The 117,707-nt window shown below is 32.6% G+C and overlaps 6 protein-coding genes across 14 annotated transcripts; 5 read left to right on the top strand and 1 right to left on the bottom strand.

Annotated features, from left to right (window-relative positions):
* The first annotated feature begins 13,192 nt into the window (after nt 1-13,192).
* LOC149478366 (uncharacterized) lies at nt 13,193-22,324 on the top strand. Its single transcript, XM_089709534.1, has 5 exons — nt 13,193-13,905; nt 14,740-14,850; nt 16,096-16,183; nt 19,491-19,623; nt 22,062-22,324. The coding sequence occupies exons 1-5, from the start codon at nt 13,193-13,195 to the stop codon at nt 22,286-22,288; spliced, it is 1,272 nt and encodes a 423-aa protein (XP_089565660.1). The 3' UTR covers nt 22,289-22,324.
* A 6,323-nt stretch (nt 22,325-28,647) lies between these two features.
* On the top strand, nt 28,648-39,652 carry LOC149478365 (uncharacterized). 3 transcript variants are annotated; one of them, XM_089709484.1, is made up of 13 exons: nt 28,648-28,884; nt 29,077-29,127; nt 29,449-29,547; nt 29,805-29,923; nt 30,751-30,835; nt 31,570-31,697; nt 32,499-32,622; nt 33,178-34,293; nt 34,816-34,900; nt 36,005-36,176; nt 36,587-36,756; nt 37,704-37,815; nt 39,402-39,652. In XM_089709484.1, the coding sequence occupies exons 1-13, from the start codon at nt 28,818-28,820 to the stop codon at nt 39,558-39,560; spliced, it is 2,487 nt and encodes an 828-aa protein (XP_089565610.1). In that variant the 5' UTR covers nt 28,648-28,817; the 3' UTR covers nt 39,561-39,652. The 3 variants fall into 3 exon arrangements, with proteins under 3 accessions (XP_089565610.1, XP_089565609.1, XP_089565611.1); XM_089709483.1 differs by having other exon boundaries at nt 28,649-28,884; nt 34,816-34,903; XM_089709485.1 differs by lacking the exon at nt 29,077-29,127 and having other exon boundaries at nt 28,649-28,884; nt 34,816-34,903.
* A 2,150-nt stretch (nt 39,653-41,802) lies between these two features.
* Nucleotides 41,803-49,322, bottom strand: Hus1-like (Hus1-like checkpoint clamp component). 3 transcript variants are annotated; one of them, XM_089709417.1, is made up of 6 exons: nt 49,265-49,322; nt 48,388-48,594; nt 47,774-47,874; nt 46,737-46,847; nt 45,329-45,506; nt 41,803-44,151 (listed from the first exon to the last, which is right to left on the bottom strand). In XM_089709417.1, the coding sequence occupies exons 1-6, from the start codon at nt 49,302-49,304 to the stop codon at nt 43,922-43,924; spliced, it is 867 nt and encodes a 288-aa protein (XP_089565543.1). In that variant the 5' UTR covers nt 49,305-49,322; the 3' UTR covers nt 41,803-43,921. The 3 variants fall into 3 exon arrangements, with proteins under 3 accessions (XP_089565543.1, XP_089565542.1, XP_089565544.1); XM_089709416.1 differs by lacking the exon at nt 49,265-49,322 and adding an exon at nt 48,684-48,858; XM_089709418.1 differs by lacking the exon at nt 49,265-49,322 and adding an exon at nt 48,684-48,856 and having other exon boundaries at nt 48,388-48,610.
* Nucleotides 49,323-49,979: 657 nt separating this feature from the next.
* Myb (proto-oncogene like protein Myb) lies at nt 49,980-98,145 on the top strand. Of its 5 annotated transcripts, XM_089709496.1 has the most exons (17): nt 49,988-50,228; nt 51,605-51,721; nt 76,556-76,685; nt 77,549-77,698; nt 82,822-82,919; nt 83,533-83,667; nt 84,404-84,557; nt 85,209-85,423; nt 86,349-86,440; nt 87,078-87,208; nt 87,954-88,100; nt 89,024-89,106; nt 89,820-89,988; nt 91,654-91,812; nt 93,247-93,417; nt 96,598-96,705; nt 97,325-98,145. In XM_089709496.1, exons 1-17 carry the CDS (start codon nt 50,206-50,208, stop codon nt 97,442-97,444), a joined length of 2,202 nt encoding a protein of 733 aa, XP_089565622.1. In that variant the 5' UTR covers nt 49,988-50,205; the 3' UTR covers nt 97,445-98,145. The 5 variants fall into 5 exon arrangements, with proteins under 5 accessions (XP_089565619.1, XP_089565617.1, XP_089565622.1 ...); XM_089709493.1 differs by lacking the exons at nt 96,598-96,705; nt 97,325-98,145 and having other exon boundaries at nt 49,980-50,228; nt 91,657-91,812; nt 93,247-95,552; XM_089709491.1 differs by lacking the exons at nt 96,598-96,705; nt 97,325-98,145 and having other exon boundaries at nt 49,982-50,228; nt 93,247-95,552.
* A 3,836-nt stretch (nt 98,146-101,981) lies between these two features.
* LOC149478362 (gloverin-like) lies at nt 101,982-104,094 on the top strand. Its single transcript, XM_089709212.1, has 5 exons — nt 101,982-102,043; nt 102,387-102,481; nt 102,854-102,974; nt 103,413-103,598; nt 103,921-104,094. The coding sequence occupies exons 2-5, from the start codon at nt 102,399-102,401 to the stop codon at nt 104,050-104,052; spliced, it is 522 nt and encodes a 173-aa protein (XP_089565338.1). The 5' UTR covers nt 101,982-102,043; nt 102,387-102,398; the 3' UTR covers nt 104,053-104,094.
* A 6,682-nt stretch (nt 104,095-110,776) lies between these two features.
* On the top strand, nt 110,777-114,554 carry LOC149478361 (defense protein 3-like). The gene is made up of 3 exons (XM_089709230.1): nt 110,777-111,025; nt 111,415-111,609; nt 114,189-114,554. Exons 1-3 carry the CDS (start codon nt 110,802-110,804, stop codon nt 114,400-114,402), a joined length of 633 nt encoding a protein of 210 aa, XP_089565356.1. The 5' UTR covers nt 110,777-110,801; the 3' UTR covers nt 114,403-114,554.
* Nucleotides 114,555-117,707: the final 3,153 nt, after the last annotated feature.

Raw genomic sequence — 117,707 nt, 5'->3', positions numbered from 1 at the left:
GAAATATCGTGCCTTGTACCGTCTCAGCGAACTTTCACGGACTTTCTGTTTAACCCAGAACTTTGTAGAAAAATTTGTAGTACCTACCACGTGTATATGCATATTGAACGTTTATTTAAATAACTTATATATTATAACTATGAAGTTTTTTAATCTATGTCCGTGGTAGTTAGTTGGCTTTATTATATTTTACAATAGTTTTGCTATTATTGTTATGTTGTAATTTTATATTTATACTAGCTTTCCGCCCGCGGCTTCGCCTGCGCAGTCAAAAAATTCCCGCATAGTTCCCGTTCCCGTGGGATTTCCGGGATTGCGTCATTTTCCCGGGATAAAAAGTAGCCTATGTCCTTTCTCGTGTATCAAAATATCTCCATACCAAATTTCATGAAAATTGGTTCAGTAGTTTAGGCGTGATTGAGTAACAGACAGACAGACAGAGTTACTTTCGCATTTATAATATTAGTATGGATCTAGAAAAAAAACTACATCACACCATAATAATTATTATAATGATACCTGACTTGTTGCCTTTACCCGACTACTCTGCTAATACTACTAATCAATAATTAAACACATTTGGCTGCTTTACACGTGGAGTATACGGTAAAGTAAAGGGGTAGAGTTCTAACTATCCTACTATACTAACGAAGATACTATTGGATTATAGTAGAGTATTAAAATCTTCTACTAATTGGTAGAGTACTGAGAACTGGTAGATTAGTATGCCAGTTCATTGATCACTCTACCCACAGAACATATAAAAGACGTTAGAATGGCAATAATTCGCCGTTCCTATAAGAACCGGTGTCGCCTGTGGGTGTGGCCAAGTCCGCACAAGTCCGCTTACGCACATATTTGCAATTTCAAATCTAGCCAATCATAGCGCCGCGCGATTACTCGATTTAAAATGGAACGAATCATACGCATGATGATGATGTGAGCAGTGCTCATATCCTTGGCGCGTCTGCCCCGCCTACAATGCCTTTCTAACCTCTTTTATATGTTCTGTGACTCTACCCGTTTACATCAGCCAGTTTTCATAAAAATTAAAAATTAAATATCTTTATTGAGTACAAAAATTAATACAGTACAATTACAGTGTGGCTCTGTCTTCCTAGCTAAGAAAATCCTGTGTTAAGGAAGACAATTCCTTCCCATAGAGCATGTTCACTTAACCATCAAACCCTCGAATATGAGAGACGCTACAGTTAAACATATACAACGCAATCAATCTAACTGACGATGATGAAATACCAGTCACACTTGATATCGATTTCACAAGACAAATCGAGAGTCAAGTGATGTGATGAATCGATACATCGTGCGATGCATTTGATTAATTGTTGATAGATAATCGATTCGACTAACCGCTGGCTAATTACTCGATTCGGATGTATATAACTTGTGTTTAATCTAAATTTGCACTTGGATGGGTAATTATTTATGATGTTATAGTATAATTCGTGTACGAGTATACATCAGCAATAATTTACGAACATACTATACAAGAAAAAGAGCTTATATCTCCTTATAAGGCCTGTAAAGCACCTGCGACACCACCAGTAATAATAGGCGGTAGAAACTACTTCATATAATGATTGGATGTTTTATTCACAGAAGATATTTAAAAAGGAATAAATTAAATAAATAAATATTATAGGACATTCTATATTATAGGACATCCATACTAATATTATAAATGCGAAAGTAACTCTGTCTGTCTGTCTGTTACTCAATCACGCCTAAACTACTGAACCAATTTGCATGAAATTTGGTATGGAGATATTTTGATACCCGAGAAAGCACATAGGCTACCTTTTATTGTGAAATATGTACCACGGGCGAAGCCGGGGCGTACCTCTAGTTATATATATATTATAGGACATATGACAATTTCTTCGGTTACATAAGTACCTACATGAATATTTACGGAGCTTATTCAAAAGTAAGGTCAAAACTCAAACTCAAACATTTATTAATTCAATAAGACTTCTTCTAGAAGTACCGTTGGTTGATACCGCATCTCAGCTATTCAACAAGAACCAACATCAAGAACCAAGAACCAAAATCAAGAACCAAAATCAAAGCCTAAGAAATCGAAACAATACAAACGTTATCACGTTATTCTATTTTCTCATACCATAATTGTTATGGGCTCTCGACCATATAATGGTGTGTCTGTTTCATACGTGACCGACAACAGATTGCGGCTATCTGAGTGCAGGCTAGAAATATTACGCCATTACCCTTTTGTATCGTTAAGATCGTTTTGTACTGAAAAAATGTGGGAAGTGCTGCATTCAGTTAGTGTCTGCTACGTGGCGTCTGATTGTAGAGATCATGAAAATATATCTCTTGTGGTGTCTCTGTATTGGCTGGTAAGAGAAGATATCCTTCCCATATACCTACATTATGGACATGAAAACCATGATATTTCTCTATTTTCTCTTTTCTGTATACTTGAAGGAGTCCCTTTATTAGTTGAAGGCATTAAGAACGAGAAGAAGAAGACAGTCATTATAGGATTTCTTAAAACTGTTTAGTTTATAGTGTCATTTGAAATGCAAACCAAGACAAGATACGTCGTACAAAGTAAACAATATCTTGTTTTATTTATTATGTTCTAAACAATAACTAATCAGAAGCGAGATTACAGAAAATAAGGTGAGTGACATCTATTTGCTTTAATTATTATTAGAAACCTTTCTGTTATGCATACACAGTTGTTTTCAACTGTGTATGCATAACAGAAAGGTATGAAAATTTATAAAGAATAGAAAAACATTCGATCACGAGGCGGGACTCGAACCCGCATCCTTTCAGAGCAATCACGCGGGCGGGTCACGAGTGGCTGAATTGGTCAGGCATCCGCCCTGGAATGGCGCGAAAGGATGCGGGGTCGAGTCCCGCCTCGTGATCGAATTTTTTCTATCCATATTAATATTATAAATGCGAAAGTAACTCTGTCTGTCTGTCTGTTACTCAATCACGCCTAAATTATACTGAACCAATTTTCATGAATATTTGGTATTATCCCGGGAAAATGACGCAATCCCGGAAATCCCACGGGAACGGGAACTATGCGGGTTTTTCTTTGACTGCACGGGCGAAGCCGCAGGCGGAAACCTAGTTCTTTATAAATTTATATTTATATAGCATTTTGAATGTCATAAAACCAAAAATATCAATTTCAGAAAGGTAACTAAAAAAACTTCGTCATGTACTTAGTTTTCTTACTACTAAATTGATTTTGTTACTAATCGGGCTTAACAAATACAGTTTAATAGCTGCGCTCCGCGGTTTCACCCACGTGGCTCCGCTCCTGTTGGTCTTAGCGTGATGATATTATACTCGATAAATGGGCTATCTAACACTGAAATAAATTTTCAAATCGGACCAGTAGTATCTGAGATTAGCGCGTTCAAACAAACAAACAAAAAGCAAACTCTTCAGCTTTATAATATTAGTAGGTATAGATAAACAATCTTAAAATTTAACCTACTTAAAGTTTCAGTAATGGTGAAACATAACCACAAAAGTGTATTTACAGAATTATGGTTTAATTCCACAAATTCCATTGTGGTTTCTAAACTTCAAACGTCTTATAAACTTCAATCTTACGCCATATTACAAGCTTAAGCGGTTACATATTTTACGGAAGAAAAATTGAACTGTATATATATGAAACTTTCGTTTCAATTTCGGTCATCTTTTACAAAATTGAGATGGCCAAAACTTGCACTATAGATAATAGATTTTATTAGTGAGTATTATCAGAGGTACCAAGCAAAAAGATCAATATCAATCTTTTTCATTGGAGAACTAAACTTCTGCTTAATTATCAAATTCCTTCTCTTCTTTATTAACCATTTCATTGGTAGCTTTAATTGATTTACTTTATATCTTCTCTTCAAGTCTGATGATAAACTCTAACATTTATTCAAGTATAACTAAATGACAAGGGACATACCCTTGTCTCTTAATAGGACATCAGTCATATGCAACTCACGTATTACTATATTCTTTACTTCCTCGTACCTTTTTATTATCCGTTTCCATATGTTTATTTACCCAAAACCTCGTCAGGGTTCCCAACTTAGGGGTTTTCCCCCCAGATTTAGGGGGTAAATAAGTGAGATAGGATTTTTTAGGGGTCTGAAATTTTTAGGGGTATTTTCAGGGATTTTTTTGACTCTTTTATATTGTTAAATTGATAATTACTTAGCTACTTTTAATATTTATTTCTTGACCTAGCGACTCATACCGATATCGAGTGATGTTGAATTATCTTCAGATGAAGACGAAATATCTTATAACTTGTAATAAAAAGACTTTTGAAACATATTACAGCATATTAAATTAAGCTATTGCATAGCTTCTATCGCGGGCCTTGAGCGCGGGGACCGAATCCAGAAATTTAGTAACGAAAAACCAGGCATAGCATGCAATAGCTCCACCGCGGCAGTCCCCGAGTGCCACACGTCTTTTTATCTAAATCATTATGAATTTATATTTGTTTATTTTTTTAGGGGGACAACTGAATAATTTAGGCGTTTTTAGGGGTTTTTGACACAAACTTAGGGATAAATATTTTTGGGAGTTGGTAACACTGAACCTCGTCTCTGCACGATAGATTTTACAACCACTAGGGCCAGACTAAAAATGTATTCAATAATATTTTTTCAACAAACCACTAAACCGCCTTCAATGGTGAAAACTGTACTAAATCGAAATAGAGTCAACGGGAAAGCACTTGCTTTCAGATAAGAAAATAATCATAAAAATCGGTTCACTAAGTCATGTAGCAAACATAAAAATAAAAATAAGTACTGTCGTGTTAAGTACCTCCTCCTTTTTTACGCGTTTCAAAAGCCTATTAACTGAACAAGATTAACTTCTTATTCATTCCATTTACAGAAAATCCATATAATTCTATATCATACAACTTTAAACATTCAATTGTCAACCCAAGCATCGCCATATATGAAGTGAATCCTACTTCAAAAGTTGAGTAACAAAATCTCAAGAATACGAGCAAGTTAAATCGTTGGAAATACATATTATGTGGGACCGGTAAAGTTAGATAGCATACAGTATAACTTGGATGCGAGTTGAATAGTTTTGATCTCATTTTCTGAGATAATTTATTTTATGCGTTCATACAGATTACATTAGTGGTCCAATTGCAATGGTGTCGAGGCTAATTAGCGTTGAATTGAGGCGTATGTTTGCTTTTGGCAAGGAAATAATACTTCGTCTTTGCAAAGAAAATTAGGGAATTCAAATCTGTGTCAATATAACTTTTAATTTTGTGACTTCGTTATAATATAGAACCTATCCTTCACTATCCTAGTCCATCTTTTACATTGTTGGCATTTCTTAAACCTTGAATTTGATTTTACAGCTTCAAAAATTGATAATCTAACTCTAATGGACCTTTTATGGTCATGTTTTTAATAAAACAATGACGAATCTAAAGTTACAAATTGTGCAAATCAAAAAAATATATTTAGTATGAAAACAAATATTAATTAAATCATTAATACCCCATCATTCAAAACATCATAAATTCAACATTCATCAAACTAATACCACGCTTACATCTCAAGAATCAATTACACTTCACAAACTAATACCGCTGCTATGAAACAGAATCGCCGATATTAATAAAGCCTCTATCTGGGACCAAATTTATGTCCCATCTAATCTAGCTTCAAACACGCTTTGTATTAATTGCTATCTGAATGCTGGATCGGTCCAAATTACCGATAAGTACTGGGCTATGGCCCAATTTGATGAATTAAACCTAATATCAAGGACGGTAATGTGAAAGAATTAAGCCTTGGTTGGCTATGGTTAAATTTTATACATTGAATCTAATGGTATGAAAATGAAAGTTATGTAGAAGAAATGTGCCTTTATACGATAGTACAATTAGGTGAATTAAACCTTACTATATCAGGCCCGTGTCCCAACCAGGAACGTATATGGGCTGATGATGATGATGATGAATAAAGGTTGAAATAATTGTGTCAATTGTATTTGATATTTTATCCCAGGTGTATTTTAAGATAGGTGATGTGAAAGACATATATTCGTCTTGATTGAAGGCAGAAGAACTCGACTATAATAATTCACCTAAATCAAAACATATTGTTTTTTAAAAATGAAAGCAAAAATGGTTATGTTATTAGTGATTGACAAACAATTTGAGCGCAACTGATTGTTCAATTATGATAGCACAACAGCATTTGATTGCCTATTGTGGACTCTTTTCATCTGTCCGATTCACGAAATAAAATTTTTATCGAGTAATACAGATATTTATTTGGTCTTTGTTTTGGTAAACAATATGACGCGTAACTTGTTAGCGTTGGTCGACCTCTAATATGTTTCAATTGTTTTAATGGAATATTGGAGAAAGTTCTACGAATACTTATTTTTTATTTCGTCTTTTGCATGCCATTCTTAAAATACATATGTTTTAAATATATCTTAAAATACGTATGTTTTGTTATAAAGTAGGTCACGATTACAGCATGAATTTCCCTCGCAATATTTTTTTTCTGCAATTCTAATTTTACAAGTTATTCCACCTTAAAATCACTAATTATATCGAGACCACTACTCTGCTTAGTGTTGACAAAATAAAAACTGTAAGTAATATATAACTGAAATACCCTATAAAAATCTACTAACCATAGGCATATTTAGGACGGCGAAGATCAATAGCCCAATTCTGAAAAAGCGATTCCACTAATGGATACTGTAATCAGTGCGAACTTTAAACCAAATAGCCAACAGTATCACGTATTCGAGTCACATAAATATTAATGTGCCTTCTCAAATGACAGGCATTAACATAATATCATATTCACATCGTGTGCGTACCCTCCCGTGACAGTTCTACTAAAAATATCTGTAATATAATAAATGTCCACTTGATGGCGATTTAATAAATGTCGCTTTTGATATAGAAGGATCGTAGTGACTAAGCTGCATTGATTATCGTTTACGCAAAACGAAATTATCATTGGTGTGAAGTTTTTTTAGCAGAATCGTAGATTTTAGAGCTGAAGTCTGCAGGATTTAGGTACCAACTTCAAAAACATTTTTTGTTTTCTGCTTATTTCTTAAAATCAATTGGACTTTGACATCTGTGAGCCTACATAAAAGCCATTGTATTTTGCTTGAAGCAATGTTTATTGTGACAAATGGTGAACCTAAAGAATTTTTACTGAATAGTTGGTGCCTATAAATCATATAGGTATTACTCATTGATGATTCATCAAAAAAAGCTTTAAAGAAACATTTAAATTGTTATCTTGCTGCTGTTTCCCTTATAATTATTTAATTAAGAATACATTTGATCATAATATTGATGTCCAATATTAAATCATAATATGATATCGCAAACTGCAATATATCAGAAATTAATCAAGACTTATTCACCGTACATACATATTAGAACTAAGATTCTGTTTCTTGCAAGATAAGATTGTCTCAAAGGTTGATTAGCTCGCTCTGTTCTAGACAAAGCGTGGATAAACGACAAATTACAACGTTGGATTGAATCGAGTGTTGTTTTATACACAAGGGATACGCCAAGACTCTTAAATAAATTATCAAAGATATCTAACAGATTTTATCACTGCCTTCCAATCTTTTAAAATACAACTAAATATACAAATCCTCAAACTTTCACACTATAACCTAAATCCCCAGAGTCTATATTATACAACATTAACAGTCATGTGCCGGCAACACATCAACCTAATGCGCATTGAACAAAGATGGGGATGTGATCTGCAAGCTGTATATAGGCAATCGCGTTTCGGTTTATGAATCCCTGGTGTAACGATCACCATACTTTACGGTATTCTAGGACTAAATATATTTATACATTAAAAAAAATCGATCACGAGGCGGGATTCGAACCCACGTCTTTCGACACCCGTGATCCCGCCAGAGCAATCGAGTTTATTCTACTCTTTAGATTTATGTGTCTAAGGGACATCCCATAGTCAGTATACTTCCTAAAATCACTAACTAATCGACATTCAACTGAGTATCATTCTTGAAATTCGAAAGCTTGTATCCCTTGCACGTATCTTGCTGAAAAATATATGCGGAAAATGCATGCAAAGTATGTGAAAATGCTATGTATGTAAATAAAAACAGATATCATTTTATGAATAAACTTACAAGTTTTTAATTACATCTCCAGATTGAAATAAAACGTTTTATATTTGTTTCTTTATGTAATTTAAATTGAATCTTGCAATAATTCATTTTCAGTTCGGCAATTTTATACCATCAGTTTATAACAATTTTTGCAAATATAAGATGTAAAAAATATGAAGTATGTATGATAATAGAAAATAGTTGAACAGATCTATTTATATTAATGTCTTTGAAATACTAAATATTAACGTACCAATAAAACTCCACACATAAAAACATGTTTACGTCCTACTTTATTCTGAAACACGTACACCCTGTCAATCGATGACGGGTCTTTCTACAACTCGATACTTGTCTAAAGACCCTAATAAATATTTATGTTACGACCTTCACTGTAAACTTTATCGTGTTCTTATATTTTAGCGAAAATTCGTTCAAAACAGTAACGAATGGTCACCGTTTCTTTTTTTGTTACGTCATGTTACTCGTTATGCGGAGAACGTATTAATGGTTTGGTTTTAAATCCTTAAAAAGTCTAACTGTTCTCTTATTTTCTAAATAGCTGATGAAGAATCTACATAATGCGTCCAACCATTGTTTAAGCTTACCAATGAAAACACTAGTGCAATGTAAGAATTACAAACTTTAGTTTGTTTAAAATCTCAATCAATAACACATTCAATTCCTTCATTAAGAAAAATTAAACCATCATAATTGGAACATCTCTAAATTCGCAAATAAAAAATTCAACAAAAAATAGCCTTCAATTTAGATATTCAATACCCATACCTAATTAATACACCAATAATACGGGGCACCTAACAACACGGTAACAAAATGTTAAGACATCGCTCGTTAGTTTGGCTTGCATCCAAATGGTTCCAAATTGGCCAGAGCCACCAACTGTGACTAGACCTGCTAGAGACGTTCTCAAGAAGCCTTTATACACTAGGGCACACCCGTGACGTGATGTATTGAGGAGATTATTTATATGGCTTCGAGCATTTACATTAGGTTTTGATGGAGTTACGTTTGACGTTTGATGTTGAAATGTTGGTAGGTAGCTGTAAATGTCGTTTGATATCTGCTTTTGTTCGCTTTTGTAAATATTAAGTCAATGGGAGTGATTATTTTATCATCAATATAAAAGAGCCTGAAACGAATAAAGATCCCAGTTTAAAAACAAGATTGTATAATAATGTATTTATCACTAGGAGTACTATAAATCATAAAACCATGGAATCACTATTGAAAGTGATCCTAAAACTAAATTTTGATTTTCACATTTTTCAAAGTACCTTTTAAAATTTAGATTTGATTTGATACTAGACAAAAAGCAGTAAGCACGACATAAAATTACAAAATAACAGCTAACTATCAGCAAAATTCCAATGTTACAAAACAATTGCTTACTTATAATATTCAAAAGCTATAAGCAAATCTGATCTTTCAAATCTTTTCAGCTAGTTATTTTCCATAATCAAAATTCAGCAAACAAAACCATATAAAATACATTTTATATAAATAAGCCAGACCTTTAATTATAAATTAGTGCACGCCACACAAGATCGTGTGCCGGTATCAAAATAAGTACAGTCTACACTCTACAATGTGAGGGATGGTGTTATGCAATAATGTAATTATTTTAATATTTTTGGTTTTCACTCGTCTATTCACTTAAATTTAGGCCAGAAAATCTGTCGTCTACTGAAGTTTTCATTTACAAAAACCTTTTTTTGTAGTCGTTAATAGTTCATGCATATTTTACGATAAAGGCATTTCGGGACTTTTAACACAAAAATCAAACACAATAAAATACCACATCTATGATAAAATCGTATCTTATAATTATAAAATTGGAACCAACCGAATAATAATTACAACATTAAAACATTCTGGTTCAAAAATTTAACAGATATTAATTTTATAATAAGTTTAAAAAAATATTTGGAAAATCGTGCGATAGAATTTGTATTAGGTATAAATATAATTTATTTCGAGATCCACTCTTGCATAATCCGGTCCCCGTTCGCACAGATTCAGTATTGTACGCTTTTCGGACAAACTAATTAAAATATTTCGCTTACTACGTAAAGGAAAACTTAAGTGTGGCATTAATTATGGTACGATATGTAGGCCGTGGGAAAATTTCCATTACGAAAATCACATACTGGAAAGAAATAATTAATTTTAATCCTTATTAAGGCCGTTTCTGTATCGGTTATTTAAAATAATGTAGGTACATAATGTAGCGTTCCTCTTTTGGACTTTAATATTTTTGCTGTGTATCAAAAATGGAACAGTCATTTTCATGAATCTTTGCATTTTTCATTTTTTTATTTTTTTTTTTTTACTTAAGATAGGGAAGCGCTTGACCGCAATCTCGATAAAGTAAAAAAATAAAGAATAATACTTCTGGATAAAGTTCCAATCAAAAATATTAAAAGTGTGTATGAAAATTGACATCTGTAGTGTGCACCTTTTGAATAAATAACATAATATTATAAGATAAAAAATGTCCCCACGTCAGCAAAAGTTACAGAGAAAGTTATAGTATATCTGTCTGTTATTGTAGTAAGCAGTAGGTTTTAATTTTTTTTACGAGTATGTAAATTGTATTTTAACAATAAAAACAAAAGATATATAATATATATGTTAATTAGGAACCTAATTTCACTAGACTGCTTATTCAAGACCAGACATCGTTGTGTTTATATTATGTCTGGGAATATATATATTTATTTAAGTTATTACACGAACCGGAAATTTCTGAAAATTCCTAAGGTCCGATAAGAAGTAGAAAACTTACCGATGTGTGTTTTCATGTCAAATGTCAACGGAGAAACTGTAATATTACTTTTTGAACCAGTTTTACAACTTGCTGTTAAAGTCACTGATAGCTTATCAACACTTTGTGACTTTAATTTGTACACATTTAACTAACAGATAAGTTAAATGCAACACACCCAGAAGTCGGTAGGTATTTAAACTTATCATTTTCATTCTTCCCTAGAACAAAAAGCTCGTAAGGTAAGACTGAAGTAAAAGACAAACATATTTTTAAAGTGAAACTTTTATTACATCGTCTCAAACTTTTTGGTCTGTGTAGCGCATGTCGCGTGACGGTCGGCTGCCGAGTAGGTATAAAGCAGTGTTCGGAACCGTTCGAACAGTTTCACTTTTACCGTGGTTTCATAAAACCACACAACATTTTTTTATTGAAGATTTGTTTTACAAGCAGGGGCCTTTTTCACCCTGCCTATAAAACAAGTGCCAAGTGGGACATATAAACTACTATATCAAAAGTAGGTCACAAGAAAATCTGCTTGATTAGTTATACTGGTTATACCTTCCAATTATAGCTATAACTAATACAAAATAGGTAGCTTCAATCGCAAAAACAATCGTGAACTCGTCCAACAAAATGATCACAGTTTATGACATTTGTACACGGTATAACCACATAAAACTACAATGTTTTTTACTGCCAGTAATTACTTCTCATTACTCCCCGTAAAAACTACACTGGTTTTACGGTTGAATTAAATTTTATTGCTAGAAGCGTTTATCTGTTGGTCTGACATTTTTTTTTATTTTTACAATATAATTTTGTATGATTTACAATGTTGCTTTGGAATTTATTCCGATTGCTCTGACCTGTTTGTTAACGGCGTATTTGAAAACTTTGTTAAAAACTTTTTGATTGCGGTAAATCAAAACTGAAGGGCTGGGGCAGCTAGTGAATAGATAAAATTGTTATATTGATAGACTAGATTTCCACCCGCGGCTTCGCCCGCATTTTAAAATAAAAAACGCATAGTTTCTGTTCCTGTGGGATTTCCAGGATAAAAAAATAGTCTATGTCTTATTCTATATAGTACCTACATACTAAATTTCATTGTAATCGGTTCAGTAGTATTTGCGTGAAAGAGTAACAAACATCCATCCACCCTCAAACTTTCGCATTTATAATATAAGTCGGATATCCTCTTCTTTCCCTATATTAACATGTAAAGTGAAATTGGACGGTGGTAGGTATTAAAAAAAAGTCCATAGTCAAAATGGACAGCACTGGTAAGCCCTATAATTCAATGGGCATGAGAATTTGAACGATCTGCGACTAATTTCTAGGCTTCATATCACCCTTTCAATCAGTCTCGTCCATTTATCCTTTTCACCTTCTATTGACGCTTAATCCTAATAGTACTTTTGGGTTACTCTGAAAAATTACAATTAATTTTCTTCTACATATTATAACATTATTTTAAGCCACTTAATTATAACCCAAAAATGGCAGGCCGGAATTTAAAGATTTTTGGGTAGTTGGATTTGCCTGCGTTTGGACATAGGATTGGGCCAGCTAATTACGAATAAAATATAAAATTATCTTACATTAAATGCTAATATACGTATATTTTCACGCCGATCTTCTAAGATTTCGAGTATGGTATCTTTCCATCCTTGCTAGTGCAATTCGTAAAGCATGCTCTACTCCCACATTAAGTTATCATTCTCCTATAGTATTTCCTCTGTTACGTATAAAATCCACAATTATCTTACGTACATTTATCTGTTGCCTGCACAGACACCGCAGTCAGTCCCGCAAGCGATTGCGGTGAACTCTTGAAACCATACATTAAGTGCTTGCTTTGCACAGTGAAATGAATGTCGTGTACTTATGAGGCAAAAATTTTAACTGTATATATTGTGTTGATATGTTTTGAATGCTTGTAGCTAAGCTTGTAGCTATAATATGTTTAAATTACCTTTCAATTCGATTATTAACTCCCAAAATACAAATAACTTTTTATTTAATCACGCGCTGTAAAAAATTATTCCACCTAAAACTATATACAGTGCAATCTGACAATTCTTTTCTCTTAAACGTCACCCGCAACTGAAATTGTCAACACTGAAACATTCATACAAGGTTTATTTTAATATTTAAGAAGTGTATTTTAATAAAAATCTTTAAAAAAATAATACAAATGTAACACAAGTGTACATGGATGACGAGGAAAAATCATTACCTGATGCAGCGGATACAGACAACAGTGTGGAATCTAACAAGAATATATTAGACAAACCGGTCAATCAGCAGGTTAATGATGCAGGGCCTTCAAGCAAAGTTATTCTTCCAGGGTCTATTTCACCACCGTCCCCAACACCAACACACGAATCAAAACTCCACCTTAACAACCTAGGTAATTCTAAATCAGAGCACTGCATCCGAAATACAATAACAAGTAAAGATGTCGCTAACGCACTCAAACTAACTTCCCTAAGTTTCGGACCGAACAAAGCAATCCCGGACATAAATTTCAAAGAACTGCACATACCTATTCTAGATAAAATGGAAAAAGAAGACAATTCGGCAACGCTTATCGAGTTAAAAAGATTTATGGCGTCTTGTTTCAAGCTGCATAAAGCCGGGCAAAGTGATGCGCCGGAAAGAACGAACATTCAAAACGTCCAAACAGCTATAAACACAATAACGAATGATCTGATTTTAAATATACCGAATGCGAGTTGCACCGGTAAAGTTCCGAATGAAGTTGCAGTGAATCCTCCAGTGGATCCTAAACAATCGAAGGCAGAGAGAAAGAAGACCTCAGGAAGTATTTCCGATAGGTCTGACTTTGGAGTGGCGCCCAGGGACTCTCTATCCAGTATTGGATCAAATGTTTGTAGGATTTGCATGACAAGGGGACGTGAGAGGTTAGAAAGTTGGACAATAATGTTTGATATAAATTGGCTCCCAAAAGTTTTAAATCTCTGTTTACGTGAAATTCGAAGCGTTTAAATTTTCTGCTTATTTCAAGTTTCACCAAATTAAATAGCGACAGTCCATTTAACGTAATAACAACGAATTTTCGACGAATTGAGAATGCAATTTTCGTAATAATTTTACCTACCTGTTAAATACATTTAAATTATGTGTTTTAATTATAAATGTACCTACTAACCGGTAAAAATGGTGTATACATAAGGTCCGATAATGAGATATGTTCGTTTATTTCAAATGCCAATTTAAGCTTTTATGGTCAGTAATTGCTAATTAATATAATTGCATTATATTAGTTTGATTTCCAGTGTATATTAATTAAATGTGGTAGACAACAGATGTGGTATTTTGCTGAAACTTGAAAATGATTTATTCATTGTTAGTTATTTACTTATTTTTACAACATCATCGTATTGATTTATGTGAAGTCGAAAATATGGAATGCGCATGGAAAGAAGTCATTTCTCTAAGCATCTTAATTTCATGGAGAAAAATTGTCAATCGATATCAATCGAAAACGCTACACTATCGACAGATAATATTTTGCATCTCACGTTCGATTACAGATCTCTAGATGTAAAATATTTAGAGAAAAATGTATGTTTTATATAAAATCTTAATTTCACTTCAAAAACTGAACGGTCTTTTGATATCAACAGAGACCATAACCTCAAAATATTTCTCCCATAAAACAAATTGTCTCTAACGAATTTACTATAAACTCTCCACTTTCACGAACAATAGCCAATTGATCCAATCGTATATAGGTTAATTTCACCGTGCAACTGTAAGGGCTCGCTAGCAAACGTGCATCTATCTTGTTTGGAGCGCTGGTTGAACCAAGTGGGCAGGAATCATTGTGAGCTGTGCGGATTCAGGTATTGTTGTTCATTAGTTGAACAGTTCGTTACTTTTAGTGGTATAGTTTTTATGTTGTAATCCTTAGTATTAGTACAGTTTATTCGTAGGTTTTAATTTATTATCTAGCTAAAGAAATTCAGGTATCAATAGTTGGTATTGCTGTTCATTAGTTGAACGCGTTGTTTTTTACTTTTAGTGGTAATTTGTAGGGTTCGTATTCGAAGGATTAAATTTATTAGCTACAGTAAGTTTTACTAGGATAATTTTATGATATAAGTAATCCATTATTATTGGTAGAATGTAATCTTAGAAATTCATTGTAGAATATACAATTATTTTCGTTATAGAAATAAAACAAACATTTTTACATGATAGGCCTGAATGTCAGCAATTATATTATCGCTTAATTAAATACTAACATCATTACGGCTGAAGCACATCTAACTAAAAACAAAGCAGACGGCGAACACAATTTCACAATAATGGAACAAAGAAAATGTTAGTTAAAAATCGAAGCTCACTGGATCCGATATCTCGGTGAGCTAGATAAATCACATCGACTAATTACGGACAATCGAATCGAGTGGATTACGAGTACAAGAACGTGCATTGTGCACGTACGAGTATCCGAACTGGTTGGCGGGAAAGCTGTTTTATTTTTTATTACTTTTTTTATATGAGTTGATTAATTGGGCATTGGGTTTTTTTTACATTGAATCGTTATTGCAATTAAGTACTAGATTTCTGAATTTGAATTTTTGCCCAATTAAATATGGGTTATTTCCATATTCAAACATATTTGTTAAAACTCAAATAAAACGTCCGATATTCATTCACTTACGAATTTTATTTGTTTTGAAATAAAATCCTAATGAATCGTTTACTCTACACTAGGCGTGCTGACTATTTAGTTATCTGTGGTTAAATTACAATGGCATTTATTTAATCCATTTTTCACATAGTAAAAAGAGAAAATTCCGCCCTCGTTTAACTCAAATCCATTGTAAGCTAAGTAAATGCCCGTCCAATTCAGTTCTACCATCCTACTAATATTATAAACGCGAATGTTTGTTTGTTACTCCTTCACGCAATGACTGCTGAACTGATTTTCATATAATTTGGCACACTGAGGGGTATTTGGATAAATACATAAGACAGTTTTTATTCCGAAAATCCCACGGGAACGGGAACTATGCGAGTTTTCCTTTGACCTGTTCCATCAAACCCAAAATTCCCACACATAAATCTTCCATCTATTCCAGTTACCCCGCGATCCGGACGCCCCGATACACGGTGCTACAAGCGCTGCGACTGTGGTTCGGCAATCCGCGGAATAGAAGCCATTTACAGGTGACTCATATGACCCGTGTGACCAACGTTTTGAAGGGAACTTTCTAGGATTCATTTTAATTCATTTTCTTACGGTGCTAGATGTAAATCATCTAACGAGCGAATGCTCACTCTCAGCATCTCTTTCGTTGGTCGTAGCATTCGAATAGATTCTATGCAATGTTCCAATACTGAACAACACTGAATACGACTTTTCGTTTACACTAAAAGATCACGAAATAATGGTCTAGCTCTAGCTTTATGTTCGTTTGATGTAAAAGCACCGTTAGATTCACGTGTTTCTTTCATTTTTTCTACTACATATTATTAAAAATTATCGCAGTGTCGTGTGATGTTGCTATAATATGTGGCAGTGGTTGTTGTTGTTTTTATAAGGTACATTATATTACATTGTACCGTATATTGTTTTATATTACTTAGATATTTTACTTTATCTATAATCATAGACAATGCCGCGCTTTCGCTCACAATCTATTCCAAATTCAAAGTAACTTTTTTTAGAACGCAAATAAGTAAAGGATGGGCAAAGGCCAAAATCATCGCTACCGTAATGCCCGGTCCATTTCGCATCGCGTACCATTTGCGACCGGCGGACCGAAGGTGATTCGTCTTCACATTTTTGCCCGCACGCCAATTTTATTTTCCTATTTTTTTTTGTTACAATTTTTTCTGAACGATTCCAATCGGTCGACGGCTTTTAAAAGGCCATTTGTGTCGGTACGGTTTGTTTATTGCTCGGCCCGTGTCACTTAAAATATATCGTCTTGAACACATATTACATAGGCGTAAATCAGTTTTGGACGGAGCCCTTATTTGTTTATTTGACGTTTTGCGAGCGCTATTATATATAATTATAAAATATCTTTATGTTATTCTCCTTACTTATTAGTGGAGGATTGCACATCAAAAACTAATTAGGAGTTTGATATTATAACATTTAACAGATTTTCGAACATCTTCCTACCTTTACGCATCCACTCCATCCTAATATGTACTTTCTATTCTAATATTATAATATCTAATGTTTATAATAGTAAAGTATTAACTTATTGAATCAAAGATTGAAATTAGCAAATTCATTATTAGATATTATACGTATCTTATCAACTTCAGTCTGTGTTGGTTTAAATAATAAAAAGCGTTAAAATTACTTGTTATTTATTCCGCTATTTTTTATTCCATTATAAAAATCAACTCAAAGACGAAATGATTCTTATTGCCATGTTCATGTCTCAACGCCCTTTATAATAATTATTTATGTCTTCACTTCACGAAGCCATATTGACTCCGGCAGTTTACGCGTGAATGCCTCAGCCTATTCGGTACCTACGCATCTGCTTTAGTGCGATTTAAAAAATGAAATTTATGACATCGACATGTTCGCGCCAATTTTCCTGTCAATGTGGTGTTATTGTTTTTTTTTTTTGGAATTAGCAAGCCTGTTCAGTCTGTAAAAAGTTTATTCTGTGCTTTTATAGCAATTGAAATTAATGTTCGAATTCTACTCCAATCATAAAATATTCAATGTCTACTTCTATAATGATATATAATAACACGTAGGGTGTTCCACAATCTACGTACAACTACAGTTTACGTCGAAAATAAATGAGATAGAAAAAGGCAAATTGCCGTATAAATAGAAATCTTTTGTCTTCTCCTTCGTTGCTTGTCCTTAAGTACTACATTCTGAATAAAATGTCAGTATAAATAGTAAATTTGAAGCTGAGGTGAAATTGGTTGTAGAAACATATCCATTTGTATGTAAATTTTGTAAATGAAACGCGTCTTTGACGATGCAGGAGCAAATAATGTGAGAACGCTTGTAGTGTTTCAGTAGTGGGGCTATAAAGAAAGTGAATAATGCTGATTGGCTCCAAATATTTACCAGTAAAAGATAAGTTTAGAGCCCCTATCGTGTCTAATTCTTTTGATGTTGAAAAGATAGGAAATAAAGTACCCAGTAATTTATTGAATCGTAACTAGGTGCTTGTCTAATCTTGAGTACCTAAGGCTAGTTAGATTAATTCTTATATCGCCTTTTTTGTTTGTTATCTTTACGGTTTTTTTGACTGTGTAACAGTAGGAGCGAATTTTAATTCTGGATCCAAAATATGTAGACTATTCAGTTATTAATTACGATTTCAAAATAAACCTAAGCTGTTTAACCTTGGATGTACGTTGCAGATACTTCGATATCGAAAGGTACTAAAATAAATCCTTAGGGTTTATTGTACCTAGTACCTTACGGTCTACGTTATGTTACGTATAGGGTTGCCAACTATACTGTTTTAAACAGTATTCTACTGTTTTTCACTAAATTATACTTTTTATTGTTTAACAAAAAAAAGTATACAAAATACTGTTTTCAGCTTCAAAGTGCAGACACATTATTATGAGTTACATTTAGACGCTCACAGTTTTTTTTATTTAGTCAGAGGGCGCACACTACAATAAATACTGTTTGTTTTACTAAAATACTGTTTAATAATCTTCATAGACCTGAATATACTTTATTTCTTGTAAAAAAAGTTGGCAACCCTGGTTACGTAGTAACTATTTAGTAAACTTTGCTAGTAGATATAGTTATTGTATGTATTCGATACCTACAATAACTATATCTACTAGCAAAGCAAAGGCACCCGGGTCGAACAGCGGATCTATCATTTAAAACCGTTAATATTTTAACAAACGACAAGTCATTACTCAAACGACGATTTATCAATGGTTGACCGTAAGATGGCGCTGTCACAAGATGGCGCCCGGTTTGACATGACACAACGCTCATATTGGATTTCCGTCTTGTCATATATTGAATTACTTAAGGTTCCGCACTCTCGCCTCGAAAATGAAATTATTACAGTATTTCGTAACGCGGTAATTTGTCTTAGTAAACCTCTTTAGAATGGGAGCTCCTTAATGAGGAATTGTTTATTAAATCAAACGTGCAGGGTATTGTCTGTCCCATGGGGATTTGTGTGCCGTTATAAGATTAAGTTGGTTTGTTTTTGGAAATTTAACATTATTATTAGCCAACAAGCACATTGGAAAATGCACGATGTATAAAACGATGAACTTGTGAATAACGAAAATGTTGAAAAATCTATGAAGAAGAAAAATCCCTATACGAACAGTTTCACAAAGGAAATATCTTATCTTTTTACACCTACCCTCACATTTCATTTTCTGACAATATATTTTACATTTTATAATTTTGATATCACTCCCCTTAACATTATGAAGTTACGTTGATAATATTGAACTGGCCTTAACTCTATTAACCATATTATAATATCTACTATATTTTCAGTCGGATTGTCTCATATTCTGGCTTCTATCGACGGTAACAGCTGGACTACTGGCCGTATGCATCGTTGGTACACAGTATTTTGTTATGGAGGGCAACAAATTTGGTAAGCTCGATGCTGCTAGAAAAGACGAAGGTGTGTTGCTATCTTTTATTTTTATTTTTTAATAGGGTTGCGATTACTTCGTTCAAAGCATGAATTAACGATATAGAAATAGATGGTCACTTTTCTGGTGTATAGTAATTTATTATATTAAACTGGACAAAGAATTTATTTATTTTCTTTTTATTATTTCTTGTCATAATCTGCCACAAAATAGCACAAAGTTTACGTCTTTACAGAGTATCAAGATTATAAGTTTTAATATAATTGAAATAAATAATATTAGCCATTAAGTACAGTCAGAAGCATAAATATATTACCATTTGCAGATTAGCAATAATATCTGTCATAAGAACGGGTTCAATAATATCTGTCTGCCCGTATACAGCAAAAATATCTGACATTAGTAGGCAGCATAATAAAGTGGCATCAAAATTATGTGACGAAAATGTTACAGCAAATAATTGTGACAACCTCTCGAAGCATAAATATGTGACATCAACTAGGAAGCAATAATATCTGACACAATTTTATATTTCTGTATTGTAAAATTAAAAATATAATTGATTCCTCACAAAAAGTATAAATATGTGACACTAGCTTTCCGCCCGCGGCTTCGCCTGCGTTTTCACAGAAATACCGCATAGTTCCCGATCCCGTGGGAATTTTGGGATAAAACCTATCCTAAGTGTTAACCCAAGTTACCCTTTATTTGTCTGCTAAATTTTATTGTAATCGGTTCAGTAGTATTTGCGTGAAAGAGTAACAAACACACACATACACATCTTCACAAACTTTCGCATTAATAATACTAGATTAGTAGGATAGGAAGTAGGATTATAGTAGGACTAGTAGGATAAGATAGGATAGGATTTTAAAAAGGCAAAACGTTATTTATTGAATTAGTGTTATGTTTTTTGCTGGGGTAAGAATATGAACAAAAGACACATTATATTTTGTAAATATTTTTTTTTTTATAAAATTACGATAATATGATAACTTGCCATAATTTTCGATACTCAATAAAATAATAGCAATATTATAGGCTAATTATAGGTAAATGAAAATGAATAACGGAGCAATTGTGTCAAACGCCGCTAACGTCAAATATAACAAAACATGTGACAAAACTATTTCTAAATAATACATGAAGGTTACACGGAACCTTCAAATAAAATAGATCTACCCAAGTGGGCATTCATATACAAATACTTTAATTTTGTCATGATATTCCTTCTAATATTATAAATGCGAAAGTTCGTGAGTATCATGTAAGGATGTTTGTTACTCTTTCACACAAATAAAAGAGAAAATGGAATTTATCACACACATAGAAGGTAACTTGGATTAACGCTTATGAGAGCTTTTATCCTGGAAATCCCACAGGAACGGACGGAACAGGAACTATGCGGGTTTTTCTTTGAAAACGCGGGCGAAGCCGCGGGTGTTAAACTAGTAGGATATATGTAATATCTAGACATACAATATGTAGTATACAACGACGGCACATATTAATTAATATGGTAATAATGTTTTTAAACAACGTAGGTAGTTAAAATAAAATTTATTTATTTTGTATTAATTCAATATTAAATTGAAAATAAAATTGTGTCAGATATTATTGCTTCCTAGTTGATGTCACATATTTATGCTTTTAGTGTGGAATCAACGCAAAATACAGAAATATAAAATTGTGTCAGATATTATTGCCACCTAGTCGGTGTCACATATTTATATGCCTTTTGTGAGGAATCGATGCAAAATACAGAAATATGAAATTGTGTCAGATATTATTGCTTCCTAGTTGATGTCACATATTTATGCTTTTTGTGAGGAATCGATGCAAAATATAGAAATATGAAATTGTGTCAGATATTATTGCCACATATTTGATGTCACATATTTATGACTAGCGGTCCGCCCCGGCTTCGCCCGTGGTACATATTTCGAAATAAAAGGTAGCCTATGTTCTTTCTCAGGGTCTAAAGATTATCTGTGCCAAATTTCATCAAAATCGGTCCAGTAGTTTATGCGTGAAAACCATACATACATACATACATACAAACCTTTCCTCTTTATAATATTAGTATAGAAGTATAGATTTGTATGAGGAATCGATGCAAAATACAGAAATATGAAATTGTGTCAGATATTATTGCTTCCTAGTTGATGTCACATATTTATGCCGTGAGAGGTTGTCACAATTATTTGCTGTAACATTTTCGTCACATAATTTTGATGCCACTTTATTATGCTGCCTACTAATGTCAGATATTTTTGCTGTATACGGGCAGACAGATATTATTGAATTAGTTCTAGTGACAGATATTTTTGCACATCGCCCCCTAGGCATATATTATTGCTCGTGACTGTACATTAAGCAGGTAAATAGCTAGTTAACAACTTCCTAAATGTCTGACGAGGGTTCCCGCTCCAGGTAAGCGATGGACAGATTTAACGTATTAAAATAGTCCACCTACATTTCGTTACAGGTATATCGCATCGCATCACAGAGACGGCCATGGACTTCTTCATGGCTATCGTACTCTGTGGTTACTCTGTCACGGTCTATTTACTATGGAAGGACCATTACGTCATGTGGAATAGATGGCGGCGCGCAAATGTCAATGTCAGATTGCTACTGTCACCTGACGCGAATCCTGTGCCGTTCGTGCCAAGGCCTAGATATAATGTTTGAAAATTGTACTTTGATTAAAGTGTTATTTAATTTTTATGCATTTGTTTAATTTTTGAGCTTTTCGCTCCCGGGTATGCTCTCTCACTCTGCATACAAATTTCTATATTACCTTCAAATTTTATGCTCACTACTTGCCTATACCTATCCTCTTGAAAGATTCAATCTTCTAATAAATCTTACCTAAGTCTTAGATTTATCGGTTCAAACATGTTAATGTAACTGTTATGTTAATGACTTGCAGAGCTATTCATACCTTTATAAATGTATTCTATTAATTGAATGAATTGTAGAGACAAAAGCTAAATGTATGTAACTTAGGTTTAAGTAACATTTTAAAACAGAATAATATTAACTACACACACATAGGGAATGCAATCCCGACTCGAGATCGCAAATTCGGGATCCCGCGGGATTAGAAATATCAATCCCGCGGGATCCCGGAATTTTCGGGATCCCGTCTAATTAAAAAAAAAATGTTGAGTTCAGATGACTGAAAAAGCTAGTAACTGCTTGTTTGTGATTTGTAAGGTTAACTAAAATAACATATTACTCGAAAGAAAATAAAAACCATTATTCTTTAATCTTACCAACTAAATAATAATCAGGTTGTAAGGAAATTAACGAAGGTAAATTAGGTAATCAAAACAATAAGCTTATTTCAAGGGAATTAGGAAAAAGAGTGATTTTGAAAATGACTCCTTAAAAAACAAAGGGTTTCATCTGATAAACGGCATCTAATGTCCGTTGCAATGTACCCCGCTGCTGAGAATGCCCTCTCCGACTCAACGCTGGTTGGCAACAGCGTGGCGATTCGCCACTGGCGAAGCAATTATACAGGGTGTAATCGTTAATTGTGCACAGGCGATTATTCCGTAACTATTGCAGATATCAAAAAACTTTAAACTGATATCGAAAGCCCTTTACCTAACGAGTAAAATGACATTATTAACTTTTTATAAATAAAACGAGAAATATCCAAAAATGTCACTTGAAACGCTCCCATATATTTAGTATGAAATATTTCATACATTTAACATGAAAGGTTTTGCTTTTTTAGTTGATTTTGTGCTTTAATTACTTCGCTAATTTTAATGAAAGTTCATTCAGAAACTGTAAATAGAGCTCGATGTGGAATACAATGGTATTTCATATTGAGGATGCCATTTCGAACATTTGCTTTGAATACAACATGTATGGGAAATCATATGTATGGGAGCGTTTCATGTAACATTTTTGGATGTTTCTCGTTTTACTTTGAAAAAGTTCTTATTGTCATTTTACTCATTAGGTATAGTACTTTCAATATCAGTTTAAAGTTTTTTGATATCTATAATAGTTACGGAATAATCGCCTGTGCACACTTAACGATTACAACCTGTATGCAAACTGCAAAAATCGCCCCCTTGTTCCTCCACACTCAAACAAATCCATTTCTTTTTTAATGGTAGATTCTAATTTGTCTAAGCTCGTGGACGTGCATATACGTGCAAAAGGACTTTTAGAAGCCGCTTGCGCCCCGAGTGGTTGTGTGTTGCGTCGCTGACCACTGCCGCCCAATCCCGTCAATCTCGAACGGGATCTCGTCATATGATGCGTCGGGATTGATCCCGAAAAATTACACGAGATCTCGCGAGATCGGGATCCCGCGGGATCGGGATTGCATTCCCTACACACACATCATCACCCATGCTTTATAAATCTACACAAATATTGTAAAACCGAAAGATTGATTTCGTATTTGTTTATAACGGATAAATATATCAAGAAGAATTCTCCCACCAAATGTTAACTTTCTTAAACAGTTGTAGGTAGGTGTAAAAATTTATTTTTCAAAGTTTTTCACAGTTTGCACCTCGTTAACATGCAACAGTCAAAGCTATGATTCTCACCTCCGAAGCTGGCATTGAGCCAGTTTTGCTGCGATAATAAAATAAACCAACTCTATTTGTTTCCATACAAAGCTTCAAAACAGACACACAAATTACAATCGTTATTTTTTATCACCTAGCAGAAAGATGTTTACTTAAAAACTTTATTCAAATATAGAAATGAAATACAGTAAAATATACTTTATTACCTACTCTTGCACAGCATATCCACAACAAAGCTTATTAAGAAAGAGTATACAAAATGTCCTTTTATATTTATTTTATAAAATACGATTTTGAAATTATCAATATATGTGTCTGGCAGTGTACCAATCTTATATTGTACTGTGTACAAAGTAAATAATAAAATCGGCATATTATAGTATTATATTAAGTCTTTCTTCGTAATGATTTATTCAATTTGAAATTCTACTACAAATGTAACTTCAGCATGATTTAGCCGGGATACAATAAACAAAATGGAACCAGACATTTTAATCATTTACTTCTAATCTTACACAATTGAAACTTTAACAAACGTTGATCCATACAATTAACAAATAACAACCGAGACGTTTACATTGATTATTTTAGTTTTAAATCTTGACGAATGTACAAGCGTATGATGTCTGCAAAATTCTTATCCACAGTAAAACCCAAATTCAATCCCCGAGTGTTATCAAACAAACTCGGAAAACTGCTAACAAGACGCGAAATTAGTTCGTCACGTTCGAAACGCACCAACTGAGCTGTCTCGTAACCGGCGACCTCACGCAACGCTGTTATCATTTCACGTACAGAAACACAGATTCCCGGCAAATTAATCACCCTCCATGGCCCTAAAACATCTTGAGATATTGTCGCTGCATGTACAATATTCCAGACAACTGTGTACGGACTAGACAGCCAGAGTTTTAGATCTTCGTCTACAGGGCATATCGCTTCTTCACCATTTATAGGCTCCCGAATGATGCCACTTGCAAAGCTTGTTACGGCTCTATTAGCTGTACCAGCTCGAACACTGACTGTAGGCAATCTCACAACGCGGGTATCAACGAATCCTTTACGACCGTAATCATTTAGTAGCAATTCACACATAGCTTTAGCTATCCCATATGACGATTGCGGAGTAGTTGCCGTTCCATCAGTGACAATAGGAGGAAGGTCCCCGCCAAACGCTCCACAAGTGCTTGAGAACACAAAACGTATAGATGAAGATACTTGACGTGCTCTTTCCACTAGAGCCCGAGTAGCATCGAAGTTAACCTTGAATCCATAGTCAAAATCTGCTTCAGCGTGTCCACTTACAACAGCGGCTAAATGGAACACTATATTTGTATCAGCAGTTATCACTTTATCTATAGCGCTTGGTTCAGTAAGATCAAGTGCAAGGCAGGTCACTCGTTTATCATTTCTCTCTGGTGGTTGTATACTATCTACTAGAACTAATTTTGATACTTTTATTGGTGAATCGTCTTTTAATAGGAAATCAGCGACTCGGGAGCCGATGAAGCCGGCAGCGCCTGTAACCACTACGTTCATTTTGTCTAAACTGAATACAGTAGCGCTTGAACAATTTATTTTATTACGATTATGTAAATATTGATATGGATATTTTATTACCCTTATGTCCACATTCTTATCAGTTGCGTATTCGTTATTGTTTATATTTAAAGAAACATTAATACAACTTATTGTCTATAGAAAGTGTAAAAAATGGAATTGTAATATTTTCGTAACTAATAATATTATATTATAAAAGCATTTACAAATGAAAGATATAAACTGAAACTGAAATTGTTATTGTAACATCTGTAGCCATGGATTTCCTAGAATAATATCATGAATCCTTGATTGCAAGGCTTCTATGTCTTGCAGACAAGATCGTTCTCTTGTTCCTGAATTAACAATTATTATATTGTTATGTATTGTAATCCGATCCCATCCAATCAGTAAAGGTAAACATAGTAAGGATACCGGTATAACCACGTGTGTCTCTGCAGTGGGAATCTATAGTAATATTATAAAGCTGAAGAGTTTGTTTGTTTTAACACGCTAATCTCGGGAACTACTGGTCCGATTTGAAAAATTATTTCGGTGATTTATCGAGGAAGGCTATAGGCTATATATCATCACGCTATGACTAACAGGAGCGGAACAATGCGGGTGAAACCGCGGGGAACAGCTAGTAATTAATAAAAGCTGATGATTATGATGTCACATACCTAATACTCGTAGTTAAATTAAATAACCGGTGGTTATAAATATTAATCTAGGTATGTAGTTATATCGACTTAATAGTGCTTCTAAAAGAAGTTAAGTGGAATAAATAAATGAGTTTGGTCTTAGTTTGGTTGATTAGAATAGCTCTAGTCAGTTACTTATTTAAGATTCCCATGAATGCCGTGATATTATTATATCGGGCGATGGATTGTGTGATTGTGTTTCCTCGACTGAAGCGGCCGCGGCCTCGCAGGCTCGCACAGCAATTCATTCGCGAAGCTTTTCTCTCCTTTCTGTAGATTAGAATGGTTATATGTACCTTTATAATCTAATCTAATGTATACCTACACAATAGATCAATATTTCACCTGGAAAGTACCAATTCACATTTCTCAAATTTCGTATGATTAGTAAGTACCCAGGCTTAGTAAGTACCCAGGTATATTATAATTATTAATTATTGTAGATGTAAAAAAAATAGTAATGTATGTAGTCTTTGTGATTACGATGCAGATGATATTTACTTATGTAAATTTGTTTGAAATTATACATAACAATGATAAATTTTCGTGATTGTTTACATTTAGATTTTTTTTATCATACAAAATACAAGGTTATGTCACCATATTGTTATGCTAACAAGTTATTAGTAACATTGGTAGTTTATAAAATATTGGCGAAAAACAACACATACAAAAATATATTTTAATAAAGATTATATTTTATTAAAAACAAATTGAATAAGATCCTTAACAATGTAAAGAACTATGGCCACCCCTGGCCAGTGTACAATTTCAACAAAAAAAATAAAGATATTCTAATTTCAAATACTACGCGTTTTGTTCTGATCGAGCTTAGATTACAAAATAAAAGACAGATGGAGCGTTGCCGAACTAAACCGAATTATTTATCGTCATTTCTATAAAGCTATGTGTGCTGTCATTTCGCCGCTGCACTGTACGTACACGGTGCTTCTGTGTGCGTGTAATGTTACCAGATATTTAAAAATTTCCCAAATTTTTACCCGACTACGGAAGAAAGAGGGTTATGTTTTTCGAGTGTATGTATGTATAATATTTCTTTGACACGCCCTGCAGTATTAACTGTTGGATCGATTTTGAGTTGTGATGTGTCATTGCAATCATCTGAATTATGAAGGTAGTGGTGGTAATGACGTAGGCTACATAAATTATCAGTCAAGTTTTAATTTTTATTTTAATATAAATTCGGGTTTATGATATTTTTTTATAATATTGTAAAAAACATTTTGTTACATAAAGCACCTATCTCCTAAAGTTATATATGGACAAAATCATTTTATTCAATTTTTTATTAAATAAATTACATTAAAAAAAAGTTTTTATTTTTCAAAACATGAATGCGAATAGCGGTAGTTTTTAGTCGAGAATTCGGGACATTTTATTTTCATCATACCCATCATGGAGTTCACATGAATTAAATCGCGAGCGAAAACGACTATGACGCTTTTTATAAAAGTAACAAAAAAAATGTAAAATAGTTATTAAAATAATCTAATAATGATCATGAACCTTTATTGCACTATACAAATAATCACATTCACGATCGAAAAATCCAACAGCACTACCCCGTAGATCTTTTAACCATTTTACTGTTTTACCCATAAAAATGGCAAATTCATTTTCAAAATACTGGCAGCATACGTTGAAGTTTTGAATTCCTTCGTATATGTAAAAATAATATTTGTATACAAAATTAAATAAGCCAAATAATCTACAGAAAACCTGTAAAACGATGTTTTATCTTTTTGTTTGTTTTCGGGAACAAATTTTACAGCGTTTTAATATCACAAGACAACATTTTTTTACTAAAATATCAAACCCCTTTTGACGTATTGCATGACACTAGAATCGCTATAGCACTGACGGAGTTTCGTATTCGTTTTTGATTTCGTATTTTCTTTGACAAGGGCGATGGACGATTGACATGCTCTATCTGCCTTTTATTTTGTAATCTAAGTGATCGAGTTTAGCAAAAATAAGATCATATGAGACACAAAAATGAGACCCTAGGAAACTGGAATAATACCAATTAAATTAAGTAACACAACAAATATAAGTACCATATTATGCTAGTAATGAGTCATCTAAGGACATCAGGTATTGGGAAAGCCGGAAAGGTATGAATAAAAATAACTATGAACATATAAATTATAAACGCCATGAACCTAATAGCCTTGTATCTTGTTTCACAGAAAAGAAAAACATATTTAACAAAACCTGAGAACAAAACCAACTTGTCAACTTCAAATTTCGTTCAAAGTCAAAAAAACGGCGCGTTGTTGACAGTAATTATTATACGTTGTGTTACTCATTTATTTGTGATTTGTTTGATAATAGCAGTATATTTTAATTGAAAAGCGATTTCTAAGTTAGTAATTATAAAATTCAACATATAAAATGAGTTTCACATTCGGCCAACCAACTACTACGGCAGGCGGCACTTTTGGCACCTCTCCGGCTCAAGGTAATTTGTATAGTTTTGGAACTGATTTTTCATTATTTATTTTATTTTTATAATACATCTATTAACGTTATTTCTACCTTTTATATCTATTTGGAGGAGCTTTATTTATTTTCCCTACTATAACCTACAAATGTTTTCTTTTTTACGAGCTTTTCTTTCCGTTCTTTTTACTTTTTACTTTAAACATTCTAGGGTCGCTATTTGGAGGAGGAGATGCAACCAAAGCGTTCCAATCGCCAACAGGTAAAGTAAATAGTATTATAAACATTAATAAGTGATTGTATTTGTTATTGACAAGTGGAATTGCATTAAACTTATTTGGTTTAATCCTCTTCAATGAACAAAGAAAGATAATAACAGAATTACTACTAAGAATCAAACTGATAACTTGATCTTTTTAACTATTGACCAAATTTGTCTCTAAACATTTTTAATTATTTCCTCATCAAAAGTTTACAATATAGTTAGTTAAAAATGATCTCTCTAATAAGTCACAAGAACAAACATATATAAATATAAATAACATACCAATATGTTTTAATATCATTTTATTTGCTATTTTAGAAAACAAAGGTGGTTTATTTGGAGGTGGGGCAGCAAGTACACCAGCATTTGGAAGCTTTGCTTTTGGCGCTAAAACTACAACCACTACATCCAGTTTGTGTATGTTTCTTAATTATTTACTATTAATATTATTAAGGTAACATCTCATTAAAGTTTGGTATATTATAGTAATTTTAAGAACTTTTCATAAATATGTATAAAAGTTTAATCATAATCAGATTATATCATTCTTTTCACATAATATCTATACCAACCCCAAAAAGTTAAAAAATATTGATTAAAAGAACATCACCACTAAAACAATAAAAAGCTTAATTTTCCATACAAAAGCATTATATTAAGTTCCTTCATTTCAGTTTCAACACCCGCCCAAAGTACACCGGCATTTGGTGGTAGTAAACCTTTAAACTTCAGTTTTTCATCACCGCCAAATCAAAATGTTGGCAGCCCTAGCTTTGGACAACCAGCCAATCAGGTAATTGTATAAGTAATCTATACTAATACTAGCGGTCCGCCCTGGCTTCGCCTGTGGTACCTACATGTTTAAACTATCCTATCTCTCAAGTTGGATCGAACTGCACATGGTGTGCGAATTTTATTTTAATCGGTTAAGTGGTTTAGGAGTCCATTGAGGACAAACATTGTGACACGATATTTATATATATTAAGATTATAAAGCTGAAGAGTTTGTTTGTTTGCTTGAACGCGCTAATATCAGGAACTACTGGTCCGATTTGAAAAATTCTTTTGGTGTTAGATAGCCCATTCATCGAGGAAGGCTATAGGCTATATATCATCACGCTAAGACCAACAGGAGCGGAGCCACGCGGGTGAAACCGCGGAGCGCAGCTAGTTTAATAATATAATTGGTTATTAATAGTATTTTTAACTGGCCTTATGATTATATATGTTTGCAAGGTAATGACTGGCTCTGTCATACACAATAATTTGACTAGTCAATTAATGTAATAACTAATAAGCACATAATATTTTGTTCATAACACAATCTTGAAAATGACTGTATAGTTTTATTGTTAGATATTTAGAAGTGAATCTTCTTTAAGCACATTGAGAGTAGAATTTCAAAGTCGCGTCATGGAAATACCGTCACGTCGTGGAGTAAGGCGACGATTTTGGTATCTTTGCATCTTGCTAAAGATATTTTGTTTGTTTGATTTCATTGTAATTAATAAAGGTGGTTTAAATTCAATGCAATAACTCATTTCTACACTGATTCATAACTTTGTACAGCATAGAATATGGACAGATATAATATAAAAATTATTAATTATTAATTTTCAGAATGCGGCCCAAAACCTGTCTTTCAGCGCCAACACACAAGCACAAAGCACTCCTGCTTTTGGTGCCGCGGCTACCACTACACAAGGTAAATACTCTTTATAATGGCCTGAAATAGGTATCTTTCTACTTGCTTGTAGTGGAATACTATTTCTTATTAAAAAAATTTCAAACAAAATTTTATTTAACTTAATAAATATATTGTGCACAAGGCAAGTTTTCTTTCTCTTTTGGTACTATTGTTATCTATATTATCTATATATATAAAACTCAAAGATGACTGATATAGTGATCTATCAACGCACAGCCCAAACCACTGGACGTATCGGGCTAAAATTTGGCATGCAGGTAGATGTTAGGACGTAGGAGATCCGCTAAGAAAGGATTTCCCGAAATTCTTGCGGGAACGGGGAAAAACGGGGATGCACGTACAAAGTCGTAGGCGGAAGCTAGTTAGAAATAAAATAATAAATAATATTTGTTAAATATATAATATATTTAACAAATTGTTCATTAGAGTAGTACATATTGTCTACTAAGTAAAAAAGGCTATTTTCTATATCTATTCAATCCAGGCTAAGGGCAAAACCTAGTTTATATTGAGTAAGTATCTATACTAATATTATAAAGAGGTTTGTAATTATGTATGTATGTATGTTACGCTTTCCCGCTTAAACCTCTCAACCGATTTTGATGAAATTTGGCACAGACAATCTTTAGACCCTGAGAAAGAACATAGGCTACCTTTTATTACGAATTACGAAATATGTACCACGGGCGAAGCCGGGGCGGGCCGCTAGTATAAAATACTTTTATTTTCAGCATCAAGTGGAATATCATTCGGAACACCGGCCGCTACGACAGGCGCGGGTTTTGGGTTCGCTAAAACTACCGCCTCTACGTTTAGTTTTAATACACCCACTTCGGGATTTTCTGCACCACAACCTACGGTGAGTTTTTTTGTATTGAGAGGAAGATAAAATATATGGAAATAGTTTAATGTGTACACACAACTAAAATAAAACTGAATAAAAGGTAATAATAATAAAATTTGGGCAGGAAGATAGTTGAAAATCTAAATTTCATCATGAAATAATGTTTCTCTGAAATTTATTGTATTATTATTATGTATTGATAAAACAAAAATTTAAAATTACATAATATGACAATGCAATGCTACTGTGAAGAAACATGGATTGGATTTTTTATATGGACGGGCATTAAAATAATAATTTGCTTTGTCTTTTTGACGACACTCCACATAAGAATTATTATGCATAGCAAATCTTAATTATTAACTGACTTTTGTTAACTTATTTTTAACCTAGAAATGAAGTTTCGGTTATTTATTATTATTATTGTTTTTAACCGATATTAAAAAAAAGAATGTAGTTCTCAATTCGGCCGGTATATTTTGTTAAAAAGTACATATTAGAAGAAATTTTCGCCTCCTTGGTACAGTGGTTGGTGCTTGAGCGTAGAACCGAGGGGTCCTGTGTTCGATTCCCGATGGAGACGAAGAAAAAAAATGTCTCGGTCTGGTAGGACACAGAAGGCTGATCATCTACTTGTCCCTAAAGAAAATCGATCAGTGAAACTACGAAAAAACAGTGTATAATGCATCTGCCCCTTTCCCCACTAGGGGACATGGGACTTCACTATAGAAGAAGTTTCATATAAACTGATTCTAGTCAATGCTAAGTGAAAGTTTTTAACAATTTCATAATATCTATTTAATATAATAATTTCAGGTAACAACAACACAAGCCACGCAAGGCACTACCTTCGCCACCGGTGCAGCTTTCGGACAGAATGCGTTCGGAAATAAAACCGGTTTTAGTTTTGCCGGAAGTACAGCAACTACTACTGCTGCTGGTAAGATTGTATAGTAGTGTAGTATTTTTAGTTGTAGTATCCATACTAATATTATAAATGCGAAAGTAACTCTGTCTGTCTGTCTGTTACTCAATCACGCCTAAACTACTGAACCAATTTGCATAAAATTTGGTATGCAGATATTTTGGTACCCGAGAAAGGAAGGGCGAAGCCGGGGCGGACCTCTAGTAATAAATATGGGTAAAACAGTGTGGGTTATTTTATTGGAAATAATAAAAATTTTCTTTGTGCTGTTTTTGGTTTGGAAATTAATATTATTATTGAAAAAGATTTCTTTATATAGATACCTATAGAAATGGATTATTACCGATTATAATCTATTTGCTGATTTATTAGAATGTGAGGATGTTTTTTTTTTATTTTGATCATATAAATAGCAAAGCATTATTCTACTCATTATATATATTTGACTATGCACACAGAATCTTAAAAATAAAGGCAATAAGTACTTTAGCAAATCTGAGTTGTAGAACGATACATTTAAATGGTATTTTATTTGTATTCAGTAAACAAAATATTTTTTTATATTTTCAGCACCTGCTTTTGGCACAACAAGCCAGCCAAGTTCACAAGCGAATGTTTCGTTCGGTTTCAATAAACCGCAAACAACACAAAACCAAACCGGTTTTGGTTTAACACAGCAACCTGCACAAACCCAACAACAGAACACCGGTTTCGGTTTAACTTCGCAACCGCAGGCTCAAACCGGTTTTGGAATGACATCACAGCCGCAAACAACGCAAAATACCGGTTTTGGATTAACCTCTCAAGCGCAAACACCGCAAAATACCGGTTTTGGCATGACTTCCCAACCGCAAGCGACACAAAACACCGGTTTTGGTTTAACATCTCAACCTCAGACCACACAGAATACCGGTTTTGGTTCAACATCTCAAGCACAGACGACACAGAATACCGGTTTTGGTCTAACTTCCCAACCACAACAAACAACTCAACCCAATTTCGGTTTAACATCGCAGCCGCAAACGCAAAATACCGGTTTCGGATTAACATCACAAGCTCAATCAGCTTTCGGAGTTAAAACCACGCAAGCTACCGGTTTCGCCGCACAAACTGGTTTCACGAGCCAAGCGAATACCGGTTTTCAATCCGGTTTGGGTACAAATGCTACAACTTTGGGTACAGCTACACCTAGTATGGGTACAAATATGAATTTCAGTGGCACTTCTGGCCTCACTTTAGGCACCAGTTCGGCACCTACAAGCAATACGGGGCTTAACTTAGGCACCAATACTTCTACGGGACTTAACTTAGCCACTTCAACAGGATTAGGTACTTCTGGACTTACTTTAGGAACTAGTACTGGTTTGACTTTAGGTACAAATACATCTACTGGTCTAAATTTGGGTACAACTACATCTACTGGTCTAAAATTGGGTACAAGTAGTAGTGGTTTGACTTTAGGTACAAGTTCTAGTGGTCTGACTTTAGGTACTAGTACCGGTGGTCTAACTTTGGGTACAAGCACCGGTGGTCTGACTTTGGGTACAACAACATCTACGGGTATTAATTTGGGTACGAGTTCTTCTACGGGATTAACTTTGGGTACAAATACTGGTCTGGGATTTAGTACTGCAACTTCGGGAATTGGTTTTGGAAAACCTAGCACTGCTGCTACTTCTGTTGTGTGTAAGTAATTGTTTTTATTTATATAAATTAAAAAAAAATTATTATCAATATATGTATCTATCATTAATATTTGTATAAAAAGTTTTCAAAATAAATACTTTTTCGAAATATTATTGTTCGAATGCAGTTATATTCTATTCACGACTATTTCATTATATGATCTGGACCTAAACCTGTATGACAATAATTGTCATGTTATTGACATTATTTAGACCAATTTCCAAAACAATTTCGTCTCGAACATGATTTCAATGAAATTATTAATGAAAAATCAGCAATAAATATTAAATTTTAGAGTCAATTTCTGAGATCCTTGAAATTTCTGAAAGTGATATATTAATATTATTTATTATCTAAACAATATTGATACATTTCTCATTTCGCCTTACAATATAATAAACTTATTAGTAGTTTCACCTATAAATAACAATATAATTAACTTTTAGCCTCAAAATATAACTCAATAAATATTCGACTTTATTTGTTAATAATTAAATTAATTTAATATTTAATGTATTTTAGCTACAACCACTCCGTCTGGTATCACCGCTCTGGGCAAATCTACAGCTTCGACCATGCCTTCGTTAGCTACAACCACTACTACTACTACGTAAGTATTTATTTATTTGTTTAAATAAAAGAACATAAGTTTTGGGATTTATTAAATGAAAATAAAGATATTTGCAAGAAATTGTGTATGCAAATAATTTACTATATTATTATTTACTAGCGGTCCGCCCCGGCTTCGCCCGTGGTACATATTTACGTTTTCTCTACATAAAAACCATCCTCGTACTTCAAGGAATATAATAGAAAAGAATTATCGAAATCGGTTCAGCCGTTCACACGTGATGCCGTGACAACGCGAAACGGGTGCAGACCCGCCGCCTTTTTATAGCTCCCGCCGCGAAGCGCGTCGAACGCGGCAACTGATACACAAAAATAATCCTTATGGCTGCATGATTCTGTATTCACGCGCGATGACTTATAGCGTATTTCATGTATAACTTTGGTGTTTCTACACCGATTTACATGATTCTTTTACTATAACCTGCCCAGGAGTATGAAGAATAATTGTGCCAAATTTGGTTAAAATCCGTCGTGTAGTTTTTGTTTCTATAACGAATATACAGACAGACAGACAGACAGACAGACAAAAATTTTACTGATTGCATTTTTGGCATCAGTAGCGATCCCTTATCACCCCTTCATAGTTTTTTTTTTTATATATTTCATGTACAGAATTGGCCTCTCTACAGATTTATTATAAGTATAGATTGTACACATTAATTTAGTTTTATGTGATTCTTATTTCGTTTAAGTACATTCTTTTATATTCTCCCAAACCTTCAAATTAAATCTTTCACTGATAAAATTGCGTTTTTATTTATAACTAGCTTTCCGCCGGCGGCTCCGCCCGCGGTTTCAAAGAAAAACTCGCATAGTTCCCGTTCCCGTGGAATTTCCGGGATAAAACCTATCCTATATTACTCGTGGATAATATAGCTTTCGAATGGTGAAAGAATTTTTAAAATCGGTCCAGTAGTTTATGAGCCTATTCATTACAATCAAACAAACAAACAAAGTTTTCCTCTTTATAATATTAGTGTAGATTTATAATCATAATTTATTACCTTACTTAGCTTTTATTTATTAATTTTAATGAAACATAACCTGCCTCTTCCTAAATCAATATTTTATAAAAATTCAGATCAATAACACCTGCAGCGCCCCCACAAGTGATATCAGCGATAACATTTTCTCAACTTGAAGAAAACATAAATAAATGGACGCTCGAATTAGAGGAACAAGAGAAAACGTTTATCAATCAAGCCACTCAGATTAACGCGTGGGATAGATTGTTGATTGCTAATGGGGAAAAGGTAAGTTATTTTTATTAATTTAGTTATAGATTTCATAAAAACCCACTTTTTTGAATAAACAATATTTGTTACCAGTTTTGAATCAGCGCAATCAGGTATTTTAAAATTGTTAAAACTATGCAGTTCCACCACGAAGTAACATAGACATCCAAATATAATATATTTTTTATTTGGTTGGAAAAAGTTCGTCGTATAAATTAAAATAAAACATACATAGTTTAATAATTTATTCGACGTGTTTAAGCAAGTCCGTTTCATACAGATAAATAACACCGTTTCAGAAAACGAAAACGCAAGAAATACACTGTATTGTTTAACATAATATGTATTATCAAATGTGTTTGCAGATTACTGTTTTTTTATACAAAAAATTAATTGAGTGTATTAAACTAGAAATAAATCCATTCCAGATCGTAGAACTAAACGAAGCAGTAGAAACAGTGAAAAGCGAACAACAGAGTCTCGAACATGAATTAGACTTTGTTCTCGGTCAGCAGAATGAGTTAGAAGATCTTTTGGCCCCACTTGAGAAGCAACTCGCGGACGGAGAGAGAGTTAGGGACCCGGAGAGAGAGCACATGTGAGTTGGTTTTAGTAATATTTATTTATTCTTAACTACTGTAACGTATAGCTTAACATAGAAGCAACTGGCGGACGGAGAGAGAGTTAGGGACGCTGAGAGTAAGCACATGTGAGTTGGTTTTAGTAATATTTATTTATTCTTAACTACTTTGACCTATAGCTAAAAGTTAAAGCAGCTGGCGGACGGAGAGAGAGTTAGGGACCCGGAGAGAGAGCACATGTGAGTTGGTTTTGTATTATTTTGTAAATAGAAGCAGCTAGCAGACGGAGAGAGAGTTAGGGACCCGGAGAGAGAGCACATGTGAATTGGTTTTAGTAATATTTATTTATTCTTAACTACTGTAACGTATAGCTTAACATAGAAGCAACTGGCGGACGGAGAGAGAGTTAGGGACGCTGAGAGTGAGCACATGTGAGTTGGTTTTATAGTAATAATTCTAATTATAAATCTCGTGTCACAATGTTTGTCTTCAATGGACTCCTAAACCACTTAACCGATTATAATAAAATTCGCACACCATGTGCAGTTCGATCCAACTTGAGAGATAGGATAGTTTAAACATGTAGGTACCACGGGCGAAGCAGGGGCGGACCGCTAGTATTATAATAAATCAATCTCTGTAACGGCTGATATTATATTCGGCATCATTTGCAAGTTTGTAACGGACATGCTCAAATATTGTTTGTCAGTTTTTTTAATAATAAGTATTTTTTTATTTTTTTTTTATGTGTAAGTTCTTTCCGCGTCTGCATAATCAGAATTTACTATAACGTGAAAGAATACATAAAAATCAGTGTATCTCACACATTCTGAAAAAATACCTTATTATTATAATGGAAGAAACTAACATTCTATAGATTATTATTTTTAAGGATTCCATGCTTGTGTATTATAATTTTAGTAAGTTTATTATTTAATAATAAACTATAATTTATTTCTTACAGGTATTCTCTAGCAGAAAACTTGGACAGTCAACTGAGACAGATGTCCGAGGATCTAAAGGAAGTTATAGAGCATCTGAATGAGACTAATCGCAGTCAAGACAGTAACGACCCTGTAAGTTTTTTATTTGTGTTTATAAAAGAGTTTGTGTGTGTGTGTGTGCAAATCCAAAGGTGTCAGAAGTGAAACTTCTTTGGCAAGATTCAAAGATACCAAAATCGTCGCCTTACGTGAAGTGACGGTATTGCCATGACGCGACCTTGAAATTTTACTCTCAACGCGCCTAAAGAAGTTTCACTTCAAAAGTTTCTAGTTTTAGTGAAAGTCTTAACTTCTAAACAACATAAACTAGTAAATAATGTACAATAAAAGCTAAAGTACAACGTGTTTAATTATTAACGTTTGACCATTGTTTCAATCTATGACAAATCAATAAACATTTATATTTATAACTAGCGACCCGCCCCGGCTTCGCACGGGTGCAATGCTGATACTAAATACACTACAGAAAAATTGTGAACGTTGTATAGGTATAAAAATATAGCGGCCCGCTCCGGCAGCGCACGGGTATAAAATACATAGCCGGGCGGCCGCAAACGCTACGTCCCGCAATTTTTAAATCTGTAATATCTTCGAAAATATTCACTTAAATCATACGGTGTAAAGGGCCATATAGATCTATATTAAATGAACAATGTATCCATGGTATTTAATTGGTTAAGGATTAATGCTGTATTGGTTAAAATCGCTTCGAAAATTAGCCATTATTTGTCGTAAAAAGTAAATGACAAAAAAAAGTTATTGTGGGTTATCCATAAGAGATAGACATATACCATCGCGGACTTTTCTGTAGACCTTTTCAATGTGTATAATACTTACTACATTATTTTGATAAAACTCGTAGGGTTCAGCCTGCGTTTGCAATGTAAGCGGAATAAATGTAATTTTTTACGACATCACATTAGAAACCTCAAAAATAACAGTACTTCTCCACTACTTAATGGATGTTATTATATATATAAACCTTCCTCTTGAATCACTCTATCTATTAAAAAAAACCGCATCAAAATCCGTTGCGTAGTTTCAAAGATTTAAGCGTACAAAGGGACATAGGGATATAGGGACATAGGGACAGGGAAAGCGACTTTGTTTTATACTATGTAGTGATATTTATAATATACTAGCAGTCCGCCCCGGCTTCGCCCGTGGTACATATTTACGTTTTCTCGACGTAAGAACCATCCTCGTACTTCAAGGAATATAATAAAAAAAGAATTATCGAAATCGGTTCAGCCGTTCTCGAGTTATGCGCTTACCAACACATTTTGCGATTCATTTTTATATATAAGATATGTATTATAAAGGCGAAAGTTTGTAAGGATGTATGGATGTTTGTTACTCTTTCACGTAAAAACTACTGAACCGATTACAATGAAATTTAGCACACATATAGAGGGTAACTTGGATTAACACATAGGATAGTTTTTATTCCGGAAATCCCACGGGAATGGGAACTATGCGGGTTTTCCTTTGCAAACGCGGGCGAAGCCGCGGGCGGAAATCTAGTTTATAATATTTTTCATCTGACAATACATTCTTAACCAATGCAATTAGTTATAATGAAGCAAAATATTTCACAAAAATACGCCAAATCCAGGACATTTTTCCGTAAATAATATTTTTTCTCTATTTATTTCCAGATCGTACAAATTGGACGAATCCTGAACGCGCATATGTCTTCAATGCAATGGATAGATAACTCCATAGCACAGATTTCGACTAAACTCGACCATTTAAAAGCAACCCACGATACTCTAAGAAGAGATAATGAAAGATCTTTTCAATTGACTTATAGCTAAATATGTTTTGAAAATAAGATTTTTTGTTAAAATTAGTTGTGAAAATAAGTGGAACTTCGTATTGATTCAGAAATAAATGTGATGCTGTGAAATTGTGTTTTATTTTATAATACAAGTCAGTTACTAGGAATGACTTTAACCAAGTACCTATATAAATTATTTTAATAAATAGCCGACAGAAACATTACAAACTCAGACTTAACAGCACGATATACATACTTAAAAAAATCTTGTGGCGCGCTCATAAAGCGCAATTCGAACTCGCATCTTTCGCCTGACGGTGTATTTATACTCAAACGAACATAATATTATAGCAAGAGAATTATTTCGTGATCTTTTAGTGTAAACTAAAACTCAGCATAGCATTCAGTGTGGTTCAGTATTAGAACATTGCATAGAATCTTTTCAAACGCGCTAAGAATAACGAAACGCTCTACGCCTGTTCACTCAAATATGTAATTTGACATAGTGGGGTTAGAATGAGCCAAGAATGAGCTTATGCTCGTTTGTTTTAAATGCAATGGATAGATAACTCCATAGCACAGATTTCAACCAAACTCGAGCCAACCAACCCACGATACTCATACGATACTGCGATTTTTAGTAGCGACGAAGAATGCTGGGCCACCCAAAATCCCTTCTCTTAATAAAACTTCTTTTACGCTGTCGGTTTTATGTATAGGGATTAGGAACATCTAACACCCAACACCATCTATATCGTTATTATTATTGTGTTGTTTTTGATAAGTAACTAAACAGAAATTAATTCACTGACATTTTTTATATTCGTAAGAAATTCATTACGGCATAATATGTACTATAACATAAGCATTTGGTATATAAGTCATCCTAAGATGTGATGGATCACAAAAATGAACTAATGCACCCAATTTTACTGTGTCCTAACCCCCAACACACATTATGATATTACAAAATGTGTCTTGACTCTGACATGCGTTTAGAATTCCGGACTAATTTTGAAAACCACACGTGATCACATCACAAATTATGACTTTATACGTATTCACATCCCCATGGATGAATGGACGTGGGTAAAAGAAAAGTGAAAATTTAAGTGCATGCGAAAAATTTGTTTTGCCTTGGTTCCGTAACTATTTAATTAATTACACGATTGGATTACCACGTAATATCCTTAATCTGCACATCATTTTATAGATAATTTAATGGAGATGAATACTGTAACTGGTAAAAATTGATTCAAGAAAATTAAACCCGAAAGAAATGTAGAAATAGAAAAAATAAGTTTCCCTTCAATCAACACTTTTTTTCGGTTGAAATGTAAATCGATAGTTTGTGTAAACCTTAATTAATTTAATGGCATTATTTTTTATTAGCTGTAGATCTACTATGCGGAGATTGTTATTGAAAATGATGATATTATTTAGCGTCGTTTAACACCGACGCATTCGCGTGCGGCAGCGAAACAACGAAAAATCTGTCAGTAGTGTGGCAGGATTTCGCATATGAATATGTCTCACTCAAGCACATAGATAGATGAAAAAGGACGCAAGTCCTTGTCAGTATTGTTTCACAAGGAACTGCGAAATGGCCATTACACAGACGCATTGCGAAAAAGTTGCGAAAACATTGCTGTGTACTAACGTTCCGCAGATATTTCACTACGCAGTAGTTTCGCAGAGATTCGCTGCCGCACGCGAATGCGTAGGTGTACTAACGGCGTTAATAGTTATCAACGAAAAACTAAAATCTTAAAAGACCGACGAGCTATGAGCATTGAGTCGTGCACTTTTGGATTCTCCAAACTTTTTGTATATTATAATATATATATTTAGAAAGTCCCGTGTAGTATGGGGCAGATTGTGGGGCAGGGGCAGATGCATCATTCGTACACCTGGGCCCGTAGACAAAGTAACAATTAAAAAACGATAACGAAGTTAGAAAAGGAAAAATGTATGGGATTGACATTAGATAGACCACGTGATCTAACGCGGCGTATGTCAATCCCATACATTTTTGCCCTTTCTAACTTCGTTATCGTTTTTTAATTGTTACTTTGTCTAAGGCCCCAGTTTCACTGATCGATTTTCTATAAGGAGCAGTCGGTTAACAGCCTGCGAGACCGATACAATTTTTTTCTTCGTATCCATCGGGAATCGAACCCGGGAGGCGATCCATAGTTATAAGTTAAGATTATTATCATAATAACAGTGAGGAGGAATTACTTAGGTGGAAAATAAAAAAATGCTTTTCTCAATGGTATTCTTTAATAATATAATTTAGTATTAACATAATAACAATATACCTAGTAATCACAAGAAATAAGACAATAAAGCGATCCTTGTTCATGAAATTGTGATGAAAATTTTGCCATCTGATTTCTTTCATTAATTACAACAAGACGTCCGTTTAAATTATTTCCAGTAAATTTAGTAATTACATACTTATAAGATTGTATATCTAGTTGTATTTAATGACCGAAACCAACTGAATTTTGGAGTGAAACTTCTTTAGGCGCGTTGAGAGTAAAATATCAAGGTCGCGTCATGGCAATACCGTTGTAATCTATACAGTATACTAATATTATAAAGCTGAAGAGTTTGTTTGTTTGTTTGAACGCGCAAATCTCGGGAACTACTGGTCCGATTTGAAAATTCTTTCGGTGTTAGATAGCCCATTTATCGAGGAAGGTTATCCATACTAATATTATAAATGCGAAAGTAACTCTGTCTGTCTGTCTGTTACTCAATCACGCCTTAACTACTGAACCAATTTGCATGAAATTTGGTATAGAGATATTTTGATACCCGAGAAAGGACATAGGATAGGTTTTATCCCGGAAATCCCACGGGAACGGGAACTATGCGGGTTTTTCTTTCTTCTGCGCGGGCGATGCCGCGGGTGGAAAGCTAGTAGGCTATATATCATCACGCTGCGACCAACAGGAGTGGAGCCACGGGGGTGAAACCGCGCGGAGCAGCTAGTAACTAATAAAATAATGAGTTAGGCATCGATTTTCGTATCATATATTATTATTATATTTTTTAATCTTGCCAAAGAAGTTTCATTTCCGACAAATGTGATCGGCACACTTATTTTTTCATCATTAGTAAAACAGTAATTTAAATACATATCTAGGTAGTAGGCACACATTTCAATGGTTTCTAACCATTTTAACAATAAAAAATATACAATGTATATTATAGACTATTTCATATTTGTATGACTATTAGACTGCGATCAATTAAAAAAATAAATATTTAGGCAGTATACATTAAAAAAGTATAATCTACATAAAATTACAAAATTTTTTTTTAGTAAATATTTTATAAGACACAAAAATACGAATTTCACATTTACTGACACTTTCTTTAAGGTTTATGGATGATCAGTTGTACTTTTTCTCTTTTAGGCGCGGGACATATACAAGCGGCGCGCTGCCGGCGTGCATCGGGTGCGCTATTGGCATTTTGTATGAAATAATTTTGGAAAGGCGCAACCTTGGCGCAACCTTGGCACAACCGTGGCGTGCCGCCTCGTCGCCTTTCCAAAATTCTTTCATACAAAATGTATAAGAAGGACGTGGTGCAAAACAGATTCAAGAGGTGCGCTTATGGCACGCGCCCGCGCCCGCGCCGCTTGTGTTTGACCCGCGCCTTACTTTCATACATAAACAACTGAATCAATGAGGCGGTCAAAACAATCAAATTTATATACTAATCATAAGAAAATAGGTGCCACCGGTAATTCAACTTTGGCCAAACTGGACTTTATCACAAATTGTTTTTGTATGAGCATGACTTTTTTTTTGTTAATTGTACATTCTTAAGAAATTAGGCAATTTTGGATCTGAACTCTAACAAAACAGCTTGAAGAAAAAGCAAGCAGCAAGAAAATTGGTGGCCTATTTTTCTTTCCAAAAGTATTGTAATCCTACTAATATTATAATTTATGCGAAAGTTTGTATACGTTTGTTTGTTTCTCCTTCACTCAAAAACTGCTGAACAATTTTTCATGAAATTTGGCACACATAGAGGGTTAATAGGATTAACACATAGGTTTTTATCCCAAAAAGCCAACTAAAACGGGAACAATGCGGGTTTTCCTTTGACTATGCGGGCGACAAGCTACATAGTATAAATTACTAGCTATCCGCCCGCGGCTTTGCCCGCCTTTTCAAAGAAAAACCCGCATAGTTCCCGTTCCCGTGGGATTTCCGGGATAAAACCTATCCAAGTTAGCCTCGATATATGTGCTTAATTTCATTGTAATCGATTCAGTAAAATTTGCGTGAAAGAGTAACAAACATACACACACGTCCATCCTCACAAACTTTCACATTTATAATATTAGTAGGAATGTATAGTTGGAATATTCTAAATCTAATAAACAATCCCACTAATAAAACACTGTAACTTCACATTTTCCTCCGTCTGTAAGCACAAAATCACTAATTTCTTATGCACAATGCTACATATCGTCCTATTGTGCGATATTTGGTCCGCACTAAGAAACATTGAGAACTTCTTAGCGTCCACTCTACAGTAGCACACTCTAGTCATGTCTTCGTTCGTTTGAGTTTCAGTTTCTGAATCTGAATGGTCAATGGGACCTGAAAAGAAAAATGTATTTATTACTAGCGGTCCGCCCCGGCTTCGCCCGTGGTACATGTTTACGTTTTCTCTACATAAGAACCATCCTCGTACTTCAAGGAATATAATAAAAAAAGAATTATCGAAATCGGTTCAGCCGTTCTCGAGTTATGCGCTTACCAACACATTTTGCGATTCATTTTTATATAAAAGATTGTTATTGAAATAGAGAGCGTTTTATTTGCCACCATGTTAAAAAAATACAAATCTTAATATACACATAGAATAGAGAAAATAGCATTAGTGGCAAAAGGGACTCCCCATCAAAAAGCAGCAACCGTTAATTAAAATGTATTGCTGCACTGATTTTCAGAGATATTGATCACTACATTGTATAAAACAACCACCGTGGCCGTCTATATGTCGATATGCTTAGACATTTTTAAAAATAACTACGTTAAAAAAACCGACTTCAAAAAACGGAAAAGTAAAAAATAAAAAAGATTTGATATTATTAATTACTACATATTATTTAGTTGTGCTATTTACTAAATAGGTTACTAAATAGGTTAAATTACTAAATAGGTTTGTCGGGTCGCCATCGGGATTGCCATCGAGTGAATGAGTGAGTGAGTGAGCATGAGTGAGGGTAAGTGAGTTAGCGTGAGTGTGTATGAGTGAGCGTAAGTTAGCGTGAGTGTGTGTGAGTGAGCGTGAGTTAGCGTGAGTGAGCGCGAGTTAGCGTGAGTGAGCGCGAGTTAGAGTGAGTGAGGGTGAGTGAGGGTGAGTTAGCGTGAGTGTGTGTGAGTGAGCGTGAGTTAGCGTGAGTGAGCGCGAGTTAGCGTGAGTGAGCGCGAGTTAGAGTGAGTGAGGGTGAGTGAGGGTGAGTGTGTGTGAGTGAGCGTGAGTTAGCGTGAGTTAGCTTGAGTGAGCGTGAGTGAGCGTGGGTTAGCTTGAGTGAGCGTGAGTGAGCGTGAGTTAGCGTGAGTGAGCGTGAGTCAGCGTGAGTTAGCGTGAGTGAGCGTGAGTTAGCGTGGTTAGCGTGAGTTAGCGTGGTTAGCGTGAGTGGCTGGTTGGCTGGTTGGTTGGTTGGATGGTTACTTAAGTTACTTTAGTTAGTTACTTAGAGCAGAGCAGCGGGTGAAACCGCGGAGCACAGCTAGTATTTTTACAAAAGAACTTTACTACAAACCACACCTTCAAAAGCATCCACTCTCAAACCCTTAAACCTCGTGGACACTTTAGCCATGCCTGTTTTGATTTGCAACGTCAGCCTGCCTTCCGCTGAGGCTCGTAATACTACCTCTGCGGACATTGCCTTCATTCTATCTATTGTGGTGCGAAGTTGTTTTAGTGTTGGCAGTTCTATTGATATCTGAAATAAATAAATAAATATTATAGGACATTATTACACAAATCGACCTAGTCCCACAGTAAGCTCAATTAAGGCTTGTGTTGTGGGTACTAGGCGACGATAAATATAATATTTAATAAATACATATATAGATAATAACACCCAGACCCAAGAACAAATAATTGAGTTCATCATTTGCCCTGACCGGGGATCGAACCCGGGACCGTCGGCTCAGTAGGCAGTTACTTTACCACTGCGCCAACCGCGTCGTCGTGAAATAGTAAAGCGGTATAAACTTAAAATTGTTTAAATAAATCCTACTAATATTATAAATGCAAAAGTTTGTGAGGATGTGTGTGTGTGTGTGTTTGTTACTTTTTCACGCAAATGCTACTGAACCGATTACACATTCTATCTATTGTGCTGCGGAGTTGTTATAGTGTTGGCAGTTCTATTGATATCTGAAATAGTAAAGGTATAAACTTAAAATTGTTTAAATAAATCCTACTAATATTATAAATGCGAAAGTTTGTGAGGATGGAGGAGGTGTGTATGTGTGTGTGTTTGTTACTTTTTCACGCAAATACTACTGAACCGATTACAATGAAATTTAGCACACATATAGAGGGACACTTGGATTAACACATAGGTTTTATCCCGGAAATCCCACGGGAACGGGAACTATGCGGGTTTTCCTTTGAAAGCGCGGCCGAAGCCGCGGGCGGAAATCTAGTATAAGTAATAATGCATAGTTTCATAATGTAAAAATTATGTTAATAATGTATAAATCTTCTTGGTAATTATATAGGTCATATTAAATATTTAAATAAATGGATATAGACTTGTTTTTAATTTTTCTTTAAAATAAAGGTGTATTTTAATAATTGTTGTTTCATTTTGTCACTACATAGTACAAAATATCCCTATATCCCTATGTATGCTTAAATCTTTAAAAATTATGCAACCGATTTTGAGTAGTAGCATGGACTAAACGGTAGTAGTTAGACTATTTCTCAAGGAAGGTTTTATTATAAAATAATTTATTTATTTGTTCTAGAGAAAGCGGGCGAAGTCGTGGCTGGAAAAAAGGCAATAGTTTTAATATTACAATTAAACATGAAAGGATGCGGGTTTGAGTCCCGCCTCGTGATCGATTTTTTTCAATTATTTATAAATTTATAGTTATAAAGCATTTGAATGCCATCAAACCAAAAATATCAAATTCTATCTTAATAGTAAATAATATCTTACATCTGGCTGAGGTATTCTAGGCTCTTGGAATTCACTCCATAGCTTCCTCGGAATAACTATAACTGGTATGTCATGAGTCACTTGTCTGGTTTCTTGTGATGTTGATGATGGCTGTAAAATGTATTAAATTATATGACTTTAATGTATGAATTTAAGCTAAAAAATATATAGAAAAAATACTTAAAAAGAAGGCAATAAAATGAATGCAAGATTTGAATACAATAAAAAATTGAGTTTTAATTATTAAATTTTCATTCATCTAACTTAATGATTTACCAAAATTAAAAGAATTGTGTTCATTTTATAACAAAACTTATAATATGCTAAAGTACCAACTTTTAAATTGTTTTATTGACATTGTAAAATGTATGAGTAGAAATGAAAATAATTTGGAAAATCCAAAAGTGCACGCCTCATAATTTTTTTTTAATAAATATTTATTAATTATTATTTTTGTTTATTTAATAACAATTAAACCACATCGAATCAGACCCTGAAAAATGAAAGGGTTCTATTCCTGAGCATACTCAAGCGTAAGAGAAAAAAAAAGACTCGATTAGTAAAGTATTTCGGTCGCTATCGTGTTAACAAGAAAAAGGATCCGCACATACAGACACACGGACGTCCAAGACAGAACTTTTTTAAACTGTTTTTTAACTAGTTTAAATAACAAAAATGACATCAAAAATATCATGAACGTTAAAAATAGTGTTTTTTCTTAATATGTGTGTGTATGTATTATCTTACAAGTGCAATGTATGATACATAAAGACATTTTAAGTTTGAAAAATCAGATGTTTTGCGCGAAGTGACAGTAGTACCCACCTCAACGCTTCGCTTATGAGGCGTGCAATTATATGGTTAAAATATTTTAAAAATTCATTTATTATTAAACAATGTGTTTTCAAAGTTGTGGTACATACTTTCTACGTACTATGCTGATTCAAATGTACTTTAATAAGAAGTGAATTAAATTAATGTTCAAGGTTTGAGGAAGGAACTTAAATCTGAGTTGAACAGTATCTTTTTCTACTTACCATTTCAATTTCCAATGTCAAACATGGACATTGCTTTTTAGTAAGTTTCATTTTCAAGCACTTTGCCGATTTCAGTGTTATCAACGATCTTGACAAATTAGCTGTAATACAAACAGTTATCTATTTATGTATAATAAACAGTAGTTTAGTAAAAGTAAGTAAATCTAATACAAACTAATAAGGTACAAATATTTTGCACAATAGGCGGCCTTAGTTCTATATTAAACTAGCTTTTAGCATCTCACACAATTTGCAAAGTCAATTGAAAAAAAATTTGTACATCTCAATTGAAATCTATAAAAGATTAATCTATTTGTTAATTCTTACCAAATCAACTTAATAAACATGAAATTACTTGTCTGTATAATTATTTCACCACAAGTGAGCCCTACGCAGTGTGACCTTAAAAGCTAAATTTAAAAGTAAACTATAATTTATATCCCAGGTTAACCGAAATCAGAAGCTAGCTATATAATAGCTTTATATACATATTACTAAGTGAGAAGAATAGGCCAATATTTCAATCTTATACCAAACAAAATACAATAATATCAATGAACAGATGAATCAACAGTGTTCAAGTACCTACATATTTAAATTCCAACTCCACATACCTGATACAATTCCTAAATAAATATCCTTGTATTCTTCATCTACACCAACTATTTGATACTCCGAGAAGAACATAGCTTGAGGAATCTCACACCATAGCATTGGAGGCGCAGGACCACTGTTATCCTCACTTACTATAAAATACATTTTATCCGAAGACAACCTTAATATACATTCTTTCGATAGTTTTGAAATGGTAGACACGATATCTGAAAGTATTGTTTACTATGAGAACTATATTACAACTTCAGTTACAGAGAAAGAAGTAACTCATTTATGTTTTAATAAAATACGGTACTTGTGAATTCCCTCATAGGGCCAGTATCGATCATGATAGCTCTAAACTTCATTTTAGAAATTAAGTTGCGGCTAGATTTCAAAGGCTGAGCTATTTAAAATGAAAATGCCTTTTTTCTTTAACTTTACAGTTCGCGGCTTTTCTATTCGTAAAATTTAAAAGTAAAAATGACAAATGACAATTGACATAATTAGACAGATGACCTTATGGTCTATGGTTCTAAAAAACGTACTACACGATGGAGCGGATTGCCATTTGGAGTTTGAGATGTCAAGAGTTTTTAAAACAGCTTTAAGATATTATTGCAATAGTAAAAGTTAAAGAACTTTGTATAATTATTTTTATTGTGTCACATTGCAAATCTATACTTAATATTATAAAGCTGAAGAGTAATTTGTTTTTTTGTTTGAACGCGCTAATCTCGGGAACTACTGGTCCGATTTGAAAAATTCTTTCAGTGTTAGATAGCTCATTTATCGAGGGAGGCTATAGGCTATAATATATCATCACGCTACGACTAACAGGAAAGTAGCCACGGGGGTGAAACCGCGCGGAGCAGCTAGTGTAGAAAATTATCTTACCAGGCGCGATCCCAGGGGAGGTGGGCACCCGTGGGCTCATAAGTTCAGAAATCCACGCGTTCTTTAAATGTAATAAAGGTGTTAAATTATTTTGATAATGTTATTAGCAAACATTAGGTTTGTAAATTAAGCTGTAGAAATAAATTAACATAATATGTAGGTAATACTAGGCTAGATTTTACTAATGCAATAGGGCGAGTCGCACCAAGGGCTCCGAACAAAAATAGAATAGTGTATAATTTCTTCAGTGTTAATTTTAACATCAGCATAATACATTATTAATTTACCATCTGATACCTTCAAAAGTTAATATGTACTGTAATGTTTTATATTATTTTTATTTTTCTTTAATAGAGTTAATAAAAAGTGGAATAGTGGATAAAAATACAATAAAACCTAATCTAAAATATACAGGTATAACTACTCAACATTATCCGCAGTTTGGATACGTGTAATGTGCAACAAATGCGAATAAGAAAAAAAAATAAATATGCACATAGCTATGGTAATCAAAATAAAAATATAGAATTGGATATAAAATAAAGATAGAGGGACGCAAAAGAACTGTAATTGTGTATCATGGGCATTATAAAGTTTATATATTATTTTACGATATGGCAATAACATGTCCATAGACAACACAACAGACTTCCTTCAAAGATGGCGGTTGATGAAACGAGAATAGTGATAAGTTTATTTACGGTATTATATTTCTATCCCTTTCTATCGTTGAGTGCACATACGGACTGATAGAGATAGACAATGTCCTGGTTTGATTGTAACGAATATTAACGTACAGTGGTTATTTTCTCGCAGTTTTATTTATTTTACTAATTTCTTGTGTAATTTTTAATATATTTCTATTTAATAACAAACAAATATCGGTTCCAATTTTATTGTACACAGCTATTTGTTTATATTTCTAAAAATAAGCTGAATATATGGAGAAAAATGCTAAATCAAGGTATGTGAATGAATTGTGCGATCGATAGTGTCGTCATCATATAACCACAAAAACAACTTTCAATAACATTTCCACGGATGGTTTTCACCTGCACAATTGAATATAATAGACTTTTATTCGAATAATTTCAAAATAATAGCACTTACGTTTCAATAAACGTTGGTTTTGACTATGTTTCTCAAAGTATTTCGCGTAACGACTTGTTCCTTCTTCAAATTTAATATTTTAACGGCCTATTATTTTGAAATGTTTTTAAATTGACATCTGTGCGTGTGGGTATTTAGAGATCAATTCGCAATTACCATTTTCAATCAACAATATAGAGACTTCCGACTTTTCTGAACCGTAAAGATAGAGATACGTAGATCATAAAATAGGTTCAATGCCATACGATTATGCAATTTCTACTGCGCCTAATACTTGGATACATCATAGTATTATGTAATTAGTTAAGTAGTTTTAGTTTTAAAACATCGTTTATAAATGAATAATTGCATTGCATTTGAGGTGATTGGGGTTATGATAAAAATGCATCACCGCTTTGATAAACACGAACGCACAAAATGTTAGGTTATATTTTGCGTTTATAACAGCTATGTCCACTCAAGATTCTTATCGGAATGCAATATGAAAATAACTATTATTTTTTTCTAGAATAATTACTATAATGTAGTGGGTTGGCATGCATGATGTAACACAAACAATCAATTAATATCATTAATGATCTTACGTCATACGAAGTTGTTAACAGTGCTCTATGTATAGAATGTTCATAATGCAACAATAGTATTTAACTATTAGACCTAACTTCAAGACCTTAAAGACAAATTATTTTGAGGAAACAATACCTACCTAAATGAAAACATTACTGCATTTCTAAGCCAATAATTAATTATGACCTGCAGTGCGTCATGGAGAGCCAAAAAAATTTTTCCTGTGGTACTACCTATAATAGGTACCTACATAATAAGCCTTTACGCACCTTACTGTGCTGTCTATGAATAATTAATTAATTAGAAATTATCCATTTTCGCTATATTTTTAAAACAATTTATGTGTCTGTTTACCATGTTTACCTGTTCGTGACGCAGGTTTCGTATAAATTATAGAGCTACTAAGTACCTAGAGCGGTATATTTATGTATCCTTAATGCTCGAATCCGATTCGTAATCGATCGATCGAAATTATATATTTTTTTTTCAATTTCTGATTTTGTGGTTATGGCCACAAATCGTAGTTTTTGCAGTGAAATTCAATCATCAAGCGAATATTAATTGTAATTTACTACAAATACTATCCTTTTGAGGATTGTAAATAAAATGATTCAGAATATCAGAAATACGAGAAAATAAAATTTGAAAATATTTTTGTTACAGTATGGAAGAAGAAAAAGGTACCAAATCATATCTACAGTTTCAAATTGAGCGGCTACAAGTATTGAAGGCGAAGCTCAGCACAGATATAGAAGAACAATATGTTGTTAAAGCTGAACCGTAAGTAGTTTTTTTATGCAATTTTAATGTTGAAAAGCTGGATTTTCAGGGAAATTTATTTTTTGGAGTGAAATTTAGCTCTTTGATGCGATTATCATGAAACCTTGTAAGTAGGGATGTAACGATACCGATACAGATACCGATATATCGGCCGATATATCGGCAAGCCGATATATCGGTATCGCCGATAATAAATCAACCGATACCGATATTTTTTTAATAAATTATTTCTTTTCTTTTATGTTTTTGCATTGTATTTATTCATATTGTTTTATTTCTGTTTCTGTAATAGTGTTAAGGAAGAGCGGAACCTCCTGACACAAGCATTTTATTTGCTTACTAGGAGTGTTCCAATCACAAATTTGTTTATGTAAAGGAAAGAAATAAATAATTTTGAATTTTTTTAATTTTTAACGTGATAACGTTTTTAAAATCGTTTTAGTCGGGTGACATGTTCATAAACTTGTGTCACACCAAAACCTCACGAGCGCGATCGCAGGTATAACGAGAGAGAGACGGACCGATCTCCCGTTTCATCTCGAGCGCTGCCACTGCATTATGTTATCACGTAAACATCTCGATCGTAAACCTACTTTACAAACATCCAATTTTTTTGATATCAAATAATTCAAAAATCCGCGCCCAATGAACGATGCGGGAGGCCGCCCGCGCGTGCGCACTTAGTTTTCTGAAAAAACTCTACCAATACTGCCGTCCTTTAACTAAAAGCCGTTAACCCTCAAATGGTCAATTTTCAGTTTTAAATGTAGGGTGATAGAGTTCAGAATTCTCTATCTTTCTGTCTAAGAATCATTTCTCTAGCATTAATAGTTATAAATATATGAAAATATTGTAAGCCGTTAAGTAACACAATTTTCAGCGATTCCATAACTTGAAAGCGTCTAACCAACACTACTTCGCTAAATTTCCTTAAAAGTACCTTAACCGCCAGATTTAATAATTATTTTTTAGCTTTTTACTTGACTAAAAGTACGTTATCAGATTATACTTGACTATAGGGACGCAAAAGGACTATAACTGCTTTATGATATGCTTTCATATAACGATTCCAATGGAAATCCTTACCTTATTTGCAGTTACTCGCCCTTAACGCTTTTTTAGTTAAGTAATTTTATTTAGGAAAAATTCTAATAACACTTTTTTGCTTAGCTACAAAGTAGCTAACCCTCATTTTTAAGCTAAAAGGCAGTTATCCGATTCTGGTGATGCATCAGTTTTGGGGATGAGAGTGATGATGAAATAATGTCGCTCCCAAGCAGAGTACCGATTGTTTTTGATTTTCTTTTACAAGATGTATTGTTTCTGATCAGGTTTACTAAGTTTTAAACAATCTAGCAGCTAAATTACGGAAAATATAACAAGTCAAAGTTACGAAAATTTGGTAGGTAATGGTTACGACAGTGCGAACTTTCAATCGTACTTCTCTGTTTAGACTCTGATTTGTCTCTGTAACCGAGAAAGAGAAGAAAGACAGTCTGTACTATTTAATTTTTAAAACTATTTATTAATTATGTAATTTACCCCTTGGGTGGAATTAGTAATCGACTGTCAAGTAATGTACTAGAGATGGTGATACAAAAATTGTTAGGAGTACACTACCTTTGACCCGCTGACGGGGAGTCCATTTTGCAACTATTGCTATTTTTTCTTATCTTTATATGTATTAGATTATTAAGATTTGTATTTTTTACATAGTAGCAAATAAAAAGTTTTCTACCTCCTGCTATTTTCCACATATTCTGGTATATTATATTTTCTGAATGTGGATGAAAGAGTCTTCTAATCATTTGATAAGCGGTTCTACATTATTTATTAAGAGCATCCCACATGTAAGAGCTTGAAGCCCTATTGAAACCAGGGTTTTATTTTTTCAAAAACCTTGTGCACAAGTCTTAATTTTTTTTTTCAGGAAACGATTTATGTTTATATGTTTGTGGTTCTATATGTACTCACATATCCGTGACTCGCAGAAGAATATTTATAAAATAACGTTAAAATTGCAATTCTAAATGAATATACGGTTCCAAAAAAGAAAAGCGAGAAGATTTATCTCAATCTTAACCCCTTCGCAGACTAACTTCGCAGAAGAATATTTATAAAATAACGTTAAAATTGCAATTCTAAATGAATATACGGTTCCAAAAAAGAAAAGCGAGAAGATTTATCTCAATCTTAACCCCTTAATGAGCCACTGTAATGAAATAAACGTGAACATGACGAGAAATAAAGGTTAATTTTATCGAAAACTTAAAAGAGTCATTTAGTAAAAGAGTTTAAAATACTTGTTACTCACAATAAGACGCTAAAACCATTAATTTAGATAGTGTTTAAATCCTTAATACTTAAACCTAAAAGCTTTTGATCCTTTTCCTTTCCATTGGTTGATGGTTGACCTAGAGGATGTAATTCCCGAGAGCAAAGCCTCAGACAGCAGCAAATTTTTAACATTAGTAAGATTAAAATTTAGTACAACTATATAGAATCATAGTACAAAAGCATCCAAAAACCCTTAAACGCTGATTATAAAGTTTTTGAAATTTAAATTAAAACGAAAGTCATAGCTTAAAAGTAGTTATAGTAGCTTAACGACGTTTTAGGTAAGCATTTTATTACTAAATAAAAAAAAATCACAAAATGAAAATAAAAATACTAAATTACTTAGCTAAAAAGTCGCTATGGTATGTAAACGGCCGTCTTGTCCAGTAAATAGTTAAAATTTTCAGATTATTATGCTGAACTAAACGAGAAAAAGTGAATTTAAAAATAAATTATAACAGTTTCTGGGTAAAAACTAATATTTATATATAATTAAATGTCGATCGATGTATCTCACAATAATTATTGTAAGTGTCATAATTTTTAAGAAATAACGATTTCCGTGTTTTTTGCCATTTACTCGAAACTCACTTCGTGGGCTTAACGGCTTTCTAGTTAAAGGACGGCAGAATAGTAAACTTTTATTAGGTACTGATTGTATGTGTATTACTTAAAGTTTAACTGACTTCGTAAAATAATAATACTAAAATAAATGGTTTTGTTGTTTTTTGATTTGGCATTTTTATTTAAAAGAATACGATTAACAGTTGTCTCTGTTAAATGTTGGTAACTTTTTATGCATAATTCACTATTTATTTTTCTACCAAGCCATCGATATCGGTATCGCCGATACATTACTACAAATATCGGTATCGGTATCGTATCGGCAAAATCATGTATCGTTACATCCCTACTTGTAAGTACCTATTAAGTACAACATAAATTACCAAAAAAAATGAAAGGCTTTCGAATTTTGATTGATATAATATTAAAACAAAAAATATATTAAAGATTTAAACTGCAGTTTGCAGATTCATAAACGTCTAGTTAGTTACTAGGATTTGTAGTTGAGTAGGTCCTAACTAGCATTAGCTACTATTTAGTATTCTGTGTCATAACTTAAAAGTTAAAACTTAAAACCATTGAATCGTCGTAAATATTAAAATGAATGAAAAATAACATAGGAATTTCGTACCTATTGTATGCGATAAAGGGAAGAACGGGACGGGGCGAGGGCACAACAACATGCCGGTTTCCACTTCCAGTCGCTTTTCGTTCATCAGTCAGTTCGGCTCCGCGCGCGCTACGGCCGTGATTCGTCGCGTTTAAAAAAAAATAAACGAAAAAATAAATTGTCTATTCCCAATTTGGCGGGAAAAATAAAAACTAGGTTAGATCAAATAAATATGCATACCTCCGCGTGTAAATTAATAAATAGTGTTTTATAACGATGGTACGGAGCCTAAGTAATGATAAGGGTGGTTTATTTCGTCACACGCATCTCAATTAGTGTTTAAGCGATGCAATATCAAAGTATTGAGGAAGATGATTTACAATATCGGATTTTTGGTGAATCCTATAACATACTATCAGAGAACAGCAGTTCAGCCGGCCGGCGTAGAAAGTAAGTCTGATTTTCATTTCATTTGCCTTTGTAGATCGTATCGAAATTGTTCACCACGTGTGTACTCGTATATTTTACATTATTATGAAAGCTTTTTTAAAATAATTAAATGACTAAAGATAAAATAGTTGATGAAATAACCTTAATTTATATCTAGTCAACTGGTTTGTCTTGTTGTTTTTTATACTTGAATTGTATTAATTAGGTAATAAATAAGTTTCTTATTCGGAAAAGTAAGATTTCTAAAAGCTTTCGTAGATATATTTTCAAAGGGAAATGCATGAAAAACTAATGATGTAACTTGTTCTATCTAAGTACAAGGTAGGTAAAGCGATTGTTTTTCCATGCGTAAAAAATTAATATACCTAGTTACCTACCTGCATACACAAGAGTAATTATTATAAACTAGCGGTCCGCCCCGGCTTCGCCCGTGGTACATAATATTTACGTTTTTTCTACATAAGAACCATCCTGGTTCTTCAAGGAATATAATAAAAAAAGAATTATCGAAATCGGTTCAACCGTTCTCGAGTTATGCGCTTACCAACACATTTTGCGATTCATTTTTATATATAAGAAGATAAATAAACATCAAATTGAAAGGTACACTACGATTTTTCATAGCAGCTTGTGATAAACTTCCATTAAGATAAGTGCGAAAAGTTTGTGCTTTAGAGATCCGTAATATTTTATCCAGGCTACTTTTTATATTTATTTTATTTAATTTAAATACTTACCTACATAGAAATAAAATAAAATAGGTAAATAGGTACCTACGTAGAGCTTTTGGAGATTGTAATAAGTGATAGCATGTTTACAAAACCCGTGCTTTTAATTATCTCTCAATAGACATTTTTTATTTTTTTTTAATTTAGGCATGAAGATGGAATTCGAAGAAAAATGTAATAGGTACCTGAGTAGGTACGGTACCCGCACGCGCCGCTTGACCAAATTATTAACATAACTTTCAGTTTTAGGTATAATTCGAAAATCCGAAATAATCTTCAAATTTTTGATTCAGCATTTTTTGTATTAAGTACTATACCTACCTATAAAATATATAAATTCTAAATATTAATGTGAAACTTGTCGCTATGTGCCATTTTATTACGCAAACAAAATCGCAGGTACCAAGCAATAGAACATAAATCTTGTTAGTTTTACTATCGCATGTACTTTAATATTTAAATACCATAATAACAATGAAGTGTACTATGGCCTAATCGCATAAACTTCCGGAGTGGTTTACTCTTTCAGAGAACCCGAACAATCAAACACTTCTATGGCAATAATAATGTTATATTATAGCTTATCTAAACACCGCGATGTAGACTTTTAATTTAAAAGCTCGATTCAGCCGCGCCTTGGAAAATTTTAACATTGGCAATTTTGAATTAAATTATGAAACAAGCGATACCTAAGTAGGTACTTATATCAAAATTTCTATGAATTCATTTCCAATCTGAACTTAAAAACAATTTGAAAAATTAGATTTAAAATAAATATTTTTGTAAATTACATAGTTACCTATTCCTCACGAAAGTTTCCAAAATTTAATTCGAATAGTTTGACTCTAAAGGCTGCCACTGCGCGTATAAGTAGGTATTATAGTAGTACTATCTTTATTTGCGAATATGGAATATTACTAACACTAAACTAGTACTAAACATAGCACAATTATTGACGTAATAACGTAACCCTTTATTAATAAAATGTGATGGTTTCTACATGAAAAACTTACAAACCTGAGGCGGAATTAAACTAACCGGTTCAGAAAACCGGACAAAAGACAGCCCTGAGAAAGAGCTAAATTAGGTATGTTGAATTTTCAGTTTCGTTTGTACTACAATAACCCCCTTTTTGTGAGATGAATTTCTAGATACATGTATTCTTAGTAGGTACTTACATTATGTTCCTGTAAAAGAAGATCGGCAAGATTTTGAAGCTTTTATTCAAAAGACTGCATAGAAGCTGTCCAATCTGTTATCATTTGTTAGGATTGTCTACCTACTATTTGTCCTAGTCAATAAAAAGTAACAATTTTTAACGAAAGCATTGTCCAAACTTGAACACGTGCTATTCAATTTCATCGCTTATAACAATGTGGCTAATGCGTAAAATATAAAGCGTACAGACTAAACAAATTCATTCACGACCAATCTTCCTTATAATTTTTTCCATTTTTGTTTGAGATGATTAGGTGTCGACTGTCGGCACAATCAATTCCGTTCTCCCCTTCGTAGTTCGTTAATTCATGAAATTGCTTTATTAAGAACAATGATATAGCGCTAAAGTGTTATAGAGTCATGTTTTTACAAACAAAAGGCAATTTTCGTATCATTCAATAAGTTCAAGAAAAATTTGACCTTCAACTCTGGATTATCCTGCGTGCTTGCCGAAACCTTGAAACACCAAGGTCTCACGTACGTACTTACCTGGTAAGATATAACCTTTCCAGATTGTGGGGTACAAAAAATACTTCAAACTAGTGAGGTTTTTAAACCATCTAACGTTGAAGGTTTAAAGGTACCAAGGGCTCGCTCAAACTCAAATTGCGTGAGTGTGGCGAATTTATCTACGGATATTTAAAATATGTACCTTTAATGACCTCAATTAGACGTTCTACTGTATAAGATTAATTGAATGATGTATCGGCAAAGCCCTCGCAATAAATTATTTAATTAAAAAATGTCACGAACAAAATATTATAATTTATAATTTTTGACGTGTATGAAGTCATACTAGAGATCCGTATTACATTTTAGATAAGGCACCTTGTATGGTTATTTCTACGTTTCCGGTCATAAAACAAGTTTTATATTTGTCTCACGTTTCTAAATAGGTACAATAAATTGCGAAGATTCTTTGGCTTGCCAAAATGATTACTTTATTTAGAATCCAGTAGATTAATGGAGTTGTGGAAAACCCCACGAAATATTGTTTATTACGTCTATATTTTTTATGATCAACTGTAGTATTGATAAAACAATGATGATGAAAAGTTATTAAATTGTAGTATCTCTGAAAACTTTAATATTTGTTCATTTAAATTGTGAATCAATAAAGCTTAATTCAATATAAAGGGTTATTTAAAGTATAATAAAACCAGAAAAATATATTTACAAGCATTTAATTTTCGGAATAAGTCTTTGCGTGACAAAACTCTACAATTTCCTGCTAGCCATTTTAAATGATACAGAAGAAATATATTAGAAAAACTTTGCCGTTTATTTGCTTAGAATTACATAGTATTACGAAGTAAGTTTGTAAAATCACTCGTTGGTACTGTAATATCATTGTATTCAATTGAAAATAAATATAAGCGATATTTTTTTTCATTTTAGTAAGAGTATTTTCAGATTCCTGAAATAGTTAATGCTCTTTGTATTCTTATCTGTTCGCAGATAATAATATCTAATTACGCGATATTTAACATATTCCAATTAAAGACGCGACAAACATTTCGGAATGTCCAATTTGCATAATATTTTAATGAACGCTTCATTACCCGCTTAAATCGCGTGTACTCATTCCCATAAAATATGTTTTTCATGTGAGAACATGCAGGCAATGACCGAGCCCTTCCCTAGGGGTAAGACCGATGACCGAGGGTGCCACCCCCAAAGGTACAATAATTACTTCACGTGCGTCTGCAGATGGCACACAAGGTGCGAGCCAGGGCTGACCTTTTATCGATAAAATTATATCGATAGAATGTAGCCCTGTTAGAATAAATAATAAGTAATATTTCAGACATTTTTCACACACGGCACCATCTGATCCCATACTAAGCTTTTAGCTTGTGATAATTTTTATCGATAAATTACCTACGACTTGTCACTTGTGGATAGAAATGTTATGAACTTACTTTTTAATTAAAGGGGCCATATGTCGAGACCTTTTTGATAAGAAGTGATAGGGGATACCGCAGTATTACCGCTCTTTGTGTATTAGGTATGGTTGAGTAATGTTGTAATTTCGAACGTATCATAAATTTTATGTTAAAACAGTAATCACTCTTTAGAAAGTTTGGTCCAATTCTTATTACAAATTGGAAATTTTCCTACTTATATTAAATATTTTTTTTCGAAAACTGTAACCTTTTTTGCTCATATTAAGAAAATAAAATATGCAAGAGAATGGGTTAACACAAACCGAATTAAAAAAAATATTGATTGAATTCAGCATCGATATGTGCACATCACTAGTCGTGTCTAATACGACAATTCTATGAATGCTGATATAATTGGGGTGACTGTAGGACGTGACTTTCACACGATGCAACTGCATAAAAATATTTAGTCAATAATAACATAGCTCATACTTTTATTGTCTTTGAACACAAACAAAATTGTTTCCATGCGTAAAAATACTGTTCTCGTAATTAATGAAATGAACCTTAAATTGAAAACATCATGAAACAAATGGTTTAATTTTTATCCGATTTGCGCCAGTAGGTATAATGTTTATTTCCTCTGACTTTTTACAACCTGAGTATAGTTTTGGATTTTGGTTCGATATGTGAATTGTGAAAGTAGCTTTTCACTACATGTGCTTTACTCATACCGTAAAAACTTTAAATTGAAGAAAATTTGTTTTAAAACGAAAACGGGAAGTTGTAAACGATTGAAAATGAAAGATACTCAAAATTGTAAACGTAGTCCTGTTTTAACATTTGAATGTTGTTTAAACGCACCAAAATGGCTTTGGGATTCATCCATCACACTGAAACTCTTAAGTAAAGCTTTACAACTTATCAATAGAGGAGAGATATGAAACACGTTTGCTGTTCCTTGGAACATTATTCACAAAAGCCATAAAAAATGTCCCAATCTTGCCACGTGGGTAACATTTCGTATCAAATCTTTCAAGGCCAGCTGTCTGACTACAATACCGCTAAGAAATTGGGGTATTTTTTCTAGTCTAGCCTTTTTGTGATTGGCAAAGGTACTGCTATGAATACGTAACATGGGCTGTTCGCAATGTGTCAAAGTTCATATTTTTTCAGAAATTATTGATCCTTGAAGCGTAGCGGAGGGTCGGAAATGTTTTTGCTGTCTTGTGGCTGGGGATGGACTCATTTTTTAGTCATGAAATATTGAGTATGAAGTATTTCAAGTTAAAGTTCTTGTGAATAGTGAGACGATGAAGTTTTAACTGTATGATCTAAAAGTTGGTACATAATACGATTTGAAAGAGCTAACTAAAGATTGTTGATAAGCGACGAAATGTTTGAGTTTTACTTAATAATGTAATCATGTGTCAAGCCCATAAAATTTGAATAATTTAAGTGTTAAATTACCCGAATTGTAACGTGATTAAAATATAATATAGCCAACAGCTAAACCACATTACCGATAGTAAAATGTAAATTAAAACATGAAACACCTTTCCTAAGACGATGCGGGCTGTTTATGCCATATAAAGGCAAAGAGGACCCCTATATAGAATTTTTACTGTTTTACATATTATACGTGTCTTGTTATCGCACATGTGGGCTTATATCTATTTCCCTTTAAAACTAAAGTAACTTCAATTAAGCTTATTCTAATACATAATTTCAAAGATATCTAATTAAATTCTTCAGAAAACACCTGTTAAATTAACATGGTATAAAAACTAATAAGCATTTATTTATTTTATCATAAATGTCATAAATTTATCGCAAAACTATTTCTACTCCTATTAAAAACGATATTTAAAAAAAAAAACACAATTTCTTCTCGTATTACATATTTTTAAATTAAAATTGAAGGTTTTATATATATATATTCATGTAGGTTCTTTTTATCATGTTTTTGCATCAGATCTTAAACGGTCTGTTTACAGAAAGCAAAAAATGTACGTATACTAAATTCTTCATAAATCACACGTTACATACATGCATGAGTAACTAAATAATTACTCATACAAGCCCTATGAATGTATGAATTAATTTAATGTAACGTTAATTAAAATCGTTTAGGTACCAACAACCGTGTCGACCATATTGCACATCATTTTATGGTTGACGGGAGAGGTGGGAAATGGGTCATCTGGACTCCATACTGACCCATTTAAATGTGTACATAATTCAATTATTCCGTGTATAATAGGATTCATCAAAAAGTGGGGTATTCACGTGTATATATTCACGTGTATATTCACGTGTATATAATAAAGAGCATGAATTCTATATATAGAATTCATGCTCTTTATTAGATTGACTAGTGGTCCGCCCCGGCTTCGCCCGTGGTACATATTTTGCAATAAAAGGTAGCCTATGTCCTTTCTCGGGTATCAAAATATCTCCATACCAAATTTCATGCAAATTGGTTCAGTAGTTTAGGCATGATTGAGTAACAGACAGACAGACAGAGTTACTTTCGCATTTATAATATTAGTATGGATTAGTATTGGGATTATGGTTAGTGGTGTGATTAATTTTAGTAAATAATTCAATCACTTTGTTGTAGGAAGATAGTCACTTTTGCACGCCTCATAAGCGAAGCGTTGAGGTGGGTACTACTGTCACTTCGCGCAAAACATCTGATTTTTCAAACTTAAAATGTCTTTATGTATCATACATTGCACTTGTAAGATAATACATACACACACATATTAAGAAAAAACACTATTTTTAACGTTCATGATATTTTTGATGTCGTTTTTGTTATTTAAACTAGTTAAAAAACAGTTTAAAAAAGTTCTGTCTTGGACGTCCGTGTGTCTGTATGTGCGGATCCTTTTTCTTGTTAACACGATAGCGACCGAAATACTTTACTAATCGAGTCTTTTTTTTTCTCTTACGCTTGAGTATGCTCAGGAATAGAACCCTTTCATTTTTCAGGGTATGATTCGATGTGGTTTAATTGTTATTAAATAAACAAAAATAATAATTAATAAATATTTATTAAAAAAAAATTATGAGGCGTGCACTTTTGGATTTTCCAAATTATATTTATCTTCAAATAGAGTATCGGAGGTATGTCTTAACAGTCTGAAGGATACAAGTGAACTACACACAGAGAGCTATACATATAACTCAACCATTTAGGGGTCTATACAACACACAAAATGATACCTTTATTTATGACCCTGTTCGAGTATTTCTTGTCCTTACTTCTAGGAATCTATACAATAAATATTCACAAGGTTTAACATGTGTTACCAAGTGTTGAGTGCATACAGGGCTCACAATAGGTTTACCAAATGTGCATGATAAGAAAAAGGTCATTGCAATAAATCTCACTTTAAAGTTTAAAGTGTAAGAAACGTAATGGCCTTTTAAGAGAGAAACTTTTGTAAATGAAATCAATATTTCAACAATTAGCTATTAGTTTTAAATATCTGAAGGGCATATTTATACTAACGAACAAATGCGAAAACTTTATTTAAATTTTAGCAGATTCTAAAGTAAAGAAATACTTTGCTGTTAAGAATCAATATAAACTTTCAAGTTTTAATATCTCGAAACCATGTAGGAATGCATATAGATAGATACCTATACTTAAGACCTACTTACAACTTCTAAAGTACATTGTACTTTGTTACTTTAGTACTTTGCTTGTAAGTGGATGTTACCAAAATACTAATTGTAATTTATAGCTCATGAAAGGGTGCAGTTATCACCTGTATTTATTTAAAGTGGGGCTCAAATTACAAACTAATGTCGGAGTTCCCACGAGGGGCATGCATTGGTTTGGACAATAGAGCTTGGTGCATGTTGTACAAATTCTGTTTACAAGGAACGAGATGATCTTGTTCCCATGGTGTTTTGACCCCATATCTGAGGAGTTGTATTGAATATAATTGTTTTGAGTTGGAGTTTTGATCGATTTTATGGGCGAGTGCGTGAGGGTGAGATAAGTTTATAAGTTGAATAATTCTTTCTTTGATACATATTAATGTTGGTTTTATTTTCAGTTTTATGCTTTCGATAGTCTTTTTCTATTAATGCATGTAATAAAGAACGATTATATTATTTAAGACAGAATTCATAATCGCTTCAATGATCAGTTCACGTATTTTCGGAATTAGTTTGTGAGCCTATTAATATTTGATATATGCCATAGTATTTTTCGTACAGTTGATTGAATACTTTTCTCCTTCGAATATTTTCTCAAAGCAACGAGAGCGTGAAATCTTCAAAGAAAACCCAAATGTTCATATCGTACCATTTGCATATATCCTTTGTCCAAAACCTGCTTTATGGTAAAACATAATTTAGGGGAAAGATTTCAAAAGAGCCTAAAATGCATTATTATGTGTTAAAGTGCATTGCCCTTTGAATAGGCCAGTTGCGTTTGTTTTGACGATTTTTATTTTTGCACTGTATGCATTGCTGGAAACAGCTGTTTGGAGAATTTTCTATAAACACGAAAATTGCTCATGAAATGTTGTTTAGTAATAAAGCTGAGTTGTATGTGCATGTGTTGTCACTGTTACAGTTAAGTAGTTAAAAAATATAATTAACTAGATTTCCGCCCGCGGCTTCGCCCGCGTTTTCAAAGGAAAACCCGCATAGTTCCCGTTCCCGTGGGATTTCCGGGATAAAACCTATCCTATGTGTTAATCCAAGCTACCCTCTATATGTGTGCTAAATTTCATTGTAATCGGTTCAGTAGTTTTTACGTGAAAGAGTAATAAACATCCATACATCCATACATCCATACATCCTTACAAACTTTCGCCTTTATAATATAGGTACTAGCTTTCCGCCTGCGGCTTCGCCCGCGTTTTCAAAAAAAAACCCGCATAGTTCCCGTTCCCGTGGGATTTCCGGGATAAAACCTAGCCTATGTCACTCAGAAATGATGTAGCTTTCCAAAAGAATTTTTCAAATCTGCCAAGTAGTTTCGGAGCCTATTCAATTCATACAAACAAACAACAAACAAAAAATCAAACCTTTCCTCTTTATAATATTTGTATAGACATATATTAGATATATTTATTAATGCTGGTTACCAATACATTTGTAATTTAAAAGCTTTTTTTAAACCTTTGAACTTCAATTCTTTAAGCTAGTAAACTAGGTTACAAATTATTCTGATAATATAAGGAAACATTACAAGGACATTGTTATCTCGAATTAAAAGCTATACACACTATTGAGAGACTATAAATAGTCGATTGAAATTATAATTTAAAGTCTGGATTTTACTACTTCTTGAAAGCTTGTCCTAGAGAGCTTTCTTTAATTTATCTGTAGAATTGGGAATTATTGGTGCTTGTATTTAGTGACAACGCGGCTAATAACATGTTAAAAAACCTAAGGTTAGGTCTCATTTCGTTTTCTTTTTGGTTAGTCAGACCCGTTATCTCTTTAATCTCTTCGGAATATGAGAATGACAAAGCGCTCTGCTTTTATCTACATGGTTTTGTTTTCCAGTTTTATGTGTAATTTCCGACGATTGTCATGGTTATTTATATTACCCCGGTTTATAAGAAAAACTTTGATAGTACAATTTAAAAGTTGCAACTAAAATAATGTTATCGTAAGTCCAAATATCCATACACCGCCAATTTGTTGTGTCCCCAAAAGCGATCCAAAGGAACAAGCTACCATATTTTTATCGATCGGCAGCTGTGTACAATCAACGTGGTATTGTGGGGGTCGCAGATGGCTCGTGCACTCCCGCCGATTGCACGGTATATTGTATTCTATTTGTACATCAGATATTATTGTGTCAATGGATATTCCATTAGGAATACTGAAGCGCTGCAATTGAGTGTAAAACTTTAGAATTTAAAGTACCTACCATGATGCAAATGTTTGGAAGGATAGGTCATGCTAGACACTTAAGCGTGTAACTTGCGATGCGATTTACGTATTTTAAAGCGGACGATAAATTTTGAAAAAGTTCATTTTATAATTAGGTAACTACTATCTTTTTGATGCGCCCTCGCTTTTTACCAATGTCTTACATGTCCTTTATTTTTATGGTTGCCTGGAAGAGATTGCTTTTTCCAATTTTGTGTATTCACTTATTTTAAATTTCTGTTATATGTACAATAAAGTGTCATAAATAAATAAATAAATAAATACTACTTTCTTCACAATTAGTGAAAAAGTCGTAAAGGGAAACCAATAATCATATAAATCAATTATAAAATTACCAATTCGACCTTTACCTAATTTGATTCGAACAAAACGTTAATCAATATTCCGTTCACACCTTTAGCCACCTATTCTGAAACCATTCGTAATCTTCGATAATTTGCGATCGGTATCGCGTAAATTCGATTGACACGTGGATACCACATGGCATATCACCTGCTTGGCTACCCGATGACGGAACCCGGGCTTCGGGACTGCATTCTTTATCTTCCCATTACTACAGTACCGGTCGTTGACTGCTGTTGATTTTCGCATACGAAATGCGATACCGTCTGGCTCGCGAAAAGGATCAAATAAATTGTAATGATTTATTATTTTGGTAAAGTAATAGGACATTCTAAGCTTACGTGGAGTTATTTTGAATGTATTTTCCTTGCTTCTAAAGATGAATTTTTGTTAAGTCATCCTTAGCATTGAGCTTTTGTATTCAATTGTATACTCATGATGTAATAAACCGTCCAATTATAATAATTCTAAACTTAAAATCAAAATATATTTATCAATCCATTAACAATATCCAACCGAAACGTTGTTGTCGAGCAATAAATCACGTAATTATTCAATAAGTAAATAATTCACAATCAATGGGCGGATTTCGTCTATTTCAACATATCAAAATTGCGATAGTATGATAAACTGAAGCAATTTGGTTCAGTGGCGCTTGTGTCGAACGATGACCTCATTGGGGCCCGTCTCATGAGAGCTTTGGGTGTGACATACTTCGTAAATTGAGTTATATTTCATTGATTTAGTTTTTGGGTGTTGACTAGATCAGTTTGGGAGAAATAGTTTTCATAATGGATTTACTACTAACAGAAAAAAGTGTGGGTAGCTATACTTAAATTAAATTTATTGCGAAATATCCAGAACACGGATTTGATTATTTAATGTACAAATTTGATTCTTGTTATATTTATATACTGTTCAAAAGCATTTGAAAGGATAGTAACATCAAAAATACGATTTAATTTCATGCATATTTATCATTCGATGAAAGCATTAATTAAAAACACATTCTTAATATTCTTCTAACATTTGAACACAAAATGTGGTAGTTAGATACCATAAAACGTGTCAATATCAATTAGTAAATTACATAATATATTGGGAATTCGCAACACATGTCTTATTTTTTATTTATTAATTCACAACGAATCGACCTTTATTTATTAAAACGTCACAACAAAAGCAGTAAATGGTTCATTAGCGCTTTCTCTAGACACCTTTACCTTTAGCGCGTGCTCAATAATTGTAAGAAAGGGAGGAAGTAGGGTAAAAAACGTAAAAAACACACGGGGTTCAGAAATGTCAGGCCATGTGCGCAGGAGTCATTGTTCAAGACATTAATCTTGGGGTAATGCCCAGGTGAACAACCCTTAGACCTTTGTTATATAATAATACAATTTTTTATAACGAAAGCTGCTTGCAACCGGTCAATGTCTTGGCTTTGTGATTGATACAATTTATGGAATCCCGCGCGTTTTCATTAGCCCTGGAAGTTTGGGTGACCACTTGATAAATTACATGTGCGTTGATGGAATGGATGGAGTGCATGATGTCATGGTTTACTTAATCTGAATTCTAGACGAATCATTTATGAGGATTTACTTATAGGTTCCAGTAAAACTGAGTCGTCTATATGAAGATGATAGCATGTTTTAGGAATAAATGTACTTAATAATTAATATCTTTGTACTTCTTAATTCGATATCATTTTATGTGATCTTATCGTCGTATATTATTAAAATTATATAGAAATGATCATTCATTATTTAAAATTTAATTTAAATCATAAATTTCTGCTTATTAACAGGTGGATCCATATTTTGAAATATACTTTAGCCTTGAAAACCACCATACATGTATAATAAAACTTTAAAATTCTGGTAGTTAAAGTACAAGTTATAAATGGTCGGATATTACGTTTTAGGGCACTGTAAGGGAGAACCACCCATCGTCTATGCGATGGTAATCATACAACAGCTGTCCCTTTATACCTCACCCCACATTTGTTGCTAGCCTAATGTCCTTTTTAAATTAAAAATGCCTACATTACCTTCGACGTACTTAAAGAATTATTGTATAAGGCATGTCACCGTTTTATCTATTCTAATAGTTGCTAAGGTGGTCGGACTTGAAGGACCAAGTTTGTACAAGGTCTTATAAGTCTGCGCTTTGTCGTTTGCGCAGACTTTTAAAGTAACAGTATCTCTATCCTCACGGAATCAATAACATTTTCAGCTGTCGTTATCTTTGATTCGAACACCATAAACATATCGTCACATCCAAAAATAGTTTTATCACACGATAACTGAAGGTTTAAGTGGTCCGTTTTGCTAACAAGCAAAAACAAAATGTGTTTAATGTGTCATCGACGGCATATGGTGGACTGGTTTTAAGTTTTCAACAAAAACCTGGATCCCACGTTTAATAAACACGTCGGAAGTTGCCCGGAGATTTTATAATTTTGTTTTTATCGTAGCCGACGTACGTATAAGGTTCCTGCGTTCTTATATTTTAATTATTAACCTTTCATTAGGCTCTCGTGATATAAATCATATACCACATTTTAAACATCTTTAATTTTATCGAAAAAAGAACTGTGTATTAAAAACTACTCGTATGGACAAATTAATTTTAAATTTAATAATTAATCATCAAGTCTTGCTCATAGGTATGTGATAATCCCTCATACATCTCTATATTTATCTTCATTAATTCATGTTGACGTTGCATTCATAAAAAAATCTTTCTGCAATACACACAATGAAAGTAATCCCATAGCGCTAAATCATGGTCCGTGAGAAAATGAATAGACACACTCCTTTATGTGTACTTGGTTCCCTATTCGTTTGTCTTACAAAATATAGTGAACCTGCTCTAACATCTACCCTTATTTATTCTTAGATTAGCCTCGCTATCATAGATGCCAGCTGCTATCAACATTTGGTACAAGCTGGTTAAGATTATGTAAGGTGTTTTTTGTTTGATAATTATCTGTATGCTTATTTTAATTTTAGTAGGCTCATCATATTTCTTTCAAGGTGAAGAGTTTTTTTATGAATTGCTGGACAATATTGTCTAACAATTTAATTATTATCTTTTTGTACATCAGAAATGTTGGTAGTATTATTTTTTGGCGATAATTATAGTAATACCATTGTAAATTACAAAACATTGTCTTGTACCTATTAATTACAATAAATTATGTGCCAATGTATATTAACATTATTCACATTGAAAGGTTTGCGATCCCTGCTTCATGAATAGTAGCTTCAAATAACCCTATTATACTTTCCTATTTAAAATAATCCCTTCGCTAGAGTAATAGTGACCAGACAAAATAGTAAGCTCTCACGGTTTTGAACTCACACTTGAGAAGAATTCAATAGGTTCATCTAATAACATTCTTTTTGTCAAATTTATTTATGGGCTTGGTCAATTGTATCATTGATGATACTGCGCAGTGAGGATATGTAGATTAAAAGCATACTTTTCTATTTAACTGATTGTAATATAAATATGTAGTTTAATGTCTATTGAAGTTTAATCATGCCTTACATAACTTATATTTTTACCTTGTTTTAACAATCATAGTTAGCTGCCATTGATGATATGTATCATATTTTATTTTTTGATAAAATTTAAGTACCAAATTTTGAAATAATTATAAAACCATATGAATTTACCTGATGAGATTATGTTTTTGATCTAAGACAGAGAAAGATAGACAAGTTAACTAACCGATTTAATACAGTCTATGTTACTCTTCAATAGTATTCAATAGTATAGTTTGGTTTTCTGTTAGTGAAAGAATTTTCATGACCAAGTACTTCCGAAGATCACCCCCTACAAAGTAAGAAACTTTGCCTCCACAATATGAGTATAGATTGCGTTACCATAGCAACCACAACTTACCCAAAGCATCCGCTACTCTCAATGAACATCTTAAACCTGATAGCAGTTTTTTCCAAACTGTGTGAAACTGCGCAAGTACTTGTTACTTCCATACCATTGAACGTATTCTGTTACATGGCGAGACCTCATAAGTGCTTTCTCGAAACAGAATCCGGTGTCGTGTTATCAGTCACTGTGGTCTTGTTTATATGAGCTGACATGCCTTTGTTACTTGGTGGAATTGAAGAGGTTTTAAAGTATTACGTATACCTTTATAATAATCGTCCATTTGTAGGCGCGTTGTAAAAGTATATATAATACCTTACAGTTTTACATGTATGTCTATATACTAATTGTCCAAATGTAGGCAGGGGTGTTGAAGTACAGACCATTTTGCTCTCCTATGCTTATTTTTCAGATACTATTTTAGCTTTATTAAATCTCCAAAACAACATGTCAGCTTGTTGGTAGACTTGTATGACCCATAGGGCCATATCACATGTGAGTAACTGATCAAACAATTACGCTAAGCTTATGATGTGTACAATGTACATCTCCCGCGAAGGAGTTTTATTAATTCACTTTACGATCAAAATAAAACTAAAAACAAGCTTATGTTACAGATAGCTTGTTAGTTGTTATGGATTTTATATGTCTTCGCTAATGTCTTTAAAGGACATAAAAGAAATTACTCTATATAATGTATTTTTTTTTCATTAACTTCTTTTTTGCGTGTAATGAGTAAATAATCAATTTTTTACCACCCACTAGGCGTTCCGTAGAAAATAGGTTAGGATGGGAAAAGTAATACAATAATGCCGTCCTAAGAACAGGTTTTACGAGATTCCACAATCCCTATCACGTTTTCATCCCACATATGAATGGTTTTATTAAATGTATCGTCTTCTCTTAGTTATCGATATTTTAATAATATTCAATTGTTAGTATGAAAAATAATAATAGCAGTTAATTAATAAAATCGAGGAATTATTATTTAACTTATACATATTATCAACACAAGTAGGTATTTTCTAAAAACGATTTAATCCATAAACAAATCTTGTTCTAACAAAATTATATGGTTATGGCTCACAAAAGCTATAAACAAATAAATTGTAGCTACGTAGGTATAAAAATACGCTCAAATTGTTGTTGTATGAAATGCATTCAACCACTAATCGGATAACAAAAAGCAAACTTATAAAAAATGTTGATTTGTAAACAGTTACAAAATTCAATAAATGTTTATAGAATCCTATTGGTACATTTTCACTTAATACTTCTTAGAAATAATCGCAATGTAATTCTGCCCATTCATTTGTTATTTCTAGACGTCGTGTCTTAGAAAAAGTGTCTTGGGAACAGAAACTAGTCATGCGTTCAGATATAATGTTAAATGATCCCACAGATATGGTTGTAATGGTGACTAAATGTTTGTGTAAATTGCACAAGATTGCATTGTAATTATGGGAATTTATCAACAAAGTCACAACAACATAAAGTTCTAGTGACATTTTAGAAAAGTGTGTTTTGTTCTTATTCTCTTGTTCTTAAAAATGACACACGTTACATCAATAATTCTGTTTCTCTTCTTAAATTGAATAGTACTCCTTCAAAGTATTGGTCACTGGCCCTGAAACTTGTCAATAGAGATCTGTCAATACGTTGTGTATCAGTAAACAGTACTAAAACTAGTTTGAATTAGAAAGCGACGCAGTGAACACTGGGGGACGAGCAGGAAGTACGGAATATGAGTGTATTAACTGGACACTTCCTTAGAACCCTCGTGAAGCAAGGAAGTTGACGGTCTTAAGGTTTCGTAAATATTCGGTTATTTGCGATGGTTCATGCGTGGTTGGTTTGCTAGAATGCGTGACGAGAACGGATTGATGAAATAACGGTTAATTATCTTTAAATTTGTTTATACACTTACAATTAATTTGGGTAAACATCAAAAAGCGAGCCCACATGGTATCGATTGTTATGATAATCAAGCTTAGAAATTAATATTCTCTCGTTGTAATTGTATTTTATAGCTTTACTCGTGGGTCTGAAGCACCTTTTATAGAAGCGGTTGGATACCAAATATGAGGTTTTCAATTTTTCATATTCATATTTGATCAAAGGAAGATCTACCCCGTAAATGCTTCGAAAGCTTCGAGTAGTTTTAAGCATTGCCCCTTCATATTACATTGGACGTACCTACATAATTATGCTCGTACGTTACATATTACAAAAGCCACCCTATGTAGTCTATTGTAATCATTACATACCTATATAATATTATGTACATCCGTTGCCAATAGTAAAATTTCTTTGTTCCTGCCATTGTTAATGACCTCACCGATTTAGTTAAGACAGTTTCCGTTTAATCGCGACCACAATCTTGTCCAAGGGTGGCAGGTGGAACCAAAGCTTCCTTATTGTAATTAGAATTACGCTAGGGTCCTGATGATTTCATTGTATTATGTTCTGATAGTCTATTTCCGTTTATTAATGGATATATTCATACCATAAGAAAGCCTAATTACCTAAATAGTAATAAATCGAAAACATAATACCACAGATAATACCTTGTTCCAATATGCTATAAGTTGACGGAAATTTCATTACATATTAATTATAATACTTCTTTTAAAATATTGACCTTCCCTTTACATTTTGACCTTCAAAAATTAAAGCGAAATACTTTAAGACCATGCCGCTACTCTAAAAGCTATGTGAAAAAGTTACTTATCTGATTAAAAGCTTTCGTATCTGGCATTGCCCTTAAATTTAAGGAATTGATTGAAGTCTTATCATTGTTAATATGACAGGAAGTTGATTTACAATCTGTTATATAATTTATGTGCACACGTAAAAATACTACAAGTCACGTATTCGTATATAAATAAACTGCATAACATGCAGGACTATTAACTGTTTAAACAACGGCTTAAAACCAACATGTTTCAAATCAGCTGACATTTGTAACTCATCGAATTTCGCAAAAACAGAACCCCCGTTTCAGAATTAGCGTAGCATCCGTTCAAACCGTATTTTTTGTTGATTTTGTCAAGGGCCCGTTTTGCGATCGAAAAGATGCAATTTTCTTAGAATTTCGCTATACGACTTTAAAAAGAATAAGGTATGTAAAGATTGCAAATTTTTGTCACTTCATGCTTGTTATTGTTTGTGGGTTTGTAATAAATTTATACGGATAAACTTAAATTTGTAGAATCTTCTATAGTTTTTAGAATTGAGGAATTACAAACTATTGCATGTAAATAATTGCTTAGATGAATTAAACATATTGTAGAACCTGCATGAATAGGTTTCCAATTGAGGCATTAAAAACTATCTTGTTCAATTTAATTTATTTTATAGCATACGGAAGGTAATAATATAACTTAGTTACGGCGCTGACCTATCCTACAGAAAGAAATATATTTTTCTTTTTCTAAACACATTGCCAGCACCTGCTTGCACCTTTCCATTGCGTCACTTCCCAGAGGGCTGAAGGGTACCTGGTCGTATGTCTCGCTCACACATTCGAAGTATATCTTTCGTCCTTATCTAGCACAGTTAGGGGTTTTGTATTCACCCTTATTTGCTACGTGGGTGTGTGCGTGCATTGTATTCATACATACCCACACATGCAAGTGCTGATTTCTTTTATTAGTGTGCCAGTGACTTTCAATGCGTGTGCGTCGGAGAATGTGAGTCGTTTTGGCGGGAACCACGGGATAATCTTGTGCAATTAATAACTAGTCTGTAATGTTTAGTGAATAATGGAGTGTTCTGTTTGGTTTGGATAAATCGTCGTGATGTTATTTGAGTAAGTTTTTCATAATTTGTTTGAAGGTAGTTTGCGTTCAGCTGTACGTCTGCAACCTAGACAATACAATAACAACATGTACCTACTTAGTACGTTTGCGATCTTTTTGCGACTAATCATGTAATGTTTTCAATTGATGGTATACAAGATGATATACTTCTAATATCAGATGATACACAAATACACAATGCATGAGAAGAAAGGCATCTCCTAAACTTCATTGAGAAAACTTACCCTATAATCAAAATCCTCGTCGTAAATAATAATTAACAAAATCTTACGACGTTGGTAGTCAACTTCCAAGTTCCAGTTACAAGTCTGCGTTTAGTGAAGGCAAAAATGATAAGAAATATGTGTTCATTCAAAACATTCATATCAGCGATTCCGGTTTCGTTTGAGAATTGTCGGTAAGCGTTGGTGGGCCTCACTGGAGATTAGATGTTAAAATGACGTAAGCTTAGCGGATAAATAGCGTTCATAAATACAATTAATGAATAATGGGATATGTATGAACAAATTACTGAGACATCCTTGAAAACTTTCCGTTCAATTATGCAGGATATTGTAAATTGTAATATGTAACGTCTAGTATGCTGTTTGTTTTGAAATCAGCTGAATAATGTACGAATGTGGAGACATATTTCTTCAAAGCTTTAAGATTGTGTTGACTTCTTAAATTTTCGTAAAGTAACCAACGCTCTATTACAGGTCTATTTATATGCTAATTAAAAGGTCAATTTTTTTGTAACGCTTAATTTAAGACGTAATACACACTACTACATAAATAAAATTAATTAGTAGTTCAAGCATGCTGTAAAGTGTAACAGCAACACCTTGCAGTTGTAATGCTATTTTATATATATTTTATTTAAGTTTAGATAAATAAAGAATTAAAAAAAGTCTCTTTTTAAAGACTAGTCTTCAAATCAAGTTATTCCTGTTTTTGAGCGATAGACAAACCACGTTACAGATTCTAGGCATATGATTTTAATGGTCTACCCATATGGGGCTTTGATTGTTCTTTCACTATTTTTCGTTTAGAGCTTTGAGAATTTTAGCTGGATACAATTGCACCATAATACAGCAATAGCTTATTTGACACCCATTATTGTCCCAAGGTTGGATCGCACCAGACAAAAGCGACCGGCGCGACTCAAAGTGACAGATAAAATATAAAACCAGTCGATGAATGAAACATGTTCCCCATCAGCTGATGCCGGTATTAAACACATATTTATTCCAATTCTTACCTCATCGAAATACGGAGACGAGTATTATTATTGGACCTAAAACCGGTATTCACGTATTTTCAATAGCCATTACGGGAACTCGTTTAATACGAGCTTACGGGTGCTATTTAAGGCTTTATAATATGCAACAAAAGGCTCATATTTGACTATAAGTACGTGTAGAAAGGATGCATTAAAATGCACTGTCCTTCTTCCTAGAATTCCTATTCTACGCGTTCACGCGCCAAAGAAAGATTGGCGCCACTTTTTTCTGATGAACGTATATGTAATGTCGTAATGATTAATTTGCTCGTGGTTATTAAAGGGAATTGCTTTGAAGTATAAATAGCTTTGAGATTACAGCCATCTAAGCGAATTTAACTACGATGTGTAAAAGTGAGATAAAGATTTTAGCTTGCCTTGCCAGTTGCCGCCTTCATCTTGTAAAGATTCGTAGATCGATTGAAAATGTAGCTCGTTCGTAGCGGATACGATAGGAGATTACGATTTACATTTGTAATAATTTTATGAAACTGCTCATATATTTGTACTGTGCACTGTAAAATTATATCTCCTGCTAGTTGCAGTTGGCTAGTCTCAATCGATATTGGCTGCCATGGCTCAAATTTGATTAGGATGGCTACAAACTTTCTCCTTAGGCACTCTTTTGTTTATGACCGTAAAGTTTTCCTAATAAGTAGAAAACAAAAACAATACGCATTTCTTAACAATTAATTAAGATAATTTAACAATTGAATTGCTGATTTCTTTAATAGTCTTTTACTTTACACAAGCTACAAAAAATTAAAAGCTTCATCGCATTCCCAAGGTTATGTTAAACCGGTCAAGTTCGATATAGCGTGTAGTTCCGTACAGTATTATTATAGCTATTAATAAACTCTAACTAAAATATTTTCGTACTTAGCACAGATTTCCTTAGAAGCACTTTTGAGTCGTCATAATACATAGAAATTATTTACTTGTACGTAAAAAACTTTCTCGAAAGATTCGCAATAATCAAGTTGCTCAATAGATAGAATAATATTTCAAATTGAATAATTACAGGTTTTTATAATGACTATGAATGCCTTTACTTTACTTAAGTAACACATATTTTTCATCCACAACATTGGAAGCTATAATGTAATATATGCTCGTTAAAAATACATAAAATACTGGTTTCATTTGTCAATATGTCTAAGGAAGTCTTATAGAAACACTGTTCTAGGTATTCTTAATGTTGTCAATTGTTTATAAACCCTTAACTCTTAAATTACCTACCTATTGTCACATTCTTAATCTACTTTTTTTGTACTCGGATATAGCCTTTAGCCGTTGGTACTTAAAATTATTTGATGACTCTGCATGTCATTTCATACCTTTAATTTAAATAAAGCCTTTAATTGTCGAGTAAGTATATTAATGCGTCGTGGGTGGTCTTCTCACATGTATTTTAATGATCCTTTTACGTGTAGCGATTATATTATACATCGTTGTTTTCGTATTACAATGCTGATTTGTCAAATGTAAATGTTATTGTCATTAAGAATGTTGAATTTCGACTACCGAGTTAACCAATACATCGTAATTCGTAGTCCAAAATAAATAAACACGCTCCTGGATAAGTGTACAAAATTTGATTTAAATCTTTTTTATTAAAGTTGGTCAAAATCTTGTTGAAAGGAGTCAATTACTGTATACAAACATACAATGTAAGTGAAGCTATTATATGCGTGTTAAAAATTTCGAATTTCGACTATATACCCATTACCCATCCTAGTCTATCGAATTTCGACTACGCACCCATCCTAATCTATTTTTTTTGTTACAGACGTAGCGGCAATGATTCGGAGTCGAGCGACTACAGCGACGACTCGGCGGCATACGACGATGCGTTACTTTCATCCAAAAGTTCTGGCCCGAGGAAGAACTGTAATAGGGGAAGATGGACCAAAGATGAGGTAGAGGCAATTAATTATCTGTGACATCTGTAAAAAAAGTAGGATTACATATTCTTCACACATGTACATAATGTTTTAATCACTTTTTATTAAGTTTTTTTGTTTATTCGTAGACGTATCCTAAAGCGCAATACACATTGAGCCCGCCGGGCCGCCGACAAAGCCCGGCGACACAACCCGGCGGCCTGTATGAAAAGAATCATGTCGGCAACATGCGCCCGCGCGTGTTACCCGCCGACATGTTGGCGGCTTGGGTACGCCTGCGCTCAGTTGCCCGGCGGGCGGCGACGCTCGACCTGTAGTGACGTGCTTGTATTTTTCATTTTTAAGATTATTTCTATTTACTGAATTATCGAAGATACACCACCAAAATTATATGACACAACCACTTACCACACAACCTTTATCGACACACGGCAATCACTGACTGCCAAATAAATTTCTCATCTCAAGCCGCCGACATGCCGCCGACCAAATTTTCCGACTTGTAATAAGTGAAGCCGCCAACTAGACCGCCGACAAAAAGTTGCCGACATATGTCGGCGGCCCGGCGGGCTCAATGTGTATTGCGCTTTAGGATGATATCGACTCGAAAATATTAGTTGAAATTATTTCTCTTTAAAATATACCTAAACATAAATAATTTAAAAAACGAAGAATAATACCTCGTTTAATTTATCAATTTATTTACAACTTGGAATTTGTCTTTTTAATAATATGTTGTTGTATAATTGTTGAATGTTGTTTAATATGTTGATAAATATTTATTTTTTATTTTAATTGTTTTGCGAAAATCAAAACAGATATATATAGAGATTCTACAAAAACCTTTCTTGTAAATAATAATTTAATAATAATTCCAGGACGCGAAACTTAAAATGTACGTGCGCATATACAAAGAGAATTGGGAGATGATAGCCGCTCAGTTCCCGGACAGATCCGATGTACAATGTCAGCAGCGGTGGACCAAGGTGGTCGACCCCAAACTAGTCAAGGGCCCATGGACCAAGGAGGTGAGGTTAAACATATTTTTTTTAGGAATTATTCGGAAGCAACTGGCTGTTTGCAAAAAAAAAATTGAAAAAATAAATGATTTTTGTGAACTGGCTGAATAGAAAATAGATTACTTTTTTGAATTAAGAATGTTTTTTTGTGATGTTTCGAATTCGAACTGGCTGGTTAGAAAATAAAAATTAAAAACCAATTTTTTGAATTAGGAATAGCTCGATTGTGAACTGGTTGAAGAGAAAACAAAACGTATAATGAATAAAGACTGTGTTTCGAATGTAGGTTTTTAAATTAAGAATCAAATAGGAATGTAGAATTTCGTCAAAAAACTTAGCCATTTGAATTTTGAACTCGCGCTTGACCGGTTTTATTTATTTTTACTAACAGATTTTTTTTGCATGATTATTCCGAATACGCTTAATATTTTGTATGCAAATCATATTTGGGTTAAGATGCATATTTTATTATAATTGTAATTTGTAGAATTAAAACGAGATGTATGATAATAAACATGCATTTTAACGACTTAACTTTGATATATCAATACATTTTCTATACCAATGAATTTAACACAGTTCAACAAAATAAAAAAACCTTACAAAAATCAGCAAAAGTTTCCTCTTAAAATGAACTTTCCCGTCAATATCTAGAAATAACTGCATTCGCCATTCAGTCTAGCTCAGGAAGGTGAATCAGAGGTCACTAACACTGCGTCTATGGCGCATGCGTTGCATTTTTGCATACGAATTATTTTAACTTCCTTATAAAGTAATTTTTTATATTGTGTACTTTGTATCCCTTTGTGCTTATATTCGACTCCTGAAAACATAATAAAGTTGGTAAATAATGCTAAATTCAGTAAAATTGTCTAAACTTATAAATATGTATTTGCAAATAAACAGATTTATTGGATTATCCAAGTAAAAATTTACCAAATATGTACTTAGTACTTACCACGTAATAGTGCCTCTTAATCCTAGTTAAGCTTTTGTTTTCATAATAAGGCTTAAAAGGTAATTCAATTTAAATCAAAATTCAATAATACGAAATTCATAAATAGGTATAATACAAATGCATATAAAATATTTAAAAATGCTTTTTTTTGCACAAGACACATTTCTAACACACCGTGACCGAGATATCAATAACCTCCGCCTTTTTTTGAAGTCGGTTAAAAAGTAACTCCAAACAACCGAATTTCTACAAACTTCTAATAAAACTATTAGCTACATTTCAATTCATACAAAAACGCATATACCATACTAGCTTCCGCCCGCGGCTTCGCCCGCGTGGTGTTTTGATAAAAGGTAGCCTATGTTCTTTCTCAGGGTCTAAAGATTGTCTGTGCCAAATTTCATCAAAATCGGTTGAGATTTTTAAGCGGGAAAGCGTAACAGACAGACAGACAGAGTTACTTTCGCATTTATAATATTAGTAGGGATTAATACAACTATTCTTCATACAACTACGTTTACACTACATGTTAATTACCATGACATCACATCCCACGTTGGAATAACTTCAAATTCCGCCCACAAAGCTTCTTAGATTTCATCAATGGAGCATTGTGTTGTGAATACAAAATAAATATACTATTTATAGCACTATGTCATTCGATAGCTATGCTCTTTTATTATTTGTGGAACAGCTGATATCATCTATATGTTGTCTATGGTTTATTGGTTATGATTTTATAGCGTATTGTTTTTGAAACAATTTCGAAGTTTTATGCATATTTTGATTAGGATTGTACAGAAATTTTAAAGTATTCTTACGAATAAAAACAATAACTAAGTTTAAAGATTGTACATAAAAATTTCTGTGTCTAAATATATTGGGATTATATGTGGTGGTGTGATTAATTTTTACTAAATAATTTAAGAACTTTGTTGTTTTAATATTATCACTTTATTTAACTTCAAATAGAGTATCGAAGGTATGTCTTAACATTTTGAAGGTACAAAATAAACTAACGCTTAAAGCTAAAAGATTTAACTTGGGTCTATTCAACACTCAACATTACACTTTTATTTATGACCGTGTTTGGCTATTTCTTTTCTTTACTACTTAGAAACTATAATATAAATCTTCACAAGTTGTGAACATGTGTTACTCAAATGACGTGGTACTTACAGGGCTTATAATTACTTAGTTTACCAAATGTTTACGATAAGAAAAAGGTCGTTGTAATAAATAATACTTGAAAATGTAATAATAAATAATAAATTATAGCTTTAAAAAGGAGAAACTTTTGTTTATAAACTCAATATTTCAACAAAATACAAATTATTATATTGTCAAAAACTAAGGTTAAAAATATGCTAAGCCGACGGAGGTCACTGGTTGACCCCGCACAGATTTTCCTAGTGGGTTAACCGGGGATTTACAATTTATGTGAAAGTTTGTAAAAAATTGTGAAAAATAAATACATTTTGAATTGAGTTGAATTGAATTGAATTATTAATTTATGATCGAATCTCATGTTTAAAAGACACATAATTTCTTCTTTTCGTAATTAAAATATAAAAACAAGTTTCAGTTCTGCCTAATTTGTTGGTTTTTGCTTAAAAAGCTGTTTCGTAGTGTGCTTTTCGATTTACATCCATTAAGACCTGACTTCCAAATAAAGAAATAATTTATTTGAAAGGAAGCCATACAGACATATTGGAATTTCTGGTTTTTTGATGAATAAGTGTAAAATCGTGAAAAGGAGTGGTTTTCTTATAGATATATAACACGCAAATAAAATATGTTTTATTCATAAAAATAACAAAGGAGCGTGACAAAGTAATCGGGGTTTTTGATAATAAATTAGTTGTCAGCTAATCTTCAACCGATTGTGATCCAAATATGGAATTATGAATATATCAATAAAAATATTCACCAAATTTTGCCATATTTTTACTGAATAGGAACTCATAACGCGTGACTTAATAATTTTTATATAGTTATGTAATTAAGCTTTTATAAGTAGCAAACATTTATTTTGTATGGTTAAGCTTATATCTGAACTGCTGTATCCATTATTTGTCTATCATTATAGTCCACACCATACCAAAACGCGAATTTATAAACGAATCGAAACTAAATCGTATGCATTATGACTTATTTAAACAAACCAGACAAATAAACTGCGATAATATTTGCCCTTGCGAACAAAAAACACATTTTAATGAGTTCATTACTTCTCGATAAGCTTTTATCGTTAATAAAGCGATGATTTTCTAATTTTATTGATGCTTAGAAATTTATATAGTATGTTTTTATTTAAATTTTTATTAGCTATGCAACCTCAGAAGCTTTTTGTATCTCATCAAAAATCAATTGCATCGTAAAGTTGAATTATTTACGAGTAGGTATTTTTTAAGGCCGATTTTTCAATCCCTGGTTAAAACTTACCCGTCCAATAAAATATTACACGATAATATTAAAATGTCACCTGTAAACTGTCAATTGTGGGCAATAAGAATACATTTTTAAGTGGTAGTTTAACGTTATTCGACGAATAAGTTTTAACCAAGGATTGAAAAATTAGCTCTTAATTTTATTAACCAGAATTTTACACTAACTTATTCCTAAAAATATCCATATAGCATCCAATAACAACTGGAGAATAGAAATGTCTTTCTTATCTACAAGTAAATTATATGTATACATATTATTGTACCGAAGCAAAATTTTGGGTGAAAGTCGCAATGAATATTTGTGATTATAAAATAAATTACATTTTCATTTATTAAATCAAGCCAAAAACATACAATATGTATTACATATTGTAATGGCTCGTCTCATTTCTGTACATCTGTACACAGTAATTCATAATAATAAGATGACTTATGTAACTAGATCTAGATGTATGACACACTCGTTAACCTTGGCAGGTCATTTTTTGTCTGTTTGTATGTTCAAATAACTTGTTAATGGACTCGTGTTTATAATCACCCATCGCTACAATGAAATTTAAATTTTCAAAGGCTCGCCGCAAAAAGGTGACAATAATTATTAAAGATAGATAACAAAAATATTTGTAGTCGTGTTTTGTAATTTTTAATATATAGCAGCTTTTTATTAAATGAAACGGTTCAAATAACATAAAAAGTATCGTGTGTGCGGAGAACACGTGTCAGAAGTGAAACTTTTTGAACAAAATTCAAAGATACCAAAATCGTCGCCTTATTCCTTATTACGTGACGGTATTGCCATGACGTGACCTGGAAATTTTACTCTCAACGCGCCTATTGATGTTTAAAAAAAATCTGTTTGTCTCCGCCTCTTCTCAGAAATGCATGCACTCATATTGAAAGAATTTCCCTTGATCATTGATATAACTAATAACTTAAGCTACTAATTTAAAACATTAGTAAAAAATTCTGAATCCATATTTCATACTTAATATTAAAAAAATGACATAATCCAAAAGGAAATGTCATCTTCAAATTGTACGATTAATAGCATCAAAGTATTTATCAAACAATATGCAGATAGCTTAGTCACTCAGCACTCAGCTGATTCGATTCATATTTTTTAGCACACCCACGCAGTTGTTCACCTTGTAAAGTAACGTATTTTCACACGGAGCTTTTTATAAACACTTTTTGTTAAGTAATAACTAATAACAATATGTATTGCCATTGGTAATGCATGAAGAATTGTTATTGGTGATTTCGAATTGGAGCAATTTGCTAACGGACTTTAGGATTTTATTCGTGTTCGCTTCCTTAAATATAAATGTGCGTAAAATCTCTAAATTACTTCCTATAAAGTATATGAAAAATAACCTAAATACCCGATAAAGAAAAACATTGCAATGATGTTTAGTTTATTAAATTTTCAAGCTTATTTTACTTCATATCTAATTCGAAAAGTTTATATTATGAGTTATGACCAATTTTAAGTATTTTATTCAAGTACTAAATTATATAAAATAATACTACAGTTCAATTACTTATTAATGACAAAACGAGACAAAATATCGCGCACAATTGATTAAGTAAGCCAATTAAATTTGATTACATACTTGCTTCCGCATTAAAATTATTGAATCTATGTTACTACATGACTTAAAATTTGTTGCACAAAGAATTGCTATAGTAATATGATTTTTACTAAAATAAGTATTTATTTGCAGGAGGATGAGAAAGTTATGGAATTAGTTGCTAAGTACGGGCCAAAGAAATGGACACTCATCGCGCGGCATTTAAAAGGCAGGATAGGGAAACAGTGCAGGTAAAGTATCATTTATATTTGAATATTTAATATTCATATTTAGAAGTAATTATAGACTAATTTTGCAATTTGGAAATTTTACCGCCAATATTGTTTTTACCATAAACATGTATCAATACAATTTTATGTAAGAAATTCATTTTTTCCTTACTATAAACATACAAATATCCTGACAAACATATTCATAATATATGACAAAACCTTTTGCAGCCACAAAGCAAGATTACATAAAAATAAATATCTACAAATAATATAAACTTAAGCTTAGGATGCATAAAATATAAAACATTACATAATACTTATTTTCAACCAAATCGATACATTAAAATTTCTTTCAAAATTAATCTTCATATTTCAAATCCATACATATTCCTCCTCGTCTTTTTGGGGTTGCCTGGTAGAGATCGCTGCCAGCGATAAGGCCGCCTACTGTACATTGATTAATTAATTGTTAAGTTTATAAAATGTATCATATTATATGGTGTACAATAAATAATTTTTCATTCATTCATTCATTCATATTTATAATACTACTATCATTTAAAATTATATATGAACAATTAACTATGTAATTGTACATATATATTTTATTTATAAATAATTAATATTTCAGAGAGCGTTGGCACAACCACTTAAACCCGTCAATAAAGAAAACAGCATGGACGGAACATGAAGATAGGATAATATACCAAGCGCACAAACAGTTGGGCAACCAGTGGGCCAAGATCGCTAAATTATTGCCTGGCAGGTAAGTTAGTGTATACAATATGAATTTAAAACTTAAAATGAGTGTTTAGTTAATTTTGGAATGTTAATGTATAGTTATGCTCGATGAAACTGGGCCATTGTGTTACTGTAGATTAAAGGGGGTTAAAGTGGAGAGTCAAAAGGGGAATATTTAAATGGAAGATCTAATCTAATATTCTAATATTTATAATATTTCTAATATTTCTAATATTTCTAATATATATTATAAAGGCGAAAGTTTGTAAGGATGTATGGATGTATGGATGTTTGCTACTCTTTCACGTAAAAACTACTGAACCGATTACAATGAAATTTAGCACACATATAGAGGGTAACTTGGATTAACACATAGGATAGTTTTTATCCCGGAAATCCCACGGGAACGGGAACTATGCGGGTTTTCCTTTGAAAATGCGGGCGAAGCCGCGGGCGGAAATCTAGTTTCAAATAAAAGGTAATGATGATATCGTATATTATTTTGTTAGCAATCACCGGGGTTCTACTAGCAATGGTTACCGGTTCTTCTACTTTAATGTTTAAATTAAAGTATGATGGTATAATGTTATGTTATTGTTTATCATGTGAAATATATTACTTCATTATTTTTAATGCTATTATTTAATTTAAGATTTCCCTGAATGTGATCAGGAGTTGCCATTCAAGGTTTAACCATACAACGCAAGCTTAGACCTATTATTTTCTAGAAGATGATTGAACACTAAAAAACTCTTTTCCAGGACCGACAATGCAATCAAAAACCACTGGAACTCAACAATGCGCAGGAAATACGAACCAGACATGGACGGGTTCGATGCTCGGCGGAGACAGGCGAAGGTTAAGCGCTTCGAGTTGAACGCCAGTAGTGATAGAGTCGCTGTTGCTTATAACGATGTTAGTTTGCGTGTTTTTTTTGTTATTTTTGAGTTTTGTCTAAAAAAAAAATGTTTTTTTTTGTGATTTTTTGCAATTTTTTTTCGTGAATAACTTCTCTTGCTAAGTGATTAGGGCGTTGGTGTGAGTATTAAGTTGTGTTTGTCTATACTAATATTATAAAGAGGAAAGGTTTGTAATTATGTATGAATGTATGTATGTATGGTTTTCACGCATAAACTACTGGACCTATTTTGATGAAATTTGGCACAGACAATATTTAGACCCTGAGAAAGAACATAGGCTATCTTTTATTGCGAAATTTGTACCACGGGCGAAGCCGGGGTAGACCGCTAGTCGTAAATAAGTGTATAATACTTTTACATGGACGAGTTTGACGCTCGGCATTAAGCAAAGTCAGAAACATTTTCTAAAATTTTGTAAATTGGTAGTAGTAGTTCAAAGTAGTACAACTTTTATTTTTATTTTTAATGCACCATTTTGATGTTTAATAGCAGTACTTTTTTCGTTTCTGTTGCGTGTTTTTGGTATTGTATGTGCTTTGTGCTCATTATAGTAGTCATTTATCCGATTTTATATTACTGTATTTAATTAAATTTTTAAATAAAACTTTCAATACCCAATAATTTCAATAAAAATTATTAATTCCAGAGCAATTGGTCAGACCCATTCAACGAATCAATCCAAAGCAACTCATCAACAACAAGCCAGCCGCCGTCCAAACAAGTGTTACATTTCCGGCAGTTACTGAAGGACCAACTGACAAACATACAGCAAAATATAAGTGTACAGAGTTCGGGAAGGGAGTCGCCTGATAGAGGCGGGTTGGTGGCCGCTGATATTGAGATCGTTGAATCGCCTTTTAAGTAAGTACATAATATATTATATATATCCATACAAATATTATAAATGCGAAAGTAACTCTGTCTGTCTGTTACTCAATCACGCCTAAACTACTGAACCAATTTGCATGAAATTTGGTATGGAGATATTTTGATACCCGAGAAAGGGCATAGGCTACTTTTTATCCCGGGAAAATGACGCAATCTCGGAAATCCCACGGGAACGGGAACTATGCGGGTTTTTCTTTGACTGCGCGGGCGAAGCCGCGGGCGGAAACCTAGTTATAAATATATAAATATTCAGGACAATTTTCACACACGGCACGATCTGATCCCATACTAAGCTTTCGCTTGTGTTATGGAAACCAGATGGCTGATAAACATACATATATATAATCTTATATATAAAAATGAATCGCAAAATGTGTTGGTAAGCGCATAACTCGAGAACGGCTGAACCGATTTCGATAATTCTTTTTTTATTATATTCCTTGAAGTACGAGGATGGTTCTTATGTAGAGAAAACGTAAACATGTACCACGGGCGAAGCCGGGGCGGACGGCTAGTTTTAAATAAATACTTATATAGATAATTGACACCCAGACACAGAGCAAACATCGATGTTCATCACAATTTTGTTACTTAATAAGTGGGTAAAACATAATAAATGTTTTTTACGCGTTCACGAAAAAACAGCTTAATCTATGTAAATAGATTAACGATTATAGTAGAATTAAAAGAAAACAGAAAACCTTTTAGAAATGCTACAAAATGAATCTTATTTCACTTGTTATAGTTTAGACAAAACTATGTCATACAATACAATAAATTTTTAATAAAGACAAAATTCAGTCCCTAACATATTGTATAATGTAAGAGAACTGCTTCTTATTTTAAAAATATGTGCATCCTTAAAAAATATTCATTAATAATATATTTTTTATTTCAGATTCGTGAATATAGAAACATTGCCAATGGATTCGCCACTGAAAAGTTATTTATCACAAGCGTCGTCCACTAGCAATAATAATCAAAATAGTGGTGAGTTTTTATATGCATACCTTATTTCTATTATTTTATTTAGTGTATAATCGAAACATTTATTGTGTAAAGTCGAATAACTGCCTCATTTATATAAGGCAGTGTGTGTAAGCTTGATACAATAATCTCCAAATTATTGATGAAAATAAGTTTTTATCTTTACTATGCTCTAAAATTCTTATTTAGAATTTCTATCATGTTATTTCTTAGAAATATTGTTTGTTTGTTTAGTAATTGTAAAGTGAACGGCTTTATAATAATAAGCGTTTTATTTCTATACATAATTAGCATAAATGTATATATATATATATATACAAAAGACGTGTGTCACTCGGGGACTGCCGCGGTAAAGCTATTGCATGCTATGCCTTCAAGCCACACCTCCGCGCCCGTCCCCGTGGGGAGCGTGAGGTTTTTTCGTTACGGAATTTCTCGATTCGGTCCCCACGCTCGAGGCCCGCGATAGAAGCTATGCAATAGCTTAATAAATGTATATCAGATACCTTATCTAAAGCATCCAGCTTCATACTTATGTTGTAGGCTAGATAATATTTATATATCACACATCTTATTTCAATTATTTAGTTTAATACGCATATTTTAACTTTACATTAATATTATATTTGTCTTATTTCAGTAACATACTCCGTATGTACAGAACCAAGTAAGGAAATAATCGTACCGTCTGTATATTCGTCACCAAAAAAGAAATTAACGGAATCCAGTCCACCGCCGATATTGAGGCGAAAGAATAAGAAACCAGTACATGTGAGTTTGTATCGCTGTTATGGATTAGATTTTTAAATGTTGTAGTTTTTTTGATGGTTTATAACTTTATAGCTTGTTAGTAGTTGATAAATGACTTATTGTGAGGAAATTACTGAATGAATAGAAAAATAGGCGAAAGATATCTGTATAAAAATTTTTATTTATCACAAAGAGTGGCTTTGTAACTGAGAAATTTATCTTTCTTGGGTAAAAATTATCATGACGTAACAGATTTCATAGAAATGTTTTATACCATGTTCATGCGATTTAAAATATTCGAAAACGTAATGTCAAGCGAAAAATGCACAGTAAAACCAAAATAAGGCACATTTATTCTTTATTGCTATATATATATTATATATAACAATTGGCGGTCTTATCGCTATGCAGCGATTTCTTCCAGACAACCAGACGTACGGAGAGAAATTAAATTAAAGGAAAAGAGTAGGGCGTAGCATAAATATATAATACTAGCGGTCCGCCCCGGCTTCGCCCGTGGTACATATTTCGCAATAAAAGTTAGCCTATGTTCTTTCTCAGGGTCTAAAGGTTATCTGTGCCAAATTTCATCAAAATCGCTCCAAAAAAGTTTATGCGTGAAAAGTGAAAACCATACATACATACATACATACAAACCTTTCCTCTTTATAATATTAGTATAGATAAGTAGTAACTTATTATTATAATACATAAAATCATGTATTTATTATTATAATCTCACTAATAAAACCCTTATATATTTCAGAACAACTGGACAGAAAACGTAAAATCAATAGAAGGAGCGACTCCCATAAAAGCTTTACCGTTTAGTCCATCACAGTTTTTGAATTCACCGGCTACTTTGTCGTTCCCTAACTTTGATTCTACACCGTTGAGGCAGGCTGTTAGTAAGGTAAGTTACTAACAATACTAATCATGTATATGATAAGTTTTGCAACAATTATTTTTAAAGTATTTCCAGGATTATAGCACAGAAAGAATAACCTGATACTGTAAAATATCTAAAATGATATAAAATTATTTATCTTTTAATTAATTACCAAGGAAAATTTATTGAAGTGAAAACTTCTTTAGCGGCGTTGGGTATAAAATCTTAAACTCGCGTCAGGACACGTGACCTGATCGAAAAAGCGTAAGACGGATGGATATCAAACATGCTCAACGTTAATAATCAAGTTTTCACTTCTGCCGGCACTCCCCCAGTGCAACCCGTCTTTTTTAAAGTATTTTCAGGATTATAGCACAGAAAGAATAATAACAATATAATTAAATTAATTTTTCCTCTACTGTTTAAAAATAAAAGCTTTCCTTTTCATTGTTACTTCTGATACTGTAAAATATCTAAAATGATATAAAATTATTTATCTTTTAATTACTTACCAAGGAAAATTAATTTATTTTTGTGTACTGTGGTCGCTATACAAATGCTGATGAATACACACATAGAAATTAATATTTATTAAATTCAACCGGTATTCATTTTCATAATTTATTAAAACTATAAAATATATAATATGCGACGACGCGGTTGGCGCAGTGGTAAAGTAATTGCCTACTGAGCCGACGGTCCCGGGTTCGATCCCCGGTCAGGGCAAATATTTGTGTGATGAACTCAATTATTTGTTCCTGGGTCTGGGTGTTATTATCTATATATGTATTTATTAAATATTATATTTATCGTCGCCTAGTACCCACAACACAAGCCTTAATTGAGCTTACTGTGGGACTAGGTCGATTTGTGTAATAATGTCCTATATATGTAATATTTATTTATTTATTATTATTTATACTAAAAAAACATTTAAATATTTCCAGGAATGGGGAGCAAGTCCATTACTACATACGCCCACACCCGCAAATATTACACCCGGAGGAACGCAACTTAAAAATACACCAAAGTAAGTATATTTTTACTATAGTCAGTACAAAAATAATAAGAAATTTGGTACATAATATGAATATTAGAAAGAAAATGAACTCGTAATTTAAGAACACACCTAAGTAAGTTTATTTCTTAACTACTAATAGTCAGTACAAAAATAATAAGAAATTTGGTACATAATAATTATATTATAAAGAAAATTAACTTTTTAGTACAGTGGTTGTGACATGAAAAACCCTGCGATAAAGTCTCGTTGTAATAAGTTTTTATCAATGAAATAAAATTTCAACAGTAGTTCGGTATATTTATGTTTTTCAACTGCTTTTTGTACAGAGTAACATGATGACAAAGAAAAAAATTCTCAGACAAATATATATTTGTCTGAAAATTTTTTTCTTAGATACGAGATAATAATGTTATTATCTCGTAAAGAACAAAAATTCTTCTAACTTTTAAATCAAATATAAGATATTACAAATTACACAAACAACTAAACCAAATACTTTAATCTATCTATACTAATATTATAAAGAGGAAAGGTTTGTATGTATGTATGTATGTATGTATGGTTTTCACGCATAAACTACTGGACCGATTTTGATGAAATTTGGCACAGATAATCTTTTGACCCTGAGAAAGAACATAGACTACCTTTTATTGCGAAATATGTACCACGGGCGAAGCCGGGGCGGACCGCTAGTATCTAATAAACATTTTAATTTATTTCAGAACACCAACCCCCTTCAAAATAGCAATGGCTGAAATCGGCAAGAAATCCGGCCTCAAGTATTCACCGTCAAGTCCCGGTGTATTAGTAGCCGATATTACAGAAATGATTCAACGGGAAGAAAGTGCTAATAATGATTCCGCTATATCAAACGTTGAGAATGATGTACAGGTGAGATATTTTAATTTTTGATGTGATAACGTTTTTAAAATCGTTTTAGTCGGGTGACATGTTCAGAAACTTGTGTCACACCAAAACCTCACGAGCGCGATCGCAGGTATAACGAGAGAGAGACGGACCGATCTCCCGTCTCATCTCGAGCGCTGCCACCAATAAGACGTTATCACGTAAACATCTCGATCGTAAACCTACTTTACAAACAACCAATTTTTTTGATGTCTTCTGATCTTCAAAATAGGTATATTTTCATTTATAAAGTGAATAGGGATTGTAATCACAGAACTGATAAGAGGTCTAGAAATGAAACAGTTTTAACTATTTTACACTATATAACAAATAGCAACAATGTGTTTTTTTACACAGAACTGATAAAACAGCTTAGAAAGAAAATTTTGTGTTAGAACACGTGTATTTGTGTCATTATTTAACTTCATAATATGCAAGAGACCCACAAATACGAACTCGGTTTGCGATTGTGTCGTTTTTGTGAACAATACAAGTTGACACATGCGCGTTACATGTATGTATTTGCGGCGAGCCTGTCCCGCCTAAAAACAGGGCTCTTCTAACCTTATTTATTTGTTCTGTGTTTTTCTTCACATGTCTATTTATTTATTATTTATTTATACTCTTTATTGTGCTGCCAAAATACATAAAATACAAACAAAACTTATTCTAAGAGAAAAACAGCACAGTAGGCGGCCTTATCACTTAAGAGTGATCTCTTCCAGGCAACCAACTGATAGAAGGATAAATAATAAACTAGAAATAGGAGGTAGGTAGGTAGAAAGTATACGCAAATGTCTATTTACCCATAGCTCTATATCTATAACTCTATGTAGCTATATATTTATAATTTTATGTACATCATTATCTATAATTATATGGTTCTATATCTATAATTATGTAGCACGAAATATACAGGGTGACTGGTAATTCGACGTGATCCTTCAAATGGGTTTTACTAGAGGTCATTTGCAACAAATTAAGTCCAGTTAACCAGGGGTCAAAAATGGATGGTTATTGCGCTACGACGGATTTTGATATGAAAATTTTCTGCCTTTTTACCAAAAACAATTAATTATGAAAAACTACTACATTGTTAACATTCAATTGATATTTTTTTGAAAGCCGAAGAATGAGCGATCAGTATAAAAAAAAAACTTGCCCAAAACTTGCATCACCTCAAAAAGAAAAGGGTCATATCTCAATAACCATCCATTTTTGACCCCTGGTTAGCTGGACTTAATTTGTTGTAAATGACCTCTAGTATAACCCCTTTGAAGGATCACGTCGAATTACCAGTCACCCTGTATAACTCTACATAGCTTTATATTTATACCTCTATGTAGCAATTTATCTAAAACTTTACGTAGCTCTATCTATACCACTATGTAGTAGAGTCCATTTCAAGAAAGAAGTCCCGCAGACGCAGCGCTGTATGCGCGCGTAATAATGTTGGCAGGGTTAAATGTGGGGAAATTTATGTATCGTTCATTTAATTTCATTTTATAAACTACTACGACTCGAATATTTAGATAAAATAATTGATATGTGCAATGTATTGGCTGATCTCCCCATCTGTTAAATTAGTTCCATAATTGTCCGCGGGACTTCTTTCTTGAAATGGACTTTACTAACTGTACACACAACCAGCAGGTGAACGACAGCGGCATCGGGTCCGGGTCCCGCGGCAAGGAGAACGTGCCGGGCCACAAGCGGGCCCGCAAGGCGCTAGCGCACAGCTGGGGCGCCGCCACCAGCACGCCGCACGCGCACGCCGTGCCCGACGTGTGCTTCGCGCTAGAGACGCCGGTGGGTATAAAATCTTAAACTCGCGTCAGGACACGTGGCCTGATCGAAAAAGCGTAATACAGCGCACAAGCGGTGTGTAGAGCGGTGGAGAGGAGATGTATAGCGCGGCACAACAGAGCGTGCCTAACAAAACAAAGGTCCAAACAAAGGTCGGTTGAGTCTTCGCAAAATGCGAAAATGTTGAAATTATCAGTCGGGCACAGTCTCTTATACTGTGCCCCACATAAACAGGGCGATTGACGATTCGTCATCACAATGACCCGCCCGTATTCACGGACGGGATACCTGAAGAGGACGAATCGTCCTGAACAACATTCCCCACACGACCTCCTAACGAAATGAAATGAAATGATTTATTTGTATGAATTGTGGTTACAAAGCTATAATAAATTTCACGTCCGCACAATTCGCCAACAATTGGCATACAAATATTTTAATTTTATAATTTAAACTAATTCACATAAGTTATTATTTAAACAATATATTATTTACATTAGTTCATTTCACATTATAAGGCCGTGTGTGTGAAGATCTAGCGATCGAGTATAGAGTTACAGTGTACAACGTGTGGCAGCGGAACATGCCTGCTCTATGTGATGTACAGTGAGATTCTATGGAGCGAGTGGAGTGACGCAATGTGTACCGCGGCGGCTGAGCGTGCATACTCTATCTACACTAATATTATAAAGAGGAAAACTTTGTTTGTTTGATTGTAATGAATAGGCTCATAAACTACTGGACCGATTTTAAAAATTCTTTCACCATTCGAAAGCTACATTATCCACGAGTAATATAGGATAGGTTTTATCCCGGAAATTCCACGGGAACGGAAACTATGCGAGTTTTTCTTTGAAACCGCGGGCGGAGCCGCCGGCAGAAAGCTAGTATGATATATAGAGCACAGTCCACTACACATAGTAGACTATTCTATGCATGCATTTTGGCTAGTGATGCCGACGCGATTGGGTGCTGCGAGAAAATGACAACTGCGGTGATAAAAAAAAAATGTGTGCGTGTACTAGTTTACACACGTAAGAAGTGAAACTTCTTCAAAAAAATTATTTACTATATGCAACTTTACAGAAATACGTCGAATCACGCGTGGTAGGGATAAGAAAAAGATGGCGCGTAACGAAAAAATGTTACACTAAATTTTTTTCCAACCCCGATAAAGAAGTTTCACTTCAATAATGTATGCCCTCACAAAACCGTGTTAGGCAATATTTACAGTTATATAACCTCTCTTTTGTGTAGTAAAGAAGGGTACACAAAACATTAGAACGTATTGTAATACATACGCATGTTTATATACAGTTTTTCAATCGAAACATATACCTAACAAAATCCATACCGCCCCTCATCATGTACTTTAAATCATAATTCGCACAGTTATTTGCTATACCAATAACTTATATAACCTTTTCTTAATTACAGAGCAAAACGCTAGCCGGTGACAGTTCAGTACTATTCTCTCCGCCTTCAATCGTAAAGAACTCCCTTCTAGAAGAATCAACGAGCCTCCATAGCTTAATGAGCACGGAAAACACGCCAGAACCAATGAAATACGAGGAAATGGATATAGAAAACGTTATCACACAAAACAAGGTACAACACAGGTCCTATATCCCTACTAATCCTGAACCTAACACCCTTCCGAGCTTAATTTGTAATAATTACGAGTATCAAACTCCCTTCAGAAATATAACTAATATAGAATCGCCTAGAAGCTTCGCTAGACTCAACGCGGATAGATTAAAAACAATAAATAATAGTGATCTAGCTTGTGATAATTTAATAGCTCCTAAAGAAGTGTTAGCCAACGCGTTAGTAGATCACATATATAAGGTGACTAACCAAAAACCGTCTACGTCACAAATAGATCAAGTATTAAGTAATAAAATGAAAAATAACGAGGTCGAAAAGGAAAATCAGTGGTGGAGTATGGAAAAAAGTACGTACACGGATAGTGAGAAACAGAATGACGATCTGTATAACGATTATTATATATTTACTAATATGTAACTATTTATATACAAAACTAGCTTTCCACCCGCGACTTCGACTTGTCTAAAACCTAATAAGTTATATACCTTCGAGAATCACTCTATTAAAAAAACAGCATCAAAATCTGTTGCGTAGTTGTAAAGATCCATACAAACAAACAGACGGCGGAAAGCGACTTTGTTTTATACTATGTAGTGATACGAATAAAATTTGCTGAAGCAAATTGCAATATCGGACTTAACAATTGCGTTAAAAATAATGTCAATTGAATTTGTATATTACGGTAAAATTGATTCTAGTTAGAATCACTAATATATTAACTCGATTATCGATGTACTCGATTCGAATCGATATATATAATCGATTGTAAAATTTTGTTTAAGAACTTACTTAACGTATGACGGAATTAATATAAGCGACCAAAGATGAACGTTTCATCAAATGAATTTTCTTAATATATTGGTTAATTAGGTTTATTGGGATTTTTATTTGACGCTACAGTTTAAAGTAGGCTTAAAGGAAATTGGAGCTTGCATGTTATACATATAGAGTTCACTTTTGGGTATAAATATTACTGGTTTTTCTTTTTTGCATGTTAGTTGATGTTAAAAAAAACAAATCTTAAAACTTTTTAACGTGAAATCAAATTAACGCATATATAAGAAAGAACAATATCTAACCAGAGTAAAAAGCTATACCTACTAGAAATAATGACTGATTGGAAGTATGCCTTTAACTACCTTTATCAAGAATCACTCTATCTATTAGAATAACATCATTAAAATCTCTAATGATAGGGACGGACAACGACTTTGATTTATAGTATGTAAAATAAGCTTAATTACAAGTTTTGATTTCCTTTAAACTATAAAAATAACTTGTTCGTCAAATCCCTTAGGTTAAAGTCGATACCTCATGTTTACCACGCACCAAATTTATATTTAAGTTGCAAGTATTACTTATAGTTTAGCTTCGTGAGTATTAACGGCTATTTATTCGGTTAAGTTCGGGTTTCTATAGGTTCTAATATATTTTATGTGTGTTGAAAATTTATTTCTTTTGCGAGATTTAAAGTTTTGATACTTGTTACGCGATCGAACGGATTTAATCGTTTTACCAATTTGGTAGTTTTAGTTTTCGGCTAATAAAAAGACATAATAATAATTCGACTAATTAATAATTTGGCAGAAGGAATGAAATAACAAAAGTATTGCGTTAATTTTATATATTGCGGTTTGATAAATTGGAAGGCTTAAAACTAACAATCCCTTAGGACCTGTCCCATCCTTATATTTATTATTTAAAAGTCTATTTGCTTTGTAATTTGCTATGTCCTACGTATTATGTAATATAATTACGAACTATTTATTTTCTATCTCTGTTAAATATTGAATCGGCAGCTACTTAATAATTATTGAAATAAATTAATGACATTTTTGATCCCATTTGAATCCCACCTTGTCCCATTCTATCCCACACCTCTCCTACAATATTGACAGACCAGTGTTGATACTTTAAAAACATATTTATTTTTTGTTGTATATTTTTGTTATTAATTTATGTCTTAAATTGTTTTAATTTATTCTATAGCTGTAATGATTTTTTTTTTGTAATTATGTTTTTTGTATTATTTTTTCTGTTTACTTTGTTTCGCTGTCAATATTGATAGTTTCCAATCCAAAATTCCATATAGTCCGATGTCATTGTTTATTTCAATAAAGTTATTTATCACAGTATCTGTTGGTTTTCATTTATTTAAGTTACTCCTTATTAATATAACGTGTTCTTTTTTAATTTTTATGAAACGAAAGCGTAATATATTGGTAATATCGTAGATATTTTGGTATTAAAGTGAAAAACATGTCCAATGTCCATTTATAAATTTAATGTTAAAAAAAACTGGTTTTCGGTTGTAGAATTTAAAAAGAACACGTTATATAAATATTTTTATGAATATGATACAATATTCCGAAAAGTAGATACCTACTTTAAGCGAGCAATATTTTCAGTAGATATATATTATTTAATTAATTACTGAGCCGATTTCGATGAGAGTTATTACTCAAATTATGCAAGCTAAAGCAATGAATTCAATATTTCTGAATCTGACTATATTAACATGAGACAACACAATATAACAATATCCTAAACTGGTAACATTTACTATGACCTTTCATGATATTATTTCAAACAACTATTTAGGCTACCAGAAGTGAAAAAAAAAACTACTTACTTAAGTACTACACAAGTATTCATTTCAAATATCTTTGATGAACAATAATGGTTACCTCTTACATTGTTCTGGGTTCGAATCCCGAGAATTCTGAAAAATAAATCTTGTTTAAGCTTATTTGCTGTCCAAATTAAAAAACATAAGATTACTGTTATCAATGAAAGTATACAAAGATAATTATTCATAATAAAGCATTTTAATAAGGTATAAAACTATAGTCTACATAAATTAACACAATTAACGACAACTACAACGACGAAAATTGGATAGTTACCATAGATAGACTTACTGTGAAACTATTCAAAAAAAATTAATGTAAATGTTTCAATAACCACAACTCAGCTATAAATAGCTTTTTTCTTCAAACTTACAAGTATGATAATATGAGGTTAAGACAGGCACAGATAAATAATACATCTACAACATTCAAAATTCTATGGAACACACTAAAACATTACTTCCTAACATTCTAGAATATTCTAATTTACCTCATAAAAACTAGAATTATCATTTAAATTAAAACATATTTAACATGAAATATAAAATAGGTACGACGTCAATCCGACGAACCGGTGGTATTGAAGAAATCAGCAGTAAGATCTATTAAGTTCGACCAAGAACCGCAGGTTAAGGAGGAAAAACCGTCTTTTATATTGGTTTGTATTTATTTTGTAGATAATTACTAAAAAAATTCTGGTATACATATATGTACTAGTATATTATGTAGAAATTGTGAGTTTAGAAAGTACTTGAAGTAAAGTGGCTATAGAAACAATTTCATCTATATCGGTCCAACCGATTTAAAATATTACGTTTTAAAAGGATTGATAAATATGAACATATTATAGGAAACAGAATAACTTGTTTTTAGTATATTATTTAACATAATTTTAAATATGTATTATCTGACTAGATACATTCTATTTTCTTTTCTTCATTGAAATTATCACTACATAGCATAAAACAAAGTCGCTTTCTCTGTCCCTATGTATGCTTAAATCTTTAAAACTACGCAACGGATTTTGATGCGGTTTTTTTGATAGATAGAGTGATTCAAGATGAAGATTTTAGTATATAATTTATTATTTTTTAGACAAAACGGGAGAAGCCGCGGGCGGAAAGCTAGTATTGAATAATCTAACTTATATAGCACTCCTAGATCCTTTCGAGATTATACTTATTATTTGTATTGTAGTAGTTTTTACTATTAATAAGAAAATTTAACACAAAAAATATTGTTATATACTAACAAATTAACAATACATTACATTTCAGACGGAAAATCAATGGGAAACCTTCGCATGTGGAAAAACACAAGACCAATTGGACTTAACAATGCTGGCTCATCAATATTTACGGAAAACCGCTTTAAAACCTAGATCACTTAACTTTTGAAATAAAAATTGCCATAAAATAGCGAACAATAAAATTTTTGTACGCATTTTTTATTTATATGAAAAATTATGTGAAAAAATTTAAAAAGGAAAAATGTATGTTTTTGTGTCATTCTGTCTTTGGATAGTTAATTTGGGAGGAAATAGAGCAATATCATACTGTTATATACGTAATGACTATTTTAATTCCCATTATTTGTGTTGGAAAAAACTTCAAACAGATTATTTAAACTTTTTGTTATTTTGTAAAAAAAAGGCTCAAAATCTCAACTTTATAAAATGGGAAAACAAACAACAAAATAAAATATACTGTTTATTTATTTCATCATATAAAATATCGTACCAGTTTTAAATATTGGTTTCAAGATTATGATCTAAAAAAATACTATAAGTACGCATGTTTTTTTGCTTTTAAAAATAAGTAAATAATATTGCTTCGACATATTTCAATTATTTGCATTTGGAAATTTAAAAGCAATCGTTTTTTGCAGTTTTGAAGCTTCTATAAAGCATTTGCATGTAACTTTTATAATAATTTAAAACGTAATAGCGAATCAAAATTATGTCAAAATATAGATTTTTAGTTATAAGTTATAAAATCATGCTTGATTTAAGTGATTTTTTAAGTTTGTAAGTACATTGTTAATATAGGTTTATCTGTAAATAACAATTGTGTGATTTTATTATAAGTTTATTTTATAATGAGCCGATTTTTCAATTATTCCTAAAAAATATATTACTATCTCTCTCTTTTGTATGGCTAAAAATGCGATAGCATTAATTTTTTAAATGTTTTTTATTGGGTATTTAAAAATTGGTTTTATTATTTTAAGTAGCAATCATGAATACAATTTTTGTTGGGTTTTGTGTGGTTTTACAATTAAGATTTGCCTTTTGTGTTAACGAGCATCATTTTCGATATATTTGTTTCAATTATTTTAGAAACTACGGGTTAGTAGTAATACCTCAGAATATATTATAATGTGTGGTTTAAGACTTACTTGGCCATGGTGGATGATCTATAGATCTTCAATTGTAGATCAAGAATAACGTTTATGCCATAAATCATTGTGTTAATTATATGTTAAGTGAAAAACCTTTCCATTTATAACAAACAATTTTATTTATTTACATGGGTGATTCTTAATTACTATCCTTTGAAGTATTTTTAATGAGCCCAATTTTGTTATTGCAATGCAATATAAATAAAAAAATATTTCAGTTAATTTTTGTTAAAAAATATTATAATTATAGCAACAATTAGATTCCACCAGAATGGCCCAATGTTAATTATTATTTGGTAAATAAGAACAAATATTTTTTCAAAAAATAAAAATATTTTTTTCCAAATTGTATAGAAAAAAATTGCCATTCAGTACAAAATTAGAGTTTTTTAATGTTTAAGATATTGTGTGTGATTGCGATGTATATAGTAGATGCAATATTTAATTCTTTTGTTCATAGAAAATTATTTTGTCGTTTTTATATGTAATGTCTATTTTTGGTTAGAGGCGAATACATTTTGGTTTTTAAATTAATAATATTCGATAAGTCCTAAATTTAAAGAAATTAAAAATTCAGAAGCAAATATTGAGGTCTTTTTGAATATTTTATGTGTGCGTTTATAATTTGTTAAAATAAAACATTTAATTTTTGTTGTAAACAATAAAGTTGTCAATTTTTTGTAACAATTATTTTCTATGAAATTCGTATAAAACAGAATCACGAAGATTGGTCGTAATTAAACTGATTTTGATGAACTTTGATATGGAGATAGCTTGAAAATTATGTTCAACTATGTGAATCTGTTACATTTTGTTATTGAAAACAAACATTTATTATATGATGCCGTGTTTCATTTAAATGCAGGATTCATACAAAAACGAATAAAAAATTAAGTCGTACATAAAACAATTCATATAAATAATAAAAACAAAATGTGTGCGTGTACTAGTGTACACACGTAAGAAGAGAATCTTCTTTATGACCTTATTTTTCAAAAAATAATTTACTATATGCAACTTTACAGAAATACGTCGAATCACGCGTGGTAGGCATAAGAAAAAGATGGCGCGTAACAGAAAAATGTCACGCGTAAAGAAAAAATGTTACACTAAATTTTTTCAAAACCCCGATAAAGAAGTTTCACTTCAATAAATGTTTGTTTTAAATATTCATGAATTTCTTTTTAATAATAAAAAAAAAAACAAGAACATTAATTATCTACTATCAAGATAAACCATAACAAGGTTATTTCATCTGTACCTATTTCTATTTCTGAAAAAAAAAACTTATTCGATTTTTTAATAAATAGAACTGTATTCGTCGGTTTTTATTTATGCGTATTTGTTTCGTTTGTAAGATTTTACACAAAGACTAACGATTGTACGTCGTGACTAATGTAAAAAGGTTTAAGATGTGGAAATAAACGATTTTATATATACATGTGTTTTATTTTTAACTAGCTGTACTCCGCGGTTTCACCCGCATTGCTCCGCTCCTGTTGGTCTTAGCGTGATGGTATAGCCTATAGCCTTCCTCGATAAATGGGCTATCTAACACCGAAATAATTTTTCAAATCGGACCTGTAGTTCCTGAGATTAGCGCGTTCAAACAAACTCTTCTAATCTCTATAATATTTAGTATAGATTATGAAAGCCTTAATATTCACATAGGAAATCTTCCCAACATGAAAATATATATATTTAGTACCAATTATAATAAATATTAGTAAAAAGTTGTAGATAAGTATTAAAATATTATATCAAACGCAATTTTGAAAAATGTGTCTAACATTTTTTTTGTTAACAACCAACAGTTTTCATTTCCGTTCATTCACTTCGACATTAATTACGACATCTTTTTTAAATGTATACTATATAATACTAGCGGTCCGCCCCGGCTTCGCCCGTGGTACAAAAAAACACATCTTTTCTCTACATAAAAACCATCCTCGTACTTCACGGAATATAATAAAAAAAGAATTATCGAAATCGGTTCAGCCGTTCTCGAGTTATGCGGTTACCAACACATTTTGCGATTCATTTTTTATATATAAGATTCTCGTGTCACAATGTTAGTCTGCATACTCCTCCGAAACGGGTGGACCGATTCTCATGAAATTTTCTGTGCATATCGGGTAAGTCTGAGAATCGGCCAACATCTATTTTTCATATGTACCACAGGCGAAGCCGGGGCGGACCGCTAGTTTTTATATATAAAGATAGGTACACCCGAAATAAACATTATCAAAATTACGAAGAGCAAACAATATTTTAATAACCACTTTGTAACATACTTAGGTTCGTCGTCATGGCAATAATTAAGCTAAAAATCCCCGACGTTTCATATCTCCTAAGTTTATTGAACTACAAATTGCATGAAATTTCCTCATGATAATTACCTATTTATCTTAGAAGTACGGGAATAACCTGTACCTTGTTTCCGAGAAAGTAAGATCTTGATTGGAACCATTGGAACAAGTTATTTTCAAGATCATAGATATGTATTGATTAGTTGATTACTTACCTACTTTTAAAATTAAAAAGATCTGTAATTTGAGTGTTGATAAGTTAAAATATACAGCCCACATTAAATATTACAAAGGGGCGTATTACCCGTGGTCCCCCCGCTATGTCCCACTGTGGGTCTACGGATAATATTTTTTCCCCGTGGACCCACTCCTATAGAATGATATGACAGTGGGTCTACGGGCACTTGAATTAAAAATACTTTTTTACCCGTGGTCCCTCCGCTGCCATACTTTGACCATTATAGAGACAGGATTAGGTACTATATTATCTGCACTTCCCGGTTAATGTACTGCGTAATTATTTCGAATTATCCATTGGTTTCAGATAGTTTAGGTTTAAATAGTAAAAAGTATAATTGGTTTGGTTTGGTTTGGTATATTAAAGCATTTTTAATTCAAGTGCCCGTAGACCCACTGTCATATCATTCTATAGCAGTGGGTCCACGGGGAAAAAATATTACCCGTAGACCCACAGTGGGTCATAGCAGGGGGACCACGGGTAATACGCCTTACAAAGTAGGTAATATTGTTACTTATTGTTTTTTTTTATTGACAGATTTGTTTAAATTCATCGATTTGTTTCGCGGTAACAGATTTTTTTTTCATTTTGCACGGAGCGTCGTTCCGAGTAGATAGATATTAATATTGTAGATACAAATACAACATATTAATTATATAAAATAATTTTAAATGATATTTGAAAAATAATTCTTATTTCTTAATCTAATTAAAATAATCTATCAATACCTACATGCAATAATTATAATTTATAGCACAATAGGTACTATAACAACTCGGGACTCCAAACATAACATAAATGACGTACAGATAACACGAGCAATTAATTTATAATTACAATAACATTATGTACTTAATTAATTACAATGTGAACGTTCCTTATCCTGCAAAATATAAACATAGCTGAGATGAAAACGGGGAATTACTATGGGAATGAATTATTTCCCTTCGCAAGGGAAGAACCTTGTAAATTAAAGCTTGTATAAATACACGGGAATGTGAGTAAATTATCATTCACATCTTGTGCTTTGAGAAGCTTTGAAAGGAACGGTAAATATTTATTTGTTATTTTTGTGTCGCATTTTATGTGACCTTTTTGGATTAATTTTTAACTAAGTAATAATTTTATTTATTTTTTAATAATAATAAGACATTTTATCAATAGATATGAATTTAATAATGTACCCATAGGATAGGTAAATATTATATTCGAGCTATTGTTTTGATATTTTTTAATTAAAATAAAAATTCTCAAGGGCTCATTCTCTTTCTATCTTTCGATTTCAATTTAACCTTTAGGTAATTACCTAACTACTTATTAGCTATTTTTTATAATTGAATTTTTGAACATAAATTTTTTAATAAAATTAGGTAAATAATATTTTTGCTTCAGTTTTCAGCCAAAATGAAGTCACTTTGCCTTTTCCTTGCCGTTGTATACAGCGTTGCTGCTCAAGAGTTTATGCATCCACAGATTGTTTATGACAAGTAAGTATTTTAAAGATAGTTAATTTATTGTTGAATCTCTATATTATGTAGATATTTAGTTTAAATTATAACATGTTTGTAGTTTTTTGTAAAACCGATATTTTTTTTGTAGATCAGTAAGTATTATGAAATATTAAACTGTAAATATTTATTGTACTTGCTGTAAAATTATTATAATATATCCTTGCTGTAATATAGATAATTTTGCAAACAAAAAAATGGTGATCGTAACATTTTTAAGAAGCTGGTCTATTTATTACATACCTATACATAAGTAATACAATATCAGAACCTTCCATTTAGTTTTAACGTTGCAAAATATGATGATATAGCCAATTTTTTTATTCTTATTAAATTATAACTAATTTCTAGCTACCCTGATTGGTACATGCAACCACAAGAGAGATACCGCCGTGACGTCACAGTAGACCGCAAAGTTGGAGAGAACGGTCGCGTCTTTGGTACACTGGGCGCTAATGATGCAGGCTTGTTTGTAAGTTTTATTAGAAATAATTAATTATGATTGTTAAACACCAAGATTATTTATTTATTTATTTGAAGCAAATTAGATAACATAGGATAATTAATTGTTTAGTAAAGGTAAATATGCTGTGTAGGTTTTAATTATTTCACATTAATTAAAGAATTTATAGTCCCCTACTATTTTTAGAAGTAATAGCAATAGGCCAAAGTTATTTCATTGAAACGATAAGTAATTGATTCAGCTATTTTCAAGACTATTTATTCGATAAATCATTGACCCTATTCCTCAGTAGCATAATCACTATTTCTGCCTATTTCTTTTTAAAGTTTTTGTATATACCATTCAAAATCATAACGATGGTAGTTACAAAGGTAACAAATAAAAACAACACATCTTAATAAAACACATTCAATTAAGCACACTTATTTATTCATGAAATACTTTCAGGGTAAAGGCGGCTATGACCACCAGATCTTCAACGACGACCGCGGCAAACTAAACGGCCAGCTATCCGGTACCCGTGTACTTGGTCCGTACGGTGATAGTTCTCATCTCGGTGGCGGGTTGAAATGGGAGAACTCGAATGCAGCTGCGTCTTTGGATATTAGCAAGCAGATACATGGGCGTACTTCGGTAGGTTTACCCTATTTGTATTTAGTCATTTTATTCTTAAAAATACGGTTTGAATAGTTCTGTTTATTTTCCTTTTAAAGATTGTTAAAATTAATTATTATTTTCTGATAAGAAATTTAGTTGAATAGAATAATAATTGTTTTTATTATTGTCGCAAAATGTTTTTATTTTTGTTAGTTCTCAGTATAAAGAAAATCTATCAATAATACACTTTTCAATCCGGAAATGTACCATAAGAGCTTAATGCTAACGAAAAAAAAACAAGCAAGAATCGCTTTTTTTTCATAAAATTACAGATTTTTAACCTTTTTTTGTTTTACAGCTCGACGCAGCAGCTGGCGGAAAATGGCCGGTTGGTAAAAATGGCGACTTCTCACTCCAAGGGACATACAATCAAATGTCAGGTATGAGACCCGACTATGGAGCGATGGGAAACTTCAATTACCGGTGGTAGTTATAAATGTATTGAAATGAGTATTAAATTGAGTATTTTTTATTTGGTTGTTTTATTTACTTATAAATGATAAGACTAATACTTGAAAGCAGGAATAAATTCGACCAATTACGATCATGGACCGGTTTTTCATAGCAAACACACATTACATACAATGCAGATTTAACCTTTAACCTAAACATACACAAAATAAATTGAGATATAATACGAGCGAAAAAGGTTGTTAGCAACTAAAGGCCATAATATTATGACTTACTTAAATTATAAATGGAAAAATTTAATTTATACACATTACCTATTTTGTCTGAAATCGTAGATAGAAATTTAGCTTAGGACTATAAAATATAAATATAATGCAGCCATGTATTATTCAATCGATGGCGCTTTCTACAAAAAGCTATTCCTACTAGGAAAAACTATACTATTCACAATTTTGCTATACCTACATACATAAAGTTCTAAAGTTGCGACATTAATACAGTTAGTAAGACGACCGTCTTGTGAAATTGCCACCACACACCAAAGCCCATTAGTCAGCGGTTGAATTAAATTGCCGAAAACTACATTATGGTACTTGAGTGAAGCGGGTATACCTACTTTGACTTTAGTACGAGCGGTTCTATTATAGTCAAGAGAATATGCTCATCAAACTAAATAACTCTTGCTATTACGTCTTTCTTATACATAGCATTCATACTGTAGCTTTGCCCGCTTTGTCTAAAACTTACTAAATGATATACGCCCTTATAATTCCTCGAAAACCACTCTATCTACTGAAAAAAAAGTTGTTTTCAAGTGGTTTTCGAGAACAACATGTATGAAGGCTACAACATGACTTAAAAAATCGCTAATCCGCACAACAAAGCCAAATCCTGTACTCCTGCCAGCAGATTTCTCAAACGAATTTCGACTGTTTGCTCATCTATTTAGGTCGCAATTAGCCAATCAAGTTACCCTGGTAACGCAAATCCTAACATCGCCCATAGCAATTAAGATTGCATGTCGATCCCGATTTAGTTCAAGTCTGCCTTCAATTTATCGGTCCGTCTGCCAATGTTGCTTAATTTCTGTTAACTATGATTGCATGCCTTCAACTGCAAATAGTCATTTAGTTGGAAAGCGGATTTATGGATCTGTTTTAGGGAAGATAGAGCGAAAAAAAATGTACCTAGATTATTATGATGTTTCGTTGTTCATAATTTGTGTATTTTATCGTGTACGTTATAGCTTTATGTAGGTACCTAATGAATATTTAAATGGTCATATAGGTCGAAATTAACAAGTGAATATATTCAGCGTTCAGGACAGTTATTAGTTATTTCAAGGTTATTTCTCATATTTTGTAAATACCTAGGTCACATAGAAGAGTTATCTAATAAAAATTGTTAGAATACAAAGGAACTTAGACATATTTAGAATCGTATATTCTTGATTGACTACGAATGCACAAATAAAAGGACTGAATATAGAAGGCTTAAACCTAGAGCAAACTTTTATCTTATTACGTAGAAGTGACCGTATAGAAAAGATTTTAGAAAATTTACAAAGATGAGAAAGTTTGAAGTTACTTTAGGAATAACGTGAGATGAAAGATTTATTAGCTTATCTGTTAAATAAATCAGTAGGTGCCTTATTTGTAAATAGTATTTTACGAATAGATAAGTTTTTGAAATAGGTACTAGCATAGCTTTTAATTCTGACTCTATACTTGGCAATATTACTGGTGTCTGGTTGAATAGGCATGTGTTAGCACTTAGCATAAGTACCAGTCTTATTCTGGATGAGTACAGAATAGGTATGTACCTATTTGCAGAAATATATGCCAAATGATAATCTTAAAGCAATAAATAATTTAAATGTAATATGAATAGAGACTGCACAGACAGTTTGCCATCTCTAGACAACTGTGTATAAAAAATATTGAAGTAAATATCAACTTGAAGCGTTTCAATTTCTATAATGCACTTTTAAACTACGGTTTGATGGAGTCTCTAAAAATATGAGCTTTGAAGGAGGTAAATCATAATTTAAGAGCGTCGAGTTGTGCCAAGTTTCGAGAAAATTCTTTCAGTTATTTTTTACGATAAGAGTTTTTAGTTTTAAAGTTAAATACGACTTGTATTAATATGAAACTGGCTTTCCACCTGCGACTTCGCTTTGTATAAAACTTAACAAATTGTATATTAAAACCTTATTCGAGAATCGCTCTATATATTACAAAAATCGCTCTATCTATTAAAAAACGAAAATAGACTATCAAATCTCCACAATACTATCAAACAATCCTTTTTGTCAAACGTGACTAAAACAAAAGAATACTCTCTATGGAAGTTCACTCGTGCGTCAATGGTTGAACAATTAAAATAGATAATTGGTGCGGGCTTAGAGCTTATTTGTGTGTAACATCACCGTGGCTCTGCGGGGGTTAGCTTAATCTCGCACCGATGAACTTGTGTAGGGTGGGAGTGGGTTTTGATTTAGATGGACTATTTTTTTAAGTTTTGTATCGTTGATAATAGAAAGTTCATTAAATGATTTTTTTGTGTTAATAATAGGAAATGATAAACATTTTATTGTAAAATAAGTAGTTAGGTATTGTATAATTTCGGTCCAAATTTGATTACAAAATCTTAATGATGAATAGCCAGATGTACCTAATGTATCCAAAAAAATCTTTTGTTGAGTTGGGTCGTTATGACATACTTCTATGTAAAAAATGTATCACTTTTTTAAATATTAGATACCTACCTTGGTTAACTAAGTAGGTATATTGCGAAAATATCAAAGTATGAAATAATGTGCTACAAAATTATTTTGTAATTAAATACATCGTAAAAGAATTATATCTTCCAGCATCTCTGATTGGTTCTTAAAAGGCAAGGATATTTTCCATCACATTACATGTCTACTCGGTAAGACAATGAACAAATTAGGGTGACAAATCTATAGGACTGTTATAAATGAGAAAGTTTGGATGTTTTTTACTAAATTTTGACAAAAATATTGAACGGAGTTCGATACGAACGGAATTCAAATATGGCTGTGTTATAGTTAAATATGTCAATATAGAATTAATATTTGATAGATAGAGAGAAGTCAAATGATAAGGATGATTGAGGATGCAAAAAAATTTTTTTTTTGTAATAATATAATATTATTTGTGTTTAAATTATATGTCATATTTAACATTAATAATCGGTTAGTTCACCTATTTATCGGATAAAACCATAAAAACGAGTCCCCAGAAAACTTACAACATACCAACCCTAGGCTCCATGCTTAAATTGCAAGCTCACCTTAATTGGCGACCCTATTGCTCTATAACAAGGCAAATGAAAGCCCCGACCTACGACAACGTAATCGAATAAGATGTATAATTTCACCTTTAACGTTCTAGTGTTTGTTTTGACTACGTGACTTTGTGATTTATCTTGTTAATGAACGTTATTAATAGTTTTATGTTTTTTATCTAGACTTTTTTGGGAAAGCAGTAAATATTTTGACAATATATTTTGACTTTTTGAATTTAACTAAAGTTCTAGTATAATATATTTCATAATCTTTATATTATGTATTGTATAATAACATAGAAATAAATCAGAATTAATATAATAAAGCAATTAAATAATTTTATTAAGCTTCTTACCGTCTTGTTAATAATCTACACCTGCGTTCCTTTGTGTATTATTATTAATTTGCAATGAAGGCAACATTACATTAAATTACAAAAACTAAATAGAAGTAGGTAACATGAATGTCCCCAAAATAAATTAATTATAAACATCTAATCTCACAGTAAGAGCACATATCACGTAATATTCTGTCTCTAAAGGCAACACGTTTATAATCCACAACTGTAGTTAAACTTTTGAAAAATTCAAATTTTGCGTGGCTCGTTAAAGCGTTCCAAAGCACGCAATATAAAAATAACGTGCAGCCACTTAAAGTTTCAACTTCGAGGATTTTTATTTAGTTTCATAAATATAAACAAAGTTGATAGCTTTCATCGCTCGACTTTCATTCAGAACCCCTTCAAAAGTTTGCGTACAATTTTAAAATTTCAATCTGAAAATTGCTCTACAAAATATAATGAAAATGAAAATCCTGTGCAACATCCACTTTTAGCAATATTTTAACGTGGGATTGCCGCAATATTTTAGACGCTTTATCTATTATTTTATTTTGATATATACGTAACAACTAACGCTCTAATTTTGTGAATAATTCGTCCAAACTTTTTACGTATTGTGGTGTTTAAATTAGAATTGGACACTCTTCTGTTGATGGCATGTTTTTTCTTTTTTTCTATGGTTGTTAAATAATATTTGTAACCGTTTCAACTGGCCAAATGAATGCATTTTGTAACCACTTTTGTCCTGCTAAAATAGAGTAATTATTATATTTAATATAATAATATTTCTACACAAAGATAACTAAACAAAGTTTGTTCTATGAAATAGAGATTATCTATTATTTTTTATTCAACAGCGTTTCTGAGTACAATAATTTTTGGATTGTATTTAAAAGCACACAAATGTAATAAAACTAAATGATATTATTACAGACAATGTATGTGAATGTTCTAAAAAGGTTTTGATTAAATTTGGCGCACCTGAATTAATATTATTATAATATGATACTCGGTACCCTTTCAAGTGAGGTTTTGTTGTACTCATTAATTTATTATGTTATAATTATTAATACTGTGTGTTATTATACAGATCAGTGATTCAAAGGAGATCCTTTACCATTCAAATAAAAGTCGTAACTTTTATACGATAACCACTGTTCCAATCATGAATCAGTGAAGGAAAATATCAGGATAAGTAAGTTACCATGTTCGTAAAACGAAAAAGATGTACAACATATTACGGTGCATTTAGATCAAACGAGAGAATGCTCATTCTAACATCTAATATCTAATATATATTATAAAGGCGAAAGTTTGTAAGGATGTATGGATGTTTGTTACTCTTTCACGTAAAAACTACTGAACCGATTACAATGAAATTTAGCACACATACAGAGGGTAACTTGGATTAACACATAGGATAGTTTTTATCCCGGAAATCCCACGGGAACGGGAACTATGCGGGTTTTCCTTTGCAAACGCGTGCGAAGCCGTGGGCGGAAATCTAGTAATATTATAATGTTAATTTTTTTTAGTGTAAACAGGCGAGAGAGCATTCTTTCGTCGTTCTTAGTGCGTACTATGCAATATTCTTATACTGAAAAACATTGCATACCGGTTTTCGTTCGCACTAAAAGATCACGAAAGAATGCTCTTGCTCTAGCTCTAGCTCTATGTTCGTTTGGTGTAAATGCACCGTTACAAATATAACATAATCTGATTGTAGAAACATCTGATAATGGTCTAATCTTTCGCGAGGAACAACATAGGCTATGACGAATAATTTTTCCTCGAATTTTTAAAAATAATTAGGTTATTAATTCTATAAGATGTAGGTGGAGAATAAAACGAAGGTGGTACTAAACGTCAATACGCAAATACATTTATCATGTTATTTTTACTTCAAGACTCAAGTTATTTCGCTATTGCGTTTTGTTGGAAGTTAATATCCGTCCGGATGTTCAGAGATTGAAGTTTATTGAGATAGACGGATATATATACATTTATAGAGTCATAATAAATGATGGTTCATGGTTGAATACATTTTTGCTCCTTGCACTTCCATTTCTTAGTCCTTCTTGAAATGTTCACATAAATACTGCAATTTCATTGACATCCGTTGTGAAGACTTTTTATTATATTTCTAACGTAAGAAATACCTAATACTATTTACATCACACAATTAAGACGATTAATATTTTTTTAGACGATCAGAGAGTAAAGTTACAAAAACCGTTTCAAGTTTTAATTGATCTAAAACATATTGAACTACACTACTTTTAAGTACTTTATTTAAGAATTTGAATGAATTAAGTTAAATATGAACAAAAAATACAACCCGATTTTAAAGCATTATGTATGCAACAAAGCCGCGATACAGCGTTCTACTTAATTAAATGTTATTAATAAATATTATAATTTGTATGTAATAACATGTACCTATTATATAGACCTATTCGAAAGGGGAATCACTCAGCTACAGACATATGTCACTATTATCAACTTCCCAGCTTCTAAATGAGGTAATGATAAAGGTCGACTGTAGTATCACAAAATTATATACATTAATGCTCTTAATTTTCACAAAGATCTTGTGTTCTAGAAATGACATATCTTTATTACAACTGGTTACGTGGTTAGTACTAATTCTATACCTAATACCTATATATGATTAATACTATACCTATATATGAACGTGTGTGTATAAAATACTGACGCTTAGCACTAATTTGAAATTAGCACGGCAAAAATAAATTTTAATGTAATATGAAAACATAGTTGAAGATGCGAGGTACCTACTGAAATAAGACAAAATTATAAATAAAAATAAAACAATGACATTTCTTACAATTTTTTTCAATAATAAGCAGCAGTATTCTGATCTCAATACCTTCACTCTGTTTTAGATATTATGATTATAAATACCAATTAGATGTTAACTATAAAGTAATAATTATCAATATTAAATGCCATATCCAGTAAATTTATACGTACCTTATCAAACAATGCAGTAGGTAACCCGAACGGGAATTCCCTCACACATCTCTATATAAATTCTGGGCTCCTGGTACAGTCACATTCATTTCACCGCTACAGGTTTGTGCTATTACCAAGCAAAATGAAGGGAATAATTTTACTCTTCCTAGCTGGAGTCAATTGCAGATATGTTATTGAAGGACCCTTGTTTTTCAATGAAGACTTGAGAGTTAGAAGAGATACAGTGGCTGCAAAGACGCCTGTTGCTGGCAATGATCAAAGGCAGTTGAGCCAAACGGTGTCCAAAACGTACAGTCCTGATGGGAAGCTGACTTCTTATACTGGTGGCGTGGATTTGGATACTGCGTATGTTCACTTGTAGTTCTAGTTCAATAATTGTAGTTATCTAATGATATTAAGGAATTTTTAAGATCGGTCCAGTTGGGTTTGAGTTAAAACAACTAGACCGATAAAAAACGAACACAAAAAAAGCTTTGTTCTATTAGTTTATTTAACCGTATGGTATCATTTTGTTTAACAGAAGCTCTGATTTGAAGTTTTATTTCAATAATGTAACGAAGAAATAAATAATTTTTATCCTTTATTTTCAAAAACATTTTAATGGATTCCTGTTGCGGCATTTAGAAAGAATTGTCCGTTAATCGAAGTCATTAATGCGTTAAAATAAAAGACAATTTCAAATCAAACTCGAATAACTTTTCCATTTTCATTTTAATTGGTTTAATTTGTTACAGTAACGGTCACGGACTAAGTTTATCAGCAAAAGGCATCCCAGACTATGGAAAACAGCTCACAGCCGCTGGTCATGTTAATTTGGCGAACAGCAATGATCATAAGTTGGACGCAGGTGCCTTTATCACGCGGAATATGCCGAACCAGGGGTTGCCCAATCATAACACTTTTGGTGGTAACCTTGATTATTTGTACAAGTAAGTTTAACCTGCTATATTCAGATATAAACAGAAAACAAAAAAATATGCAATATTACTTTAAGATTTTCATAAGAAATAGGTCCTCTATTTGAAAATAAAAAAGTCAAGTACGAACATAGAGCTAGAGCTAGAGCATTCTATCATGATCTTTTAGTGTAATCGAAAACTCGTATTCAATGTTATTTAGTACTAGAGGTCCGCCCCGGCTTCGCCCGTGGTACATATTTCGCAATAAAAGGTATCCTATGTCCTTTCTCGGGTATCAAAATATCTCCATACCAAATTTCATGCAAATTGGTTCAGTAGTTTAGGCGTGATTGAGTAACAGACAGACACATGGGCGTAGCCACGGTGGGGCAGGGTGGGGCACTTGCCCCACCCTGGCTCTGGCCTGGAAAGTACCTAACCAAATCTAAAAAATTAAATTAAATTATCTGAGTACCTACTATCTACAAAACTTAGTTAAGAACATTCACTCTCGAAAGTCGTCACAAAAAAAATGCGATCTAAACAAAAAACTTGCGCACGATTGACCCCATGCGTAAACAAACGTAATCCTTTTTTTTTTCGTATGTGTGTTTTTGGCCGATATCTCGGAAACTATCCACTTGAAGGCAAAAGTTATTGTGACTTTTTTGTAGAAAGTAAAATTTCGCATCTTTTATTCCTTGTAAACTTTTTTGTAAAACGTACCGTTTACTATTTATGGCCCATTTAATGAACCGATTTATCGTTTTTGGCTAATAACTCTTAAAATATTGGATTAATCAATAAAATACATCTTTCCATTTTTTAAGATCACTCTATTCTCTACAACTTTTGTTTGAAACTTTTTTTTAGGGTTCCGAACCTCAAAAGGAAAAAACGGAACCCTTATAGGTTGTTGTTGTCCTATGTTGTTGTCACTATGTTGTCCGTCTGTCTGTCTGACTGTCAACACCCTTTTTCTCAAGAAAGCGTGGAGCTATCAAACTGAAATTTATATAGAATACTCAAATCTACGGTCCCTTGAAGCTGTGAAAGCCAACATCAAAAGATACAGTCATTTTATGCTGCTAATTATTGCAAATTTCGACATTCGCAAGGGAATCAAAACCTACACTGTACTTCCTGTGAACACAGTCTTGAAATTTGGTAAAAAGCAATGTCTTATAGCACAGAGAAAGGAAAAATTGCTAAAACATACATTTTAGAGTTACAACATAATAAAAAGTAGGTTTGTTCGGAGCCCTCTGTGCGCGAGTCAGACTCGCACTTGGCATTGGATATCTCTTCTTCGTCTTCATTACATCCTTAAAAAAACTAAGGCTTCCGCGTCATCCGCCGAGCGCCGACATTTCTACATTAAACGGATTACAACTCAAAAAGTATGGGCACTAGAAAAGTTTCAAACAAAAGTTGTCGAGAATAAAGTTATCTTAAAAAATGGGTAGATGCATTTTGTTGATTAATCCAATATTTTAACCCCAGTTATTAGCCAAAAACGATAAACCGGTTCATTAAATAGGCCATAAATCGTAAACAGTAAGTTTTAAAAAAAAGTTTATAGGGTGTAAAAGATGCGAATTTTTACTTTCTATAAAAAAATCGAACTAACTTTTGTTCTAAAGTGGATAGTTTCCGAGATATCGGCCAAAAACTTTTCTTTAAAATTGCGAGCGAAGCTCCACCTGGATCTGTGAGCATTTTGTGTTTTTATGGTCAGTAAGTGACCCTAAACTTCCCGTGAACCCAGAATCTTGAAATTTTGTATTAAGTAACGTCTTATAGCGCAGATAAAGGAAAAATTGCGAACCCTTTAGGTTTTGATTCCCTTTCAAATGTCGAAATGTGTGAAAATTTGCAACACAAACGGCTGTATCTTTTTTATTGCGTTGGTTTATAACTTTGATTTTTTTCACAGCTTCAAGAGTTCATTTTTTTCATTTTAAGGTTCAAACTTCAAAGCCCTAAAAATTAACCGGGACTAGACTTAGGATAAAGTTGCTAGTTACATTTTTTTTTTGCCCCACCCTGAGCCCACGGCTAGCTACGCCCATGGACAGACAGACAGACAGAGTTACTTTCGCATTTATAATATTAGTATGGATTAGAACATTCCATCTTTTCGAACGCACTAAGAACAACGAAAGTATGCTCTACGCCTTTTTACACTAAAATAATTTGACACAGTGGGGTTAATATGACCATTCGCTCGATGTAAATACACCGTAATACGTGGTTATTTTTTTAATGAAAGAAAAAGTGCAAAATAACTAAGAGATTTCACGGGGTTATTTATTGTTTAAAATCTAACTCGTGAAAATCATACAACACAACATACAACACGTAACTAGTTTATTTTGCATTTGTTCTTTCATGAGAAAAAAAAATTGCCTAGGTAATTAATTAAATATTGAAATAGGTTTATTTTAATAAAAGATTGTTTGATTAACTGCAAAATACACTGTCGTATTTTAGTAATAGATTTTTTTAGAGTATATATTATTGTTTTACCCAAGTCTTATACTATCCAAAAATTTAACGTAAAAAATTGCCTTAAACAAATATTTTACAAAAAAAAAAATGGTTTACAGGGACAAAATAGGAGCCGGACTCAGCACAGCACATACAGACTTATTCCACAAGACAGATGTCGCGGCCATGGGCAAATTCAACCTTTACCGTGACCCCACATCATCTCTGAACTTAAATGCTGGAGCTCAAAGATCCTTCTCTCCTTATATACCTCATAGTGACTGGGAACCCTTCATCGGCATTAATTATAAGACAGCCTTTCCAAATATGTAATAATCTGAAAGAAATACATTTGTAAATAAATTTGAGTTGCAAACTTTTTAAGAGTAATCCTGACTTGCGAACTGCAACAAACTGTCTCCGAAGTCAGTTTTCTTTGTAATTATAATAAATTCAATATATTATTTTAATTATATAGATAATATTTTAATTAATATTTTAATTATAGGTATAGGTAATTATGAAGGATTATTATTCGCAATAAATTAATGTATTCAGATTTGAAGTTACATTGTAGTAGTTTAATAAAATTAAGCATTAAGGGCAATCAACTATATTCTCGTAAACATAACAGGGCAAAGAAATAGTTGTGCTAAATAAAATAACTATAGGGATATTGTTAAAAGCAATTTAGTTACATTTTACAAAGCTCATTTAGGAATGTCCTGCAAAATTTTCCGTATAACCGCACTAACGAGCGAGAAACTATCTTTGTGGATTTCAGGATCTCAATGAGTTTCAAATTATAAAGATTAAAATATATTTAGATAAAATTTTGCTTTTTAGAAATATTAACTACAACGAATAGGTATAGGAAAGATATTGAAATTAGTTTCTGGACTTTGGACTTTAAAATGTCGGTCTTACTACAGAAAAAAAAATTGTTTCTATCACCATTTAAAAGAGATGTCCACAGTAAATGTGTTTAAAATATACTCGTGAAAATAACTCCATATTGCTAGTTCCATATCAGATCTTAGTTCCACTAGAGGGCTCTCACAGAGTAATTAAGTTAGAGTACACAAAATGTAGGTCAAACTATCTAACAAGAGTTAAAATCAACGCTGATTTCAGAAGCAATAGTTAATTTTAGTTTACTTTGCTCTGGATCTTGATTAATCTATACATCTGCTGGGATCCGATAGTAATAATATTTGTGTTTCCATCTCGAAGTTTGTCGTTTATATTGGAGTTTGTGCGAACGTAGTTTAAGGATTGGATGATTGTTCGATGAATGTTATTATGCATTTATTACAATGGAATAGAGAAATTTATCCATTTCAATTAGATTTATTCGTAATCGTAATCACAATTAGCCTTTGGATTCTTTTGCATGGAATAATCAAGTATTCTTCATTTTGGTAGTATCTTACAGAAAATCGTATGTCTGTAGGTAAACTTAAATAATAGTTTATCTATCAGAATAATTAATTGTAAACCTGGAGTTGATTGGAACATTGGCTTTTTTTACAATAGATCGCTTTATTAGGCCTTATACATAATTATAGTATCTTCTGATATAAAGTACCTACCTATTATACAGGGTGTCCCACTATTGGTATACTAAGCGCGAAGAGACTTGTAGTTTTGCATACACTGATCACGTAAAAAATACTTATACAACAAAATTACGTCAAAAATTTTTTGCTAAATTTTTCCTGAAAATCCATGTTTTCTTCTCTAGCTTCGCGCAGCCGGCATATACCGCTTCTCTAATGTGAGCATTTTGTCTATGAAAACATAATATTAAACGATAGCTCATGTGCTGGTGACAAAGTTGGGCGGGTTGCTTGTTATGGGTGTACACATAGAGTTTTAAGAATTCATAAACTTGAAAAAAAAATGCGTCTGGAATTTTTTAAGTATTTTTTACGTACTTAGCGTATGCAAATCTATAACCTCCTTTGGGCTTAGTATACCAACAGTGGGACACCCTGTATAAGACTAGACTGATAATGTTACTGTTACTGTAAGATTAATTCGTCTAACAGTCAAGTACCTACACGTAACAACAAAACATTCAAAATGTTTGCCATCTTGTTCATCAACCAATTGCAACAAAGTTAAATGGGCAAAATAACTCTTGTTAATTAATCATTGTGTTTAGCTTATCCGCGTCAGAAGATGCTGGCGATATAATTTGTAAAGTTTGTAACGAAATACCGGCTTAGCCTCGCTTCGTGAGTTTATGAAAATACGTCAGCGAGCCACACCGAGTTATGTAAGGTCAACGGGCAATTACATGTTTTTGTTTTGGTTTTTCTAGGTCCTAGGTATCTATTTGTAGTGGTTTAGAAGTACTGATGAAATGAGTAAAATGGGAAATTTTATACAATGGGAAAATTTAATGGCACAAAATTGACGCTGTTGTTAAGGAATTATTTATATTATGTATTTTTCCTGGAAGAGATGTCTTCAGCAATAAGGCTGTGTTTTGTGTCAATAAGTCTGTATGTTGTGTCAAATTAATTGGTGTTTAGTTACTCGACTGCATCTATTTAATTTTGTAGAACAAAGTGTTATAAATAAATAGTTAAATAAATAGTTAAATAAATATTGTCATGTTAAATGTGGCGTCTAAAATTACGCTACTAATTATTAATGGTAAAAACATATTCGAAACCGTGCAGTAGTTTTTAAGTTTATTGCGTATCGACGGACAGAAGATCGACGACTTTGTTTTATAATATGCAATGTTACAATAGAAGCCGTAATTCCCAGTACACAACAACCTTAAACAAACGCGGTGGGCTGCGTTCAAGCGCGAAATGGGACATCCAAGTTGCTGGTACAAGCCGCTAAGAAAAAGGAAACTCATCTTGAGTTTAGAGTAGGTAGGTGAAGGCGTAATTTTATATTGATAAAAGCTTTTTTTATTAAATAAATAAATAAAATATCCTTTATTTGCATTTAAATATGGTATTTTAGGGTGTTATAACTATAATATAACTTATAACTTACAATATAATATTACAGCATGATTAGCTGTTATTTAACAGCGTGCAAATTATTTTATTACATACTAGCGGTCCGCCCCGGCTTCGCCCGTGGTACATATTTACGTTTTCTCTACATAAAAACCATCCTCGTACTTCAAGGAATATAATAAAAAAAGAATTATCGAAATCGGTTCAGCCGTTCTCGAGTTATGCGCTTACCAACACATTTTGCGATTCATTTTTATATATAAGATACTAGCGGTCCGCCCCGGCTTCACCCGTGGTACATATTTACGTTTTCTCTACATAAAAACCATCCTCGTACTTCAAGGAATATAATAAAAAAAGAATTATCGAAATCGGTTCAGCCGTTCTCGAGTTATGCGCTTACCAACACATTTTGCGATTCATTTTTATATATAAAGAAGATAGTATAAAGAAGATGAGTGACAAATGAATTTGACACTTTGATTATAGATATATTCAAAGTGTCTAATTCATTTGTCATTCATTCACATTATTCATTAAACAATAAAAATGTCAAAAATTTATTATAACATAGGTAAATTATAAAATCGAGTCACAAATAGACAATCCCATTCATGAGGCCAAGAATTCCTTAACACTATAAAAAACATT

The sequence above is a fragment of the Colias philodice genome, chromosome 22 (assembly GCF_061535455.1).
Source record: "Colias philodice isolate Cphi_HAF_F1 chromosome 22, ilColPhil1 Martin Lab GWU primary, whole genome shotgun sequence".
NCBI classification, from domain to species: Eukaryota; Metazoa; Arthropoda; class Insecta; order Lepidoptera; family Pieridae; genus Colias; species Colias philodice.
The sequence above is the reverse complement of the archived record's forward strand: the minus strand, read 5'-3'. Positions and strand labels throughout refer to the sequence as shown.

Coding starts and splice junctions, on each gene's coding strand:
- LOC149478366 (XM_089709534.1), top strand. CDS start 13,193: ATGGATGACGAGGAAAAATCATTACCTGATGCAGCGGATACAGACAAC. Junction 13,906..14,739: donor ATGACAAGGGGACGTGAGAG/GTTAGAAAGTTG, acceptor AATCGTATATAG/GTTAATTTCACCGTGCAACT. Junction 19,624..22,061: donor TGCTGCTAGAAAAGACGAAG/GTGTGTTGCTAT, acceptor GTATTAAAATAG/TCCACCTACATTTCGTTACA.
- LOC149478365 (XM_089709483.1), top strand. CDS start 28,818: ATGAGTTTCACATTCGGCCAACCAACTACTACGGCAGGCGGCACTTTT. Junction 28,885..29,076: donor TGGCACCTCTCCGGCTCAAG/GTAATTTGTATA, acceptor TAAACATTCTAG/GGTCGCTATTTGGAGGAGGA. Junction 34,294..34,815: donor TGCTGCTACTTCTGTTGTGT/GTAAGTAATTGT, acceptor AATGTATTTTAG/CTACAACCACTCCGTCTGGT.
- Hus1-like (XM_089709416.1), bottom strand. CDS start 48,735: ATGAAGTTTAGAGCTATCATGATCGATACTGGCCCTATGAGGGAATTC. Junction 48,595..48,683: donor CCCTATGAGGGAATTCACAA/GTACCGTATTTT, acceptor CAATACTTTCAG/ATATCGTGTCTACCATTTCA. Junction 45,507..46,736: donor CTAGAATACCTCAGCCAGAT/GTAAGATATTAT, acceptor TATTTATTTCAG/ATATCAATAGAACTGCCAAC.
- Myb (XM_089709491.1), top strand. CDS start 50,206: ATGGAGAAAAATGCTAAATCAAG. Junction 76,686..77,548: donor GAAGATGGACCAAAGATGAG/GTAGAGGCAATT, acceptor TAATAATTCCAG/GACGCGAAACTTAAAATGTA. Junction 84,558..85,208: donor TCGCTGTTGCTTATAACGAT/GTTAGTTTGCGT, acceptor TATTAATTCCAG/AGCAATTGGTCAGACCCATT.
- LOC149478362 (XM_089709212.1), top strand. CDS start 102,399: ATGAAGTCACTTTGCCTTTTCCTTGCCGTTGTATACAGCGTTGCTGCT. Junction 102,482..102,853: donor CCACAGATTGTTTATGACAA/GTAAGTATTTTA, acceptor ACTAATTTCTAG/CTACCCTGATTGGTACATGC. Junction 103,599..103,920: donor AGATACATGGGCGTACTTCG/GTAGGTTTACCC, acceptor TTTGTTTTACAG/CTCGACGCAGCAGCTGGCGG.
- LOC149478361 (XM_089709230.1), top strand. CDS start 110,802: ATGAAGGGAATAATTTTACTCTTCCTAGCTGGAGTCAATTGCAGATAT. Junction 111,026..111,414: donor GGCGTGGATTTGGATACTGC/GTATGTTCACTT, acceptor AATTTGTTACAG/TAACGGTCACGGACTAAGTT. Junction 111,610..114,188: donor AACCTTGATTATTTGTACAA/GTAAGTTTAACC, acceptor AATGGTTTACAG/GGACAAAATAGGAGCCGGAC.